Here is a 144,179-nt window from a genome sequence, read left to right as displayed (position 1 = left end):
TGCAAACACGCTGTTCTCCTAGTTATTTAAATGGAGTCTTTTCCCCCTCCAAGCCGCCCCTCCCTTTTCTTTCTTAAAAAGACACTCTTTCAGTGCTTGCAAACATGCTGTTCTTCTAGTTATTTAAATGGAGTCTTTTCCCCCTCCAAGCCGCCCCTACCTTTTCTTTCTTAAAAAGACACTCTTTCAGTGCTTGCAAACACGCTGTTCTCCTAGTTATTTAAATGGAGTCTTTTCCCCCTCCAAGCCGCCCCTCCCTTTTCTTTCTTAAAAAGACACTCTTTCAGTGCTTGCAAACATGCTGTTCTTCTAGTTATTTAAATGGAGTCTTTTCCCCCTCCAAGCCGCCCCTACCTTTTCTTTCTTAAAAAGACACTCTTTCAGTGCTTGCAAACACGCTGTTCTCCTAGTTATTTAAATGGAGTCTTTTCCCCCTCCAAGCCGCCCCTCCCTTTTCTTTCTTCAAAAAAGGGGGGGGGAAGAAACCCCTTCATCCCAGCAGCAGCGGCTTGGTTTCGTAAGGTGAAAATAGTTCGGAAGAAGAGGCAAAAAAATCTTAAACACCGGGTTCGTATCTTGAAAAGTTCATTAGAAGAGGCGTTCGTAAGATGAGGTACCACTGTATGTATGTATATGTGTATATATATATATATATATATATATATATGTATGTATGTATGTATGTATATGTATATGTATATGTATATGTATATGTATATGTATATGTATATGTATATGTATATGTATATGTATATGTATATGTATATGTATATGTATATGTATATGTATATGTATATGTATATGTATATGAATATGTATATGTATATGAATCAGAAATTACTTTACTGATGTGGGATCAGAAGATAAGACAGTATTTCATAATAGTTGGAGGGAAAGATTGAGACAAAAAAGTATCAGTTATGGGAATAAGGCTGCTCTGAGAATTCTGAAAGACTCTGCTCCTGAAGACTTTCTACCTGATCATCCCTGGAAATAAAAAAAACTTGTGAGCAAATCTTTTGAGAAGGCAGTCCCAGAGACAGGTTATCTCCATCCAAAAACTTCTATCTGGTTACATCAATCTAATTTCTGAAGTGGATACTCCGAACAGAGCTTTTCATGAAGTGTTAAGTTAATGGACAGTTTCATTCAGTAATACCATTTCAGTTTCAGACCATTTAGAGTTTAATGTAGGGGTGTCTGAAAAGTCAAGTAAGATTGCTTGCATAAACAAACACTCCTGCTCAAATTTTACGAGGGGAATTAGTGTGGGCCACACAGCTAGATCAACCAAAGCTGGCCTACAAAACCCCAGGTGACCAGTAAATGGTAGCAAAGAGATTGATGGTTGTGTTTTCTTGCTTCCATCCAGTTGTTGCAGGATTTTTTGCAGTCAGATCTAGTAAGACCAATGCACAGCTCTAATTCTTTTTGTGAACTGCTGATTCATGAGCCCCATGCTGGTCTTGAGGTGGGGAAAAGTTTGCCTTTGGGGCAGGATAAAATAGCAAGTGGTTGTGTACGGAAATGAAGACTCAAATGCAATAAAGTATCAACATGCTGGAGACCCTAGTGCAGTGATGGTGAACCTTTTTTGGTTTGCATGCAAAAAAGGGTGTGTGTAGATGTGCTAGCATGCATGTATGTAACCATACCCCTTCCCTCCACCCATCATGCATGCTCATACCCCCCTGAGTTGCTCCCAATACACGTACACAGGCCTTATTGAAGGCTGGTACATTAAAAAAAATGGAGGTTCAGAAAAATGCACTTCCGGTTTGCCATTGTGCTGTTTTTGGCACTCCGGAGGGTTCAGAGAAGCTTCCTGAAGCTTCAAAGTACAAAAAAACAGCACAACGGACAAACCGGAAGTTCAGAAAACGCACTTCTGGTTTGCCTGTTGTCCTGTTTTTTGTATTCTAAGGCTTCAGGAAATTTCCCTGAGCCCTCTGGAGTGCAAAAAACAGCACAACAAACCGGAAGTGTGTTTTTCTGAACTTCCAATTTGTCTGCTGGGTGATTTTTATTTTTTTTTTTGCCTTCAGGGCTTCAAGGAAGCTTCCCTGAAGCATCCGGAGAGTGAAATGGACTTTTCCAAGTCTGAAAATCAGCTGGCTAGTGTGCGCATGAGCGCTTGAGCTGACACAGGGAAAATTGTCACATGCCTTCCGATATAGCTCCATGTGCCACCTGTGGCACATGTGCAATAGGTTCACTACCACGGCCCTAGTACAAATAGGAGCAACTATTACCTTCAAAATGGGCATTCAAGGAATACTCAAACTTACCTATTATATACTACTTGAAAGGGTCTAGTTTTATGATGCCAAACCTATGGCACACATGCAACAGGTGGTACATGGAGTCATATCTGAGGGCCTGCGAGCATTGTCCTATGTCAACTTTAGCGTGCATGTGTGTGCTGGCCAGCTGATTTTCAGCCTTCTGGAGGGTGAGAGAAGCTCTTTTTGCTCTCCCCAGGCTTCAGGAAAGCCCCCAGAGCCTGTGGATGGTGAAAAAAGGATCCAGCAGGCCTACCAGATGTTCAGAAACTTCAGTGAGTTCTGTGTGCATGTGTAGGGGAGCAGTGAGGAGAGTTGTGTGTGCACGTGCAGAGGGAAGGGCATTACATTATGGTGTGAACATATGCACACTTCCTTTTGGCACCCGGGACCGCCTTCTGCCGCATGAATCCCAGCGACCAGTTAGGTCCCACAGAGTTGGCCTTCTCCGGGTCCCGTCAACTAAACAATGTTGTTTGGCGGGACCCAGGGGAAGAGCCTTCTCTGTGGCGGCCCCAACCCTTTGGAACCAACTCCCCCCAGATATCAGAGTTGCCCCCACCCTCCTAGCCTTTCGTAAGCTCCTTAAAACCCACCTCTGTCGTCAGGCATGGGGGAATTGACATGTTCCTTCCCCTAGGCTTATAAAAGTTATGCATGGTACGCTAGTGTGTATGATTGGTTTTAATTTGTGGTGTTTTTTTTAAAGTAATTTAAATATTGGATTTGTCGTACATTGTATTGCTATTGCTGTGAGCCGCCCCGAGTCTGTGGAGAGGGGCGGCATACAAATCTGATTAAACTTAAACCCAAGCCAAAAAAGTTTCGCCCTCACTGGTCTAGTTCATTTTCAAGACTGGCAACTGCTCGAACTTTCTAGGCCAATGACATCATGTTGTGCCTCAAAATATATTGAAGGAAGTGAGTCCATTCACTTTATCTAACTTCCAATCTTGCCTGTTTATCCACAATGTCTAAATGTCTTGAAAGAATGCGGATTGCTGACTGTATCAATTTTCTCTGTTATTGAAAAGATGTACTTTAGTACAGGCAGTCCTCAACTTATGACCACAATAGATTCCAACGTTCCTGTTGTTAGGTGAAACATTTGTTAAGTGAGTTTTGCCCCATTTTTATGACCATTCTTTCCATAATCACCTTGAGGTTCGACTACTGCAATGTTCTCTACATGGGGCTACCTTTGAAGAATGTTTGGAAACTGCAAATTGTACAAAATGCAGCCGCACATATTGGTTGACGATTGGTTTCTGGACACAATTCAAAGTGTTGGTTATGACCTTTAAAGCCCTACAGGGCATCAGAACAGATTACTTGTGGGACCGCCTTCTGCTGCATGAGTCCCAGCAACTGGTTAGGTCCCACAGAGTCGACCTTCTCCAGATCCCATCAACTAGACAATGTCACTTGGCAGGACCTAGGGGAAGGGCCTTCTCTCTGGGGCCCCTCGCCCTCTGGAATCAGCTCCCCCTAGAGAGATTCATGCTGCCCCCATCCTCCTTGCCTTCTGTAAGCGTCTAAAGACTCATCTAAGCTGCCAGGCTTGGGGTCATTAGATTCCAGCCCCATGTATATCCAATAAACAAACTAACAAACAAACAAATCATGGCAGGTTATAAGTGAATCTGGCTTCCCCATTGATTTTGATTGTCAGAAGGTTGCAAATGGTGATCACATGATCTCCAGGACATTGCAACTGTCATAAATAGGAACCAGTTGTCAAGCATTTGAATTTTGATTGTGAGATCATGGGGGTGCTACTATGGTTATAAGTATAAAAAATGGTCTTTAATCGCTTTTTTCAGTCCCACTGTGCCTAAATGAATGGTCACTAGATGAACCGTTGTAAGCCGAGGACATTTCACACATAGCTGAAACAATGGTGGGCTGCATTCAGGGCTGAAATGCTCCTGGTTCACTCGTGCCTATCAGTTGTCAGAGAGCCAGTCATGAAGTGAATGTGGGACTCCACCCGCCATTTGGGTTCTTTCTCTCTGTGTGCAGGCACAGAATGTACCCAAATGGTGGCATCTGGGTGGGTGGGCGGAGCCTCATGCTCCCCTCGTGACTGGCTTTCCAACGACCAATAGGCATAAGCGAACCAGGAGCATTTCACCCCTGGCTACCTTGTGAAAATCAAATTCCTTCTGCTATCCTATCTGCCAGTGTTAAACAAGAATAGGAATCTTAGAAGGGAAGGGAGGAATGGCAGAGAAAACCCTAGTTATATTGTAGGTTCTGTGAGGACTATAGGAAGGATGCCCTGTGTGACTCGGAAAGAACAGCCTCTGAAGCTCTAGTATAGTAAAGTCACCTCTGCTGCTCCTTAATGACATCACAGGTAAACTTTCTTGATGACACTGCTTTGATTACTCAATTCAAGTGACTAATGAGATGGGTCTCAGAGACCTCAGGACTAATGAATAAGTCTGAAGAGGATCCAAGAGTTTTTCAACTCCATTCAGTCGATTTGCAAAGATTTGTTACAACTTTTTTCCCCCCTGCTGTGTTATGACAGGATTTAGACATTATCTCTGTGCTTACAAGGCCTACAAAGAAAGAAAACAGAGCATCAGTCACCTGGTAATTATATAGCAACTGAAAGGCCATTTAGTTACTGTGGGATAAGCAATAGAATGATTAATAATTTAACCAATTACCATTCATTATAATATCTAATTTGGCATTTGATGAGCCACAGGGGTCTCGCCTGCCTTTTTACATACCTAATGTTTAACAATTCTGTACCAGTTCTGCTCACACCTCACTTCCTCAGCATGTCAGCTTCTAGCTTAAACACCTATTTTTAGGAAATTGCAGGAATGGTTTTACAAAGAAAGTACAAATTATGTAATGCCCTGCAGAAGTCATTTACAAAGTATCCATCTAATCTGACAGGTATGTTATTGCTTCTTCCTGGGTATAATGCTATATTATATAGCAAGAGTTTAAAAGTAATAAAAATGTAGTCCATTAAAACATGGCAGCCACCTGAGAGGGTGGGGGAAGGGTAGCAAGAGCGGTTGCACAGTGACACAAGTATGTATTTTGTAATATCTGGGTGATGATGTCATGATACCTGTCATGCAGTGGTGGGCTAGTAGCCGGAACGCTAAATTGCACTCACCACCACGGCTCGTAAGTGCTTGCGGGGTCAGCGCAATTTTGCTTCTACACCTGTGGAGGTAGCAAAATCACACATGGAGCTGCAGATGCACCCATGTTTCAGTGACTTTCTTCTTCTTCCGTGCATGCTGAAACATGGGTGCATCTGTGGCTCCGTGCACAATTTTGCTACCTCCACAGGTGCAGAAGCAAAATCGTGCTGGCCCCACAAGCACAAGCCGCCGCAGTGAGCACAATTTAGCCTTCCGGCTAGTACCCCACCACTGGTGTCATGTTATTTTGAAGTCATCGTGGCTTTGACTACATGCCCAGGCATGAAAAGAAATGAGGAATTCAGACTGATCTTAACATGGAGAATAACTTTAGAGTTTCTACAATGATTGTTTTTTATATTAAGGGTCTTAAATTGTTTTTAACTATTGGATTTGTACTGCTTTTGCTGTTGTGAGCCACCCCGAGTCTTCGGAGAGGGGCGGCATACAAATTTAATAAATAATAATAATAATAATAATAATAATAATAATAATAATAATAATAATAATCCAATGTAAATGACAATGGACTGCTTGTTTGCTTTACAAATTCAACTTGAATATTATGTCAGCTCTTCTTTTTCTTCTATTTTTCTATTAAATTGAAGTTTAATGAATAAATCAAGTTTGCTCATCCCTTTATGAAGATCATTCGACAAGGGTCAGTTCAGGATTTTCAGGGTTGTTCATCTTTAACATTGGATAGGATAACCTCTTCTTATTAAAAAGTAGTACGCCATCTGAGAGTCTTTTTGGACTCCTAGATCCTGTTCGATGAGCAGATGTCAGCTGTGGCCAGAAAGGTCTCTGTGAAGCTTCATCTCTTGTACCAGTTGTGCCCTTTTCTGTATCAGGAGTCCCTTCAGATAGTCACTCCTGCCATGATCACCCCAAACCTCAACAGTTGCAATGCACTCTACACGGGGCTTCTCTTGAAGAGCACTCAGAAGCTTCAATTGATCCAGAATGTAGGGCATAGGTAATTATGGTCCAGTTGACTAATTATGCCCATGTAACACTTCTGCTTCAGGAGATGCACTGGTTGCCAGTTTGTTTCAGGATACAGTTCAAGGCCTTTAAAGTCCTACATGTAGAGTATGGCTATCTCCTGTGGTATTAGTCCAGCTTGAAATAGAACAGAACAAAATAGAACCTTGGAGGTCTTCTAGCCCAGCTCCCTGCTCAAACAGACAAGTGGTTGTCCAGTCTCTACTTAAAAACCTCCTGTGATTGTTCTCAGGCTGAATCACAACAGCGATGAAGTATCTACAACTTTTAAAGGCAAGCTATTCCAGCAGTTAATTGTTCTAACTGCTAGGAAGTTTCTCCTTAATTCCAGGTTGCATTTTTCCTCAGTTTGTTTCCATCCATTGTTTCTTGTCCTGCTCTCTGGCTCTTGACCCCCTTTTCTTAATGGCAGTCCTTTAAGTACTGGAATACTGCTATCATGGTATCCTAGTCCATCTTTTCTCTAGAGTAGTCAAACCTAAATCCTGCAACCATTCTTCATATGTTTTAGTTTCCAGGCCTTTAATCACCTTAGTTGCTCTGCTCTGCACTTTTTTCAAAGTCTCAACATCTTTTTTGCAGTCTGGTGGCCAAAACTGGATGCAGTATTACAAGTGTGGTCTTATTAACATTTTATAAAACAGTACTAATACTTCATGTGATTCTGATTCTATGCCTCTGTTTATACAACCAAGGAGTGTATTAGCTTTTTTGGCGGCTGCTGCACATTATTGGCTTATGTTTAAGTGATTGTCCACTAGGTGTCCAAGGTCCCTCTTACAATAACAGGTTTCCCTTAATCTGTTCTTGTTTACTTGTACTTCCCCCCCCCCTGCCTCGGTGTAAAACATTGCTTTTGTCCACATTAAATTTCATGTTGTGGATTAGGGCCCATTGCTATGGTATCATGAAAGAATATTAAGGTTAATATTCTTTCTCGATCCTGAGCTTGTCTTCTGGGATGTTGGCTATTCCTGCCAGCTTTGAGTCATCTACAAATTTGATGAGTTCCCCCTTTAACCCCCCATCTACAGTAAGTCCATTATTTGACAGAGTTGTCACTCTGGGTTCCTTTACTCAAACATTGCCATATATTGGAACCTAAAACCATGTGATCGATATGTGGGTACTGGGGAAAGGACTGCAACTTTCCTTTGGTTGGGGAAAACCCAAGAGCTTTTACATTCAAGTTTCCCAGATGTGCCAATATGACATCTCTAATAAAACAGAACTTTGAGGAACTTCTGGCCTTGGTAGTCTTCATTGGTTGGGGGTGTTTCTTGGAACTCTGACGCCTTCTCTGTTAGCATCTCCCCTTGATGCGGGATATGGTTAGAGCTGTGTGACTTCCAACTGATGCATTTTGGAAGGTATTTTAAGGACCTGGATCTCCTCCCAGGTGTGTCTGGAGCCCATTGCATGACCTTGTTTTTTGTTGACAGCTTCTGCAATCTTGTTTTTGCTATTGTTATAGGCTTTTTCCCGAATGCCTTCACTCTACTAAACAAATAATTCCCTCAACACTGTCAGACTTTTTACTAAATCTGCACTTCTATTTCTACTAGTTTTTCTCATCATTCCTATCATCCTTTTCTTTTCACTTAGGACTGTGTGACTGTAACTTGTTGCTTGTATCCTAAGATTTTTATTAATATTGATTGTTTCTTCATTGCTTATTTACCCCTATGACAATTATTATTATTATTATTATTATTATTATTATTATTATTATTATTATTATTATATTAGATTTGTATGCCGCCCCTCTCCGCAGATTCGGGGCGGCTCACAACAATAATAAAACAAGGTATAACAAATCTAATAATTAAAAGTCACTAAAAAACCCTTATTAAAACCCAAAACATACACACAAACATACCATGCATAAACTGTATAGGCCCAGTACAACATTAAGTGTTGTGCCACAAGATTCTTGATAAATGTATCTTTTTCTTTTATGTACGCTGAGAGCATATGCACGAAGACAAATTCCTTGTGTGTCCAATCACACTTGGCTAATAAAATTCTATTCTATTCTATTCTATTTTTGTATATTTGTTATGTTTATGTTACACCCAGAGTAATTTGGAGACAGGTAGTGCCCAAGTTGAATAAACAAATAACTAAATTCATGTTTGTGTGGGAGGGGAAAAACAGTTTAGGAAATGTAAGTTTGAGTTCATCACAAAGATCTCACCAGGTTATATCTAGAGCACTCAGTAATCTAGAAGGTAATGATAATTTTACATTCTATCTTTCTAGTAGCAATCTTGAGCATGCTGCAAATAAATTTACAATTTCTGTCTTACAATTAATCAGTAAGTTTTGGTAGGAGTTTATATTTCCAATTCCCTATAGAACTTGGAAATACAGATAGTTTCACTGGAAAACTATTAGATATATTTAAGTTGGCTGTGCTTTGCCTCAAATATATATTTTTGTTCAATTCATGTCAAGGAAGTGTGGTGATGATGTGATCCAACTGGCTGAATTAAGGTGTTTCATGCTGCTTTTGAAGCCTTCCATGGCATATCCAGTAGCAAGAGACTTCTGCACAGAAGAAACTAAAAAATGTAAAGATTAGAGCAACTATTGCATAATAGAGCAATATTTAAGGAATGCTTAACAGCCTTAATATTGTTATTAAATACAACATGTTTCATAGAAACCAGGGCAGGGGTTTCTAACTATGCTCATTTCATATTTCTTAAAGTGATATAATTTTTTGTTCTCAGGTAAATATCCTGAAATTTTCAGGGGGAAAAATAGATCCAGTATAATGAGAAATACTTGTATCTATTACAATTTTAACAGACAGATTGATGGGGTTTTGCCAAAAGGAAAGTGATGGTGACAAAAATAACATCTCTTCCTGTTTACACTAGAGCTGGCTTTCAGAGTTGATGTCAAAATGAGAAGTATGAGAGATTAATTCACTTATCATTTTCTTAAAATACAATATAGTTTAGGGCCAGGCTTAGAAATAAGGTTAGATGAGAAAGTCACTAACATAATATTAACTCCAATTAAGAGAAATGAGAAATCATACCAAGAGCAATATTTAAGGCTTTTTCCCTCAGGTTTTCTTCAAAACCCAACCCCAGAAACTGTTATATATATAATAGCAATCTGATCAGCAGAATCATTGTGAGATGTGAGTAGACCTCTTAGTCAGCAAATCCAGAACTTTCTCTTGCCTTCATGTCTTACAAAATGTTTTATGAATTCAAGCACCAAAATATTTAAATCATTATTGGCAAAATATGAGCATGTGGCAATAGTCTGGGAGGGATATAGGAAAGGGTTGCATCATGGCTCACAACAAAGACTCTTGAATGGAGCTCCTAGTCTGCACAGAACAAGGTGACTGTTTTGGAGATAAAGTGGGCTTTGAGTTTTTTTGAAGCTGATTCACCAAGGGTGGGGGCAATGAGTTTGTTAAATGTGCCTGGGACATTGTTTGGCAGAATTCTGATTACAATTATGTAAGAGGTGATAATGAGCTGCAGTTAGGAACCACAGTTAGCTTTAGGCCAAGTAGGAAGTTTTCACTCTTTAACAATGCTGGGTAATATATGAATGTGGGAATGGCATTTAAATGTAGACCCTTTTAAATCCACTTTATAATTTTCTCCTTTTTATCAGCTTTGTTTTATCTTAATTTGTTTTATGGGGGGTGTACTCTGGTAGAATGTTTACTAATGATAGGTAAATGGATGGAGAAATTTTAATATGTGCAAATGCTGGTAGAAATGTAGTAGATGGTAAATTGTTCTCTCTTTTTTTTTCTTTAAGAGCCAGGATGCTGCAGAGGTTAGTGTGCAGCACTTCAGGCTATTCAGTTAACTGCTAGCTGTAATTCAGCAATTCAAATCTCACCACCAGCTCAAGGTTGACTCAGCCTTCCATCCTTCAAGGTGGGTAAAATGAGGAGCCAAATTGTTGGGGGCAATGTGCTGATTCTTTAAAAACACTATGAAGCGGTATATAAGTGTTAATGCTATTGGTATTGCTATTTTTCAATAAATGAATCCTGAAAGCTGCAAAAATAACTGCTTATTGGAACAGGTTTTACAGATCAATTAGGTGTGTCAGGAGCAACACATACAAATATCTCCGAGACTGCCTGCTGCCGCACGAATCCCAGCGACCGATTAGGTCCCACAGAATGGGCCTTCTCCGGGTCCCGTCAACTAAACAATGTCGGTTGGCGGGCCCCAGGGGAAGAGCCTTCTCTGTGGCAGCCCCGGCCCTCTGGAACCAACTCCCCCCGGAGATTAGAACTGCCCCTACTCTCCTTGCCTTCTGTAAGCTCCTTAAGACCCACCTTTGTCATCAGGCATGGGGGAACTGAGACATCTCCCCCGGGCATATACAATTTATGAATGGTATGTCTGGATGTATGTTTGTTTAGAGAATGGGGTTTTTAAAATATTTTTAAACAGTAATTTAGATTTGTTGTAAATTGTTTTCACTTTGTTGTGAGCTGCCCCGAGTCTGCGGAGAGGGGCGGCATACAAATCTAAATAATAAATAAATAAATAAATACATTGGGAAGCACTTTTGAAATGAATGTGATACAACTAGAAGAGATAGAATCAGGAATGTTTAGATTTTGAAAGAATGTGAACCAAATGTAAAACTGTGTGACCAGCATGACAAAAAGGCAGTTTCGTCATATAAACAGAATATTTAAACATAAATTTATAGAAGAAATAAATGAGGCAAAAGTGAATGAGATATTTTGCTTGCTTGCCTATTGATTCTTAAAGACTGGGGAAGATTGAGAAAGTCATAATTGGCTGGAGCTTATGAGAAATGTGAAATTTAGAGCAAAAAACGATTGATTTTCTGGAAAATAATATTATGGAGAGTCATAGAAAGTAGTATTGCTATAAACTATTTTTAGCTACATTTGCTTTTCTCATAGCATATCTTTAATTCCTTTAACCTGTTATTTCTTATTCTTTTTCTGAACTCATCATGTTGTTCCTCATGAAATAGAATAACATGATGAATGATGGGTATGTCTGCATATCCTTTTTGGTATGTAGCAAAACTTACAAATTATGTATCAAAGGGAAACTTCCATGGAGAGTTCTGTATCAGAGGCAGGGCAAATTAGATCTGACATATCTGCTGTGAATTAAACCTTACCCAAATTGTTCTACTTTGTTATGGGTTTGGCCAGGTTGGAGAACATTCGTACTTTAAAGTAAAAACTGAAAATCAAAACTCTGCATAGTAGTTAGATGGAGTGAAAAACTACATCACTAGTAGAGGAAAGGATGAAAAAATATCTGTCTCCCAATAATCTACTGCAATGTATCAGGTACCTGTTCATTGTAAAATACCATGAAAAGTGATGGAGCTATATCAATCAAAAAATAAATCTGGGGACTCAGTGAGACAGTAGGGAGGCTTAAAGTATCTCAGGTTCATGTATCCTTGAAATCCATATACTTGGTTGACTGATAGCTTTGGAAATTGTTTCCTCGTTTTGGCTCCAGAATGGATAACAGGTGGTGACTGTGAGAATATATGCTAATCAGACAGGTGATCAGAAATTTTGCTACATTTTCTTAAATTGAGTGAGCCTCTCTGAGGTATCATATGAAATAGATACTTAAGCAAATGGATTGTTAATAACCAGGTAGAGGTGGTGAACCACATATCAGGCCAGCTGGAACAATGACAGAATGGAGTTGCAATGAAATAAGAGAAAATCTTCTTCCTGTTTTCAGTCTTCAAGCATCCAATCAAAAGGTAACACAGCTTGACTTTTGACTTACATACTGTAGTGTGCTGGCCTTGTTATCCTCCAACCGCTTCATGTTTAGTATTCAAAGAAGACAAGCAGATCATTCAGAAAGTCGAGTCAGCCTTATTTCAGTAATATGCTCCCTCCATAATAAAAATAATCAGAAAAGACTCAATTGAACTCAACAGTGGGTGATTACATTCACAGTTTTCTTGGTAGCACAAGCGAAATGGTTGTCACTGTTGTGTGTGTTCCCTGTCAACCTTTGGAACTGTCAGATTCAGAAGACAAAGATGATGTAGAAGCTGTAAATTATCCTGATTTAAGAGATGTGGAGGAGGAGGCTACTTTAGTTTTTTAATATTAGATTTGTGCCATTATAATATTGTTTTTATTGTTGTTGTGAGCCGCCCCGAGTCTTCAGAGAGGGGCGGCATACAAATCTAACAAATTATTACTATTATTTATTAGTGGTGGCAAGGAATTGATAGAACATCCATCTGATGAAAGTATGGAAAGTAATAATTCTTCACATAGTGGGGGTGTTAATTGCAAAATTCTGAAGATTATACAAAAGAAAAGACAAACTTGGGGTGAAGAGGTTTTAATATGTATTCAGAGTGAGTGAATTAATTAATTACATCACATTCGGAATTGACCGGAAGAGATAAATGCTTTCTTCAAAGTGCTAGAAACAATATGGAGGCATATGCCATTTCTCCAGATAAGTGAGTTTTATATTGCATGAAAAACTGCTTTTTTAATTGCGTGAACCCGAACCAGAGATAAGAAGATGTTTTGAAGTAGGCAGCCTGTTATTTTAGGAAGAATTATAACTTCATAGTTTAGTCTGTGAGATTGGAATGCATTTCTGCATGCTGGAGCTGTAATGACAAAAACCATTGTGCAAGGAAAAATAAAATAAATGTTGTTTTGAAAATTACAAGCCTGTAAAGCTCATATTATTAGAGCAGCCAGCCAGATCCCAGTCCACATCCAGAATAGTCACTTCCTATTTTTAGCATGTTCCTTGAACTTCCCAGTCTAATCTACCCCTCCAGGATTCTCAGGTGGACCCTTGTGAAATATTTACCTTGCTTAGCTTTCCAGGCAGACAAAGTAGACTTGGAGAGGCTAACAAATCTTCAAGATTTCCAAGATAGGCATGGTGAGCTGAAGATATCTCCACAAAAGTGAATAGACAGGGTCGTTGGAACCTTTCTTATTTATTTGTTTGATTGTTTGTTTGTTTGTTTGTTTGTTTGTTCGTTCGTTCGTTCATTTATTTATTTATTTATTTATTTATTTATTTATTTATTTATTTATTTATTTATTTATTTATTTATTTATTTATTTATTTATTTATTCCAATACACAATGAGGGTTTTAGTGGGTATACATCTATACAGTGGAACCTCGACATACGAGCAGCTCTACTTACGAGCTACTCGAGATAAGAGCTGGGAGGGGAGCGACATTTTTGTTCACCTCCCGAGCTCACATTCGGGATACGAGCGCCAAGGAGCTGTCTCCTGAAGCTGAACGCTAACTTCCGCGTTCGGCTTCAGGAGACAGCTCCTTGGCGCTCGTATCCTGCGTGTTTTAAAAGGTTGCAGCCGGCCTGGGGGGCTTGGGGGGGTGCTGGCAAGCCCCCCAGGCCGGCTGCAACCTTTTAAAACACGCGTGCCGCTTCGCAGCTGTCTCCTGAAGCCGAACGCTAACTTCCGCGTTCGGCTTCAGGAGACAGCTCCTTGGCGCTCGTATCCCGCGTGTTTTAAAAGGTTGCAGCCGGCCTGGGGGGCTTGGGGGGGTGCTGGCAAGCCCCCCAGGCCGGCTGCAGCCTTTTAAAACACGCGTGCCGCTTCGCAGCTGTCTCCTGAAGCCGAACGCTAACTTCCGCGTTCGGCTTCAGGAGACAGCTGCGAAGCGGCGCGGGTGTTTTAAAACGTGGCAGCCAGCCTGGGGGGTTTGGGGGCTTCCACCCGAGCCCCCCAGGCCGGCTGCCACATTTTAAAACACCCGCGCCGCTTCGCAGCTGTCTCCTGAAGCCAAATGCTAACTTCCGCGTTCGGCGGCAGTGGTTTTTTTTTGTTGTTGCACGGATTAATTGACTTTACATTGTTTCCTATGGGAAACAATGTTTCGTCACACGAGCGTTCCGACTTACGAGCCTCCTTCCGGAACCAATTAGTCTCGTAAGTCGGGGTTCTACTGTATACACATAGTAAAATACATGATGAAGGTTATAGAGGAGATACTCATAGTAAAATATGTCTAAGAAATAATAGAAAAGAAGATATAGTAATAGAACATATCAATGAAAGAATAGAAGAAGAGATATAGGAATAGAAGAAAGGTATAGGAGATATAGGAGAGCAATAGGACAGGGGACAGAAGGCACTCTAGTGCACTTGTATTCGCCCCTTACTGACCTCTTAGGAATCTGGATAGGTCAACCGTGGATAATCTAAGGGTAAAGTGTTGGGGGTTTGGGGATGACACTATGGAGTCTGGTAATGAGTTCCACGCTTCGACAACTCGGTTACTGAAGTCATATTTTTTACAGTCAAGTTTGGAGTGGTTAATATTAAGTTTAAATCCGTTGTGTGCTCTTGTGTTGTTGTGGTTGAAGCTGAAGTAGTCGCCGACAGGCAGGATGTTGCAGCATAGAGGACAGGAAATTATTCACGTGCTGCAGACATGTTCTCCTCATGAGGAGATAACAGGACAGCAGTCTTCTATGAGGTTGATTGCCAAGAGATGAAAGTATCAGCCATCTTGCTTGCAACTGCAGCAGAAACTTTTCAAGTCTGTAAGCCTCACTTTTTAAGCACATTTGGAAATTTCCTATTAACTACCTTAAAGTTATTAGAAACATTGGAATGACAAATTTGAAAGATTGTTATATGACTTTAGCTTCTATTCTGAATAAATATTTAAAGAAGTAAACAGCAAAAAACCCCTAAGATTTTGATGTAAGAAAATTACAAGTAGGTTAAAGATCCAGTTAAATTTAGAATGACTTTTACTATTCAATTTTGAAATGAATTATTTTAAAAATGCTTCTTATGGGAAACAGAGTTTGTTTATTGATTGATTGATTGATTGATTGGTTGATTGATTGATTGATTGATTGGATTTGTATGCCGCCCTCTCCGGGACTCAGGGAGGCTCACAACATATAAAAAACAATACATCTAGAATCCAATTAATATGGTTAAAAAACTTTTAAAAGACTTTAAAAACTCCAATATAATTTAAAAACATTCATCAAAAGCATTCATTTTGGCTATTTTGGTTTATAACCAAGATAAATGACTTAATGAGTTTTGAAACTGAATGTTAAAGGAGATTAAAAATTAGAGCAGACTAACTAGAAGGAAAAATACAACTCATCATTTGGTTGGGTATTTGGGAAATGTTAGAAATATTAAAGGAGATATCTGGAAATTATTGAAGATACAATATCAACAGTGTCATGTTGATATTGTATTTTCAATAATTTCCAAAGATGCCAGTGAGAGAATGACAGATATGGAATAAATCTTGTCTCACAAGAAAGAGAAAATACCAAAAATACTTTCTTATACTTTCTAAAGGATTATTTTATTGGATGTACAAAAGAAAGCAACTGAAGTTTTAAACATTAAAGTGAAATACAAATACTAAGAAAATGAGCTGGATTTTTTATTGAATCTACAGAAGAGGTTTGTTAAATCCTCGAAGTCTATGTGATGGAATAAAGAAGAAATGAAATGAAATCCTATGGCAATATTTGAATTCACTGAAAATTAAATGTTAAAAGTAAAGAAAAGAAATATAAATGTGGTGCTTTGTGCTTTTCCCCTTCTTTAAATTTAATTTGTATTAAGTTTAAATCTGAAAAATTACTTGTATATCGCAGACACGTCAATGGATGGAAGATGTTGAAAACTGGAGAAATACATTGTGGATTTGCAAAGATTTCATTCTGCCTGTGTGTATGCATTGACTGCATTATTTAGAGTGGTAATCAGAGGGTTTGGACTGATGGAAGCATAACCATGGTCCAATAAATGTCTAGAGGGGTTGACACTTAAAATGTGATTTTTTTTTTCCTTTTAAATGAATGAAGAATACAGAGATAGATTGCTGCCGGAATGGCTAATTGCACGGAGCTCCGTGGCTCTGGAGCACAGGTGTGGGATGGAGTGCCATTTTGCTTCCCACACCTGCATGTAGGGAAGCAAAAACCTTCACCAAAATGCACCCACATGTGTGTCCCTCTGCAAGATTTTGCTACCTACACAGGTGCGGGAAGCAAAATTGTGTTCGATCCCACAATCACGCTCCAGAGCTGTAGAGCTGCGCACAATTAGCCATTCTCTGGATGGATATATAAAAACATTGTTTCGTGTATTGAGCATATATTTAGATTTTCTTCACATTTCAGAAGCTTATGACAGTCAAAGAGAAATATAGGATAGACGAATATGACAGTTCTGGTTCTGTATAGTTCTTCATTTTTTCTATTTACAGCCTTAGTTCTTTCCATATCTTTATTATCAAGTTCACATACAACATTTGAGTTAATATATGTCTATTTGTAGCATGCTCTCTTGATATAATGTTCATCTACATGTTATTTTTCCTAATATATACATTCATAACATACATTCAGTTTCGGAGGCTCGGGTTTATAAGTAAAAAATGGTTCTTGAGAAGAGGCAAAAAAAAACATTGAACACCCGGTTCTTATCTAGAAAAGTTTGTAAGTAGAGGTGTTCTTAGATAGAGGTACCACTGGGTTGGTTCCGGTTCTGTCTGGTTCTAAGAATCGGTAGTGGAGGTGGCAGCACACAAACTGGCAGTAAAGGGTTTTAGAACCCACTACTGCTTCATAATGTACTTCATTTTCATATTAAAATTATAATAAAGAGCAGAGGTGGCGGAGCAGGTAGAGTGCAGTACTGCAGGCCACTAAAGCTGACTGCTAGATCTGCAGGTCAGTGATTCAAATCTCATCATCGGCTCAAGCTTGACTCAGTTTTCCATCCTTCTGAGATGAGTAAAATGAGGACCTGGATTGTGGGGACAATATGCTGGCTCTGTTAAAAAGTGTTATTGCTAACATGTTGTAAGCCGCCCTGAGTCTAAGGAGAAGGGCAGCATAAAAAATGGAAAAGATCGAATAAATAAACTGAATAATTTTCCCCTCACCCATTATGTTATCTAAGGACATCTTTTTTTCTATTATTAGAATTTTTTTACTGTTGCTATATTTTTTTTTTTATGAAATTCTTCACAAATCCTATGCGCAAATCTTTACAATGATGATGTTGAGGATATTTCTAATGATACTTGTTAGTTCTTCTGGAGCTTAGTGCAAATTCATTAACTCTAATATTTCTATGTGCTTTTGACCTCTTCAGACATGGGAGATGAAGAAAATTGAAAGTAGCAGACATTTAATAAGAGTTGAGTGCCATTATAGGTAAGTACAACTGCAGTTTCTGTGCATTCCGGCAATGTTAACAAATAATACCATTATGAATATTAATCTGCATTTCTGATACACATATATCAATACAGTCAGCTTGTACAAACCTACGTGATAAACCTCATGGTAGCATTATATTATCTTTAAGATATGGTAACATTTAACAGTCAATAAGGTGGATTTAAAATGCCTCTAGCCATTAGCAGTATGCATTATGTTTTTAACAACTCATAATTTTTAAGGCCATTTCTTGATTGCTCACTCTGCATTTTCTCCCCTTCTCCTTCTTGTGCTAAAAATTAAGTAATATGACTAAAGCACACTCAGCAAAACAATGGTCTTCATGTTCAAAGGATAGGAAGTTTTGATCAACGATAAGCTAAAATATTGGTTTTCTTGCTGTTGACTATCCCATCTAATTTACTTAGTTTAGTTTAGTTTATTTAGATTTGTATGCCGCCCCTCTCCGAAGACTCGGGGCGGCTAACAACAATAAAAAAAAATGTAACAAATCTAATATTAAAAAGTAATCTAAAAAACCCCAATTTAAGAGACCAATCATACCAACAAACATACCATGCTTCCTGAAATGAGTTTCTTTGGGCAGCTGCAATTTTATTTAACCAGAATGCCCTAGATTTTCCCCCACCCTCCCATTTGTGGCAATCGGGGATGCAAATGAATTTGCCAATGAGAATCACTGTTTTCCATAAATATGTAAAATTTCCCATGAATATGTAAATTTTATTTTATTAGCACCCCTTTTTTATTCCGGTAAGTCCAACAACAAAGCTTCATTTTGGCCTTCAGGCCAGAAGATACTTCTTAGAAACACATAGCCTAAAAGCATAGTTATGAGTAAAAGTAAGCAGAAAATGTCATATAATGTTGTAATACAAGTTAGCTTGGCTAGATGGTGCACTAAAGATTAGTGGTAGTCTTTAATCATGGGTGGGATGTGCAGTATCTGCTCAGTGACAGCCGCAGATTAGAGCCGTGCGATAGGCGTCCCTATCCAAGGTACTGATTGGCCGCCCGTCCCTAGTTACAATGTAAGCGGGAAGTTTCTCTCTGTGGATTGGGTGCTGCCTCATGCAGCTTGTTCCTATATAAGCCTGCGTATTGTATTTTACTCTAAGCCTGTACCTGCCATGCCTGGCATGAGTTCTGTATTAAACAGTTTGGTTTACTGAGGCCTTTTTATTACAGGATGAATTGAGCAAATTGAAAAAAAAATATCAAAATCGTGTAACCTGGAGAATATGTCAGAATTCTGGCCAAATGGAAGAACTGTAAGCTTGTGAGACAAGGACTCCATGGAACCATGTCTAATACAGACTACTATAGAGGCAGGGGTGGGCTACTGCTCGGATTTGCGGGGGGGGGAGAGACACAGTGGGGTAGCAAAAATTGAGCTACACCCCAGAGCAGCCAATTTGCACTGAAAGATGTTGAAAGAAAATGCAGGGCATCCTGTATAAGCCACGTCCACAGTGTGGTAGTAAAAATTTTGGTAGCCCTTCAATGTATAGAGGGATATTTTTATAAGAGCCCCCTCCACAGGAATGCAGAGGATAGTGCATCCAACTGGACCAACGATAGTAAACCTCCCACAAATTTCTATATTTTTTCTTTAAAATAATATTTAATTCTTTTTTTAAAGATTCCTTCATTAAATGTGATAAAAATACATTATAATGGGAGAAGGTAATTGAATTCCAATAAATTCTAAAAACTGAAAGAATTCACCCTTTTTATTCTAATGCATTACTAGTATTTATATCAAGAAATATAGAAAGTCAGAAAAAGAAAGTCAGAAAGAGTAAGAAGAAGAAAGAAAGAAAGAAAGAAAAGAGAGAGAAAGAGAAAGAAAGAGGGGAAGGGAGGAGAGAGGGAGAGAAAGAGAGAGTGAAAGAAAAGAAAGAGAAAGAAAGAAAGAGAAGAAAAATAAAGAAAGAGAGAGAGAGAAAGGAAGGAAGGAAGGAAAGAAAGAAAGAGAAAGAAAGGGGTGGGGAGGACGGAGGGAGAGAAAGAGAGAGAGAGAGAGAGATACAAAGAAAAAGAAAGAAAAAGGAAAAAAGAAGAAAGAGAAAGAAAGGAAAGAAGGAAGGAAGGAAGGAAGGAGGGAGGGAGGGAAGAAAGGAATGAAGGAAGGAAAAGAAAAGTAACTGTGAATCTATGGATGATATCAAAGTGACTGTGGTGTGAGATCCAATGTGTTGCATTTTCTATATTACAACAACCCACCAGGACTCAAAGTCACATTTTCATGGGGAAGCATCGTCAGATGTTCTAGAATTGTACTTCCAGAGCATTGCAGAGCACTTTATAAAGTAAGAAAAGCTTGAAATACCACATAATTTCTGAGGCACATATCTGGTCTGCTAATATGCCAGGAAGAATGAGCAATTATGATTTTCCATCTAAAGCAACATATGCTGTTTGCTGTCCTGTTCCGAACAGCTGTAGGTTAGATGCTGTTAAGACTAGGCCCCCGCTCTCCTCAATATTTCAAAATTGAAATTAAACTAAAATAACAGCACCTGCTGAACAAAACACGATTTCCAAATGTGTACTTGCACACAATTACTATGAAGAGGCTGGCCACCATTGTTACCAGTCTATTCTTTTTGAATGGAAATGGCAGTGAAGTTTTTCGATGCAGCTGCAGATCCTCAATTGTATAACTAGAGCTGGCCCCAAGCCAACCCTCAAGAACTCAAGTGGCACCAGAAGATACTATATTGATTTGCAATTGAACATAATAGGCCATCAGCTTAATTATTACTGAAGTGACAAGGTTCTGGATATTTCATATTTATATTTCAGAGGCCTGGGAAGGATGAATGTAAATCTTTTCAATGCAGGCACTTGCCTTGCTCAGGAAGGTGGGGTGCTCTTACTATATTCAGAGGCTGTGAAAGACCAAGGGGACTGGCTATTCGACTTGAGCCTCACATAGGGACTCGGCTGCAAAAATAGTTCAAAGCTGCAGAACTGGCTGCTTCCCACCACCAGATATCTCGCGACCCCTTTTAGTACTAAAAAGCAAACACAGATAATTAGTTTCAATTGATTCCACAGCCAGGAATGTGTATGTCTAAAGAAATTACGATTTAATCAAAATGAAGGGAATAGCTGACACCTATCTCAACTCCTCCAAGTATCTGCGAGATCATTTGGAGGCCTGGGTGCCCAGGAGTTTACTTCTGTCGCCAAAACAGCAAGCAGTCATGCAAAAATGAAGAGGGGGGGGGACTTTTTTGAAGGAAATACTTGGCTTAAAGGAAGGTCACCTTCTGTAGATGTTCTAGTTTGATGGGGAGCCGCTTCTTCATGGAGGTCTCCTGGTAGTATTCGAACAAATACTATTTAGAAGTGTCATCTTTGCAAAGAAAACCAGGCTAATGCTGCTGGTCCCATTTTCTAGTGTAAAGTTTTTTGGAACTCAAGAATCTCCCTTTTGGCCTAGAGGTATGAAAAGAATGTGAGGGAAGAAGAATGAGAAGGAGATGCTCTGTGGTGTTATAAGGAACTCAAAACCTTATTTCTCCAGGCTTTCAAATAGGTTGACTCCTCCAGAATGGGAGAATATCCTGGTAAATATATATATTATATATGATCAGTTTACTAGCACAAATTAAGTTTCTTTCAAAAATGTTTTAAATGGAAACTTCCTATTTAAAGATGCCTTTGTCTATAGCAATGATGGAGAACCTATGGCATGGGTGCCACAAGTGGCACGCAGAGCCATATGTGCTGGCATGAGAGCTGTTGCCCTAGCTCAGCTCCAACGTCCATGTGTGTGCTGGCCAGCTGATTTTTGGCTCACACAGAGGCTTTTTTTTTGCTTTCAGAGAGCCTCCAGGGGGATGGGGGAGGGTGTTTTTACCCTCCCCCAGCTCCAGTGAAGCCTTTGGAGCCTGGGGAGGGTAAAAACACAAGCCAACTAGGCATTTTTGTCCTCCCCAGGCATTGAGTTATGGGTATGGGCACTCAACCATGAGCGATAGCACTCACAAATGTTCTTTTGGCACCTGAGGGAAAAAAAAGGTTCACCATCACTGGACTATAGAGTCAGGGGCATGGACTGTTACCTTATGATGCATATTTATTTTGCAGGTTCAGTTTGCAGATTTGTGTGTGTGTGTGTGTTTGTTTGTTTTTGTTTTCTTAACCTGATTTTGGTTAGCCACCAGAAGAAAAGGAAATATTTACTCTGGAGGAATGAGAACATTAATAAACTTTAATCAAAGAAAAAGGGACAGTGTATTTGTTATTGATAGTGAGATCCACCTCCACCCAGAAAACACAACCCACCATCTCTGCCTAGCTGCCTGCATTGACAACCTAAGACACTTGACAACACAGAAGGGGTGGGGGAAGCGTTCAAGCTTCACGTTCACATCTCTTCTCAGCAAAACAAGTCTTTTTACACCTGAAGTGCTAAAAGAACAGAAAATCTGCAGCAAACAGAGCAAGCTAACAAGTTCAAACATGACTTTGTAACAAAATGTTTCACGGACTGCAACCACAATGCATAAAGAGGCTCAGTTGAGTACACACATCCAACTCTCACAAAGCCAGCCAATGCAGAATCTTTGAATGTTTAAATGCATGCTCAGTCTCCCCAGGCAAAAGGGCAAAAAGAGTGCGCAGAGTGAAAGAAAAATTTTCTCAAGGCAGCAGAACAGTAAGTCTTCACTTTTCTTTTCTTTTTCTTTTTAAATACTCTCAAAAGAGAAACATAGAAGATTGAAGGCAGAAAAAGACCTCATGGTCCATCTAGTCTGCCCTTATACTAGAGGAGCTCCAAGAGAGCCATTATTTATTCATTTTATTTATTTTTATTAAATTTGCATGCCGCCCACTCCGAAGGACTCAGGCGGCTATTTAAGCAGACCCAAATCAAACCATCAACACAGACAACTTTGGAGGAAAATAATATAGGATAGTTTACTGAACTGAATTATACACGTGCCCATGTATATACAGCTGTGCACAGTGTATTTTTTTTCTTCCTAATTTTGTACATCTTTGGAGGTCTTTAATAAGTCACAGAATTTTTAAAAGCTTGAGCTCTTCAATTTCAATAATGGCAAGATCTCAACCAAATGCACATACTTACATAAACTCCACAAGTCAACCAAATCAACATTCTAGGAGAACATTTCGCATTTGCATTCAGCATTACTCTACGCCAACCATTATGTAAACTGAGTCATAGTGTGTGAATAGATAGGCACAAACATATTCGCAACAACTTTGATGTCATCAGCATTCTATCTCTTGTTGTTTCTAAAACGTATTCCCCATCACCGGTCTTAGGTATGTAACTAGGTATTATTTGCTTGGAAATTAGAGGCCAGATTATCCTGGCAAAAATCTAATTTAGATATATTAAATATTGATCTGCACTATTATATCTCAGAAGTATTGATCTTATATTAACTGATGCTTGCTCGTAGTTCTTTATTTTAGGAAATCCCAACAGGATCTCAACCTATTTATTCTACACTATCTCTCTCCTCTCTCTCTCTCTCATTCTCTCATTTTCATAACTGCACCTGGAATTCAAGAGTGTTCCTACATGGGTCTTTCCCCTAATTACAGAGTTAATTATATATGCTGATTAGTTATCAGCATAATTAAAATTCTAATTAATTGAAAGGATAGATTTCTTGTTTTTTTTCCCTCTAATGCAGCAGATATATAGAATTCTAGTTAGCATTTTTGGGATTCATGGATTCATAGCTCTGAATTTATGATATGCATCCTATCTTAAGAGATAATTTGTTTAGATCTGATATATTTGATGGCATATTGCAGGCTTCATCCTTCCTACTTTTATCCTACATCTTTAAAAAAAACCATTACAGTAGTCCCTCACTATACCGCGCTTCACCTACTGCGGCTTCACTTCATCGCGGGTTTCTGAGGAAGTCGATCGGCAGATTTAAACAGCCCGCCGAACTCGATCGGCAGGTTTTTTTAAAAAAAAATATATATCTAAAATTGTAAATACTGTATTTAAATACTGTATCTAAAATAAATACTGTGTGGGAAGGGTTTATAAACACTTAAAACAATGAAAACTTACCAAACAATTACAATATAAATACTTAAATAAGTACTATCAGTCGATAAATTCCCCATCGCGGATTTCACCTATCGCGGCCAGGTCTGGAACGTAACACCAGCGATAGGTGAGGGACTACTGTACACACTAAACTGTTTGGAGCTGATATTCTAAATCTGTGGTTTGGGCTACAAGTCGCAACTTTAGAAAGGAAAATAACTGTATGAATCAAAGATTACATTGTGTCATTTTTCAATCATTTGTTCATAAATCCCTTCCATCTCTTTTCTGCTTTGAATAATTGCAATCCTTGTCATAATTCTCGCTTACTCTTCCCTACAGGAAAGCCAAAAGTAATTTACAAAGAAACATCTTAAATAAAACACTGACAATTTTTTTTAGCAAAGCTTAAGTAATAAATAAAAAAATATAAATAAATTAACTTTGAGAGACAGAAATAAAAATATCACACAGTTTTAGAGGCAGGTTTGTCCTGGAGTCATTAACATCCCATTTTAAACACATTTCCCCATCTAAGCAGCTCTCTAATCTGAGTTAGAAGGTTTTTTATGCTATTACATAACTTTTTAAAAAAGCCTAGGAAAGGGTCAAAACCAAAGGAATGTGAAAAATGAAAGTTAACTAAATTAATTCCAAATTCTAATTTGGGAGTGTGAACAAAGGTTGATATGCATAAAAATGCTAAGGGGATGAAATGGGTGCTATTCTGCCGTGGTTATGTCTATAGAATGATTTTTTTCTTGAGCAGATTTTGAAATAAATGGGAAATTGAACCCAGTTAATTGGTTCTTTGTCTATATTTTCCTATGAAAGAGAAACAAGGTCAGATTAGTAGTCCATCTGTTAGTTAAGAATAGTGGTTCTTCATGCTAAATCAAAGATTAGTTTTTCAACATGATTAAACAGCTTTTAGCTGAACTGAAGAATGCTTGCTAAGATAGTAAAAATCAATTAAATGGCTTGAAATATGTAAACATGACTTACAGTAACTAATTGAAAAAGTGGAGGAGGCCAATAATTATTATCTTGCTCTGTTCTTCCAACAATCCTTCCTTTCTTAATATATCTTTCTTGCTATCAACTGAAGTGCTATTTTACATGACAACAAATCATGTCATGTTAGCTCCTTGAGACAAAAATCATCTCTGTAGCTCTGTAGCTCTGCTCCCAACCTAAAGTTCAATCCTGACCTAGCTCAAGGTTGACCCAGTCTTCCATCTTTCTAGGGTCAATGAAATGAGCACCCAGATTGTTGGGGGCAATATCAAAAAATGCTTACATTGTAAACTGCCAAAGAGTGCTATAAATACTATTATTATTGAGAAGGCAGATAAAATTTCTGTCTTTTGGTCCACGGTTATACAAACAGATCAGCATTGTTTAAACATAAGACAGCATTACATCCATTTTAATAAAATGCAGATATATTGAATCTTAATTGTATTTTCCAAAATCTGTGGAATGAAAACCATTGTTAATAATGTGTAGACTGGGATGGTAGCTTGAGGAAGAATCACTTCAAAAATAATCAATGAATTTGGAGGTTCAAACTACAAATAAGCAGATTCAGTGCTTTTATAGATTTTAGTCACTTACTTTTAATGAAGTCTTCTTGCAATGATTTCATTGCTTCCACTATCTTCCTTGTTAGAACCACTTAAGAATGATGAACATTCATTTCCCAAACTGTCCCAATGTGTAGACAGTCTCTTGAAATAAGCTAGTGATACTATTATAGAAAGAATATAGACTCCAGCAAAAGTGCAAAAGTGGTCTTGTGAATTGAATGGAGCCACTGGAATTTGCATGAGTTAGGTTTCTTTGAATCAACTTTGGAAAATTGGAAGCACAGTATGGGATGTCATGAAATGAGCTGCAATGAGGTTAATCACAAAATATATTATGTATTTATTTATTTATTCATTTGTCCAATACACAAATACATAGGAAGAAAAATAGACATGTAGTAATATATATAAGGGTAAAGTGAACTTAGATTAGAGAATATATGAAAGAAAGAAAATATGTATGATAGGTGAAAAAAAGGAAAGACAATTGGACAGGGGACGAAAGGCACACCAGTGCACTTATGTACGACCCTTACTCGCCTCTTAGGAACCTGGAGAGGTCAATCGTGGAGAGTCTAAGGGAGAAATGTTGAGGGTTAGGGGTTGACACAATTGAGTCCGGCAATGAGTTCCACGCTTCGATAACTCGATTGTTGAAATCATATTTTTTTACAGTCAAGTTTGGAGCGGTTCGTATTAAGTTTGAATCTGTTGCGTGCTCTTGTGTTGTTACGGTTGAAGCTGAAGTAGTCATTGACCGGTAGGACGTTGCAGCATATGATCTTGTGGGCAATACTCAAATCATGTTTTAGGCACCGTAGTTCTAGGCTTTCTAGGCCCAGGATATGTTATAAAAAAACCCCTCATAAACCGATTCTTAAATAATTAATCTGAAGTCAATGAGAGTTTTCTGCTTCAAGGTGTATGTTGGTAGTCCACTCATTTGTCAATAAAAATATAACATAAATTAGAGAGTGAACTGATATTGCCAGGTAATTCTCAGTAGCTCACTGGATCCCCAGTGCTTAAGGCAAAGCCATATATCTATAAATCGTTGCTAGTGAGATAGAAATGGCCTCTTCCTTGGTGCCTTCCTTGTGAACTCCCTCCCGCAGCCCCCCCCCCCAAGAGACATGGGATATAATCAGAGGTTGCTGCTGGTTCGGACCAATTCTTTAGAACTAGAAATTTACCGCCACTCGCCAAACCAACAGTGATGATTGGTGATCCATGCTCCCAAATCAGTCCTCTGATCACCATTGAGCAGGGATGGTGTAGCAGATAGAGTGCTGTACTGCAGGCCACTGAAGCTGACTGTAGATCTGAAGGTCAGCGGTTCAAATCTCATCACCGGCTCAAGGTTGACTCAGCCTTCCTTCCTTCCGAGGTGGGTAAAATGAGGACCTGGATTGTGGGGGCAATATGCTGGCTCTGTTAAAAAGTGCTATTGCTAACATGTTGTAAGCTGCCCTGAGTCTAAGGAAAAGGGCAGCATAAAAATTGAATGAATGAATGAATGAATGAATGAATGAATGAATGAATGAATAAATATATAAATAAATTTTTTGGACTTACCCCTCTATGAAGACCCAATTTATGCTCAACGTGATGCACTTCTGTCGTGATCAGAACCGGTAGGGAAGGTAAGTAGAACCCACCCCTGGCTAAAATATCTCTTAACATCCAAAACATTTTCTGTAGTTCAGATCTGATAGCTCAAATTCTGGGACACAAACTTAAAAGAAATGGGACCTTAAGACTAAAAAGCAGAACGGGACCCCACAAAAGAGCTGATTGATTCCTGAGGATGTTTTGTTCCATAATGTATGAAATGAGAAAAGCAGAAATTTAAATCTGACATCATCAAATAATTATTTGGAAGTACTTAAAACCTGCACAAAAATATGTTAACCATGATCTGATAACATTAAGCTGAAAACTATAGAAGTACTGGAGAATTAAGAAATGTATGACCAGGAATCTTCAATTGAGCGTTTTTGGCATAATGAGCTCCCTAAGAAAAGGACAAATTGATAATATTTTATTTCACTTTACTTTGCATAGGAAGAAATGGCAACCACCTGCTCAAGTAATTCTAAAATTAAAAGAAAAAACAGCAGAATAGAAACTGAGTAATTGTTTCCAAAGTATATGAGAATCCAGCTGAACATTTTTTTCCTAACAAAGAGAAGTACAGGTTCAACAAGGAAAAAAATATGTTTATTTATAAAAGCAGATGAGAAGAATCCACGAATTAGGGGAATTATGATCATAGATTATGGAATCTCCATTCTACCACTATTTTAAATGTTTGCAAAAAAAATGAATAAATAAAATTATACTTTGATTTTTTTTCAAGTTTACAATAACTGTAATGAACTGTAAGAAGATGCAGCAAAAAGCTATACAGAATGTTTGCTATGTAGAATAGAAGCTATTCATGTATATGCAAATGAAACTAAGCCTCCTGAATTACTAGTATGATTTAACCCTGCTGTTCTGTTCGAAAAAACTCCCTAATCTTATGTTCCCGGGTCTATTTGACCCGGACTGCAAATTGATCATGTTAGGTACTTATATTTGGTCTTTTTGAAAGCTTTTTTCACCTGGAAACAAGTTTGAACATTTCTGCACACAATGGAATGAAAATTGAACTGAAAAAATTAATCCTTATTGGTTTATTTTGCACATAAATGTGCCTACCCCCCCGTTTTTGTGATTTTTTTTTAGGTTTATTGATAATTCTGCCTGCAAAATGCATTCTATTTTACTAAAGATGGTGTGGGATTGGTAGCTTGAACCTTTCTGAACATAATGATATGAAAATTGAACTGAAAGAAATGATCCTTATTGGTTTATTTTGTTCATAAATGGACCCCCATGCTTATACTCAAATAGGCTTATACTCGAGTAGGCTTATACTCGAGTATAAAACAATATGGTCTTATATTCAAAAATAAACCAATAAGAATCATTTTTTTTAGTTCATTTCTATTTTTCTTATGTTTAGGATTGTTCAATTTAGTATATCAAAACTTTTGGGGGAATATTCCTTAGAGATTTGTAGCCTAAAAAAATATAAATTGACAAAAAATTCAGAAAGCATGGGGGAGGGGCTTTTTGATCAAAATAAAAATATAAGCCTCAATTTTTTCAGTTCAATTTTCATATCATTATGTTCATAAATGTTCAAACTAGTTTTCCAGTGGAAAAAGTTTTCAAAAAGACCAAATTCAAGTACCTAAAAAAAATCAATTTGGTCCGGGTCTATATGACCCGAAACAGTCAACGTGATATTTTTTTCCCAGAAAAAATTTTTTCCCCCACCCCCACAAATATTTTTATGATGATCAGCCATGTTAAAATGAGTAAATGAATGCATAAGATATTAAAAATATTTTGGATTTGAAGCCTGCGTAAATATAAAGTGAAAATGGTTGCAAGCAGCCGGGGGGGGGGGCTTATTTCTGATGTTAAAAAACCAGTAAGAATCATTTTTTTCATTTCCTTTATATTTTTCTTATATTCAGAAATGTTCAAGCTACCAATCCCACACCAACTTCAGTAAAATAGAATGCATTTTGCAAGCAAAACTATCCATAAATTGAAAAATAATTCACAAAAACGGGGGGCATGCATTATATCAGCAAAATAAACCAATAGGATTTACTTTTTTCATTTCAATTTTCATATCATTGTGTGCAGAAATGTTCAGACTACTTTCCAAGTGAAAAAAGCTTTCAAAAGGACCAAACATAAGCACTGCAAATGAAGAGTTTTCGGTCCGGGTCAGGGTGACCCGGGAACAGAAGAAGTGTGACTTTTTTGCCCAGCAAAAAAATTTGCCACCCCCAAAAAAATTCTCATAGAGAGAACCCCTGAAATGATGAAAAGTCATGAAATTTCAAGTTTCAGATATGCAGGGAAAATTTTTTACAGGGACTCAAACATGGCTTTCGGGTCACATACGACCCGAACAGAACAGCAGGGTTAAACATGTGACACATACAGATAGAATTGTCGGCTATCATTAAAATTAACTGCCTTGGAAATGGCCCTGGGTTGGGCCGAGAGGCAAAAAAGGAGCTGTGATGTTCCTTCAATATGACCTTTAAAGCCCTTCATGGCATCGGACCAGAATATCTCCGAGACCGCCTTCTGCCGCACGAATCCCAGCGACCGATTAGGTCCCACAGAGCGGGCCTCCTCCGGGTCCCGTCAACTAAACAATGTCGGTTGGCGGGCCCCAGGGGGAGAGCCTTCTCTGTGGCGGCACCGACTCTCTGGAACCAACTCCCCCCGGAGATCAGAACCGCCCCTACTCTTCCTGCCTTCCGCAAACTCCTCAAAACCCACCTTTGCCGTCAGGCATGGGGAAACTAAACATCTCCCCCTGGGCACGTTGAATTTACACATGGTATGCTTGTGTGTATGTATCTTAGTATATGGGTTTTGTTTTGTTTTTTAATTTTTCAATATTTTAATTAATTGGATTATGTATTGGATTGCTTGTCACTTGTTGTGAGCCGCCCCGAGTCTTCGGAGAGGGGCGGCATACAAATCCAAATAATAAATAAATAAAATAAAATAATAAATATACCAGGGTGATTCGACACAAAATGTAACCCTTCCCTGGTACAGAGATGAAGGGATTGGATACTGTAGCCTAGAGGATAATTCTCTGCCTTACAAGGCAAAGGTTGCAGGTTCAAATCCCAGTGGGTATGGCTAGCTGATGAGGCCAAAATAAGGCCGAAATAGATCTATCCTAGTCTCCCTTAATTTTCAAATTCAGCTTAAACATGTGACACATACATACATACATATATATATATATATTAGAATACCAGTCTGTGGATGGGAAAGGGCTCTTCTTTGGGGAAATCAAACAACAGATCTCCTGTTCCTTAGTCATATCAAAAAGTGTACCTAGGAAATAAATTGAGTTTTTAGTTTGGGTCTACAAGTTCCAAAGTTTTTCCATAGAGGTTAAGGGAATAAATCAGTCCTGTAGTTGATATATCTAATTTCTTATTTTATTTTATTTTATTTTATTTTATTTTATTTTATTTTATTTTATTTTATTTTATTTTATTTTATTTTATTTTATTTTATTTTATTTTATTTTATTTTATTTTATTTTATTTTATTTTATTTTATTTTATTTTATTTTATTTTATTTTATTTTATTTTATTTTATTTTATTTTATTTTATTTTATTTTATTTTATTTTATTTTATTTTATTTTATTTTATTTTATTATTTTATTTTATTTTATTTTATTTTATTTTATTTTATTTTATTTTATTTTATTTTATTTTATTTTATTTTATTTTATTTTATTTTATTTTATTTTATTTTATTTTATTTTATTTTATTTTATTTTATTTTATTTTATTTTATTTTATTTATTCATTTTATTATTATTATTTTTTAATTTTACCTTACCTTACCTTGACTTGACTTGACTTTATTTGTCAAGCTTAAAAGATATAAGTATAAACATGATTATGAATACATGAAATGGATATGAATAAAAGGGAACATTGGGAAAAGGACATTAGGCATGTGGTGCACTTATGCACACCCCTTACAGACCTCTTAGGAATGGGGTGAGGTCAACAGCAGTCTAAGGTTAAAGTTGTGGGGGTTTGGGGGAAAAAACACAGAGTCAGGTAGTGCATTCCAGGCATTGATCACTCTGTTGCTGAAGTTGTATTTCCTACAACCAGGTTTGGAGCAATTTACCTTAAGTTTGTATGTGTGTGTGCTTGTTTGCGTCGGATGCGGAATAATCACATGGACAACAGACCTGGGTTTCATGGGTCACTTTATTAATTATCTTAATTTATCTTAATTATTTTAATGGACCTGCAGAGGAAAACCAAATGGGGCGGAAATCCATATTCATAACATTCCTGGGCAACTATGGGAGAAGCTCCTTGTTGAACAAGGGGAGGCTGCCCTTGGCCTTCCCTTGCTCTCCATCACATCCCAAGGCCTGTGGGAAGGCTCACTTTCCCGCCTATAGGTTTGCCACAGGATTTGCCCGGAGCTTCTGGGGAAGGACAGCCCATCATCTTCCAAAAGGTGCCCTAAAGGAGATCATGCAGTTGCTGTTAGTCCCCCATTTTCCACCTTTTTCTGCCACAGCCCCCACTCCAGCCTGAACCAGCTCTTGCAGGCACCTCTGCAGGCCCCCAGAGACATGTTACTGACCCAATTCTGCCAACATAGAACATTGTCCACAATAATTTGCCTTGTCGAGGCCAGGACATGGCCCAGCTGTTCCAGTGCTTCCATGCACCTTTTTGGTGTGTGCTGGCCAGCTGATTTTTGGCTCCCACAGAGGCTCTGGGAGGGCAATTTTGGCTTCCAGAGGGCCTCTGAGGGAATGGGGGAGGGTGTTTTTACGCTCCCCCAGTTCCAGTGAAGCCTTTGGAGCCTGGGGAGGGTGAAATACAAGCCTACTGGCCCCACCAGAAGTTGAGAAACAGGCCATTTCTGGTCTCCAGAGGGCCTCCAGGAGATAGGGGAAGCTGTTTTTGCCCTCCCCAGGCATTGAATTATGGATGTGGGCACTCACGCATATGTGATAGTGCACATGCATGCTCTTTCCACACCCAAGGGAAAAAAGGTTCACCATCACTGTACTAAGGTATAATTTTAGCCCAGAGTGCTGTGTTAAACCAGCCTTGTGAATCTTACTTATCTAACCATGACTTAGCAGAATGTATGAATCGATTTAAATATTTGATTTTTCTAAGCTAAGAAAATTGATCATATTTAAAAACCTATTAAAAAGTCTATCATTTTCTTCTATTTTTTCCCCCTTCAAAAATAATCCAAGGATTTGGGATCATACCTGATTTTAGTATGTGACAAGGATGTACAAAATCCTTGGTTCTGGTCCCTTTCTTGAAGTTGCCAGTCTGCAAATTTAAATAGAGGAGTTTTATTTTTATGGAGCAAATCTAAAATAGGAAACAGTTCCGTGTTTTCAACAGGTCACAAATTGTCTGGAAGCTGACTGCAGAGTTTTGTCCATAACTATCGTGCAATCTTTCTGTACAACTGATATCGTTGTGATTCCTTATTAATATATAGTGATGCAGTAAATTATTTAGTCATAGCAACAACAATCAGGAAGAAGGAACATTAAAAAGCAAATTTTATTTCCAGGAAAATATCCCAGTTGATTTGGGCTATTTTGATTACCAGAAAATCATGTGCTGTGCTATACCTTAAGCTTTGATTTGCCTGGTAGCGATGTAGTATTGCTAATTGTCTAAAACTGCAACAGCTGCATCATCATTTTAATAACCAGAAAAGATCTAGATGATTGTAATTTCAAAATGTAATTTTGACACTATTTAGCATTGCCAATATTTAATGTCCTTTTACTGCCTTAAAAGACATGCCCCTGGAAATTTTTGAGAGAGTGAGAAATGTTCTTGACCTTTATCTTTATTAAATATAAACTGCTAAATAGCACTTCAGGGCGACTGTATGAGGCCAAGCTTTTAATCATAAAGTGAAATACTTTGGTTCAGAAGAAATCTAAATCGAACTGATTTTCAGTTAGCAATCAGCATTTTCCCTAGTTCAGACATGATTTAGCATTGCTGACAGAACAGGGTTCATTGTTCATTATGAGATATAGTTGTTGTTTCAACTCAGTAAAGTCTACCTTACTTTTTCCATTAGAAACAATGAATAAATGTTCTACATGTTGCATGAAAACAAAGAGAGAAGCTTTATACTGTTCAAAATCCAATCATAGCAAAATGGTAACAAATTATATTTATAAGAGGTTTTGCTAAATTGGAATAGTCAAATCTGATATTATATTAAAGTTGTCATTTTCTGCAATGAAAAAGCCTCAAATAGAACTTTCCTAACCTATGGAGTAAGATACTATACTAATCTTGAATAAATATAATTTGTATCCATTTTTGTTCTTGTTTTATATTTTGCCTTAATAGCTACAATTTTTGCAACTATTTTACAATACAACTTTCCGTGAGCAGATATTGAGCATTTTTGTTAATTTAAATGTGAACAAACAAATAAAAAGTCTGTCAATGTTCTGAGGAATAAAAAACTTTCTTTTTTCCTTCCCTCCTCTCTTCCTCCCTCCCTCCCTGTTCCAATATTGCTGTTAAGTTTGCTCACAGTAGGTTACAACCAAGAGTACTAAATTAAAATATGTTTGTGTGTGTAACATATTTCTATGATAAGTGAAAAGGAAGGGAGACTAGTATAGATCTATTTCAAGCTTATTATGCTCTCGTCAGCTAGATGTTTTGTTTTGTTTTGTTTTGTTTTGTTTTGCTTTGCTTTGCTTTGCTTTGCTTTGCTTTGCTTTGCTTTGCTTTGCTTTGCTTTGCTTTGCTTTGCTTTGCTTTGCTTTGCTTTGCTTTGCTTTGCTTTGCTTTGCTTTGCTTTGCTTTGCTTTGCTTTGTTTTGTTTTGTTTTGTTTTCGGACTTGGGGCGGCTCACAATAGTAAAAAACAAACACAGTTTAAAAACATTACAAATATATAAAACCCACATTATACTGTAACTATATAAAGCAATTAATCATACCTTTTTCATACAAATGGTAGGAGCAAAGTTCATGATCCCCAGGCCTGCCAGCATAGATGTGTTTTTAATGCCTTGCAAAAGGCAAAAAGAGTGGGTGTGGTGCGAATCTCCAGGGGGGATTTGGTTCCAGAGCAGAGAAGGCTCTCCCCTGAGGACTCGTCAGCCAACATTGTTTGGCTGACAGGGCCCAGAGGAGGCTGACTCTGTGAGACCTAACCGGTCACTGGGATATATGAGGCAGAAGGTGGTCCCATAAATAATCTGGTTCAATGCCATGTAGGGCTTTATAGGTGATAACCAAGACCTTGAATTGTGTTTGTAGACCAATTGGCAGCCAATGCAGCTCATGGAGTGCTTGACTGATGTGGGAGTACCTGGGCATGCCCAACACAGCTCTTGTAGTTGCATGCTGGACTAGTTGCAGTCTCCAAATGTTCTTCAAGGGTACCCCAAGTAGAGTGCTTTGCAATAGTCGAGCCTAGAGGTGATGAGGGTATGGGTGACTGTGAGAAGAGACTCCCTATCCAAATAGGCCTGCAACTGGCACACCAGTTGAACCTGTGCAAAAATCCCCCTAGCCACGTCCAAGATATATTGCTCTAACCTCAGATGTGGATCTAGGAGGGCTCCCAAGACCTAAAGACATACCTTTACTGGGATATGTATGTATATATGTGTGTGTGTATGTATGTATGTATTTATGTATGTATGTATGTATGTATGTATGTATGTATGTATGTATGTATGTATACTGCTCAAACAAATAAAGGGAACACTTAAACAACGCAATATAACTCTAAGAAAATCAAACTTCAGTAAAATCAAACTGTCCACTTAGGAAGCAACACTGATTGACAATCAATTTTACATGCTGTTGTGCACATTCAACTTTGTACAGAACAAAGTATTCAATGAGAATATTTCATTCATTCAGATCTAGGATTTGCTATTTGAGTGTCAAAAAAGTCAGATTTTGCAGCCTAATCTAGATGAAAATTAACAAAATTTCACAAAAATGGGGGTCGGGTTTGATGAGCAAAATAAACAAATAAGCATTATTTTCTTCACTTCAATTTTCATTTCATTGTGTTCAGAAATGTTCAAATTAGTATACTAGTGAAAAAGTATTCAAAAAGACCATTCCAGTAGCTAGAACCAACCTTTTTATACTCCGGGTCTAAAAGGACCCGGAGGGTAACAGGTGTATAGTAAATGGGAGGAGAATACCAAAGGAGAATACTGAGTCTACAGTGAGGGGCGGCATACAAATCTAAATAATAATAATAATAATAATAATAATAATAATAATAATAATAATAATAATAATAATAATAAAGATGTATGGGAGAAAAGAGAAATTTTGCTAAAAAAACCCCCCAATTTTAATACTGATTTTATATGAAACTTTCTCAAATGTTGTATACATTTTTATGTGTGGGTTTTTAGCAATGCACTGTAAATCTGAAGAAATACGAATCAGGAAGTTGAACACATTCTATTTCGCACACTAATCCAGTAAATCTGTAAATCAAATTGCTTAAATATGTGAGGGAACAAAATAATCCAGCCTCTCTAGCATGGATGTAGTATGATCTAATTTGCTTGCGCTATTTAAAAATATATCATAGTCTCATCACTGTTCCCATTATTATTCATGTAGATGTATTACTCAAGCTGATACAAATATTTCCAGTGCAAATACTAATAAATTGAATATAGAGGGACTTTAGTCTTCTATCCAATTATCCTTTGAAAGTGTTGGAAAAATTGAAGACTTGTTTTTAATTTATTACATGAATAGAGTGGGTACTGATCCCAAGCCCTAAATTAATCCCCGGCTTATAGGTGAGGTAGAATTGATGGAGTGGCATTTTATCCACTTTCATTGGCGTGAATTGTTTTTATTGAATGGTTAAGTAAGAGGGAAGTTTTCATACTAGCAAAAGGCAAATTTTTCTTTATCAACACTGACTATGAAAGCATTCATGTTTTTTCCTTCTCTCGGCATAGGTTTACCAGGGGATACAATCTGCGGACATATTCTGCCAACATCATAGTCAATTGACCTGGGGATTATTTTGACCTTTATCAATTGTTTAAGGCGGATTGTTCTTGCGGATTTAAATAGTAAGGATGTTGTAGATATTAGCAAGGCGGAGAATGAGGGGATGTTCAAAGGAGAAGTTGTTGTAAATGAGGAACATAGTGTCACCAAACCAAGTCCAGTTAGTAGAAATAAAGAGAGGACACATGTTCTTGTGGGTGACTCGATTGTCAGAGGTGTTGATTTGGGACAGAGGAAGGATGTGGTGAAGGTGATGAGGTGTCTTCCAGGAGCCACTGCCCACAGGGACAGGAGGCGGATTACAAACATTGTCAGGGCTGTGAGTAAAGGTAATAAAGTTGATGTGGTGGTGCATCTTGGCACAAACGATCTGTCCCAGAGAAATGTTAATGTAGTAAAAAGAGATTTTCAAAGTCTAAGTGTGGAGCTGGGTAAAATAACTGATTCAGTGACTTTCTCAGAGGTGTTACCGGTTTGTGGCCAGGAGGGTAAAACAAGTTGTATCAGAGAGTTTAATGTGTGGTTAAGGCAGTGGTGTAAAGCTGAAGGTTTTGGTTATGTAAGTCATGATGTCAGTAGATGGTCTAATAGGGAGTTGTTTAAGAGGGATGGTTTGCATCCATCATACAGAGGTACCCAGGTGCTCGGTGAGGAATTCAGAGCTTTTTTGGACAGGCATTTAAACTAGGTAAAGGGGACAGAGATGTACCAGATGTGGAGGATGTCTGTCCCCGACCAATGGGGATACATCAGTTTCTGGAAGCTTATGAAAAGGGAGCTGAAAATAAAATAGATGTAGTTGTTGATGATAAGGGGCAAACTAATAATGAAAATAATGTTCTTCGGGTAATGTGCACGAATGCTCGAAGCTTGAGCAACAAGCTCTGTGAGTTAATGGCCATAATATCTAGAGATAATTTGGATCTGGTTGCCATAACTGAGACATGGTTTAAGGATTCCAATGAATGGGAAATATCCATACCAGGATATACACTGTATAGGAAGGATAGAATAGAGAGAAGGGGAGGTGGAGTAGCCATTTATGTTAAAGAAAGTCTGAAAACAATACTAATTCAAAATACATGTAAAGATCTGGAGACCCTCTGGATTTGCATGCAAAATAAAGACGGTTCTGTCATTAGAATTGGGGTGATCTATAGGCCTCCAGGGCAATCTGAGGAACATGACAACAAGATGGTGGATGAGATTACCCTAATGGCAGTAAAGGGAGATATTGTGGTTATGGGTGATTTCAACATGCCTGATGTTGACTGGAATATCCCCAGTGCCCTTACATGCAAAAGTAAGAATATAGTAGAGGCCTTTACAGGAGCAGCTATGGCACAGCTAGTTAAGACACCAACTAGAGGGGAGAATATTCTAGATTTAGTTTTTACAAATGGGAATCGGGTTTCAGAGGTCAAGGTGGGAGAAAATTTAGGTTGCAGCGACCATCTATGTTTGTGGTTTGATGTAAAAACTGATTGTGAGCAATCCTATACTGCAACCAAAGTATTGGATTTCAGAAAAACAAATTTTAATGCAATGGGGGAATATTTAAATAATGAATTAAAGGGGAGGGATAAAATGGCAGGAGCGAGCACCCAGTGGACTGTATTAAAAAAGGCCATCTTAAAAGCCACAAGACTTTATGTAAAGCAAGTAACTAAAGGTAAAAGGAAAAAGAAACCGTTATGGTTTAGCAATGATGTAAGGGCTATAGTCAATGAAAAGAAGGCTGCCTATAGGAGGTATAAAGAGTCTGGAAGTATAGCTGATAGAGAGGTGTATAAAATGAGACAGAAGGAGGCGAAACAGATAATATATGCTGCTAAAGCCTCAAAAGAGGAAGAAATAGCAAAATCTGTAAAGAAGGGGGATAAAACCTTCTTCAGATATATTAGTGATAGGAAGAAGAAAAACTGCAGCATCACAAAGCTTAGTACCGGGAATAATACATGCATTAATGGGAATAAGGAGATCGCTGACCATTTCAATAGCTACTTCTGTTCAGTTTTCTCAAAGGACACCTTACAAAATAATACTATAGAGGGATATAGCATTGCTTCCAGCTGTACGGATTCAGCTCCAGTGATCTTAGAAGCCGATGTCTTAGAAGAACTTGAAAGATTAAAGATAAATAAGGCAATGGGTCCAGATGGCATCCATCCCAGAGTTCTTAAAGAACTCAGATCTGTCATTGCTACCCCCCTTACTGATTTGTTTAACCAATCCCTGTTAACAGGAGATGTTCCTGAGGATTGGAGAATGGCCAGTGTTGTGCCTATCCACAAGAAGGGCAGCAGAGAAGAAGCTGGAAACTACAGGCCAGTTAGCTTGACATCAGTTGTAGTTAAAATGATGGAGACTCTACTCAAAAAGAGGATAAATCAGCATCTAAAAAACAATAACTTATTGGACCCAAATCAGCATGGCTTTACTGAAGGCAAATCGTGTCAGACTAATCTCATTGAGTTCTTTGACTATGTCACAAAGGTGTTGGATCAAGGTGGTGCCGTGGATATTGCCTATCTGGACTTCAGCAAAGCCTTTGATACGGTTCCACATAAAGAGCTGATAGATAAATTAGTGAAGATTGGACTTAATCCCTGGATAGTTCAGTGGATTTCAAGCTGGCTGAAGCATAGACATCAGAGAGTTATTGTTAATGGCGAGTATTCTGAGCAGAGACAGGTTACAAGCGGTGTGCCACAAGGGTCTGTTCTGGGTCCTATTCTTTTTAATATGTTTGTGAGTGACATAGGGGAAGGTTTGGTAGGGAAGGTTTGCCTATTTGCCGATGACTCTAAAGTGTGCAATAGGGTTGATATTCCTGGAGGGGTCTGTAATATGGTAAATGATTTAGCGTTACTAGATAAATGGTCAAAGCAATGGAAACTGCAGTTTAATGTTTCCAAATGTAAAATAATGCACTTGGGGAAAAGGAATCCTAAATCTGAGTATTGCATTGGCAGTTCTGTGTTAGCAAAAACTTCAGAAGAGAAGGATTTAGGGGTAGTGATTTCTGACAGTCTCAAAATGGGTGAGCAGTGTGGTCGGGCAGTAGGAAAGGCAAGTAGGATGCTTGGCTGCATAGCTAGAGGTATAACAAGCAGGAAGAGGGAGATTGTGATCCCCTTATATAGAGCGCTGGTGAGACCACATTTGGAGTACTGTGTTCAGTTCTGGAGACCTCACCTACAAAAAGATATTGACAAAATTGAACGGGTCCAAAGACGGGCTACAAGAATGGTGGAAGGTCTGAAGTATAAAACGTATCAGGAAAGACTTAATGAACTCAATCTGTATAGTCTGGAAGACAGAAGGAAAAGGGGGGACATGATCGAAACATTTAAATATGTTAAAGGGTTAAATAGGGTTCAGGAGGGAAGTGTTTTTAACAGGAAAGTGAACACAAGAACAAGGGGACACAATCTGAAGTTAGTTGGGGGAAAGATCAAAGGCAACATGAGAAAGTATTATTTTACTGAAAGAGTAGTAGATCCTTGGAACAAACTTCCAGCAGACGTGGTTGGTAAATCCACAGTAACCGAATTTAAACATGCCTGGGATAAACATATATCCATTGTAAGATAAAATACAGGAAATAGTAAAAGGGCAGACTAGATGGACCATGGGGTCTTTTTCTGCCGTCAGTCTTCTATGTTTCTATGTTTCTATGTTTCTAAGGCAGGTGCAGCATTTGGGTTTTAGGCAGGTGCAGCATTTTGACCAATTGGCTTTTGAAGGCAAGAGAATCTGGTTCTTTCAAGCTTAACTTGAAAGAGCCCAGCAAGTATCTGAGTTGATTCCCTGGTAGGAGACCTGGGTTAGACAGAGCAGCAAGTGACTGCTGGTAATGGTGAGCTAGGCAATGAAGCTAAAGAAAAAGAGGCAGCCCTCCTTCTGCTGCTTATAGTGCAGCTTTCTTCATCCCCTTTAGCTGTTCTTCAGAATACTTCTCCACTTGAAATACCACATCACTCTCCTTTAAATCCATATCCAAAGTATTTTTTTTTAATTATTTAGATTTGTATGCCGCCCCTCTCCGCAGACTCGGGGTCCAGCTATGAGCCAAGTTCCCTTTGAGTGCACATGTACAAAACTAGAGCAAGTTTTGTCAAATGACTATTTCTTGCAATATCACATATTCATGTTACATGACTGTTTCCCCATTGATTGGTACTGCTTTGTGGAAGGAGATGAGATCAAGATCAAGCCTCCCCAATATCTCATATATCTTCTCTTCTATCCCTATATCTTTTCTGCTATTCTCTCATAGGTATATTTTATTCCTATATTTTCTCTTCTATTCTTTCTTTAATACATTTTACTCAAGTATATCCTCTATAACCTTCATTGTGTATTATTGTGTATTGGACAATATAATAAATAAATAATAAATAAATAATTGCTGAGTCTAGTATTGTTGTTACTAGTTGTTCTAGCCGTAGATTTGTAATAGCCTTGTAAAAGGTTGAGTGTATGGGTTCAGTTGAACATTCATTTAGGGTCCAGTTAATATGAGGTTGGTGGAAGTCACCAAGAAAAATAAGAGGGTATGGGTAGAAGACTGCCCACATTAGTATACTGGGGTTAACTTGTTCGCATGTATGATGTCTGTTGTGGTTCGCTCTGGCCCAGCTCCTCCCTCAAGGACTGTGGATGTGGGGGAGACATCCACATGCTGCAGGCCTGTTTTTCCCCCAGTGGAATCTGATGATGAAGGCTCCTCTGACCAATAAGACATGAGTGACAGGGAGGAGGAGAGTGTGGCAGACAGCTCAGAAGGAGATCAATTATCTAGCTCCTCCTTGGATTCAGAACAAGAGTTAATGATACAGCCACGCATGCGGAGAGCGATGCATAGGCAACAACAACTGAAAGATTATTATCAAAGAAAATGAGGCCACCTGTGGTTGGGTGGGGCTGTGGTAATTAGTGAGGCTGTGGGTTTGGCCATTGTGGAGGATTATCTGATCGTTGTGTTTCATGCCTGCTTTGCTGACTTCGACCTTTGTGTGCTGATTTTTCCCTGCTTTGAAACTAAACCAGAGCAAAGTGTGTTTCACTTTGTGAAAGAAGAAGGACTGTGAATTGCCTCACAGCTGCAAGCTAAGTATCACAGAACTGAGAAGGGACTTGTACAAATTACCAGTTTGTTTGGAGACAGTGCTCTTTGCTATTCCAAAAGAGGGCTTAGTTTAAGTGAATTTTCATTATAAAGAACATTGTTTTGAATTTTCAAACATGTGTGTGTCTGAAATTTGTACCTGTGAATTTTTGGGAGGAATCTACCAGAGAGCCCGACAGAACAATGTCTCAATTATGGGCTCTGTAACATAGTTATAGAGGGGAACAAAGCTAGGGAAATATTACAATTCCTGTCCTTCACATACTTCCATACAATATAAGGAGTTTGGTCAGAGTTGTGGTAAATAAATTTGCAGGGTTTGAGGAAAGAAAAAAACCTGCTGGCACAAATATTAGGATAGAATTGCTTTATCAAAAATAAAGGCAGAAAGCAAAGGTGTTTCCTCATTGACATTCAACTGATATTTCAGTAAATAACATGAGAAAGAAATAACATATCATTGCCTTTTAATTTCCTCTTTCTCTAATACTCTTTTATATGTCTTGTGGTTAGCTCCAACCAAGGCCAGGCAGGAACATTCTAATAATTTGGATAGATATATATTCTCAGATGTCAAAAATCATCTGAAAGTGTCAAAAGGAGCAGGGAAAATGGTGTGAGACAATAAGAAGTGAAAAAGAATTCTAGGATATAGCCTGCAATCACAGGCCTTTTTGTAGATGGGTGTGATTCAGATGAAGAGTTGAATAAAGGATTAATTGCACCAGTGAAAATATACTATCTCATTGAAAGGAAATGTGCACATGAAGATTCAAAGAGCGACAATATCACCGACTTGGATAAGATATTTTAAACACAAATGACAGATATTTATCAGCCTTCAGGAAGAGGCTAGTTAAAAAGCTATATATGGGTGAAACTGCAAAATGACTTTGAAATTTTGATTTGCTAACTTTTAACTGCTTATTTAACATCCTCCATGAGAGTAATATCAGACAGTAGCAATATCAATAGCACTTAGACTTCTTTACTGCTTATAAAATAAGACTCTGTCTTATATTTTGGGGGCTCCAAAATAAGCACTATGGCTTATTTGGGGGAGAATGTCTTATTTTTTTCTCATGTAATAGTCTCATTTTTTTCTCTTCTGCTTGCTTACAGTCGCAATAGGGCAGGAGGCCACGTGGCTGCATGACTAATGGCTTTCCCATGGTCTGCATGGTGAAACAGAGCAGAAACAGGGCTCTATCTCTGGGCTTTCCTGCAGCCCATGTGGTGCATCCGGATCACATGCCTCCCCTACCTCTAATCTCTTCCTGCTACTTAGACAGGTAATCAACTCACCTGCACTGCACATATTGTGGCTGCTGCTGCATCCTCCACTGCTGGCCATATCCATTTTGGCTGAAAATGACTTTAACTTTATTTTGCAGTAGGGCTTATATTAGGAACATGTGAAAACTCAGGGTAGGGCTTATTTTCTGGCTAGGGCTTATTTTTAGAGAAACATGGTGTGTATGAGAGAGGGGAAGGAGAGGGAGGGAGGGAGAGAGGAGATAGTGATATCATCCCAATAGAAGATTTCATTTAATTTCAATAAGTCTTCAAATGTAATTGTAAGGCAAATTCCTGACTTGGTTTCAGGTAAGAAAGTTGAAATGAGAAAAGCTGAAGGGAAGTTTCCTGGCATTTGGATGTGCCAAATGCCTTGTCTTTTAAAATGCACATAACTCAATAAAACAACAAGGGACCTATTGCAACATAGTTCACCATTGCAAATTAAATTGATTCAAGCCAGAAAAGGGAATTAAGCTAAAATTGTAAGGTGGAATCAGTAACCAGCCTTTTGGCATCTGGGTAACAAACCAAAAAAGGAGTACTCCTAGCACGTTTGGGACAGCCATGATATGGATGGCCTAGAATCTCCATAGACATTTAGCTATGCACTTTGGGATGAAATACTGTTTGAATGATATTAGAGTATGAACAGATTTCCAAAAAAATTGCAGACTACAGGAACCATTTGCGCTTCAGTTTGAGATGCAGATAATAGACTCATCCCCAACAGCCTGTGCCTGTGTTCAACAATGAAGGGACATAGGGAGGAAAACATCCTGCAGAAAGCACAGCTCCACAACACAATCCTTTTAGCAGTCCCGTTTGCACCACCCTGAAGACATGGACAAACCCCCAAGTAGTCTCAAAGACTTTCTAAAAGAATGCAAATGACCAGCTGTCTGCAAGGAATATAAATCCTTCCATTCCATCCAGTCTGAGCTGAAGAAACCTCTTGGAAGTTCAACATCATAGAAAAACAGAAAAGTCCAGTTGCTACTTGCAAAAGCATCTTCGGGACAGCTGTGACCTGGATGACCGAGAATCCCCATAGACTTTTATTGTATGCTTACTAGAATAGAATCTTGAAAATCTGAAAGTTCTTTCCCCATCTCTCTCCTTTCCACTCCTAAGAACTTGGGGAAATCCCTTCGGAGATTCTTTGTTTACCCCCCATTCTTTCTATGAACCGAAATACAAATTTTCTTATCAGATCATTGCTTTGGCTGTAGCTCTTTTTGTTTTCCAAGGTTATTCTCACAGACCCTTACAAGGACAAATGTTCCTTATGAGTAAGAAACAAAAGGAGTGAATGCAAAAAGAATGAAAGGCTTGCAAATTTCATTTGTGAAGAAACAACCCAGTGGACCTGAAATGAAGCAGACTAGACAAGTATTGTGAAGACGGTTCCGTTTATTCAGCTCTTTTGCAAGTGACTCCAGCAAGGAACGCGTCTGAGCTGTCAGTGTCAAAAACAGCTCTATTTATACTTTTGAGGCTCGCGCCTAAAAGGAACGGTCGTGCGTCTTAACCAATCAGACGCGACCTTGGTTTATTTACATTATCTGCCCGGAGACAGCATTTTTTTACAGAATTTCTTTATACAGATTTAACACCCCTCCCTCATTGGTTGAGTACAACCGTCAATCAGTGAGCCATGTGATATAATCCTCCAGTCTGCTTGGCCTGTGTGAAGTTCGCTCAAACCTACGCAGATCATTTGCGTCTGGGATTTCCACGGTGGAGGATGGCTCGCTGTTGTCTCTTGCGTGCGGCTGGGCCCGAGTTGGGGCTCCGGCCTGCGGCTGAGGATACGTTGGCGTTGCACCGATTCCTGACGAGGAGGACGGCTCGGAGTCGTTGGGGGATGCTTCTGGCCGTGGTGAGTCCATTTGACAATCAAAAGTTTCAGGCTGTGTGTGAGAGTCTGCTTGGGGGGAAGAATTTTTGTTAGCAGCCTGTTCGTTGTTAGGTGTTATACGCCCCCGCAAGTGATCTATGTGCCGCTTCCATGTGCGGCCATCCTCTAGCAGAATAATATATGTTTTAGGAGCTGTTTGCTGGATTATTTTTCCCTTGAGCCAATTTAAACCCCCATCAAAATTTTTAGCAAATACATTTTGCCCTAGGTACAAACTTCTTTCAGGTGTTATACATATTACATCATTATAATTATTTGTACAATAACGGGGGTGCAACCTGTCCAGAGGGGACCTTATTTTCCGACCCATTAGAATCTCTGCAGGGCTTTTATTTGTGATGGAATTGGGGGTGATATGTTGCATTAATAAAAATTTATCTAAATTGTGTTGTATTTCCCCTGGGCCTGCCCTGCATAGTGCTTCCTTGGCTACCCGAACATAATGTTCTGCCAGACCATTAACCCATGGCGAATAAGGGGATGTGAGGGCGTGTCTGACCCCCAAATTACTTAAAAAACATTCAAATTGTCTGGCAGTCAATTGTGGCCCGTTATCAGAAACCAGGATATCTGGACACCCATGAGTGGCAAACAAGTGGTACAAAGCCTTTATAGTGGCACAAGTACTGATGTTTTGCATGGCTATTATTTCCACCCATCTAGAGAAAGCATCTACTACAATCAAAAAATTCTGAGATCCAATAGGGCCTGCGAAATCGATGTGTATACGTGACCATGGCCCAGTGGGTTTCTCCCATTCAACCGGTGTTGTTTTAGGGGGATTGGGACGTGACTCCTGGCAAGGGTCATAGTTTGCTACCCACTGCTCGATGTCTGTGTCTAGGCCTGGTCACAAGTGTCCCCTGGCCAAACCCTTCATTCTAACAATGCCTGGGTGGCCCTCATGCAGCATACATAGCACTTTTTGTTTTAGACTGTTAGGAATGACCACCCTGTCACCCCATAAAACACAACCTTTCATGTAGGACAATTCCAACCTTTTTGATTTAAAATCTGTTAGTCCTGCTTCCTCAGGGTCTCCTAACCAACCCTTTTGTATACAATTGATAACTTTTAGCAATATTGGGTCCTTCTTGGTGTATTCAGCTACCTCTTTGGCTGTGGTCAGAGGGTTTTCCTCAAAGTCTAATAGCAATATGTCCTCTGACGGGGTTGGGTCTTTAACTAATTCTGGCATGGGGCATCTGCTTAGGCCATCTGCATGGTTTATTGCTTTTCCCCCTTTGTGGGTTAATTCATATTGATATCCTGATAGAAATAGCGCCCACCTAATCAATCTGGGGGACATGAAAGGAGGAGTTGGCTTGTTAGAAGCCAGTAGACCTAATAGGGGTTTGTGATCTGTGATTAGTTCAAAACTCCTCCCACACAGGTAGTTGTGAAATTTCTTCACGCTAGATACTAGGGCCAATGCCTCTTTGTCCAGTTGGCTATAATTTCTTTCGGCCATGGACAATGTCCTGGAGAAAAAAGCGATTGGGGCTTCTGTCTTGTTAGGCATTATATGAGCCAATACCCCGCCTACCCCATAAGCCGAAGCGTCACACGTAAGCCTTATGGGCAATATTGAGCTGTATTGAACCACTACGCTTTTAGAGGTCAACAATTGTTTTATTTTACGAAAAGCTTCGTGCTCAGGTGTGCCCCAGGTCCAGGGAATTCCCTTCTGCAGCAGTCGGTGTAGAGGTTCTGCTGCCGTTGCCTTCTGTTTTAGAAAGATAGAATAAAAATTAAGAAGGCCCAGAAATGCTTGGAGTTCTGTCTTATTATTTGGCTCGGGTGCTTCTGTTATGGCTTTTAATTTTTCTGTTGTGGGGTGGATTCCCTCACCGTCTATTCTGTAACCCAGGAATTCGATGCTTTTGGCTCCCCATACACATTTGTCTGCTTCTACTCTCAAACCCTTGGATTGTAGCCTGGACAATACTACTCTGATTCTTTCATTTAATTGTGACTGGTTGTCCCCTGAGATAAGGATATCATCAAAATATGGGGTGGTTCCTTTGATGCCTGCCAATAACCGCTCCATTAGGCTTTGGAAAATGCCCGGGGCTATGCTAACCCCAAATTGTAAGCGGGTGCATCTGAAAGCACCCCTGTGGGTTACTATGGTCTGTGCCAGAGATGTGGGCTCATCGACCGGAAGCTGTTGGTATGCCTGTGCGAGGTCGATTTTAGAGAAGACCCTTCCCTCCCCTAGTGAATGCAGGAGCTGTTGGACTACCGGAATTGGATATGGGTGGTGTTGGAGGGCTTTGTTTATCGTTGCTTTGTAGTCTGCACAGATCCTTAGAGAACCGTCAGGTTTAAGCGGTGTGACTATAGGGGTTTCCCATGGCCCTTGTTCCACCGGAACTAGAATGCCCTGAGCTATAAGTTTATCCAGTTGGATGTCCAATTTAGGGAGGAGCGGTAAAGGAACCCTGCGAGGCTTGAGTCTGACAGGGGGAACCTTGGGGTCTAGAGAAAAAGAGATAGGGGGCCCATTATACGTGCCCAATGTAGGGCTGAAAACCTCAGGAAACTCTTGAACAAAGTCAGGAATATCATTATCAGCATTAATATTACAGATTCCCAATATTTCAATACCCAGAGGAGACATCCACGTTAACCCAAGGAGGGAGTGTTTAGCTCCCTCAACCACAACCAATGGAAGAGAACATTTACATTTCTTAAATTGGACAGGCACATCCACTTTCCCTAATACAGGTATAACATTTCCCTGAAAATCCCTTATGACCAGAGTTGTCTGAATTAAATCAGATCTAAGAAAATTAGGCATATACATTTTAAATTTGTCCCAAGGCATAATAGAATACTTTGACCCTGTGTCCAATTCCAAATTACAAGGTTTGCCATTTAAGAGTAACGAGATGACAATTTTGCTCCCTTTTTTCGTATTTGCGCAATTTACGTAAGTTTGTGCGTTACCTCGTGAGTAGTCATGGTTAACGGTGGAGTAGTTTCTTCGGTTGAAGCCTCTGGAAAATTTGTTGTCTCGCGGTTGTTGTGCCTGGTTGTTGAATCTTTGCTGGCGGGGTGCAGAGAAGGACTCCTCGGGTAGGGGCGCTCTGCATGCCTCGGCGATGTGCCCGCGCCGGTTGCAGCGGCGGCAAATGGCGTCTCGGAACGGGCAGCGTTGTCGTGGGTGGTTCCCTCAGCATCCGGGGCAAGGGTTGGATGGACGTTGGTATCTGGGCTGTCTGGCTTGGTCAGATGGCAGCAGGAGACAGGTGTCGTCGTCCGTGGCAGCTGGGCTGAGGTCATCTGGTGCCTTGGCGTGGGAAACAGCAACGGAGATTTTTGACACAGATTCTTTTTTCTCGTGTTCTTTTAGTTCTTTTGCAGCCGCGTCAGCCACTTCGGCAGTTTGAGCCAGCTTAATGACAGATTGAAGCGTTGGCTCGTCCTCTGTTAGGATTTTATTTCGGACTGCGGCGTTTTTCATCCCAAAAATAAGAGCGTCGGTGAGGCGAGCTTCCGGGCTGTCAAATTTGCACTTTGACAGCACCGTGCGAAGTCGCGTGGCGAATTGGTTTATCGATTCTGACTCATGCTGTGTCATTCTGGAAAATTGGTGTCTGTAGACTACGGCAGGTTTCGTTGGTTTGAAGTGATTGGCGAGTCTTGCTTGGAGGTCGTCCCAAGGAACGGATTTAGCCGGGAGCGGGTCGGTCAGCATTTGGACGAGGTCGAAGATTTCAGTACCGCAATAATTTAGAAAAATCGCCCGCTTCCTGTCGGCTTCGGCTTCTCCCATTCCTGCCGCTTCAAGGAAGATTTCGAATTTTGCCATGTAGGCGTCCCATGACGACTTTTCGGGGTCGAAGTAGTCGGGAGCCCGGCCGATCTGGAGGTTATTCATTCTTGACACGTGGATTCTTCGTTCTCTCGTCGCCAGTGAAATGAAGCAGACTAGACAAGTATTGTGAAGACGGTTCCGTTTATTCAGCTCTTTTGCAAGTGACTCCAGCAAGGAATGCGTCTGAGCTGTCAGTGTCAAAAACAGCTCTATTTATACTTTTGAGGCTCGCGCCTAAAAGGAACGGTCGTGCGTCTTAACCAATCAGACGCGACCTTGGTTTATTTACATTATCTGCCCGGAGACAGCATTTTTTTACAGAATTTCTTTATACAGACTTAACAGGACCAACTTGGGAAAGGGAAGAGAATTCAGGACTAAAACTGGTGAGAGAAACAGACCTATTTCAAATGTGAGTAATTAAGGAGGAATTAAGCAGACATGATGATGATGGTGGTGGTGATGATGATGATGATGATGATGATGATGATGAATATCCCCAAATACAACATTTGATGAACCAATTTTAACTTAGTTAACTTCAGATAGTCAGATATAGGAAGTGTACATTTTAATCATAACAATAATGTAAACAACAACAACAACAACGACAACAACAATAATAATAACAATATAATGAGGGGGAAGAGGAGGAAGATAAGTGGCTAAGAAACTGACCTTGTCAATTGAAAAGTTGGCAGTTCAGCAGTTTGAATTCCAATGCCGCATAATGGAGTGAGTTCCCATTACTTGCCCCAGTTTCTGCCAACCAGTTTGAAAGCATGTAAAAAAGGCAAATAGGAAAATAGGGATCGCCTTGGTGGGAAGGTAACAGCATTCCATGCGCCTTTGGCATTTAGTCATGCCAGCCATATGACCATTGTGACTTCTTTGGACAGTGCTAGTTTTTTGGCTTTGAAACATAGATGAGCAACGCTACCTAGAGTCAGGAACGTGTAGCACATATGTGCGAGGGGAACTTCTACCTTTACTTTTACCTTTAAGGAAAGGGAGCAAGATAGAAGGATAGAATCTAGAGCAGTGATGGTGAACCTTTTTTTCCTCGGGTGCCGAAAAACATGGGCATGTTGAATTACATCCATAATTCAATGCCTGGGGAGGATGAAAACAGATTTCCCTGCCCCCTGGAGGCCCTCTGGAGGCTGGAAATGGCCTGTTTCCCAACTTCTGGTAGGCCCAGTAGGCTTGTGGTTCATCTTCCCCAGGCTCCAAAAACTTCCTTGAACCTGGGCGAGGGTAAAAATGCCCTCCCCCATCACCTAGAGGCTCTCTGGAACCCAAAAACACCCTCCCAGAGCCTCTGTGCAAGCCAAAAATCAGCTGGCTGACACACACTTGCATGTTGGAGCTGAGCTAGGGCAATGGCACGCATGCCAGCAGATATGGCTCTGCGTGCCACCTGTGGTACCCGTGCCATAGGTTCACCATCACTAACCTAGAGGGATCCTGCCTAAAAAATCTTAAGCAACACTAACTCTAACAAAGAAGATATTCAAAAGGCAAATAGCCGTATTCCAATATTTTAGGGGCTCCTACAAACTTGAGGGAGATCAAAATATTTTCCAAAGCACCAAAATGCAAGACAAGAAACAATGGCTGGAAACTAACCAAGGAGAGAAGCAACCTGGAACTAAGAAGAGCATTTCCTAACAGCGAGAGCAATCAATGAATGGAATAGCTTGCCTTCAAAAGTTGCAGGTACTCCACCACAGGAGGCTTTCAAAAAGTGTCTGGACAACCATTTGGGTCCCTTCCAGCTCTGTTATTCTATGTTCTATGTAGCAAAGGTTATACACCACTGAAATAACATTGTAAACCTGAGTACAAAATTACAAACTTCCCCATCCATTTTTTTTAATGGCAAAAGGGGGCAATAAGCTTAGGGTTAATAAAAGAAAAATTAACTTCCCCCTTCATGCTCCTAGTTTCTGCCTCAATACCAAAATACCAAATACCAAAATCTGCCAGACAGGGTTTATGAATGACATGGATTCCTGGGACAGATTGTGATGCACATCAAGAGGTATACTGGTAACACTGCTTCGTTTTTAATTGAGGAATAGTGTAGGAAACAGGGTAACGTTGACCAGGATTTTAATATAATTTGTAATACAAGTCCTCGAAAGCAGTTTGCTCTGCAAAATCTGCATGATCTTGTTTTAGCTCATGGCTGTGTAACCATAATCAGCAATGACATTTCTTTAAGCACTCCTTATGGTAATCATGAGATGGCTATAGAAAGGACCACAAGATGCATAATGAAAGATGGTATTCTAAGTCTTTGTTCAGCATAGAAATGTTTCAGGAATGGACCAGAATAGAAATCTAAACATTTCTTCATGTATATATATTTTATTTAATCAATCCGGCTGTGACCTTCTGAAGCCATTAGAGATCTGTTTACATTCATAGCTACTTTTAAGCTTCTGTTTCTGTTGCTAAAATTCCGAAACAAAATATACAATTACTATATTTTGCCAAACCGATGTCCAGACGTGAACTTGGTATGCAACAAGGGACCTGCAAATCTGAATACTGAATACGGTATCTCTACCACAGACTTCTCCTGTTTTTTCATCTGCATTGCCAGACTTTAGCTACTTTTATTTCTCCCCCTCTCATTGCCCCCATATCAAAGGAGTTGTATTTTGTGAACCATGTGGGTGTATCTACGTCCTGCAACTGGAGAATACACACAAATATGTAAACAGCTTAATGTGCAACATCCTGACTTTTCTACAAACAATTTCATGCCTTGTTTTCCAGCACTATAACTACAATGAATAGCTTCATGAGGCAGGAAGTAAATCTCTGGTGTTAAGTGTTTATTATATAGTCTCTCTTGCTCTGTTTCTTTGAGTGTCACAATATTTCTTTGATGTTCCCGCAGTTTTACATTTCAAAGGCTAAGATAACAATGTGCTTTAAGACAAATGGGGTGGGGTGGTGAATAAAAACAGAATGTTCATTTGTAGTATACTAAATGGAAATGAATTCTGCCACTTTTTTTGTTGTTGTTGCATATTAGTTCATTTGTCTTTGTTTTGGTTTTATTATACCAGATTTAAAAAAAACAAAAAAAAGAACAAGAAGATCACATTAATCCTAATCGTTACAATGGTACAAAAATATCTGTTCAATTGCAGTTTTGTACTTTTCAGTGAGATTGTGACAGGATGAAGGAGCTCTTTCTCATTATTACAGCACTGAGATGAAAGGAATTCAGCAGGCACAAATGAATTTCTGCTTTTCATATAATGCTAAAAGAGCATTTTGTTTTCTTGCAGTGCAAAATAAGTCTCCAAGCAAAGTAAGGAAAACAATGACATATAATTGGATGCCACACACTTGACTAGAGATTTTCTTTTTCTTTTTAGCAAGTTCTGGGCTTGTAATATACTCAGTGTATTCATGCAAATTTCCAGACTGACATCTGAACAGTTTGTAGGAATTTCCAGAGTGGCAGGGATGTAGCTGAGCCCCGTGAAAAAGTAAAAGATAGCTAACCTCAAGAATTGGGTAAATGGGATAGACATTTTCTATATTTTGAAGAAGCTACAAGGTCAACCCCTTTCAAACTTTATCCTGGGTTATTAGCTAGTTCAGTTATACAGTCCTGACATGGGAGTCACATATACTACAGTATTATGTAATGCTTGGATCTGGATTGGTTTTGCATAACCATCTGCTATCTCCTGCTCTTTAGCATATTGAATTTTATCATTTCAGTATGATTTTCTACATGTGATTTTAATTTAGAATAACACATATATTCATTATGTTTTTATTTAGAAGACTGTGTGTGTGTTTGTTTGTGTGTATCTACTGTATATCTTATCTATCTATCTATCTATCTATCTATCTATCTATCTATCTATCTATCTATCTATCTATCTATCTATCTATCTATCAGATTTATATATTTATATATATAAAGATATACAGTAGATACACACACTATATACATATAGATATTTTACCATGTGTACATATGTGTATGTGTGTATGTTGTGTGTGTGTATTGTATTGTGTTATGTCATATCATATCGTATTGTATTGAATTTGCCCAACTGTGATTATACACACAAGAAATTTGTCTCTGGTGCAGGAATTCTCAGTGTATACATATACATACATATACATATACATATGCATACACATACACAAACGCATACACATATACATGTACATATACATATACATATACATATACTCTCAGTGTATACATGCACACACAGAGAGAGAGAGAGAGAGACAGACAGACAGACAGACAGATACTATATATGTTATATGTTATATAACTTATTCCTGAGAGATACATGCTGATCAGGATCTCTTTTCTGTCCTAAATCAAGCATTCTTCATACCATCTTTATCTGAATAATATTCAATTAAGTATATTGTATACTATGCACATACTAATTGACTGGCTTATGAATTTCTCTGTTCCCGAGGGGTTGGGAAGTGACACCATTGACTGTACTATTTCTTGATTATTATTTTTTAAATGTACATTTTTTTTTAAGCAATGAATTTCAACAATAAAGAAAAAAGCACATTTTTCCTATATTTAATTTGCAGGGCAATAATAGATTACCTGCAAAGGGAATAAGTGGAAATATACAAACAAACAAACAAACATAGAAACATAGAAACAAAAAGTTGAAGATACAAGCAACAAGTTACAATCAAACAGTCCTAAGTGGGAGGAAATAATGAGAAAAACTAGTAGAAATAGAAGTGCAGATTTAGTAAAAAGTCTGACAGTGTTGAGGGAATTATTTGTTTAGTAGAGTGATGGAGTTCGGGGAAAGCCTGTTCTTGTGTCTAGTTGTCTTGGTGTGCAGTGCTCTGTAGCAACGTTTTGAGGGTAGGAGTTGAAAGAGTTTGTGTCCAGGATGCGAGGGGTCAGTAAATATTTTCCACACCCTCTTTTTGACTCGTGCAGTATACAGGTCCTCAATGGAAGGTAGATTGGGAGCAATTGTTTTTTCTGCAGTTAGGGAGTAGGACTTTTACTGCATGTTCTTCTGAGATCATCTATCCATCATCTGCTACTTTCAATTATCTACCCTGTTTTCCCCCAAATTAGACATCCTCTGATAGTAAGCCCAATTGGGCTTTTGGGTGCAGGGCAATAAGGCCAAGCACTTATTTCAGGGTTTAAAAATATAGGACAGGGTCTTATTTTGATGAAAACACAGTAGTAGCAAATGAGTTGAAAAATATACCCAGGGCACTTCCCTCTAACACAGCTAGACCCGCAGACTGTCTTATTTTCTTCTGTTGTTTAAATATTTGGTACACCATAATGTATATAATATTCTCCCTTCGACTGAGCATTTACAAAATATTCATCCAAACACCTTTACCTACATTCCACACTAAAGGGAAGGAACACATTACTGATCCTCCTACCTTGCATTGTGTGTATTTATCATGTCATTTGCAAAAAAAAAAAAAAGGAGAGAAAATCAACCAATCCTTCGAATAAATTTTTATTACAGTTATAGACCAGCATATAAAGAAAGAAATATTGTTTATTTCTTGGTGCATATGCTCTCAACGTACATAAAAGAAAAAGATACATTTGTCAAGAATCATGTGGTACAACACTTAATGATTGTCATAGGAGTGAAACACAAACCAATCATACTCTTGTCTGAGACATCTCACTAAAAATATAAGCCTGCATATGTACTCAGTACTTGGTTTGGGCCCCTTTTGCAGCAATTACTGCCTCAATGCAGCATATCAGCTGTCAGCTTGTGGCACTGCTGAGGTGTTATGGAAGACCAGGATGCTTCAATAGTGGCCTTCAACTCTTCTGCATTTTTCGGCTTCATGTCTCTCATCTTTCTCTTGGCAGTGCCACATAGATTCTCTATGGGGTTCTAGTCAGGTGAGTTTGCTGGCCAATCAAGCACAGTAATCCCATGCTCATTGAACCAGTTTTTGGAGCTTTTGGCAGTGTGGGCAGGTGCCAGGTCCTGCTGGAAAATGAAGTCAGCATCCCCAGAAAGCTCGGCTGTGAAAGAAAGCATGAAGAGCTCCAAAATCTCCTGGTAGACAGCTGTGTTGACCCTGGACTTAATGAAGCACAGTGGACCAACAGCAGCAAGATGACATGGCTCCCCAAATCAACACAGACTATGGAAACTTTACACTGGACTTCAAGCATTTTGCCTCTCCATTCTTCCTACATACTCTGGGTCCTTGCTTTCCAAATGAGATGCAACAATTTCCATATTCTAATATTCTGAGATTGTGGATTTGGGGTTTTCATGAGTTGCACCTCATAATCCTCACAATTATGGCAAATCACGGCTTGAACTATCTTGCCTTGCATGTAATGAATCTCTCATATTAAGTTTCACCTTTTAAGTTGCATTACTGAAATAAACGAACTATTTTCATTTTGCAAGTTTCAACCTTACACTACTGTGTAGCTGAACTTGAAATGGTTTGAATTGACCTATAGGACTGGTGTGAAAATACTCTTAGAGTTAGATCTTAGTATCTCTTTAGTGAAGAATGGATCTTTTTGGTCACAAAAGGAAATGAAATCTAGTCCAAACTTTTTCAGAAAACGACAATAGGGATGCCACTCCTGTATTTCTTATCTCCTCTCAAATTATGTGTGTGCACCTGCATGTACATTTGCATACATATATCTGCATATATGAGTGCCTGGATGCAAATAAGCCACTTTTTGTATGTTGTTTCTGACAGTTTAAAGTTTTCCATTACTTGGTGGTTGGAAGCCCTTGGGAATTGGCCCATGGGAATTGTTTATATTGGTTTTAATTGTTTTTGCTTTTGCTGTGAGCTACCCAGAGTTATAGTTCATATAGCATATTAGTTTCATGTACGTACTGATAATATCACATTTTAAGACATCTCCCCCAGGCTTTTATATTTTATGTTTGGTATGTATGTGCTGTATGGTTTTTAATTGTTGGGGTTTTATATATCTTTTTATTATTAGATTTGTTCTATTGCTATACTGCTTTTTATTACTGTTGTGAGCTGCCCCGAATCTTCGGAGAGGGGTGGCATACAAATCTAATAAATAATAATAATAATAATAATAATAATAATAATAGTTGTTGTTGTTATTATTATTATTATTATTATTATTATTATTATTATTATTATTATTTGTATTTCTGTTCCAGTCATTGAAATAATGCTTAATATATGGCTGTATGGCAAAAGCCAGGTCATGTTCCAGGGGAAGCTATTCAAAGAAAGTTCTTTGATTAAACAATTTCAGGGTGGATCATACATCAACAAACAAAAAGACTCTAGATGCAAAGAATTCTCTTACTGAAATTCAGTTCTGTCATATGCAGGGAGATCCAGAAGGAAGCTATCATGATCTCCTTTGGGAATCCTAATCCCAAAATAGTTTGAGGTGGAAAGTTTCATGAGGTCATGCCTTATACCAGGATTGTTAAGATGACTATTTGAAGAACTAGCACCAATACGAGAATGACAGAAAGGAATGTTGGATGACAACACTTTCAAGAGAAAATTAGTTTCTTGACAATAACATAGGCAGGAAATCGGTCTAGGAGGAAGGGAGAACTGTGGATTGGACAAATGGAAAACTGGCTTCTCCAGGCTCTCATTTTGTTTCTGTCTGAAGAATGCCCCTTTGGGGAACTTCCCATCTGCCCAGTACAGGTGGAGCATCTGCTCAGGTAAACTTTACCATATTCATGATTGTCTTCTCTGGGGGCAAAATAATATCAATATCAATATGGCCCTTCTAGCCATCAAAATTAGTATAGAAAGAGAAAAATTGTACAAAAAACACTTCATTCTTTATTCATTTAAAACAATCCTTTAAAGCATTTCCCCAAAGTATTAAAGGTAACTTTCATATTTTCAAATCCAATCCAAACCTCACACTTTCCCATAGGATGCTTATGAGAATAAGAATTTTTTAAAAAAACATTTGCCGTACAGTTCTTGGCTTGGTTAAAGCTCCCTCAAAAGCATTTGTTTGTTCTGTCTGACAGATCCCCAGAAATCATTTATTATATTGCTGCTATTGCTGCTGTTATTCCCAACAGCAAAATACCTAACACAACGGCAGGCTTACTTGATGCGGTATTCTCCTTGCATTCCTTTAGAAAAACAAAAGAGTGGGTATGAACAAGTTTATGATTTCACACTTTCACCCCTCAATTCTTGCATGCACAACTTGGAGTAAAGCATATTACTTAAAAAGAGAAAGGGGGGACCTAAAGTGTCTCTCTGTTCTCCCTCTTCTCTTCTGTTCTGCCCCACCTCTTTGCTCATTTGCTACATGAATGTCTTCTAAATGTTTTCACAGCTGCTTGGGAGGTGTTGAGTCTTCATGTCAACTCATTCACTCAGCTTAACATAATCATTCTCTTTAATGGAACAGTTATCCTGAATATGATGTCTATCATTTTTGCTGTTGGGGGTCCAAAGGCAGGAAGAGCGTGAGGTGACAGAGGCATAATTACCAGGCCCACCACAATCCCCCCCTACTTTCCCCCCTTCTGTGGATGATACAGTGTTGTACAATGTCAACAATCAAAAAACGGAAATGAAGGCAGTGCAAAGACCCAGGTGAGTAATTACTACAAGGTTGCAGCCCCACAACGACTTCCAAAGTGCCAGGCCTGACAAGGTGCAGATTGTTTTTATCCTCTGGTGTGAAGCATGCTGATTTGCTGTTGATAGATCCAGGCGGCAATATTAATTAAAGCACAAGCAGGAGCTAATTCAGCTGTTGACAATTCAGCTGTTGACAATGCATTGTGAGAGGGTGGCACTGAGTAGATTGCAACACCGAGCGGATCCTGTGTGGCGCAGCAAAAGTGCGAGCTAGGAAAAGTAATGTGTACGCTGGTCAGACAAAGATCCTTTGGGTTTTATATTTTGTGCAAGGGGTAAACACTTCCTCCCTGCAAAATCAGAAAGCAGAAGTCTAAACCAATGCAAATGATTCACTGAAATTGCAAGATATTAATATGTTAAAAGCAATGTACAGTGCTACCTCTACCTAAGAACACCTCTAACTTCTAGCCTTTAAGTGTTTGTGTGTTGCCTAAAAATTTGTGTGGTTCTCTTGGGGTTTGGAGCACATCTGTCTTTCTTGAGCTTTGGCACCCTTTGATTTGAGTATATGTAAAAAAAACTTGTGATATTCAACATTGCTTGTAATTGGACTCTGGCTGTGCAAATGTTGTGAAAATTATCAAGGCATGTCTTAAGCAAAATGATCAAAGAAGGGTTTGAACCAGTTGATCTTGAGGAAGTGGATAAGGTCCTCACTACTGTGAACTTGGGTGCATACATTTCTAAGTTTGACAACTTTTGGAGAGTGCCGATTCAGTGCTGCTGTTGAAATAATACATGGACCCATTCCCATAATTCATGTTATACTTTCTGTTCAGCCAGGCTCTATGGTATGAGCCTCCCGAAAATTCAAAGGTAAAAAATTCAGACACACACACACACTTGAAAATTCAAAAACAATGTTTTTAGCACAAAATTCAAAAGAAACAAAGCACCCTTTATGTATGGCAAAGAGCACTCTTCCCAAAACAAACTTTTAGGCTGTAAAAACCCCTTAAGTACTAGCTAGCAGCTGTGAAGAAACATCACATCCCTCCTTCTTTCACAAGTTGAAACACACACACTTTGCTCTGCCTTGGTTTCAAAGTCTTGAAAAATCAACAGAGTCCTGAAACAGCAAGTCATGATCCAAACTAGTACGATCAGATAATCTCCACACTACGAGGCCAGCATGCTGCCAATTTAACAGCAGCCCTAATTACTTGAACCCAACCCAACCACAGGTGGACTCAATTATCTCCTATAATACTTTTGAAGCTGTTCACTCCTATGCATAGCTCTACGCATGTGTGGGTCTATCATTATTTCCTCATCCGAATCTAAGGAAGATAAGGATGATTGACTTCTTCCTGGGCTGTCTTCCAAGCCCCCCCCCTCCATCTCACTGTCACTTCCTTCTGCAGAGGACAATTCACCGTCTGACTCTGTCAGCAGCAAAACAGGCCTATGACATGTTCATGTTTCCCCCGCATCCATCTCCTCAGTCCTTGGGGCAGGAGCTGGGCCAGAGCTAACCACAACACTTTCAAGGGGTTTTTTTCTGAAAAGATGACTGTTTGGCAAATCATGCTTAAAATCTGAATAAAATGTGGAAGAAGCAAACAAAATGTACATCTACTTATTATTTCTAATTGAAGTTCTACTTTCCAAGCTCTTTATGTATGCAAAAGCAATATTACAAAGCAGGCATACTCAGACGCTTTAAAAGTCTGGACTCAGTTGGAAAGAAAATAATAGTGTTAGGAACAAGATATCCTGTGATATTTTCCTCCCCAAATGGATCCGGGGACAATAGGCCATCTTTAAAGAATTTTTTTTAATGCTTTGGTGGCCATCCAAGCAAATAGCTACTGAGCTAGACGAAATGCAGCTCCCCTTGAATAAAATGAAAATCTCCCTGTTTAATTGAATGCTCAACACACTGAAATGAGTGCTGGAAGCAAGCCTGTGCTTGCTCTAGTTTGAAGCCATGTGAAGAAGAGACTATCGACTGGCGACACACAAATACATCCAACAACAAAAGCAAGAAATGACGGCTGAGGGTTTCTATTAATAGGTATGAGAGCCTATCAGAAGCCATGCAAATGAAATCTATGCAGGAGTGCAAAGAGAGAGAAATAATTTTACACCAGCAACCTGTAATAATGTCCCTGATTATTAGTATTACACCTGCATAGCCTTGAACTAGGGACCCTGACATTCTGGAACAAGACTAATATAAAGTCAGAATGGTTGTAAATATCTTATCTACCCACAGCTGGAAAAATAAATATGCTTTTATGCAGACCAACACTTGTCTTTGATGAGCTAGAAATTCACACCACAACTTGTAAGGTTGCATTTTGCCTTTGGCTGACTCCCATTGAAAGTTCAGTCAGTGAAAGCAGTCTCAATTGACTTTCCCTGGAAAAGAAATAAACTTTCAACCTAATTTCAGACAAGTTCATGTGTGCTGAGAAGAGATCAGACTCTCCGGTGAATGCTGTCAGCTCTGTTAAAGGATGAGCTTCCCAAATAAAAGATGTTGGCATTTCTGTAATAACAGTATTGGATTTGTCATGTATCTTGGAAAGGGTGTGAAATCTTAAACATGAAATGCTTCTAGAAGTACAATTGTAGCATTGTTGGTACATGTCAACTCACAAGAGTTCTCTTAGTGACCGTCCAAAATTGCAACGGCACTGAAAAATGTGACTTACGACAGTTCACACTTGCAACTGTTGTGGCATCCTTGTGGTCACGTGATCCAAATTCAGTTTCTTGGCATCTGACTCATATTTATGGCTGTTGCAGTGCCCCAATGTCATGTGATCATCTTTTGTGATCTTCTGACAAGCAAAGTCAATGGAGAAGCTAGTTTTTATTAATTTATTGAATTAATTGTATTTATATGCTGCCCCTCTCTGAACACTCGGGGTGGCTCACAGCATATATAGTAGACATAACAATACAACAAATCCAATTAATACAATTAAAAAATTTAAAAAATTCTAAAACATTTTTAAAAACATTCATTGATATTCACCCAATAAATTATGCTAAAAACACTCATTGGTCAGGGGGAAAGATCTAATTTCCCCAGGCCTGGTGCAAAGATGAGTTTTTAAACTCTTTCAGAAGGCAAGTAGGGTGGGGGCAGTGCGAATCTCGGGGGGGGGCGATTCCAGAGGGCCATGGCCCCCACAGAGAAGGCTCTTCCACTAGGTCCCACTAGTGTTTGGTTGACAGGACCCTGAGGAAACCAACTCTGTGGGACCTCACTGGATCCTGGGATTCATGCGGCAGAAAGCAGTCTCGGAGATGATCTGGTCCTATGCCATGAAGGGCTTTATAGGTCATAACCAACATTTTGAATTGTTGTCTGGACACCAATCGGCAGCCAATGCAGTCTGCGGAGTGATGATGAGATATGGGCATGTCTTGGAAGGCCCAAAACCGTTCACGCGGCTGCATTTCGCACGATTTGAAGTTTCCGAACTTAACCATGTTACTAATGTAACAACTGCAGTGATTCCCTTAACAACGGCGGGATGAAAGGTCATAAAATGGGGCAATATTCACTTAACAAATGTCTCAATTAACAACAGAAATTTGTGGCTCAGTTGTGGTCATAAATCAAAGATTACCTGTATATGCTCAGCCAATTGTTTTAAGAATAGACTACATATTATGCCAGCTGTATAAAATGCAACTTATCCCCTTGGGAACTTTTAGAGGAGAGTAAGTGTATATGAACTCAATCTGGATAGGGATTACTATTATGGACAGAGATTTAAATCTTCTCCTAAAATAGCAGTAGCATTTGGACTTATATACCGCTTCATAGTGTTTTTACAACATAGTGTTTTCTAATCGGTATACAGAATCAGCATATTGCCCCCAACAATCTGGATCCTCATTTTACCCACCTCAGAAGGATGGAAGGCTGAATCAACTTTGAGCTGGTGGTGAGATTTGAACTGCTGAATTACAGCTAGCAGTTAACTGAAGTGGCCTGCAGTGCTGCCCTCTAATCACTGGGCCACCCCGGCTTTAATTTAATTTAATTATTTAAAGGGATTTAAATAATCCCTTTATTTAAATTCATGAATTAAATTCATGAAATACAAATGATTTTTAAAAGTTTAAAAAATGTGTAGGGTATAAGAAAGTGTTGATAGGAACCTTAAATCTTAATTTCCTACTCACTAATCTCCTACTCAGCCAATCTCACTAAAGAGATCCACTGATGCTTTCATAAAAGTAACCCCAAAGGGGTTGAGTTGCATGTTACATGATAAATCTAATATAGTTTAAACATATATGTATGTATTGTGGTTAAAGAGAAGAGAAGGATTTAGGGGTAGTGATTTCTGACAGTCTCAAAATGGGTGAGCAGTGTGGTCGGGCAGTAGGAAAAGCAAGTAGGATGCTTGTCTGCATAGCTAAAGGTATAACAAGCAGGAAGAGGGAGATTGTGATCCCCTTATATAGAGTGCTGGTGAGACCACATTTGGAATACTGTGTTCAGTTCTGGAGACCTCACCTACAAAAAGATATTGACAAAATTGAACAGGTCCAAAGACGGGCTACAAGAATGGTGGAAGGTCTTAAGCATAAAACGTTTCAGGAAAGACTTAATGAACTCAATCTGTATAGTCTGGAGGACAGAAGGAAAAGGGGGGACATGATCGAAACATTTAAATATGTTAAAGGGTTAAATAAGGTTCAGGAGGGAAGTGTTTTTAATAGGAAAGTGAACACAAGAACAAGGGGACACAATCTGAAGTTAGTTGGAGGAAAGATCAAAAGCAACGTGAGAAAATATTATTTCACTAAAAGTGTAGTAGATCCTTGGAACAAACTTCCAGCAGACGTGGTTGGTAAATCCACAGTAACTGAATTTAAACATGCCTGGGATAAACATATATCCATTGTAAGATAAAATACAGGAAATAGTATAAGGGCAGACTAGATGGACCATGAGGTCTTTTTCTGCTGTCAGTCTTCTATGTTTCTATGTTTCTATAAAAATGAGAAAAACATCTATTCACTTTGAAGAGTCAATCTGTAATAGAGAGCAAGATAGTGAGGTCTAGGTTCTCTGCATTTGAATGTGGGTTTTTAAAAAACATTTTAGAAAGGGTGTCTCATTTCCTGGATGATTTGGGGATTTTGTGTCTATTTTAGTAAAGATTTTGCTGTGTGTTGCACAGATTTGCAATAGGTCATCTTATAATTTTAATAAAGCAAATCTCTCCCCGGACTAGTAAAATGATGATATTTTTAATCCTGCCTTTTTATGTATAATTCAAAGTGGCAAAAATGTATTCCCGCCTCATCTATTTGTCACTGAAACTCTTTGGGTTGCCTCAATACAACATTAAAATATAACCTTTTAAGATTTTCATCCATTTCAGTATAATTCATATACAATAAAATTGTTTTACACAAAAAAACCAGAACTGGGGACTGGATTGATCTCCCCACAGTCTCTCAGGTGTTATTCCTATTTTTCCCCTTTTAAAAACATTGTTATAACTATGTAGTATTAATTTTGGAAAAATAATACTTTTTAAAAGAAAAGGTAAATTAGATCTACCCCCTTAAAATTATTACTGCAACAAAATTCTCTAATATCCCAAAGTACTGGCTGAATAGCCCTAACAACTTCAACAGAACCTCATGATGGTGATTTCATTTCCAGAAGTTTCCAAAACCACAAAGGTGGAGCTCACGTCTCTTAAACTGCTGTACACAGCAATTACCATTTTGCTGGAAATGGAATAACTGTGTCTCTAGTAGCTAGTAGAATCTGACCTGTGATCAACTTAGTCTGTAGCTCATTGTAGAAGTCTATTTGGGTTTTAATTTCGTTATGCTAATAACACAATTTGTTAATCTTAAATACATTTTCTTGGAAATAAATATATATACAAAGCTACCTTTTACACATTTCATTAAAAAATCTTTACTAGTTTCTAGACACAGATTTCCAAAACCTCACTAGCTACTATAGATTTTGGCCCTCTCTATTAAATATTATCAAAATTGAATCTACCCTTGAAAAGCATATCCTTTTCTTGTTTCAATACACTCCAAAAAGATAGTCTTGCTTTCTTGTAATGCGGTACATAAATAAAATGGAGTAAACATGCTAATATCAAAAAGAATCCAAACTGCACTTACCGGTATATTAAATCAAATGTCTGCTATAACTTGGAACAGTAAGGAAGCTGCAGTAGGACTAAAGTTATAGCCAAGAAAGTCTAAATGAAAACATGCATTAACAAGAAGCACTGAAATTTTTTTATTGCCAGGAAGAGAATATTGAGAGGATCATATATAGGCAGATGTATTCCAATTTTTAATAGAAAGCCTAGTTAGTTATAAAAAGACAGTTAAGTCATATGAACTGCCAATGATTATTCTGGTTTCATATCATAGATTTTTTTATAATATTACATGCACACACACACATACACAGATATACCCTGCCTATCTTCAACCAGTTAATAAAAGTTATACATACATTAAATACAATATAAACATATTCAGAAAAAACCACATATACAGTGATCATCTCCAAGAATATTCACATGTTACCCTGAATGAAAATTTCTAATACTTGCCATATTTTGCATTTCAGAAGCATAAAATAAAATTAAAAAGTGATTGCATTACAGGAATAAAACTTCATCCCTCAATTATGGCACATTCAGGAGACCCTATGCTACTGAGGTAAGTAACACAGAGAGATGACCTAATACTAATATTAAAAACCAAAATAAGCCAGCCAGTTTGTTTAAATTGAAGTCTGCCTAGGAAAGAATGTAGTATTTTATTTACTTGAACCTGTTTCCTTCCAGATGAATTTCTAATTGTTCAGTCTACTTCCTGATTTGGAATTTAACTAAGGAGAAAATTACTTAGAAGACTAATTCTCTTCATCTGCTTTCCCACTAGATATTTTTGTTGTTACAAAGTGTAAAACTCCATATGTTTTGGGCAAAATCTGATTTTATTTTATTTTTTTAAAAATGGCTACATTGCAGCTACATCAAATCTTGTCCTAGACTATTTTTTTAAGCAAGGTAACATTTTTAATGTTTAGAAGCATAATGTGGCTTCAAGATATAACTTACATTAAGATAAGTTAATAGCCAGCTGAATCGTTCAAACAATGTCATCAATATTTGGCAATAAAGATTTGAATTTTTGTTTTGGTATTAATTGCAATGTTTTATCACGTTTTACACTTTATATTTTACTTGTTTCACTTGCCACCTTCAGGAGTTATAGACCTCTTATTTATATAAAATTATATGTTTTATAATTGAAAATAAAATGGCAGTAATCCAGGTCCAATGTGAAAGAAGTATCTAATCATTTAATAACCAGATTGCTTTCTCTCTCTCTTTTTTCTTTTATTTCCAAAAGGAGGGGAAAAAGTATAGTTAGGTCAATTCCTGCCTTTGAAGGTTGGGAAAACAATATGAAATAACATTTAATTCTAAAGTATTTGTTAAACACTCAAAATAACTGTAAAAATGTTCCCCTTCTTTTGTTTTGGCTAAAACACAATGAATTTATGGTACTTATGCTGGCACAGTGGAAATGTATGTTCTGAAATAATAATAGTAATTTAATTTAACCCTGGACGGCCACATAGAATATTTTTCATATGCATGTGAATATTTTCATTGATGGTCTTTTGTGTGTGTGTGTGTGTGTGTGTGTGTGTGTGTGTGTGTGTGTGTGTGTGCTATAGATTCATCGTTTAAAATTGTGAACTAAAGTCTGTTGCAAAGTACTTTTATGTTCTCAGTATATTTTTTAAAACTACCCCAATAAGATCTATACATTCTCTTTTTCTCCCCAGCAGTTAAACCTTTCCCAAGGCATCTAATTACCCAAGCTGGAATTTTGTTTCCTTGGCATTTTATGTTCTTGGATTCTCTGTTGCTCTGGAAAATCCTTTACAATCCGTACTGCCTGTTAAAGTTCTGGCATTTCCATGCAGAAAAAAAAAACTTTCAAACTCATTTCAAAGTTCTATGATACCCTGCAAATTCAAGCTGAAAACAGAGAGACAAGTTGTTTAATATAATATTGCTTGGCTTTTTGATTTTTCCTGGTCTGGTACAGAAAACATGTATTCTGGAAAGAGAACTGCAGTTGCCACAAATACATATTTCCTTCCATTCAGAAATTAGAGAAAAATTCAACCCCCCCAAATCCTGAATCTATGACGGAAGAAAACTAATTGTGACTATGAAGAATTAAAACTAATTATTCTTATGAAATCTCCAAAGACTCTAATGATTATTTAAAACATAGGAATAAAACCAAAATATGAGCTTTATGCAATATATTTCCTTTCAGAATATTTAAAATGAAAAACTGGACCAGACCTGGTCAAAATATTTGGCACACTGTTCTTTTGTGTACACGTGGACAATTTTAATCTCCTACCTTGTATGGTTTAATTAAAAAAAAATTAGATTACATATGTGGTGACCAGTTTTGATCTAACAAAAACCTGCTGTTAAATCTGGAGTTCAGAATTTCTGAATCATTCTAGTGATATATAAAAATGCTATAGATATGTCACTGGCTTACTTTTATGAGGAAATTTACTTTTTAAAAAGGTCATAGGCACTTAATTGATTAGTAGTTGTGGTAGTGGAGAGTAGCCTTGGTTATGAATGGTTCCAGACTCTGCTTCTTTGCACTGTAGTTCTCTAAGCATTACACAAAAGTGTGGTTTGACAGATGAAGGTTTAAATTTATCTGATTAAAATTTTCTTAATCGACACTATGGTACAAAACGTGCATGCAGAGCTGGGTTTCATTGGAATCTAGTAATATTGTTTTAACAAAACCTCTTGCATTTTAATTATATTTATCCCAATTACTTTTGCTGCTCTCCCCCCTTTATTTTTAAGTGTACAGTTCAGTATTATAAAGCTACAATAATGCAATGTGGTATAAAGAAATTATATTTATCCCAATTACTTTTGCTTCTCTCCCCCAACCTTTATTTTTAAGTGTACAGTTCAGTACAATAATGCAATGTAGTAAAAATAAATATTTTTACCTGTATCGTATTATAAATGTTTCATTTCAATTTTTCTTTTAAAAGAGAGCATAGCAACATAAATCTGAAGCATATTACAACTTCAAGGCCTTATTTTTAATATCCGTATTACAGACATGAAAAAGAACACAATTAGGCTCCAGGAAAGCGACGTGGAATGGATAGCTAGACAACCAACTTACAGTATATACATTCTAAACAATTTTGCCACAGTTAAAAGGTATTTATATTCTGATGCAGATAAAATTGAACATGTCAACACTAATGCATTTTTCTAGGAGAATCACTACTTTCACAATAATTTCCATGGAAAATTTGTGTGCACATGCTGTAATAGACACATTTATAACATCAAAAGGGTTCAATTTTCTTTTCAATCATACCTCTGTATGAATAGCTTTTCCTATTGAATTTAACAATAAGGAACATTACCAGAGTCTAAAGGATGGGATACTTCTGCTTGCTCTTATGAAAGTATGTCAGACAATATATAATATATCCTACAATAGATCTGGGTTAACAGCTCTTTTACATAGGTTTTCTTTCTAATACACTTGTGTCAGCAGAATGCCATTTTTATTTAAATTTGCCTGTGAGATCAGCTACATTTCAATCTCTGGTTAACTCTCAATGTTATTAAAAGAGTATTCAAATGTTATTTAAAAGGAGACCCAGGGCATCTGTATCAAGAAATTAACATAAAATGTTTCTCGGAGGTATAGATTTCAGCTCAAAATTAGCAGCCGTTTGTTCTGCTCTCGAGTCACTTGAGAAAACAAGATTTTATAAATAGTGATTTTAAAATGTTACTACAGTGATTTAAACTGGGCATTTTTTGCATATTAAGTGGGGTGCTCAAAAAGGTGTGTTATTTAGGTGCAGTCAGTAGAAATAAAGCTCTCTTCTTCTGGCCGATGGTACATTTAATAAGTAACACTGGATTCTTTAATTACTTGTCAGTTCAAGGCAATCGAGTATAAATCACACACATTTACCAATTGGGAACTATTCTTACTCCACCACTTTGACAGAGCCTGTAGCAGAAAAATTAAAAACACAACAATGTCCAGGTTTATTAGGCAACTGGGTTTAATATTTTGAGTAACAAAAATATCTGCAAAATAAATCCAGTACAGGCTGAATTTATTCCGTTTACATCTTGGTCAGTTATACACTTGTGGAAAAATGAATGGCAAATAAATTAATTTTTTTAAAAATACTTATGGACTATGAAATGATTGGTGTTCTTTTCTCCAAGGAAAAGAACAACAAGGAGATTACAATCTATGTATCACCTTATCTTAATATATAGCAGCATTCTTTCAGTTATACCAGGGAACAAGTAAGGACTACAAGTCATTTAACTTCCTGATCAGGATTTCTTGAAGGACCCCTTACATGAACTTGAACTTTCATATACATTACCAATGAAATATCCACAATATTCTCTGCATCTTATTTAAAATCCGAATACGATTCTGGTCTCTGGCTGGCCTATAATTCAAGGGTACACACACACTACATAGAAAACAGACAGAGCTTCATTTGTACATTGTGACCTCTATCTTGAATTTTTTGACCATGCCCTATGACAGTGATGGCAAACCTATGGCATATGTGACAGAGGGGGCACATGGAACCATATCTGAGGGCATGTGAGGCGTTACCCTATGTCAGCTCCAGCAATCATGCATGTCTTGGCCAGCTAGTTTTTGGTCTTCTTTTCAGCCATTTTTCCACTCTCCCCAGGCTTCAGGAAAGCTTCTTGAATGATGGCGAAAAATGGTCAAAGTTCACATGTGTACCTCACCCTCAGCTTCCTTTTCACTGTCAGATGTCTTCAGAAACTTCATTGGCTTTGGACAGTTGCAGCCAAGCCACACACACCTCAACCCATTTCTTCTGCAACCAGCAAGGCTTTCCTGAAAGCCTCTGCAGCCGATAATAGAGCTCCAGATCGAACCAGAGCTATGTTATGGGCTACAGAAGCCTTCAAAAAGTTTTGCTGGCTGCAGAAGAAATAGGCCGAGGTGTACAAAGCCTGGTTGCAATTCTCTAAAGGTAAGTAGTAAGGCAGCTCTATGGTTTCATTTCAGAACTTCCGGTTGATTCGTTGGGCCATTTTTTTGCTGTTCTCAAGCTTCAGGAGGCTTTCCTGAACCCTGGGGAGAATGAAAAACAGGCCTACCGGAAGTCCAAAGGCTTTGGTGAGCCTATGTACATGCCTAGGGGTGGGGGTGGTGGGTAGCAGCATGGGGGGGGGGGGCTTGAGGGCATTGCATTATGGGTGTGGGCATGTGCACGCATCAGTGGTGGGTTCCAAAAAAGGGAAATTGGGGGTCTGAAGTCCACACATTTATTTGCAAAACACAGATCACAGTACTGTACGTTTCCATTACTACACATTTTTAATCAACACTTCCCAATACCGAGATGTATATACATTAAATACACATTAAAAGCTGTATTTTGCAAAGCTCTCTTTCTTATTTCAGTGTCTTATTCAACAAATGCATATTTATATAATCTAAGGATCTGATTGTAACAAATATTTCAGAAAAGCACAAGCATTTATCAAAGGGGAGCTTTGATCATTTACCTTTAGTTCAGGAATGATTGCCAATTTGCCTTTTATATTTTCAGCCAGCTCAAGGACTTCAACCTGTCCTCAGAAAACACTAGTGAAGTACAGAAGATTATGTTCAACAGTACTGGATGATTCTGTACAGTTTTTACCAACCCGGTACTAGCCAAAAAGAAGAGTGGGCTTTTCAGTAAATAATACATTTATCCCATCTGTAGAACAGCTGACATTTAAAATTTTGCTCATTACATCTTATTCTTTCAGTGTTGGAAAATGAAAAGTGGAAATACAAAACAAAAATGTTCCAGATGGTATCCTACCCATCTCCATACCTTGCCTTATTGTCAGATTAATGGCCTTTGTAAACAATGTCATCTTCTGCAGGGGCAGTTCTGCCATTATCTCGTCTGTCAGTCCCCTCTTCCTCATTTTTATTGTATTTCTCGCTTTGCCTCCTTGCTGCTCAGAGTAGAAGTTTCATAAAAGCAGGAATGAACTCAAAGAGGTCCAATTCTGAAACTTTGAAACTAGGGAGAATTCATTCAAAATAGAGGAGATGGTGACTAGAAACTACAGTGAACTCTTCGGAAGCTAAAATAAATTGAGTCTATAAAATCTACTCTGTATTCTACTGCCTTTGTGTGGCAAACACAAAGGCCTTCCATTAGCTCAGTTACTTTCATTTGTTGAATATGTGGAAGAGCTACAAACTCCCTCTGACTAGGGCATTCAGTACTTTGATGGAAGGATGTTAACATGAAAAGCTACTATACACGGAGTGGATTATGTTTGTGGCATTAATTGTCCACATTTATAGAGGAAGCTTCACATCACATTGGCAGTCCAAGTGCTTAAGAGCATTCTACCAGATGAGAATAGTAATTATCTCCACATAAAGGAGAAACTAAAAGGGTAGCCTTTCACTAGATGGAACCCAAGGTTCTCCCACCTGGTGCCCTCCAAGAGAATCAAGACTACACTTTCCAGAGTTCCCAACCAGCAGGGTTTTGATCTGAGGTAGATGAAGTCCAATTTAAACAAGCCAATGCTTTATTTTCCACATTGCAATAATTGGTAGCCTTTGTACCATTTTTTAAAAATCAAGAATTCACCAAAAATTGCTTCATGGATATCTTGAGGCACCTTGCTATGAATTCTTGAATTCAGGTTCACTTTTTGGTGTGGTGTGACGGCTTCAGAACCTGGTCCCATCTATCTCAGTCATGGGTTTGTGATGAATAAGCACAAATGGGTATTATTTATTTATTTGTTTGTTTGTTTGTTTGTTTGTTTGTTTATTTATTTATTTATTTGTTTGTTTGTTTGTTTGTTTCTTTGTTTCTTTGTTTCTTTGTTTCTTTGTTTCTTTGTTTCTTTGTTTAATTTTATTTATTTAATTTTATTTATTTGATTTTATTTATTTAATTTTATTTATTTAATTTTATTTATTTAATTTTATTTATTTATTCATTCATTCATTCATTCATTTATTCATTTATTTATTTATTTGTTTGTTTGTTTATTTATTTATTTATTTGTTTATTTGTTTATTTGTTAGATTTGTATGCCGCCCCTCTCTGTAGATTCGGGGCGGCTCACAACAGCAATAAAACAATATAAACAAATCTAATAATTTAAAAACATTTTAAATACCCCGTTATTAAGCAGACATACACACAAACATACCATACATAAATTGTATAGGCCCAGGGGAGATATCTCAATTCCCCCATGCCTGGCGGCAAAGATGGGTTTTAAGGAGTTTACGGAAGGCAAGGAGGGTGGGGGCAGTTCTAATCTCCGGGTGGAGCTGGTTCCAGAGAGTCAGGGCCACCACAGACAAGGCTCTTCCCCTGGGACTCGCCAAACGACATTGTTTAGTCAACGGGACCAGGAGAAGGCCAACTCTGTGAGACCTAATCGGTCGCTGGGATTCGTGCGGCAGAAGGCGTATGATATGTTCAAAGTAGCTGCTATCCACACTTAATTTGGAGGTTCTACAAGCTCTACTAGCTCTGACGAGAAAGCTATTCTGTGGGAATGTCTTTTAGACTTAATGAACTTAATCTGTATAGTGTGGAGGACAGAAGGAAAAGGGGGGATATGATTGAAACATTTAAATATGTTAAAGGGTTAAATAAGGTCCAGGAGGGAAGTGTTTTTAATAGGAAAGTGAACACAAGAACAAGGGGACACAATCTGAAGTTAGTTGGGGGAAAGATCAAAAGCAACATGAGAAAATATTATTTTACTGAAAGAGTAGTAGATCCTTGGAACAAACTTCCAGCAGACGTGGTTGGTAAATCCACAGTAACTGAATTTAAACATGCCTGGGATAAACATATATCCATCCTAAGATAAAATACAGAAAATAGTATAAGGGCAGACTAGATCGACCATGAGGTCTTTTTCTGCCGTCAGTCTTCTATGTTTCTATGTTTATTCTCATACCCCACTTAAATTAAAAGCTGTTGCTACATGTCAAAGGTTACTGGACTTTCTTGTTTGTTTTTTAAATGTTTTCCTTCTCATTCAGGACATTTCTTCAATTCTAACTGAAATTTCAAGGAAAACACCAAGAAAGTTTAGTTGCCTTTTGGAAAACCACCTGTGGGACAATAGTTGGTTCTAAAGCCCTTTAGTACTGGTGCTACTGAGCATGCACAGAAACATCCCAGTGGGTGGGCAGAGCCACCCACCACCCGCCCTATCAGTTCTAAGAACCGGTCCAAACTGGGAGCAACCCACCACTGCTTTGGGACAACTATGATGTTGATTATTGAGAATCTCCACATACTAAGTCGGAATGTTCCTAATATAATTGCGTATTTCATGAAAAACTACTTTGTCTCATCAGTCCTTCATCTACTGCCAATCATTCTCATTTAGAGTCCACCTACCCCAACAGGCAAGAGAAGCAACAAATGCACGTGTATAAGTTTCTGACATTTATCTTGGAATTAATGGCATTACCACAGGCACTGTATTCAGTTGACACCCTAGCAGTTTTGTAAGCACCAATATTAATAGACAGAGCTAAATAGAGTTTACTTCATTAGCTTGGCTCATCATCAACTTTAAGCTGGGTGGATTTCAACTATCAAAATTCCTAGCTAGCACGTTGGCTAGGAATTCTGAGAATTGAAGTCCACATATATTAAAGTTGTTAAGGTTGAGAAACATTAGCTTAGACTAAGTCACCTTACCTTTGTATGTCCATATTCAGAAGAGCTAGAATTCAGGCAAAGAATTCAACATTAGGTTTTCTTTTCCCAGCAGGAAAAAGGAAGGAGCCAAGGACATCAAATGGAAACCGAAGTGATCCTTAGGGACTATTTGCCTTTCATCACATTTCAGATTTTGCCAGGTAGCAGCATGCTCAAGTAAACAAATGCCTTGAAAAAGTAAGTGATGGTAAGAAGAAGAAACCACTAGAAGCAACAAGAGAATTAATAGCTAAAATCTCTCTCTGGAGCTCTTATCTCACAGTCTCTGCAGGTCACTTCTTCATCTAACCGGCTACATTTAGACTGAAATAGTCCCTACTGTAACTCTGTTCCTGATTTTCTTGATTCACCAGCAATTCTACCATGCTCAGAACACATCACTTTTTTTAAAAAAAAGAAAAGAAAATTCTCTTCCAAACAGTACTATTTTTAGTAAAGTTTGTCTTGCAAGATTTGTGTAATATAGGAGCCAAAACTGAAGAAAAGAAGAAGGAAATCGTACAGATTGGAGTTAAAAGAATATTGGCATTGGAAAGACATGCAAATCACCCATCCAGTTCCAAATCCTGCTGCTGCTACCACCTATCCCCAGGGGTTGCGGGGCGCCACGAGGATTGTAATTGCCCTGCTGGAGTGCCCAGAGCTGAGCTTGGCCATGGCCCCCAAACTCCACTGGCACATCGTGGTGGAGAGGGAGAGGAAGCGGCAGGAAGAAGAAGAGGTGGACAAGATGATGGAGCAGAAAATGAAGGAGGAGCAGGAACAAAGGTGGAAGAAGAAATGGAGGAACTTCAACTGCAGCAATACCTGAGCACCTAATAGACTCAAACTAAATGTAAACTGCTCTAAACTCAACTGCAGAAAATACGACTCCAGAAATAGAGGGATCAATGCCTGGAATGCATTACCTGACTCTGTGGTTCCTTCCCCAAACCCCCAAAACTTTAACCTTAGATTGTCTACAGTTGACCTCTCCCCGTTTCTAAGAGGTCTGTAAGGGGCATGCATAAGTACACCCTTGTACCTACCATCCCTGTCCTACTGTCCTATTCTGTCCTAACAGATGTCCCTGGAGGAGACCAAGGAGCAGATCCTGAAGCTGCAGGAGAAATTTCAAGCCTTGCAGGAGGAGAAGCATCAGCTGTTATTCCAACATAAGAAGGAGGAGAAACACCGTCACAAGGAACAAAGTGATATGACCACCTTGGCGGCAGCTGCCTAACAGCAGGGGATAGCTGTGCATGCTGGGCCCCACATCTTCAACATGCAAGGGAGTCCTGGTGGACACAACAGGGCTGCCACCCTCATCCCAGCTGACCATGCCAAGCAGATGGCCACCTGTCATCATGATGAGATATTTAGCTAGTTCTCTAAGACTAGGTTTGCCTATAATGTGAACAGGCTTGAATAATGGAAGTTTCAGTATGAGCATGTAGTTGAACATTGGCTGTTCAATGAGAGAAGAATAGCATATGATGGATGTAACACATACATTGAAATAAATGAAACTCCCATTTGGTGGTGAATGTTTTTACGGATAACAGTATAAAGAATGCTTGTGCTAACATAGATGTAGTTGTCAGAGATGCCAAATATGATGCATTATTCTGAGAACCCTAATGATTTGAAGTGACTGCTACCGTGTTTCCCCGATAGTAAGACCCCCCCGATTGTAAGACATATGGGGGGTTTCAGGGGGGTCGGCTTATATAAGCCATACCCCGAAAGTAAGACATATGTCTTACTTTTGGGGAAACACGGTATAAACGGTATTGCGGGGGGGGGGCGATGACATTGCTTCCAAGCTCCCCGCGCGCCCCTCGCCTTCGCTCGCCGCGGCCTCTTCCACCGCCTCTTCCCCTGCCGAAGCTCAGCTGCAAGCGGCCAGCGAGGCCGCTTGCAGCTTCGCTCGCCTTCCAAGCTCCCCGCGCGCCTTCGCATTCTCCCCCGCGCGCCTTCGCCTTCCAAGCTCCCCGCGCGCATTGCTTCCAAGCTCCCCGCGCGCCTTCGCATTCTCCCCGCGCGCCTTCGCCTTCCAAGGTCCCCGCGCGCATTGCTTCCAAGCTCTCCGCGCGCCTTCGCTCGCCTTCGCTCGCCACCGCCTCTTCCCCTGCCGAAGCTCAGCTGCAAGCGGCCAGCGAGGCCGATCGGATCCAAGGCGAGCGGCCGGAGCTGCGCCCTCCTTCGCCCGCCTCCTTTCCGCTCGCCTCGGAGCCGAGTGGCCTCGCTGGCCGCTTGCAGCTGAGCCTCGGCAGGGGAAGAGGCGGTGGCGCCGCGGCGAGCGAAGGCGAGGGGCGCGCAGGGAGCTGCGCCCTCCTTTCCGGCAGCTCCCTGCGCGCCCCCCGCCTTCGCTCGCCACGGCGCCACCGCCTCTTCCCCTGCCGAGGCTCAGCTGCAAGCGGCCAGCGAGGCCGCTCAGCTCCGAGGCGAGCGGAAAGGAGGCGGGCGAAGGAGGGCGCAGCTCCGGCCGCTCGCCTCGGATCCGATCGGCCTCGCTGGCCGCTTGCAGCTGAGCTTCGGCAGGGGAAGAGGCGGTGGCGAGCGAAGGCGAGCGAAGGCGCGCGGGGAGCTTGGAAGCAATGCGCGCGGGGAGCTTGGAAGGCGAAGGCGCGCGGGGAGAATGCGAAGGCGCACGGGGAGCTTGGAAGCAATGCGCGCGGGGAGCTTGGAAGGCGAAGGCGCGCGGGGAGATGTAAGACATACCCCCAAAGTAAGACACAGTGGGGCTTTTGGGGGTAAAAAGATAGTAAGACACTGCCTTACTATCGGGGAAACACGGTAGATTGTATAATGCATCAAGCAATTGAATTTGACAATTAATTACAAAGGAGTCAAAGGTGTTAAAATAAAAGCCATTGACAGAAAAATATATGATGAGCATGTAGCACTTTTAACAGTGGTAAAAAAAAGTATTTGTCTGGGATATTTTATTAGCTGTAATTTTTGGCAGGTGAAACCCCCAAAAGTACAGAGTGATCATCTTCCATATTCAAATGGAAATAGATAGACCAAAGACACATTTTCTGCAAAGACAAATACTGTGCAACAGTAAGAATGAGTTCACACATTACAGTGACTACATTTTTCCAAATCAGCAGTTTTATTCAACAGAAGGAAATTGTCTTACAGAAAGGGATGGAATTCCAGGTTTTGTGGTAGCCCAGATTAATTTACATTTCCCATACTGAAGCACAATATGGAAGAAAGATATTTGTATTTCCAATTAGTTACTTTTCTGAATTTTATAGTGCAATTCTTGGCTCAAACTCTGATCATTTATACAACTAAAATAGCATCATAAGAAAGCAAAGATGGCTTGTGCCTCCTTTGAATGGAGAGCCTGAACAAGAAGTTAAATGAAATCTAAAATAATTTAAAACATGCAAAGCCCATTTTGCTATTCCACCAGAGAGTTGTTTTACAGAAAGCGATCAGGAATTAATAAGAAAAGAAATTGCTGCTGACTGAAAAAAGAGGATTGAGTATTTTTTTTCCTTGTCAGTTTTAAGACCATTTACTTAGTGCTATTGCTAGGAAATTTGAAAAGTGCCTGCATCTACAGTCTTAAAAGTGAAAGGCCCACTTTCTGCTCGCTAATATGTCCACCTGTCCTAAATATCTTGATGATTGATTGTAACTGAGAACAATTAATCAGTGGAATGACTTGCCTCCAGAAGCTGTGGATGCTTCATCATTGGAATAAGAGGAGATTGGAGCTATAAGGTTTAGATTGCAGGGGCATAGAGTTTTCTGTTGTTGTTTTCCTTGAGTAGGTGTCTGGGCTAGAAGATTTCTAAGGTTCCCTCCAACCCAGTTATTCTATTATCTTTAATCAATATTTTACTAGTTGAAAATCTGAACCCTAAAAGATTTTTAAGATGAGAATGGATAGCTATTTATACAGAATAATAATAATAATAATAATAATAATAATAATAATAATAATAATAATAATAATAATGTATTAGATTTGTATGCCTTCCCTCTCCAAAAACTCCGAAGACTCCGAAGAATGGTATAGAGCAGGAGGGTCAAACTCACATCATCATGACAGCAATTTCATACATATTCTGAAGAGGTGCAGTGGTTAGAGTGCAGTACTGCAAGCTACCTCTGCTGATCACCAACTGCCAGCAATTTGGCAGATTGAATCTCAATAGGCTCAAGGTTGACTTAGTTTTCCATCTTTCCAAGGTCAGTAAAATGATGATCCAAAATGTTGGGGGAAATATGCTGACTCCGTAAACTGCTTAGAGAGGTCTGTAAAGCATTGTGAGGTGGTGTATAAGCAGTGAAGGGCTCCCAAAATTTTTACTACCACACTGTCGGTGTGGCTTATGCAGGACGCCCTGCATTTTCTTTCAACATATTTCAGTTGGGTGCTCTAGGATGGATCTCTATTTTCACTATCCCACTGTATTCCCCCCCATCCAGGCAGTAGCCCACCCCTGAATATAAGTGCAAATGCTAAATGCTAATCAGTGACGTATCGGGACTTTTTCCCGTTTGCTAAAAATGGGCATGGGTGTGGCCAGTGCATGATGCATCCAGCTCATGGGCCAGGAGTTTGAAAGCCATGGTATAGAGTCTCCTGCTTGGGCAAGGGGTTCAACTAAAAGATTTCTTAAATTCCTTTTCAATTTTGTTATCCTGTATTCTGTATTTTATCTCTATAAATTACATTGTACCTATCAAGAGATCATGTTTGTATGATTGCCTTACATTTACATGATGATCTTCATAGGACTTTGCATGTTTTAAATTATTTTAGATTTCATTTAACATCTAAATGTAATGAAAGCATTTCCAAAAGCATTAGAGTTCCCTGCCGGGATGGGTTTTGTATTTTTTAAAGTTTAAGGTTTAGAATGAGGCCTGGGGAGGGGAGGGGTCTATTTGCTGCTGGGGTATCTTGGCCCTGCGAGGATTGTGATCACTGCCATGCTGGCCCTGCTAAAGTGGCCAAAGCTGAGCTTGGATATCGCCCATGCCCTTCATTGGCACATCATGGTGGAGAGGGAGAGGAAGTGCTAGGAAGAAGAGTTGAGAAAGATGATGGAGCAGAAGATGAAGGAGGAGCAAGGAGAGAGGAGGAAGGAGAAGGTGGAGGAATGCATATCCATATCCAAGGAGCAGATCCTGAAGCTGCAAGAGAAACTTCAAGCCTTGTAGGAGAAGCATCAGCTGTTCTTCCAAGTCCTGCACAAGGAGGAGAAACACCATCGCAAGGAACAAAGTGATATAACCACCTTGGTGAGGGAAGGCTGTGCGTGCTGGGACCTACATCCTCAACATGTAAGGGAGTCCCGGTGGGCACAACAGGGCTGCCACCCTCATCCCAGCTGACAGTGCCTTGTTCTATCCCGGGCCTATGCAGATTAAAAACCAAGGAGGAATCCATGCACTGATATTTCAGATCAGTCTTTTTCTATGGAAAGCATCACTTATACAATCCAAATTCATGCATGTGAGTTCATCTTGGCAGCTTCTCAGTGAGAGGGGTTAAGAGATAACAGTCCAGTGGCTAGGCTGCTGCCAAATATCAAAGCTAATTGTGCATTCCTTTATGAGATAAAGAGTCTCCAGTTTTACTGACTTACATTTGCAGCTTCCCAGACAAGGCACTCCAAGGATTTTAGCAGAAAAATAACAAGTGGCAGCTAGCGTAACATGGATAAGACCCCAAAACATCAACTGACTCCATTACAAAATGTTGAAACTCCAGCCCGAATTTCCCATCAGCCACCTTTAAATACTTATGGGAAGTGGTCAACAATTCCCTAGAGTTAACAAACTACAGATTACTTCCTTTTCCCATACAAATATTCTTGTCTTTTTCTTAGTCTTCTAAAGCGGGCTTCTAACAAAGGCTCATAGTCTACCTCATCTTCCTCTTCCACCCCCAGGTCTTTCATCTGAACCAGGGTCTCCTACAAGCCTGGCAGCTCCCCGTCCAAATGCAGACCACTGCCAAGTCCAGTTTTGCTACTCTCACAAGGCCCGGCCTGCATCTCTGGGGAACTACCCACAGCAGCCTCATACATCTGTCTTCCAGACTTTGCCCCAGACCACACCGCAACATCCTTTTATACAGCACCCACAAGAGCCCCACCACCACCACCACCACTACCAGTTCGTCCGAACCAGGCCGAACCAGTAGCAACCCACCACTGATAGTGCTGTAGGTGAAATGCAGTCATACATACTATAATTTTCAATATTAAAAGGGTAGTAGGTAAGGAAAAGTGCAACCCTAACTTTTGAGGAAAGATATATTGTTGGGCTCTGGGCTGAAATCTGTAATTTTCAGGACATTTATTGATTCATTCAATTGAAAATCCAAATTCTCCAAAGGAGCTGGGCATGTAGTATTTTACTATGAGTATCTCCTCTATAACCTTCATCATGTATTTTACTATGTGTATATAGATATATACCCACTAAAACCCTCATTGTGTATTGTAATAAATAAATGAATGAATGAATGAATGAATGAATGAATGAATGAATGAATGAATAAATAAATAAATAAATAAATAAATGGAGTAGTTTGGAATAGGGTTTGCTTGCATGGGTCATATCCTGTGATACTTTTAATCCTAAACTCTGTAGGCTCAGTACCTTCACAAGGCTAATGTAGAAAACATTCTTTCACATTCTCTCCGAGGAGCAGACATATGGGAGAAAAATCTCCTTTTCAAGCCTTATTCCATATTTTCACGTGTTTTCTCATTTTTCTTTTTCCAGTGGAGCTTTTCCAAAAGCCTTTACATAGTGGCATTGTGATATAATTATCCCCTTTTTGAGGACCTGTCACCTTGCAATGTATCCACATTTTTATAATAGATGATCCCAACACACAAATGTTCACATTTTAAGAGTTTCACACCATCTTTATTGAGAAAAATAAAATTTAATAAATACTCTGCTGTGGAAGAAGAGCCTCTCCAACATACCTTTGGTGTTCATTTTAGAATCTCTGAATTTCAAGATCATCCAAAAATGCCAGAATAAAAGTCTATCAATAAAGCATTTTAAAATTCTGTGTACTTAGGAAATTATCTGAGAGGTATACTGTATGTTCCTATAGCAGATGATGTGTGACATTATGCAGTAAGTTGAAAGGAAGGGGAAAAAAATACAGATATAAAACTCACTACTCTTCTGGTTTGTTGCAACAAATAAATTAAACAATATTAATAGTTATTATTATTATTATTTATTCGACTTCTATGTTGCCCAAACCCAAAGGACTCAGGTAAATAAAAAATACAAAAATGAAGAGTAACATAAAAATAAATTAATGTATTGTAATATAAACAAATAAATTAAATAATGGTTATACCTGCCACAGTAAAGAATATTAAATCTACTATAAAAATATCCTAACAGTTTGACAGCGATACCAATTTTCTTAATTTGTTTGAAAGGAATCACTGTTACGATAAATAAGAATAAGCGTAATTTATTGAATTATTGTGTGCTGCCCGACTGAACAACTCTGAATACAGAGATCAGCTGCTTGATCCAAATTAATATTAGCCACTGGATTCATTTATTTATGCATAAACAGCAAAATATATAATAATGCAAATTAACTGGCAAATTGCTATGTATCAATCAATGTGATTGATATCTGGCAGCTGGAAAAGACATGAGAGCAAGCATTCCTCATGTACCAGGATTGTAATATATTAAAACATATTACAATCCTAGAGATGGAAGGACCGCAGAGGTCTTCCAATCCAACCCCCATATCAAGGCAGGAGTAATCCTTATCTAATATAATCCCAGCCAAATGATGTCCAGTCTATTATTGAAAACATGAAGGGATTGGGTACCTACAACCCTAGGAGCATAGTTCCCTCTAAGCTGAGCAGTGAGCAATCGCTCACTTAAAAATCATCATCAACTCAGAGTTTTCCAAACCTGCCCAGAAGCCGAGAGGGAAAGAGTGAGAGGGAAGGAGAGAGAGAGGAAGAGAGAGAAACAGATAGAAAAAAGAGAGGAAGGAAAAGAATGGGAGTAAGGAAGAGAGAAAGAAAATCAAAATCTAGTTTGAAACTAGCTCAACTATTTAAGTGGCATTTTGATATTGATAGAGTTGCCCTATTATGAGCTCACTGTTATAGACACACAGTACAGTATTTTATTTTGAAATTCTCTGAGGCAAAACAGGGTGGGTTTTTTATTTGTTTGTTTGTTTGTTTGTTTGTTTGTTTGTTTGTTTATTATTTCTGTGCCGCCCAGTCCCGAAGGGACTGCTGCTCAGACATTATACTTTTCCACCCCCGCCCCCCAAAAATTAGAGGGAACACTGCCTAGGAGGAAAGCTTTTCTATTGATTAATTGCTCTCACTGTCATAAAATGTCTAGGTTGGATCACTCTTCCACTCATTATTTCTTGTCCTGCTCTCAGTGCCCTAGAGCAGTGTTTTTCAACCAGTGTGCAATGGCGCACTAGTGTGCCATGAGACATGGTCAGGTGTGCCATGGGGAAATTAAACATGGGTCCCCAAACTATGGCCCGCGTGCCGGATATGGCCTGCGGAGACCATTTATTCAGCCCGCCGCAAGCCACCTTCATCCAAACATAAACATTTCCCTCACATCCCTCCAGCTATCAGTGACAGGAAGAGTGGAGGCACAGGGAACGCTCACTGACCAATCACCTTCTAGGATTCATCCTGACCACTAGCGATGAACCAATAGCAGGCCGCCTCTCATCCACACCCAGGAAGGTCTCCACTCAGGCTGCCGTGCACTTGTCATTGTGTGGCCATGGCAAGGAGTTGAAGCTGCTACTCCTCCTCATGGTCTCGATTTCTAATCCTGGTCAGGACTGGAGGTAAATGTTGCCACCACTAGATGAAGCATCAGCCTCAACTGTGTTAGAGTGTCATTTGGTGTCATTTTGGTTGGTGGTGTGCCCCAGGATTTTGTAAATGTAAAAAATGTGCCACGGCTCAAAAAAGGTTGAAAATCATTGCCCTAGAGAATAAATCTCTTCTTTGTGACACCTCTCAAGTACTGGGGGCCAGCTATCATGTCCCCACTAATCCTTCTCTTTAATCATCCAGACATACCTAGCTCCCTCCCTCAACTGTTTGTCACACAATTTGATCTCCAGACCCTTTACCAGCTTCGTTGGTCTTCCCTGCATTCTTTCCAGGGTCTCAATATCTTTTTAAAAAAATATTGTGACCAGAATTGAGCATAGCTGGCTGAAAAATACTGGGAGTTGAAGTCCATAACTCTTAAAGTTGCCAAGTTTGAGGACCCCTGGACTAGGAGAATGAAATGGGTGATCTTTGGATCACATCCAGCTGCCTTCTCCTTATATTTTCAATTCTTTTGTTTCAAGAAATGGACATTATTCTTTTGAATCAAGCAAAGTGTTCTGCGCATGCGCAGAGTGTAAAAGAACCCAAATGAGCAATTGGGCAAAACCTTGCGCTGCCATTGCTTCCAGCTGTTCCAACCACTGGCAGGCACGCCCGAACTGGGAGCATTTCACTGCCAAGTTTGGTCGTTGAGAAAATCTGAGTTGTTTCTGGGAATTTCAGATGCCAGTAGCTGCTGCCAGAGCTTCTCAACACAATGCAGGGCTCATGTTGAACAGAATGAACAACTTTGGAACACATGAAAAATGCATGAAAATGTCCACTCTTTCTTCTTTCAAATCACTGCTTTGGCTCCTGTTGTCACTCTAGTTTGGTTCCCTGTCATCATCGCTTCACAGATTTGGTAACTAGCATATGACAGGAGCTGACATTAATGCAGTCAACACTGACTCTTCTTATAGAAGCAGCTGTCAAAAGCCATTATATATTAAACCTAAGCACTAGTCATCATGATGACTTTCTCAGCATTAACATTTAAGAACATACCTTTAGAGAGGTTAAAGTAAGTTAGAATTGTCACTTTATGGCCAACAAGGAATTAGATAGGAATAGTCATAACAGTGGCTTCTTTTGAAATCAAGGACTTCACAAAAGCTCAAATGGATTAATATTAGGACTGCATCTTCTGAAACAATCAATTTATAGATTTCTGGAACGCAGTTGCAATGCAGGAGAATCTGGCTAGCTGTAGTTTCCACATTTTGCAGAAGAAGCCATCCTGAATTTCCAAGTTTCCAAAACAACTCCATGGCAGCAGCAATAAATGTTCCTTTTTTCCTGAGTCAAAAGCCTAAATACACATGGTTTCTAAAAGGTGCACATAAAATGGCTTCGAAAAGAAAAAAAATGATATTCGAAAATGGTTTGGAAAGGCAGTGTGAGAAAAAGTTATAATGCATCTTAACAATTGTGTTAAGGAAATCTGGGGAAATTTTATTAACAAGTACTGTATTGTTTTAAGGAAAGTTGTGTATGAAAGCTTGATACACTGGGGAAAGTGAATAAAAATTGATGTACATGTTTTCTACACATACTTAAAAATATTGAACTAGGTATTATCTTATAAAATTTAACTAATAAAAACAAAAGGATATATAGAAATCTCTATATTTGTTTGTTTCCTTATACATTTTCTTATAAATACCAATTTCTAAAATATTTTTCTTCAATTAATCAAAAAAAGCCCATAAGCATTTAAAAAAAACCCCAGTGCATTGTACCAGTTGGGAAATATTTTTTGTCTCAAGGATGGAGTAAAAGACACACATATTCTATTCCTGATAATAAAATTACGGTATTCACCTCTTTTAAAATTGCAAAAAAAAAAAAATACCCTACATTCACCAGTACCTTCCCATGCAATACATGTGTAGTACAATATTCATCATTTTGTATTTGAACTTTATAAACACTTTAAAGAATTAAAGGGAAAAAATATTTTCACTATACCTTCAGTTTCAAATTGAGCCAAATATAAATTGTGAGATCCTTGATGGCCTCTGAGCTTGTCTTGCAGAGTTTTCACTAACAAAATAGATAATGTTATCAGAAGTAATGGTAAAAAGTAAATTTTAGCACACAATGTCTGTTGGTTTAGAACCATTGTGGTGAACCTATGGCACACATGCCATAGGTAGCACACAGAGCTTCCTCTCCGGGCACACAAGCTGCAATCCAGTTCAGCTCCACCATGCATGTGTGCGTGCCTCCCACCACCCCACTAATTTTCTGGTCTCTGCTGTGCATGTGCAGAGGGTGGGGCACATGTGGGAGACATGTGTGGATGTGGGGAGTGTCCTGTGGATGTGGGGGAGCACCAGAGGCAGCACACACCCTGGTGGCCCATTTTAGGCCCAAAATGGGGTGGGGGCCATGTGAACATTCGTGGAGGGCAAGGGAGCATAGGGTGAGTCATATGTATGCATGAGGAGAGGGGTAGTATGGGTGTCTCATGCACATGCATAGGGCACACAACGGGTGTCATGCATGCATTGCATTATGGCTGCCATCACGTGCTGCTGCACACACTTTCACCACACAAATAAAAAAAAGGTTAGCCATTTTCTAATTGGTTTAGATACACTTAGATACACTTAGTTTTATTTGACTTTCCCCCTCCCCCTTCTCTCTCTCTTTCTTTCTCTCTCTTTCTCTTTCTCTCTCTCTCTTTCTCTCTCTCTCTTTCTCTCTCTCTCTCTCTCTCCCTATCTCTCTTCTCTCTCTCTCTTTCTCTCTCTCTCTCTCTCCCTATCTCTCTTTCTCTCTCTCTCTCTCCTCTCTCTTTCTCTCTCCTTCTCTCTCTTTCTTTCTCTCTCTCTTTCTCTCTCTTTCTCTTTCTTTCTCTCTCTCTTTCTTTCTCTCTCTCTCTCCCTTTCTCTCTCTCTCTCTCCCTTCAAGTTAGCCTTGACTTCTGGAAACTGGCTGAACTGATCCCTGCAGTTTTCTTAGCAAAATTTTGGGAAGTGTTTCATCCTTGCCTGCTTCCTAGGGCCAAGAGTATCTGGCCCCCAAAAAATGAAAACTCAGCAGAATTACACACAGAAAAATATTGATTATTGCAATTATCTGTGATTACTGCTGAATTACATTCCAGTGTGCAATTCCATATATAGGTGATTCTTGTTTAGTGACTGCAGTTGGATCCAACAGATTGATTGCTAAGAAATACAGCCACTAAGCAGGGAGGGAGAGAGAGCAAAATCACTACAACCTCACTTAAATAAAGTTATCTTGTACAGCGCCCTATGCCTTTTCTCTCTTTTTCCCTTTCACGGAGCCAAGAGATTAAACAAGCAATCTCTATCTGTTTCTCCACAGCACAGCATGTCTCTAAAAAGTCCTAAACACAAGTTAATCATCCCAATTTTGTAACTTTAATTAGCTGATGAGATCCCTCCTCTGGCAGCGGCTTCTAGAAACTGACCAGATCCCAATCAGTTTCACACTGAAGGTTTTCATTGTGCAAATATGCCACTTTTTAAATTACTGTTCTATTTGCAAAGAGTAGTTATCCAAGACTAAATAAAGACTACCTATATATGGGGTTGGTGATTATTGGCATATGCTCCAGTTTTTACCAGCAAATCAATGTGTTTGAACCAAGAAAGAAGAATAAAATTGGGATTTTATTAGCATATGCCCTGCTAACTGTAAAGTAATATTTACAAAGCTTGCTGTGTAACATATTTAGCCTTTGCCCTTGATCTTCAGAAGGAAGAATAATGCCTTCTGACATAGGAACTACAGTTCTAGCTAGCGTTATTCCACAGTATCCATACACATCAAATAATGGGGATATTATACCGAGGGACAGAGAGACTATGGGCTATCCATCATGCCACTTCAGATCAGGCCTAATGCAATCAGAAACACATGGCTACATCAACTTATCTCCTTTGATCAAATGTGATTAAGTAAGTCATTAATTTTCAAGAAAAATAAAATATGCAAGATCATTTTATCATAAATGTAAATGCCTGTCTTCTTAAATTTTTTTTAAAAAAGAAAAGCCTTCTAATAGAGAACTTTGTATGCTTCAGAGAACAGTTGTTTTAACATTGGTTTTAATTTTAATGAAAGATTATGTATTTGTATGCATGTCTTCTTTCCTTTTTTCTCACACTGCTCATGTTGTCAAGCAAAATTTGTGCATCAGCTTGATCAAGATAATTTCATTATACCATTGTTACCATTATGACTTGGGCAATTAGTAGTTTATAAGAATAAATTTATAGCAATCAGTGATTGAGGCACATTTGCAGTAGTCAGGGTGTAATAAAGCCCAATCAATTTCTTTCATTTAATATGTAGGCTGTGACCCCAGTTTTGATGAGAACTCTTAGCTATTTCATCTTTAAATAAAAAAGAATATCTGCAAGCAATTATAGTGGTGTGTTAATTAGATATTCCTTCTTATCTTTTATACTCCAGAATACATTGCTAACGAAATCCTTGTTTTCTTTCACATTCCCTTTCTCTCTGTAATAAACTGACATTGACTGGGTGTATTTTTGCTAAGACAATGAGCCAGATTTTTCATTTTCTGTTCCAGTGGGGTAAATCTGAAGGATCTCCATAGAAGTAATTGGCATTATCTGAGTTTTACATGAGCATAATTACGGCCAGAATCTACACTACTGATTTCTCTTTCTCATTCTCGCTTTTACCCTTTTATAATATTAGTCAACTAAGGGCCAGTTCTAAATTCTTTGCCCACATTTTCTGCACTCACCTGCACTCAACATATTGCAAAAATAGCTTCAGGTTGTTGGTTGATCAAAAGGAATGCCAGACATATTAATACAAACAAAATGCCAATTACGTCTATGGAGATCCTTCAGCTTTACATATAGAAGAAACAATTCTTAATATAAATAACTCAAATGCTAATAATCCATATAGAAGAAAACAAAATCTTGCCTCTATTACCTGTTGTAACCAGATTTGAGCGTACTTTGAATGGAGATGCCTTTAAAGATTTCAAAAATATATTCTGATTGAGAATGGAGTTGTTGTAGTATTTGTATGAATCACAGGTATTATTGCACTAGTTTCATAATCCATCTATTGCTTAAAGAAAAATAGTCTTACTCCGTAAAGCCCCCATTAGATTTCAATTTGAAGACATACTGTACCAGTATGTGAAGGCATAACCATATTTAGTCTGCCAAAATTTATATAGTCACTAGACATGGTGAAAAATCATGAAAACACAGCAAGAGCCATAAGTTTACTGTGTTTCTTTGCTGCCATCTAATGGTCATGTGGATGTTTACATTCCAATATAGTATTTCTATGCGTCCAAATCAGAGGTGGGTTCCTCCCAGTTTGGACCGGTTCTATGGAACCTGTTGTGCATGTAAATAGTGTATGAATATGTAAATAGCAAGGTTGGGCAAAAGTTCAGTCTTTGAAAAACGGCCGCTGATTGGCCGCAATAGAAAAGCGGGAAACTAAGATGCCTTAAACATGATCTAAGTATTGTCCACAAAATTATATGCTGCAACGTCCTGCCTGTCGGCGACTACTTCAGCTTCAGCCACAACAACACAAGAGCTCACAACAGATTTAAACTTAATATTAACCGCTCCAAACTTGACTGTAAAAAATATGACTTCAGTAACCGAGTTGTTGAAGCGTGGAACTCATTGCCGGATTCTGTAGTGTCATCCCCAAACCCCCAACACTTTATCCTTAGACTATCCATGGTTGACCTCTCCAGATTCCTAAGAGGTCAGTAAGGGGTCTGTATAAGTGCCCTAGAGTGCCTTCCATTCCTGTCCTATTGCTCTCCTATATCTCCTATACCATTCTTCTTTCCTATATTTATTCTATTCTTTCACTGATATATTTTATTCCTATTTCTTCTCTTCTATTCTTTCTTAGATATATTTTATTATGAGTATATCCTCTATAACCTTCATATATATATATATATATATATATATATATATATATATATATATATATATATATATATAATTTTTATTTTTATTTTTATTTTTATTTTTATTTTTATTTTTATTATTATTATTATTATTATTATTATTATTATTATTATTATTAATTAGATTTGTATGCCGCCGCTCTCCGTAGACTCGGGGTGGCTCACAACAATAACAAAAACAATGTAAGAACAAATCTAATAATTTAAAAAACACTAAAAACCCCATTATTAAAAGCAAGCATACACACAAACATACCATGTTTAAACTGTATAGGCCCAGGGGAGATGTCTCAGTTCCCCTATGCCTGATGGCAGAGATGGGTCTTAAAAACTTTACGAAAGGCAAGGAGGGTGGGGGCAGTTCTGATCTCCGGAGGGTCAGGGCCACCACAGAGAAGGCTCTTCTCCTGGGTCCCACCAAACTATATGTATACCCAATATAACTCTCATTGTGCAATGGACAAAATCAATCAATCAATAAAAATAAATAAAATAAACAGCTGTCAAAGCCGTCCCTCCGCCGATAGATTAAGTATAAATAGGGGCAGCCTGCACGCGCCCTTTCCCTCACCTCATGATTAGCAGTTTTGACAGTTGACACTTTGGAATGTTACAGCCAAGTCTCAAATTAACAAGACCTCGGTTACAATGCACCTGGCCTCTTAATCCATTCTTAACAGAGACGGTAGTAACTTGGCGGCCTGGGTCACTGGCACCGGCAATGCCCCAGGCCTGCCACACCCCTGAGCCAGCTCTCTCGGCATCACCATAGGAAGCACCATCTTGGTTTTGTGCATGTGCTGAAGCTGGTTTTTTAGCACTGTGGATGTGTGCACATGTAAAGAACGCACGGCACATCAAGGAGTAAATTGACAGCAAAGAAAACCAGAACCCATTTTTGGTCTGTTAGATATGCTGCCCAGTAACCTGCCCAGTTACCAGGGTAAAAGTCAAAAGTTTGTTTATTGCATGTTGATTGGTTAGCCTCTTTTGGCGCTAAAATTGTAACAAAGTAAAAGCTGCCTGTTGCTGAGGCTAGTTTGTATAAATACTGAGAACTGTCATTGTATTGTGTTCTCAATACACACTTGTTAATTGACTGTGTTAGGCTACCTTGTTCCTGTCAGAACAATAAACTTGAGTTTGATCCAACTTATATTGAGAGTTATTACATGGTCCATATGCTAAAACCTCACAAGGGATTTTAATTTTTCCCAATACTATCTTGTTGAGATGTTTCACATTAGATTGTTAACTACTTCTTAAAATTTGAAGTGGTATTATATACGTATACACCAAATTGTACACGTTTTTTTTCAAAACCTAATGTAAACAGTCTCGAGCTAATTATGTTCACAAAGGCAAACATATTTAAAATGAACGATAATGTCAAATGTGGGTTGATGTTACTGCATTGTAAAATTTACTAATTATTAAGCTGAACATTTCCAAGTTTTTTTTCAATCTCTTGGGGCGTGTTTTATCATTGTCTTGATGAAATATACCAGTATAGAGGCAAAAATACTAGGGTAGGATCTAGAATATGATGAATCAATGATTTGCCTTAGCTTTAGATAGTTTTATCAGGTTAGGAGACCGTTTCTTTCAAGTTGAGACCAATTTCTTTGATTTCATCAACGTTTAGTTTTCTTTGCAGCAGTACAGCATTGAGTTACACTGACTTTTTTTCAGCAGGAGGGGGAAGAGGAGGAGGAAGAGGAGGAGGAAGAAGAAGAGGTCTCTGGAGGTCTCCTATTCAAATATTAATCAAGCAAATAAACCCAAATAAAGTCTGTCTAAGACTACCATATCTCAACTGCATCTAGTGGCTATACACATAATATGGAGGCCTAGGGTCAAACAGGTGCTGCAATCACATCTGAATAATAAAATAATGAATTCAGTACACTTTTGTACACTATTTTCCATTCAATTATGATCTAGATCCCCTTTCACTGGGCTAGTTTTCTTATTCAGCCCTAGAAAGAGAGATTAAAGGAAAACAAATGGCAACATCTTCTAGCCTCTAAAGTTATGGCTTTCCAGCAGATTGAACTCCTTGTTCCTCTCTAATCATGTCATCAAGGGGGATGGGAGGGTTGAGTAAATTCACAGGATATATCCCTGTGGTGGCAGCCTAGATCTTCTGTACGTTTAATAGAAACAAAGTTATATTGAGCCAATTAGGATATACATTTGCTAAAGTTACAAATATTTACATACTTGTAACTGCAAATTAAATATTTCTGCAAACAGGGGGGAGGTTATTTCTTATATCGGCTAGGACAGTGATGGCAAACCTTTTTTGGTTCATGTGACAAAAGGGTGTATATGGGTGTGCTAGCATGTGTGCATTTGCCCACACCTCTGTCCTCTCCCACAAATTCACACACACACACGCACACACACACACAGCTGCGAGAGCAATCATGGACTTTCCCAAATATGCCATGTTACACCAACACTCCGCAGTCTGCATTGGTTGCCGATCAGTTTCCGGTCACAATTCAAAGTGTTGGTTATGACCTATAAAGCCCTTTGTGGCACCGGACCAGACTAACTCAGGGACCGCCTTCTGCTACACGAATCCCAGCGACCAGTTAGGTCCCACAGAGTGGGTCTTCTCCGGGTCCTGTCAACTAAACAATGTCGCTTGGCGGGACCCAGGGGAAGAGCCTTCTCTGTGGCAGCCCCAGCCCTCTGGAACCAACTCTGCCCAGATATTAGAATTGCCCCCACCCTCCTTGCCTTTCATAAGCTGCTTAAAACCCACCTCTGCTGCCAGGCATGGGGGAATTGAGATATTCTTTTCCCCCTAGGCCTTTACAATTTTATGTATGGTATGTCTGTATATTTGGTTTTTATAATAATGGGTTTTTAACTGTTTTTAGTATTGGATTATTATTATGTGCTGTTTTACTACTGTTGTTAGCCGCCCCGAGTCTGCGGAGAGGGGCGGCATACAAATCCAATAAATACAAAATACAAATACAAATATACACTGCCACCTGTGCCTGCCCCCAGTGCCTTACTGAAGCCTGATAGGTGAAAAAAAACCCCACACACTTCCAGTTTACCATTGTTCTGTTTTCTGCAGTCCAGAGGGTTCAGGGAAGCTTCCCGAAGCTCCAGAGTGCAAGAAACAGCACAACAGGAAAAGTGTGTTTTTCCAAACTTCCGGTTTGTCTGTTGGGCGATCATTTTGCCTCTGGGGCTTCAGTTATTCAGAAACTTTCCCAAGGCCGAAAATCAACTGGTCAGGGCATGCATGCACACTGGAGCTGACACAAGGCAAAGTCTCGTTTGCTCTCCGATATGGCTCCGCATGCCACATGTGGCACGTGTGCCGAAGGTTCGCCATCATGGGGCTAGGAGATGAAGAAAAAAGGAGATCATGGGGAAAAGATTTGTAATTGTTCCTTCTGGACTATTTTATTTAATTTATTTGTTTTGTCTAGTACATAAGGTAGATATGTGAAGTTATAATCATATTAATATGCAGGAGGTGGACAAAAAATGGAAACATTTAACTTTTTGGCATCATAATGTTTGAACATGTTCAAATCAATCAAAACTTGATGTGTCTTTTTAATTAATTCTGTTATTTGATATTTTTAACTACCTTTTTTAAAAACAGAAATGTAAGGAAATTGGTTATAACCTGCTAGAAATGGCAGACCTCTCAGACTTTCACAGAGGCCAAATTGTTGGTGTTCAGAAAGTGCCCGAATGTTTGGTGTTTCAAGAGGTAATGTCTCAAAAGTAATGACTGTTTTTGAAAGAGAAGGGAAAATGTCCTCAGCCAAGCACAGGTCTGGTCGAAAGTTGAAGTTGTCTGAGAGAGACCATCGGACTCTAAAGTGAATTGTTAGAGCGGATCGCAAGAACCCAGCTCCTAAAATCACTGCAGAGCTCAATAGACACATACAGAACCCAGTTTCCACAAAAAGTGTTCGAAGGGAGCTTCACAAATCTGGATTCCATGGAAGAGCTGCAAGGTGTTTCCATTTTTTTCATCCACCCCCTGTACATGAATAAAAGATTAGAAAAACATTAGAAATGATAGTATTCATATACATGGAGCTAGTAGAAGCATAAAGAGACAACAAGACAGGGACAGAAGGCATGCTGGTGCACTTATGCACGCCCCTTACTGACCTCTTAGGAATCTGGAGAGGTCAACAGTGGACAGTCTAAAGGTAAAGTTTTAGGGGTTAGGAGATGATACCACAGAGTCTGGTAGTGAGTTCCATGCTTCGACCACTTGATTCCTAAAATCATACTTTTTGCAGTCGAGTTTGGAGCGGTTTACATTAAGTTTGAATCTGTTGTGTGCTCATGTGTTGTTGAGGTTGACTAAGGTAGTTGACTAAGGTAGTATCAAGCAATAGTCCACAAATCCTTAAGTACATTTTTGTTGCATAGAAACATAGAAGCATAGAAGATTGACGTCAGAAAAAGATTTCATGGTTCATCTAGTCTGCCCTTATACTATTTCTTGTATTTTATGCTAGGATGTTTATCCCAGGCATGTTTAAATTAAGTTACTGTGCATCCTCAATTCCATCTTTTGTTTCTCCAGGGAAGATTGGAAATAATTCCTGCTGATCAGAGTAGGCAAAACTGATTAGAAATACCAACAGTCTGATACACTGTAAGGCACCTTCCTCTTTTCTGCACATTTCCTCTCCTTTTTTCATAAGCAGCAGGTTGCATAAAAATTGCTGCTTCCTTGAGAAATATTTCAAGATTTAAAAATGGGATATCCACAGCTATTTTTATGTTATATCTGTTCCCCAAAATATGAAAGAACCAAATTGGCTTTCCTGTTGTCACCATTGTTTTGTGCAACAACTGATGTGATAAAACAACTTTGCATGTGGAATACTGCAAAGGAAGAGCCGCTTAATGGAAATTGAATAGTTTAAGAAATTGCATGCGTAAAAGTAGCTAGGTGTTTAAATCTCTGGTCAAATGAGACAATTTATAATGCTAACTTAATTTCCGAACAAGCTGTATCACAATTGGACCTGCCACCTAACTACAAGTAGCTGTCCCTCATGATTCATTATGACCCAGCCTGTTTGACATGTGGACAGAGTATGGCGAGTGGGTTGGGAGAAAGGAGATAACAGAGATAAATCTAAATTCATTCTGGAAACAGTCACACTCAATGACATATTCACTGACTTCTTCAACAGCTCATTTGATAATGTTCTTTCTGCACTATTCATTTTTCTGAAAGATGAAAGCTGGCTGAAGATCTCATCTGCTCACTGATGCAGGAAGAGGATTTGAAATTAACACAAAATAAAAAAGAGAGAGGAGAGAGAGAGAGAAGGAGGAGGAGCAGGGGGAGCAGGCATGTGAGAGGAAAGCAAGCACTTTCTGATTAACAGCCTCTTGGTCCTGACTAGGAAGGCTAAGAATCCTACTTATCAGGTCACCTTTAATTAGATATGCATTATAACTTCGCAGTGGAAGAGCTGTGCTGGGCAGAACGGGGGTTTGAGGAAGGGAAGGGCATTCATCATCATAATTAATTGCCAAGAGGACAGAACTGTTGCTTTCTGTATTCTGACATACTTGTATATATGTTTTTGATTAATGGGCTACAAAAGCTTTAATCCGGAAGGTTAACAATGCAATTACACAAACATGTCCCCGTAACTGCAAGTATTTTCTGTGAAGGACTTGAGGGTAGAGAAAATATTAAGGGCTGCGTCTGTCAGATTGAAGAATCTTTCAATATATGAATTCTTAGCATCTTACCCATGACCGGCACAAAAATACCTGCCCATAGATGTAATATCCATTAGGTCATTATTACACAAATGGAAAATATGCTTAGATAGAAGAGGAAACAAGCAAAGGTACTCACTTTGAAATGACTGTCTACAATAATTGCAGATTGTCTACAGTCGACCTCTCCCCATTTCTAAGAGGTCTGTAAGGGGTGTGTATAAGTGCACCACTGTGCCTATGTCCCTGTCCCACTGACCTATTGTCCTCTTTTATCCTTTACTTTTTATTTAGGTTATGTTTATACAAACTATTACTATCCTATACAAGTTTGACAAATAAATAAATAAATTAAAGAAATAAAAATGTAATCTTGTGCATATGGAAAACTGAGTGATACAATACAAGGAAGGGGATATATATATATAGCTTGCAGGCTACTTGATTGTTTTGCAATGTGTGTTCTGAGTCTGGTTTCAGTTTTTATGGCTGGGTTACGTTTGAGGGCTGGTTTCCAGATGTCTGGTAGGCGGGAGGTATCATCCCGCTTCTTCATATTTTGGGGATGTTTTTCTATTTCGTTATCCTTATCCCCAAAATATGAACAAGCGGGATGACACCTCCTGCCTACCAGACATCTGGAAACCAGCCCTCAAACGTAACCCAGCCATAAAAACTGAAACCAGACTCAGAACACACATTGCAAAACAATCAAGTAGCCTTCAAGCTCCAACTACTCAGGATATCACGCTTAATCAACAACCATTAACTAATCAGCATACCTCAGCTACATTAACGACCCCCAGGTGTTACCCCACTGACTCACCAGGAAGTTTCTACACAGCAGGCAATTGCTGAGCCATCAAACCACACCCAGGCACCAGTATTTATAGAAGGAAGGCAGCTCAGGTCTCGCTGTGTTCGCCCTAGAACAAGGACAGAAACACCAGCCTGAAGATGATGAGTGGGACCTCGTCGAAACATCGCCAGAAATTTCCAAATCCTACACGGGAAGAAACCCAAATATACCAAGACCGTCATACCTGTACCCATGAAAATCTACGAAAACATATATATGTATGTATATATATGTCACATGTTTTTTGCTGAATTTGAAAATTAAGGGAAATTATAAAATTAAAATTATATATAATACAAGGAAGGGAAATTATAAAATTAAAATTATATATAATACAAGGAAGGGAAATTATAAAATTAAAATTATATATAATACAAGGAAGGGGATAGTATATATATAATACAAGGAAGGGGATAGTTCCCTTTCAAAAGCTGCTTGAGAAGAGGCCTTTGCAGTTTCCAAATTTTGTTGGTGAGGAGATTACCAATCTACTTCTCCTGTGGAAATCTGTTATCTGACCGTACTGTAGATCAAAGAACTACTGAAATACTATTTCAGCACTATAGTTACAAGATCATCGTAATGACCAGCTTGACCAGAAATATTCTGGAATTCTAAAACTTGAGAAATTGCAAGAAAGGTGGCCTTCCAAGCGTCAGAATGAAGAAACACTTGAAGAACATCTTTAGTAGTAATGCAAGCTGTGTTAGTAATCAGTGGCGAAATCCAATTTTTTTTACTACTGATTCTGTGGGCATGGCTTTGTGGGCATGGTATGGCTTTGTGGGCATGGCTTGGTTAAGGTGACCAGTTGTCCCAATTTTGCTGGGACAGTCCCAATTTTAAGCTATTTGTCCCACGTCCCACGGCATTCTAAAAAAGTCCCAATTTTTCAAAGAAATACCAGTTGGCGGCTCGAACACCGACTGGAGATTACATTGGAGCCGGAAGGACCGGCTCTTCATCCTTTGATGCTGGGTGATCATGTGGCTTGAAGGAATCACCCGGAGGTCAGCTTAGTTTCCGTGCTGCCAGAAATTGGCTTCCACATTTCCCCCCCCCCCCAGTAGATTCTACTTGCCGGTGCCGGGGGGAAACTTGGAAGCCACGAAGAAGGGCAAACTGAGCAGTGCATGGAGTGAAGTTTCCTTCAGCCCAGGCAGCAAAGTGGGGAGGGGGGAAAAGAAAAATATGAGGGTTGCAAATAGCTGCAGAGCGCAACGGGATCTGATCTAAATGCTGAGGTAAAAGTCTGTAGAGATTTTTCAGTCATCAGTCCCCTGTCATCATCCCCCACCCCCAGTCAATGGTGTACCACTTTACCGAAGTAAAGGTTTAGGTTTAGGTTTAGGTTTATTGGATTTATATGCCGCCCCTCTCCGCAAACTCGGGGCGGCTCACAACAATAATAAAAAACAGTACAGTACACAATACCAAATCCAATGCCCACCCATCCAGATTCCAATTGAAATTAATAATCTCATAAAAAAACAGTATATATAAAAAAACAGGCACACAGTCAGTCAATCAACAAAACAACATGGGCAAGGGGGAGGTGTTTTAGTTCCCCCATGCTTGACGGCAAAGGTGGGTCTTAAGGAGTTTACGAAAGGCAGGGAGGGTGGGGGCAATCCTAATCTCAGGGGGGAGCTGGTTCCAGAGGGTCGGGGCCCCCACAGAGAAGGCTCTTCCCCTGGGTCCCGCCAGACGACATTGTTTAGTCGACGGGACCCGGAGAAGGCCAACTCTGTGGGACCTAACCGGTCGCTGGGATTCGTGCGGCAGGAGGCGGTCCCGAAGATATTCTGGTCCGGTGCCATGAAGGGCTTTATAGGTCATAACCAACACTTTGAATTGTGACCGGAAACTGATCGGCAGCCAATGCAGACTGCGGAGTGTTGGAGTGATATGGGCATACTTGGAGAAGCCCATAATTGCTCTCGCAGCTGCATTCTGCACGATCTGAAGTTTCCGAACACTTTTCAAAGGTAGCCCCATGTAGAGAGCGTTACAGTAGTCGAGCCTCGAGGTGATGAGGGCATGAGTGACTGTGAGCAATGACTCCCGGTCCAAATAGGGCCGCAACTGGCGCACCAGGCGAACCTGGGCAAACGCCCCCCTCGCCACAGCTGAAAGGTGTTTTTCTAATGTGAGCTGTGGATCGAGGAGGACGCCCAAGTTGCGGACCCTCTCTGAGGGGGTCAATAATTCCCCCCCCAGGGTAATGGACGGACAGATAGAATTGTCCTTGGGAGGCAAGACCCACAGCCACTCCGTCTTGTCTGGGTTGAGTTTGAGTTTGTTGACACCCATCCAGGCCCCAACAGCCTCCAGGCACCGGCACATCACTTCCACTGCTTCATTGACTGGACATGGGGTGGAGATGTACAACTGGGTATCATCGGCATATTGATGATACCTCACCCCATGCCCTTGGATGATCTCACCCAGCGGTTTCATGTAGATATTAAATAGCAGGGGGGAGAGGACCGACCCCTGAGGCACCCCACAAGGGAGAAACCTCGGGGTCGACCTCTGACCCCCCACTAACACCGACTGCGACCGACCGGAGAGGTAGGAGGAGAACCACTGAAGAACAGTGCCTCCCACTCCCAACCCCTCCAGCCGGCGCAGAAGGATACCATGGTCGATGGTATCGAAAGCCGCTGAGAGGTCAAGGAGCACCAGGACAGAGGACAAGCCCCTGTCCCGGGCCCGCCAGAGATCATCCATCAACGCGACCAAAGCAGTTTCCGTGCTGTAGCCGGGCCTGAATCCAGACTGCTGAGGACCTAGATAATCGGCTTCATCCAAGGACCGCTGGAGTTGAAGTGCCACCACCTTCTCGACAACCTTCCCCATGAAGGGAAGGTTGGAGACTGGACGGTAGTTATTAAGCACGGCTGGGTCCAGGGAAGGCTTCTTGAGGAGGGGGCGCACAACCGCCTCCTTATAAAGTGGCGGAAAGGACCCCCTCCCCAAGGAGGCGTTGACAATCTCCTGGACCCAGCTCCGTGTCACCCCTCGACTGGCCGAAACCAGCCAAGAGGGACACGGATCCAGTAAACAGGTGGCGGAACTCACAGCTCCAATGGCCTTGTCCACTTCATCAGGTGTCACCAAGTCAAACTCCCCCCAGACAGATGGACAAAGACGTTTAGCCCCAGTCACCTCGACTGACTCATTGTCAGTCGACTCTGTTTCACAATTGGAGTCGAGGTCTGCTCGGATCCGGGCGATTTTATCAGCGAAAAACGTGTTAAAATCCTCGGCACTACTCTGCAAGGGCTCCCCAACTCCCCTCTGATTAAGAAGGGAGCGGGTTACCCTAAACAGAGCGGCCGGGCGGGATTCCGCTGATGCAATCAAGGCGGCATGATACGCGCATCTTGCCGCCTTGAGCGCCACTTTGTAAGTCTTAATATGAGCTCTTACAAGTGTTCGATCGGATTCGGACTTACTCTTCCTCCATCGCTTCTCCAGACGTCTCTTCTGGCGCTTCAACACCCGGAGCTCCTCGTTGAACCATGGAGCTCTACGGGGTCTAGTGCCGCGGAGAGGTCGCAACGGCACAATCCGGTCAAGAGCCTCCCCTGCAGCCTTGTTCCAGGCCTCAGCAAGAGACTCTGCCGAACTGTGGACAAGTGTATCTGGAATAACCCCAAGCGCCATCTGGAAGCCTTCTGGATCCATCAGGCGTCTGGGGCGGAACCTCCTAATTGGTTCCGCCTCCCTGCGGGGAAGGATTGGAGCCAGGAAGTTAAGCCGCAGTAGGAAATGATCTGACCACGACAAAGGCAGCACTTCTAAGCCCCTTAATCTCAGATCATTACTCAGTTGCTCAGAGAGGAATATCATATCGGGTGCGTGCCCACCCTCGTGAGTCGGACCCTGAACTACTTGAGTCAGGTCCATGGCTGTCATGGTGGCCATGAACTCCTGTGCCAGTCCAGAGGAACCGCCGAGCGACGGCAGATTGAAGTCCCCCAGGACGATAAGTCCGGGGAACTCCACCGCCAGCCCGGCCACCTCCTCGAGCAGCACAGGCAGGGCTGTTGACACGCAGCTGGGAGGCAGGTACGTGAGTAACAAGCCCACCTGAACCCCTAAGTCCAACTTCACCAGGAGGGACTCGCAACCCGCAACCTCTGGAGCAATGAGCCTAATCTGGTCACTTTAGACTTGGTAGGTACGGCGGGGAAAAAATACTGCAAAATCCCAATTCCTCACTGCTGGGGGAAGAATGTTGCAAAATGTCCATTGCCATCCTACTCAGGGGCCAGCATGAGGTGGTATTTGCTGATTCTTTGAACTGCTCAAAATTTCCGTTACTGATTCTCCAGATTCTTCCAGAACCCGCTGGATTTTACCCCTGTTAGAAATGCATTTATATTTCTATAGGTAAGAAGCCGGTATTTTCAGGAAACAAATTGGGGGGGAGGGGGAATGGCTCAGGGCATCTTGGCCTACTAGGTTCATGCTGCTATAATTATTTTTTTAAAAATAGGACCCTGCAGCAATAGGAGGGATTTTTTATAGGAATCATACCCCTTTCACTGCTATGAATCCTTTCCCACTAATCTCTTCCAATTCTATTAGTGTTTACAGTCAGGCACAAATCCAAAGGCTGGAGTTATCCAAACCAGTTTAACCCATTTGCAACAGAGAGCACAACTTCATTAATACTTTGAGCACTTTAAATCAATATTTAGACATTTAATAATTGTGCTCATTTTACTTGAATATATTAGTGAAGCTGCATGGAACTATTAGAACTCCCTCTGATTAACATACTTGAATCAGCAAAAGGTGGCAATTAAATAAAAATCTACTTGCTTCTTGGTCTACTATAAAAAATTTACATAATTTAGCAATTATTTTATCATTTTGAATATATATTATGCACACACTTAATATATATTATGCACACGCTTAATACAGCAGGTTTTTTTTAACATTTTAATTGTGGCCTATCTTCTATGTGCTTTAATACTGCAGGCCTTTAGAAAATGCTTGGAGTCAAAATGTATATGGTATTGCAGCCGCCCCACCCTTCCTACACCCTTCCGCTCCAAGCTGTAGGGAGTGGGGGGGGGGCGGCTGCAATACCATCAGTTTTGGGGGGGCTCCTTTCCTTTAAGCAGTTACACCAACTTTCTCTTTCCCGAGAGTAGCGACGGCAGCAGAGGCTTTCCTTAGAGCAGCAGCAGCGCCAGGAACGTGAGATGAGAAAGGGAAGCCTCTGACGTTCCCGGCGCTGCTACTGCTCTAAGGAAAGCCTCTGCTGCCGTCGCTACTCTCGGGAAAGAGAAAGTTGGTGTAACTGCTTAAAGGAAAGGAGCTCCCCCGAAACTGCCGGTATTGCAGTCAGATTCCGACTCCCATTCCTTCTCACCACGTCCCCTCATTTCGGATAATAAACAAAATTTTCTGTGGCTGTTCGGTATCCGAATTTTTGTTCAGATACCGAAGCAAATTTTTGCCGAAAATTTTGTTCGGTATCCGAAATGTACGAGAAAGGAAGCGTTCGAGTACCGAGGTACCACTGTATTTGTACGTACGTACATACATACGTATGTACGTATGTACGTATGTATGTATGTATGTAACATATTTTTGCTAATGATGAAAATGAAGTGAGACTAGTACAGATCTATTTCAAACTATTTAGCTCTCATCAGCTAGCCATATCCTTACCAGGATTTGAACCCGGGCAGTCTGCCTATAAAGCAGTAGCTTTTAACCTAAAGTGACCAGAGGTCCCACTTTTCGTGGGATAGTCCCAACTTTTAGCGATTTGTCCTGTGTCCCACAGCATTCTTAAAATGTCCCACCACTTCCATGCTCGAGAATAACACCACTTAATTAAAAACGCTAAAGGCGATTTTTCCTATTTTTTTTAAAAATAAAATATTTCAGGACTTGTTCCCAGTTTCCACCTCCCATTCTCTGCAAAGCCTAGCTCTTTAAGTCAGATCTTCCCCCTCCTACAAGCATGGCCCTTTTAAATGAGAGCTGGTAGGCAGGCAGGCGGGCAGGGGAGCAAGCTCCCACGTTGAGCTTTGGAGTCCCCCGGGCGAATTCCAACTTTGGAGCCACCCCAAAAGCCCCCAGCCCGCAAGTGGGGCGGAAGGAGGGAAAAGCCCCTCTCCTTTTGAGTCCCAATTATTTCCCTACACCGCCTGCCAGATCGACCCCAGACACCGACAGACACACCGACAGAGCGAACCCACACTCACGCTATTCTCCCTTCTACTATAGAGGCTGCTGGCTTAGCCAATTAGCATGCCGCATGCTCTTTGAAGCTTTGAGGTGTCCACCACTCACAAGCGCCACCGGGATCAAAGCAAGGCAACGAGGGTAGATTGTACCACACCGGAGACAGTCAGGAGATGGAATGAAACTGTGGATTGGATTTTGTAATCATTTGGAGTGGGACGGTGGCAGAAGCGGTAGCAAGAACGTATTGTGGCAAGAACTACCCTTAAAAAAAATGCTGAAAAACTCCATAAATGAATAGTAAGGACTTTTGAAACTTCTTAATGTAAGGCTCTCAGTTCATTCCTCTATTAGATATAGACATGCATTCTCTCATGACAGAGGAAGTAGATTCTCAGTTGTTTAAGCAAAAAGAACCAATACTCTTTATTTTGCTTTTTTAGAATTCTTTATTAGACACACAAGGAATTCAGATATAATACTGAATTTATTCCATAATATTAGGGTGTACTGTATGGTAACAGTAGCAATTATTTTCATACTGTATACCACATTAAGGAGAAAGCTGCTTATACAAGTATTCCCTTTTAACATTTAGCATTAATATTAAAAAGGATGCTATTTACTGCAAAAGGAAGTTTTGAGTCTTTCTCAGCTGACACTTTAAATACACTGGCACTTACTGTCACAGGTATTGAGGTACTTAAACTGATCCATAAAGTTTTCTGCATCTTTAAGCTAAAAAAAATAACTGCATGTATTGACATATTTATTTTGTTACCCTATGTTCATATTTTTTGTATGAAGATTTCTCTTATATATTTTGTACAGTATTTTAATCATTATCCTTTAACATGTACTTTTTAATTTTTAATTCTTTCTGAACAGTATAAATAGTATATACCTATTCAAGCATATGTTTATATTTATGTATCTTTGCCCAATATATATTGTTCTAGTTCTAAGAATAGGTTGATAGTCCTAAAAGTATGCTTTGGTTTACCAAATGAAAGGTTCTATTTGGCAGATCAAAGAAAATAATACTTTTACGATATTACAATAACCTTCCTTGATAGGGATTGATTGTCTTCAGAACTAGCAGATATAACAAAGATTATAAAACTCAGTTTTTATTATAGTTCTCACGGTATGGGATTCCCTTGGCATTTACAGGATGATTTGAAAAAGATAACTGCATAAGATCTTGGAAATCCTCTTCTTAGATACCATAAGAAAAAAAAATTGCTATTTTTTTTGCTAAAGTTTTTAGAAACTCCCCCCCCCCCCCGCTCAATGGTGTCCCTCTTTACCAATGTTAAAATCTGGTCACCTTATTTTAACCTCTAGGCCACAGGTTCTCCTCCTGTATCAGCTTGTACCAGGGAAGAGTTATATATAAAGGTACATGGTTGAAAAACAAAAAAAATCATTAAACGTATCATGATGTGGACAGTTGTGACATAAGTTAATAAGCCAATAGCCCTTGGTGTACTTTTATTAGAGTAGCAAGTATACATAGGTGTTTGGGGTTTTTTAGAATATTTACCTCAGCGTAAGAATAGGGTTTATTTATTTATTTGTTTGTTTGTTTGTTTGTCAAACAATTATAGGGTGATAATTTGTACATATAAAACATTAGATAAGTAATGATAAAAAAGTAGACCGGTTTGTGGCCAGGAGGGTAAAACAAGTTGTATCAGAGAGTTTAATGTGTGGTTAAGGCAGTGGTGTAAAGCTGAAGGTTTTGGTTATGTAAGTCATGATGTCAATAGGTGGTCTAATAGGGAGTTGTTTAAGAGGGATGGTTTGCATCCATCATGCAGAGGTGCCCAGGTGCTCGGTGAGGAATTCAGAACTTTTTTGGACAGGCATTTAAACTAGGTAAAGGGGACAGAGATGTACCAGATGTGGAGGATTTCTGTCCCCGACCAATGAGGATAAATCAGTTTCTGGAAGCTTATGAAAAGGGAGCTGTAAATAAAATAGATGTAGTTGCTGATGATAAGGGGCAAACTAATAATGAAAATAATGTCCTTCGGGTAATGTACACAAATGCTCGAAGCTTGAGCAACAAGCTCTGTGAGTTAATGGCCATAATATCTAGAGATAATTTGGATCTGGTTGCCATAACTGAGACATGGTTTAGGGATTCTAATGAATGGGAAATATCCATACCAGGATATACACTGTATAGGAAGGATAGAATAGAGAGAAGGGGAGGTGGAGTAGCCATTTATGTTAAAGAAAGTCTAAAAACAATACTAATTCAAAATACATGTAAAGATCTGGAGACCCTCTGGATTTGCATGCAAAATAAATACGGTTCTGTCATTAGAATTGGGGTGATCTATAGGCCTCCAGGGCAATCTGAGGAACATGACAACAAGATGGTGGATGAGATTACCCAAATGGCAGTAAAGGGAGATATTGTGGTTATGGGTGATTTCAACATGCCTGATGTTGACTGGAATATCCCCAGTGCCCTTACATGCAAAAGTAAGAATATAGTAGAGGCCTTTACAGGAGCAGCTATGGCACAGCTAGTTAAGACACCAACTAGAGGGGAGAATATTCTAGATTTAGTTTTTACCAATGGGAATCGGGTTTCAGAGGTCAAGGTGGGAGAAAATTTAGGTTGCAGTGACCATCTATGTTTGTGGTTTGATGTAAAAACTGATGGTGAGCAATCCTATACTGCAACCAAAGTATTGGATTTCAGAAAAACAAATTTTAATGCAATGGGGGAATATTTAAATAATGAATTAAAGGGGAGGGATAAAATGGCAGGAGCAAGCACCCAGTGGACTGTATTAAAAAAGGCCATCTTAAAAGCCACAAGACTTTATGTAAAGCAAGTAACTAAAGGTAAAAGGAAGAAGAAACCGCTATGGTTTAGCAATGATGTAAGGGCTATAGTCAATGAAAAAAAGGCTGCCTATAGGAGGTATAAAGAGTCTGGAAGTATAGCTGATAGAGAGGTGTATAAAATGAGACAGAAGGAGGCAAAACAGATAATATATGCTGCTAAAGCCTCAAAAGAGGAAGAAATAGCAAAATCTGTAAAGAAGGGGGATAAAACCTTCTTCAGATATATTAGTGATAGGAAGAAGAAAAACTGCAGCATCACAAAGCTTAGTACCGGGAATAATACATACATTGATGGGAATAAGGAGATCGCTGACCATTTCAATAGCTACTTCTGTTCAGTTTTCTCAAAAGACACCTTACAAAATAATAATAATACTATAGAGGGATATAGCATTGCTTCCAGCTGTACGGATTCAGCTCCAGTGATCTTAGAAGCCGATGTCTTAGAAGAACTTGAAAGATTAAAGATAAATAAGGCAATGGGTCCAGATGGCATCCACCCCAGAGTTCTTAAAGAACTCAGATCTGTCATTGCTACCCCCCTGACTGATTTGTTTAACAAATCCCTGTTAACAGGAGATGTTCCTGAGGATTGGAGAATGGCCAGTGTTGTGCCTATCCACAAGAAGGGCAGTAGAGATGAAGCTGGTAACTACAGGCCAGTTAGCTTGACATCAGTTGTAGTTAAAATGATGGAGACTCTACTCAAAAAGAGGATAAATCAGCATCTAAAAAACAATAACTTATTGGACCCAAATCAGCATGGCTTTACTGAAGGCAAATCGTGTCAGACTAATCTCATTGAGTTCTTTGACTATGTCACAAAGGTGTTGGATCAAGGTGGTGCCGTGGATATTGCCTATCTGGACTTCAGCAAAGCCTTTGATACGGTTCCACATAAAGAGCTGATAGATAAATTAGTGAAGATTGGACTTAATCCCTGGATAGTTCAGTGGATTTCAAGCTGGCTGAAGCATAGACATCAGAGAGTTATTGTTAATGGCGAGTATTCTGAGCAGAGTCAGGTTACAAGCGGTGTGCCACAAGGGTCTGTTCTGGGTCCTATTCTTTTTAATATGTTTGTGAGTGACATAGGGGAAGGTTTGGTAGGGAAGGTTTGCCTATTTGCCGATGACTCTAAAGTGTGCAATAGGGTTGATATTCCTGGAGGGGTCTGTAATATGGTAAATGATTTAGCGTTACTAGATAAATGGTCAAAGCAATGGAAACTGCAGTTTAATGTTTCCAAATGTAAAATAATGCACTTGGGGAAAAGGAATCCTAAATCTGAGTATTTCATTGGCAGTTCTGTGTTAGCAAAAACTTCAGAAGAGAAGGATTTAGGGGTAGTGATTTCTGACAGTCTCAAAATGGGTGAACAGTGTGGTCGGGCGGTAGGAAAGGCAAGTAGGATGCTTGGCTGCATAGCTAGGGGTATAACAAGCAGGAAGAGGGAGATTGTGATCCCCTTATATAGAGCGCTGGTGAGACCACATTTGGAGTACTGTGTTCAGTTCTGGAGACCTCACCTACAAAAAGATATTGACAAAATTGAACGGGTCCGAAGACGGGCTACAAGAATGGTGGAAGGTCTTAAGTATAAAACGTATCAGGAAAGACTGAATGAACTCAATCTGTATAGTCTGGAAGACAGAAGGAAAAGGGGGGACATGATCGAAACATTTAAATATGTTAAAGGGTTAAATAGGGTTCAGGAGGGAAGTGTTTTTAACAGGAAAGTGAACACAAGAACAAGGGGACACAATCTGAAGTTAGTTGGGGGAAAGATCAAAGGCAACATGAGAAAATATTATTTTACTGAAAGAGTAGTAGATCCTTGGAACAAACTTCCAGCAGACGTGGTTGGGAAATCCACAGTAACTGAATTTAAACATGCCTGGGATAAACATATATCCATCCTAAGATAAAATACAGGAAATAGTAAAAGGGCAGACTAGATGGACCAAGAGGTCTTTTTCTGCCGTCAGTCTTCTATGTTTCTATGTTTCAATAGGACAGGGATGGTAGGCACAATGGTGCGCTTATGCGCGCCCCTTACAGACCTCTTAGAAAGGAGGAGAGATCAATTGTAGATAGTCTAAGGTTAAAGGTTTTGGGGTTAGGAATCAGAATCAGGTAGTGCATTCCGGGCATTGATTATTCTGTTGCTGAAGTCGTATTTTTTGCAGTCAAGTTTGGAGCGGTTGACATTTAGTTTAAATCGATTTCGTGCTCGTGTGTTGTTGCGGTTGAAGGTGAAGTAGTTGTTAACAGGTAGGACATTTTGGTATATGATTTTATGAACTATAATTAAGTCGGAACGGAGACGACAGAGTTGTAAGTTGTCTAAACCAAGAATTTCAAGTCTGGTGGAGTAAGGTATTTTGTTGTGAGAAGAAGAATGAAGGACTGTTCTTGTGAAATATTTCTGGACTCTCTCAATTGTGTTGATGTCACTATATACATACACTATATACACTATATACACTATAACATAACAATATATGTTAAGGCAAGGCTGCATAATCCTGGAAAAGAGATGAAAATTAAAATTCTTATGCAATCTAGGAATACTATTAGACTGTCTCTGTAAAACATGAGATGACTAAATTTGATTCATCTGTACTCTGAATTCTGCAAAGTTTTAATATCAAAGGGACGTGGCTGACCTTGGCATGTTCTTTGTGCGGTTTATTAGAGCTTTTGCACAGCATTTACAAGGTGGATGCATCTCTTCAAAAACTTTCCTGCAGAGATATACTGTATGCATGAGAGACAGGAGTCTACTTTGTAGATGCAGCTCTAGGAAATTAAACCATTTGAAATGTAATTTAATTTCGCTAGAAAGAAATTTGCCATCAGACCTTTGCAGGATTTGTTATCCCAGATTAAAAAAAAAAATACTGATGAAATGTTGGACTTTATGAAAGCTATTATATCACAGGTTGAAGTCACCAAATATGAATTTGTTGTTATTTATTTAAGATGCAAAGCCTCTGCATATGGATAAAAGCATTTAGCTTTAGTTTTATTTTGCCAGTTGCTTGCAGTTGGCTAGTTTATAATAAACAATTTTAACATGGAACTCTGTCAGGAAATTGAATCTAAAACTGGTCAAAGACTTCTAGCAACTATTATGACATTCATTCATTCATTCATTCATTCATTCATTCATTCATATATCTCTCTCCCTCTCTCTCTCTCTTTATTATTATTATTATTATTATTATTATTATTATTATTTATTAAATTTGTATGCCGCCCCTTTCCGTGGACTCGGGGTGGCTCACAACACAATAAAACAATTCATAACAAATCTAATAATATACAATTTAAAATTTAAAATAGTTAAAAAACCCATTTTTAAGCAGACATACCTACAAACATATCTATCTATCTATCTATCTATCTATCTATCTATCTATCTATCTATCTATTAGATTTCTATGCCGCCCTTCTCGAGGCAACTCAGGACGACGTACAACATTATAAATGTAACAATATATATATTACAATACAGTGTTCCCTCGATTTTCGCGGGGGTTGCGTTCCAAGACCGCCCGCGAAAGTCGAATTTCCGCGAAATAGTGGTGCGGAAGTAAAAACATCATTTTTGGCTATGGACAGCCAAAAACTACCGCCACGCACCCTTTTTCAAGGCAGCGCAAGGAGCCGGGCTTGAAGTTGGGGGTGGGGAGCGACGAAAGTGCGGAGGCCGGCAAAGATTGTTTTGAATGTCGGCTGCCCCCGCCCCCCCAGCACCTCCGGCCCCCTCGCCGCTACCACCCGCCCGCCCGATCCACCCCTCTCACCGGCTTTCTTGGGACACGGGTCCTCCTGCAGCAGCGCTGGGGGCTACGGCTTCTCATCCTCCTCATTCGGCCGGTAGCCGCTCTGAGCGTTTTGAGAATGCCTGCCTCACCCCTCTCACAGTCCCTTAGCTGAGAGCACTTTTGTCCCAGCTATCAGCGAGGGGGCTGCAGGAGAGGCGGGGCAGGCGTTCTCACAGAGAGGGACAGAAAGAGAGGGAGAAAGAGAGAGAGAGAAAGAGGGGGGAGAGTGGAAGGTAGAGAGAGAAAAAATGATAGAAAAAGGGAGAGAAAAGAGAAATGAGAAAATGATTGAAGCAGAGAATGACAGGAAAGAAACAGAAAGAGGGAGAGAAGTGACTCTTGGTGATGACGTATGATGTCATCGGGTGGGAAAAACCGTGGTATAGAAAAAAAACGCGGAGTATTTTTTAATTAATATTTTTTGAAAAACCGTGGTATAGCCGTTTCGCGAAGTTTGAACCCGTGAAAATCGAGGGATCACTGTAAAAGGATTATACGAATTACTAAAATATATATTTAAAAATCCCATAGTCATACACATCCATCCAATTCAATCATACAAAGTATCAGCCAGAGACCGTCTCATTACTCAGGGCCCCATGCCTACCATCAGAGGTAGGTCTTTAGGTCTTTACGAAAGACCAGGGGGGATGGGGTAGTACATATCTCTGGAGGAAGTTCATTCCAGAGGGTCGGGGCCACCGTAGAGAAGACTCTTCCCCTAGTAGATTTACTCATCTACCCACCAAAAATTACAAAGACCCAGTTTAGTCTAGTTGTTAAGGCATCATACAAGAAAGCAAGAGAATGGTAATAAACAGAAATTAACAGGAATTATTAAAAATATATATTTTCCAACCAATGCATGTGATTATGATAACAAAAGCATCCATTGTGAAACTGATTAAGGTCTGGTCAGTTTCAAATAGTAGTGTTAGCCACTAGAGTTTCTAATCAATTAACTAAGGTAGAGCTGACAGTGTTATGGTAATTTGTTCTTAACTCTTTTTAGGGGAGTGCTGTGTTAAAAAGAAAAGAAGCTCAGAAGAGGTAGTTTGTTTAGGTAAACTCTCTGTCCTGCAAAGAGATGCATCCACCCCGCAGGGCCCCAGTTTGTCACCTTTGGTGTAGAGAAAACTTTATCTGAATGAGACAGCAGTAACTAGTGATCTTTACAATTTGCCTTTTTCTGCCTCAGTCACATGTTCACTTAGTGACCTTTTCACTTAATGACCAAGTCATCGGAATCAATTTTGGTCACTAAATAAGGTCTACCTATACTGTAGACAAGAATACTTTGACCAGCTTCTTCAACACAGAGTGGTTCTTCCGAATTAACCTTTTTTTTTTTTGATGCCAAGTACAAGATGGGCCAACATGAAGCATTTGGAAAGAAAAAAAGGAAAGAATAAGTCACATGAGGGCCAAAGGCTCTAGAGCAAAATACAAAACTTCAGGATTGCAGTATGAAGAATGTAGCAATAAAACAAATAAATAACACGAATAGACTTCATTAGCTTGGTCTCAACTGGAAAACTTAAGCAATCTCTCCGTATGCAAAAAGCTGTGAGGAAAGGAAGCACAGACTGCCAAGGAAATACAAGAATGCCTTGTGAAATTAAACAGTGTGGTTTTTCCTTCCCTCCTGAATCTTCGAGAAGGGAGGAAGTCAATGAAAATGATAGACTGATGTTCAAGAGACATAACTTGATTATTCTAGCAGCCGTGAAAAAAAAAAAGAAAACGTTGCAAATAATTCATCAGTATATGGCAGGGTTAAAAAAAAAAGTGTAAAAGAAAAGCCCATGACAATATATGCTGTATCTTTTGGCATGATAAGTCACTATGGATAGCAGATAATTTATCCAGCTGTGTGATACATCTCATTAAAGAAGCAACCAGCACAAGTAACTTCTGATTTGCAGTGTGCAGCTTCATCTATCAAAGTATAAACCCATTCTCTATAGAGTGTGATTCTGTGAGCATGCCTGGAACCTGGGAGGTTTATTTTGAAATACATTGTTAAATGGGCTAGCATTTTGTATTGCAAGATGCATTGTTAACTGCACCACGGAAATAGTATCCTATTCCAGCAGTGAAGCAAAGGAGGGTACTTTCCATCTATGTTTGTCAAGTCAAGAGAACAACATTTCACTATCAGGTGTTGTTATATTGAATGTGTTTGTTAAGCAAGGTCAGCTGCTGGTTGTACTTAACATTTTTGACAAAAAAAAATCAGGATGTTTCTGTGATCCTTCTTTTCAGAGCTTCCATGATTGTAATGGGCTAGAAAGCAGGTTTCAATATTGAAATGTTTTGGAAAAGAGGAGAAAAACAGATCCACCATACAACAAAACATCTATACAGTGGTATTTCTACCTAAGAACGCCTCTACTTACGAACTTTTCTAGATAAGAACCGGGTGTTCAAGAATTTTTTGCCTCTTCTCAAGAACCATTTCCCATTTACAAACTCGAGCCTCCGAAACTGTAACTGGAAAAGGCGGGGAGAAACCTCCATGGGGCCTCTCTAGGAATATCATGGGAGGAAACAGGGCTGGAAAAGGTGAGGAGAAATCTCTGTGGGGCCTCTATAGGAATATCCTGGGAGGAAACAGGGCCTCCACCTTCCCTGTGGTTTCCCCAATCGAATGCCTGATTTGCTTTTACATTGATTCCTATGGGAAAAATTGCTTCTTCTTACAAACTTTTCTACTTAAGAACCTGGTCATGGAATGAATTAAGTTTGTAAGTAGAGGTACCACTGTACTTAATTGTTTTTCACTGGTCAGAGTCCTGGATCAGGTTGACTAGCTGTTGATCAACAGTAGAGGTGAAGGTCTTTGTAAATAGAAGAGAGGGAGATTGGTTGCCTTTGACACAATACCCTATCACTTTTACCTATCTTGTCTGCTTTTGAAACATGGGAAAACCATACATTTAATACTCTACTGAAAGAACAACAGTTGAGAGACTGGAAGTTGTCCCACAAAGCTGCAGAGAAAAAGAAAGAACTAGCTTATACAAAGTTCTTCCTTCTACCCAGCCTATAGGGCTTATCCATAAAAGGAGAATATTTGTAGCTCAAGGTTGAAATGAGGGGTGTTTGGTGCTCTCTGAGTTTGGTAGTTTCTTGCAAACATTTCATTACCCAAACTAGGTAACATCATCAATGCTGGCAGGGAGTGGGGTTTGCTTTAATTTTGTATTTTAGTGACCCTATCAGTGTTGGTAAGGGTGGTCTGGATAGTTCTTTAGCTTGTTTGCAGCTTGTTTGCAGAGGTGGCCTGCTGCCGGAACTCCTAATTGTGCTTAACCCCAGGGCTATGAAATGCAAGTGTGGGATCAAGAGCAATTACGCTTCCTGCACCTATGCAGGTAGCAAAATCGCATACAATCTAGACACAAAACAACCTATTTCAGTTCCTTTCAGAATTCAGAACCTACCAGAGGAATTCTGCTGGTTGTAAGTCTACAAGATACTGTGAATATACTACAAGATGATACTACAAAGTAGGTAGTATTTCTAAGAGGCTGTGAAATTCATCTTGGCAGATGAAGTGGTGGAGCTTACAGAGTAACAGAGTTGGAAGGGACCATGTAGGTCATCTAATCCAACCCTCATCCCACCCTCACTCAAACAGGAGTCTATAGACCATTTCCGACAAATGGCAGTTCAATTTTCTCTTGAAAGTCTCAATTGTTGGAGCTCTTACAACCTCTGCAGCTAGCTGTTCCACTGGTTGATTGCTCTCACTGTCAGAAATGTTGTCCTTATTTCCAGGTTGGATCTCTCCTTTGACAGTTTCCATCCATTCATCCTTGTCTGACTTTCTGTGCCTCAGAAAATAGCCTGAAGAAAAGTAGCACTTTGGTTACAGATGTTTAACGTGGGTTGATTCCATGCACTATTTTAAAGTAATATTAAAAATCTTGGTTCTTTTTTTTAAAAAAGATGTTTTATACCAGATACAATATTTATTCAAAGTATGTAGTCTAATGCAGTATAAAAAGAAAATTGACACTATTACTTATAGTAAGTTGTTTGAACTGTAAGAGTAATTACCGTACCCTACTCACATTGGGACAACTTTAGAAGAGATTGGATAACCCTGGCCTGTTGGAGATTTCTATTACTATCCAATTAAATTTCATTTAAGCAATTAAATGCGAGCATATTGTAACATTCCCTGCTAATCAGATGCAGGATGTTGGCTATTGAATTTGTCTTTTCTGAGTCAGAGAATAAAATACATGAAACAAATAAGACTTCCAGTTCCTTATTTTGTGCTTATGTTGTACAGCTTTACTTCCTTATATGGTTTGCTTTTTGTTACAGATCAAGCTTTATAGGGAAAGTGCAATTGAAGCTTCTATTATGTTAAAAAAAAATCAAGACTTTTAGTTATGAAACATAGAACATATAATTAACTTTATTGAGCAGAACAAAGGATTTTATAAAAACTCACTCAAACTGAATTAATATAAGGATACTTAGCATAATGTGTATAGTTTAAATTACTGCCTACTAATCATCAGGCAGTTGAGTGGTAAAGTTGTTAGACTTTCAATTTGCAAACAGTACCAAAGAAAAATCCTGCTTTACTTTTTGATGATTTAATAACAGATAGCACTGACTGGCCTCTCTGGAAGTATTTCTGACTGAATGGATACTTATCTTTTTTTCTGTAGAATCAGGGAATCATTGAGTGCCAGTCCAGTTTTCCCAAAGAATACTTCAGATGTATGCTCAGTATAAATGGTTCAGGATTAGATTACACAACAGTTCAGAGAAACAGAGCAATATTTAAACATTAATACCCTGTTTCCCCGAAAATAAGATGTACCCTGAAAATAAGGCATGTCAGAGGTTTTGCAGAATTTGCTATTATAAGGCACCCCCCGAAAATAAGGTGTAGTCAAGTTTACATACGGTACTGTGGAAAAAAATACGGTACCATTCAAAGCTGTTCATAGCGGTACCGTAATAAAGTGGCGTCCCCTGCTGTTCCTGGCGAAAAGAATTCCCCTATAGGGAATTTATCTCCTTCAGAGGTTTATCAGTTTCTGTCTTCTGTTCTTCAACTGAGAAAATCTGTTTGAGCCATTCACTGATGTGAGGTCAGGGGCATGTTCATCTTCAGTCTTGGGCAGCTCCAAGACAAAATCTTCATCTGTGCAACCTTCCACTCAAATCTAAAACATGATTATTTGGGATAACCCAGAGTACCTCCGGAACCGCCTGCTACTGCACGAATCCCAGCGACCGATAAGGTCCCACAGAGTTGGCCTTCTCCGGATCCCGTCGACCAAACAATGTCGTTTGGTGGGCCCCAGGGGAAGAGCCTTCTCTGTGACAGCCCCGGCCCTCTGGAATCAACTCCCCCCGGAGATTAGAACTGCCCACACACACTTGCCTTTTATAAATTACTCAAGACCCATATATACCGCCAGGCATGGGGGAGTTGAGACACCTTTCCCCCAGGCTTTTATGTGCTTTTTAATATTAGATTTGTTTTTGCTGGAATATTGTTTTTATTATTGTTGTGAGCCACCCCGAGTCTTCGGAGAGGGGCGGCATACAAATCTAATAAATTGAATTGAATTGAATTGAATTTATTTATTTTTATTTATTCATTTTTGTCAAGTACATATTGGTAGTATACAAAGATATAACACTGTTTATATACATGATATGAGTACTAATAATAGAGAAACATTAGGACAGGGGATGGAAACACTCTGGTGCACTTATGCACGCCCCTTACTGACCTTTTAGGAATCGGGTGAGGTAAACAGTGGATTGTGAAAGGGTAAAGTTTTGGGGATAGGTGATGATACCACAGAGTCAGGTGGTGAGTTCCATGCATTAACTACTCGGTTACTAAAGTCGTATTTCCTGCAGTTGAGTTTGGAGCGGTTTGAGACAAGCCATGGTGGCTTTGAATTCTCGGCCATTTCACAACCCAGCCTCTGGGAAATCAATGTAAGTTTGGGAAACTACAACAGTATCATAATATGGGTTCCAGAAGCTTAGAACAGAATCCTACTTTGCAGCAGGAATGGCTTTCAGCTGTCCTCTGCTCCTTATGCATAGTCAGATATAGAAAATACATTCATTGCTATGATAAATACCAGCAGAACTGGTTAGATCTTTTAAATGAAGCTGATCTTTTGCCTGGAGCTAAGTTTGCTTACAAAATGTTCTGCTGTCCATCATTAACAGAAAAGTATCTGGGTTGCTTTTACAGTTCCTTTGTGGCATCCTATTACATTTCTGCTTTACATTCAATTGTCTGAGATGCTCAGTGTCAAGTTTCATCTATTATTATAACCAAGGGGGAACGCAGTGGGGTAACGAAAATGGATTTCCACCCCAGAGCATCTTTACCCTATTATTTTGTAATATTCATATCAATACACCACAAAAAGCATTTTCATTATCCATATTCAAGATTTTGTCATTTTTGGTCCTGAAAAGAGAGATTGAATAAGCAGCAACATTGCCTATGCTCTGTTCCAGACAAGGTGGTTGAGCAAGGGTGGGCTTCAATAAATTTATCAAGGGATTCTCTAACTGGTAGCTGGCCATGGTGGGCATGACCTGGTCAGCCTCCTGCACTGGGGGGGGGGGGGGGCGTTTTTGCTGTACCCAGGCTCTGTAGGCTTTGCTTGAGCATCCAAGAGGGTGAAAACAGGGCCCTATGGAGGCCCTTTGGAGGCTGGAAAAGGGCCCTAAACTTCCAGTAGGCCTGTTTTGCTCCCTCTCTGAGCCTCCCCACATGCTCTGCACTTACCTGGCATCCCAAACGGTCTGTGTGGAGACTCCTGGGACGGTAGGGTTGGGTGGCACCAGCCAGGAATGGGATTTGGAGGTTCTCTGAACTGTACAGAATCTTAGCTAGAGGTTCTCCTGAACCCTTATGAACCGCCAGCTGTCCACCCCTGTGGTTGAGACAGTTTGCATGTATTTCTGCAATGTCCTCTCTATTAACTGTGGAACTCTGAATTATTAATGCTCATATTCACTGCCAGCTAGAGCTAGCCTGCTGAAGAGGGTGTTGTATTTTTATGAGCAAACAGGTGCATAGGAATATGCAGGAGAGTTTCCAACTTTTGTTTGATGATGTGAGAAAGCTTTGGGTTTAACACTGGCAATGCCTACTGGCTGATTTACTTCTATCCAGATGGTATGTAATTCTACCAAATTTCTTGGTTGTTTTTTTCCCCTTGTGCTTTTACATCTCCTGTATTTTGATGCAATTGATGCTTTACTCAGAAATAAATTAACACCTGCTTAGGTGTATATACATATACAGTGGTACCTCATGATACGAACCCCTCGTCTTACGAACAACCCGAGATACGAACCCGGGGTTCAGAAAACTTTTGCCTCTTCTTACGAACTTTTTTCTTCTTACAAACCCGCCCCCGAGAAGCCCCGCCGCCTGGCTGTCGCTTTTTGAAACAGCCAGGGGGCTTCCCAGCGTCCTCCTGAACCCGAACCGCAAACCCAAACTTCCGGGTTCGGCATTCGAGAGGCCTCCGAGAACCCCCCCGGCTGTTTTAAAAGGTGACAGCCGGGCAGCGGGGCTTCCCAGCGGCCTCCCGAATGCCGAACCCAGAAGTTCGGCAAAAGTTCGGGTTCGGGAGGCCGCTGGGAAGCCCCGTCGCCCGGCTGTCACCTTTTAAAACAGCCAGGGGGCTTCCCAGCAGCCTCCTGAACCCGAACGCCAAACCTGAACTTCCAGGTTTGGCATTCGGGAGGCCTCCGAGAAGCCCCCCAGATGTTTTAAAAGGTGACAGCCGGGCGGCGGGGCTTCCCAGCAGCTTCCCGAACCCGAACTTTTGCTGAACTTCCAGGTTCGGCATTCGGGAGGCCGCTGGAAAGCCCCGCCGGCCAGCTGTCACCTTTTAAAACAGCCATGGGGCTTATCGGTGGCCTCCTGAACGCCGAACCCGGAAGTTCAGGTTTGGCGTTCGGGTTCAGGAGGACGCTGGGAAGCACCCCTGGTTGTTTCAAAAGGTGACAGCCGGGCGGCGGCGTTTTTTTTGCGTTTTTTTGTTGTTGCACGGATTAATGGATTTTACATTGTTTCCTATGGGAAACAATGTTTCATCTTACGAACTTTCCATCTTACGAACCTCCTCCTGGAACTCAAATACTTATTTTTTTTAAATGTTTTTATTGTTTTTGAAAAAGTACACACAAAACAAAACAGACATACAACAAACATTTATAGCCCCCTTTCCGTCAGAAGCTGTTATCAGATATATGTACATTATACATTGCTTTGTTAATGTTATGAGTACAAACATTTATACTATAAATAAAATTACTTCAAGAACCTTTCCAGTGGTTCTCAAACTTTTTAATGCTGTGACCCCTTAATACAGTTCCTCATGATGTGGTGACCCCTGACCATAAGTCTAGCGCCAATTCTCCCAACAGAGCTTTAAGCTGATTGGCAGGAAGGTCAGAAGGACATCTTCACTGTAAACGCCTGATTGGTCAGATTGTAAAAATAAGTTCAAGGCACCAGAATAAAAGCTTTAGTTCCTAACACCACGGGAAATTTGTCCTTTTCCATGGTCCCTGTGAAATGGTTGTTTGACACAACCCCCCAAAGGGGTCCAAACCCCCAGGTTGAGAACCACTAGATGATAATGATAAACAGTAACTAGAAGATATCCCTGTGTAATTTTACTTCATTCACCATTTCTTTCTTTTATCCAATTATAAAATTTATTCCATATTTTGTAATAATCAGATTCCTCTTTTCCTTTCAATTTCCTTGTAAACATATCCATTTCTGCACAATTAATAATTTTTAAAATTATCATTCCCTCATTCGATACCTCTTTATTTTTCCATTGTTGCACATGAACAATCCTGGCTGCTGTTTCTTTTTTATGAACCTTATTGAAAGTACAGAAATAACTCATTTATTTTCTCAATTTTTTCTTTTATAATTTTTTTAACCAAATAACTACCCTAAGTTATTTGTTGCCTCCAAGCAAGTCCACCATAAATGATAAAATGTTCCAATTTCTTTTTTTACATTTCCAACATATGGGTGATGTATTTGGAAACATCTTTGATATTTTAAGGGAGACAGATGCCAATGATAAAACATTTTGTGCTGGTTTTCCTTGAACACAGTGGAACTTGTAATTTGCCAATTAAATATCCATAGTTTTTCCCATTTATCCAGATCAATTGGGTGTCCAAAGTTTTTTGCTCAACTAATCATAGGGTCTTTCGCCCTGTGAAAGACATACTTATTTTTAAATGAGTTGCCCTTTTAAATGCTCCCTTCCCACTGATGTAACTGAGGAGTTCTGTCATTAACACCATTAGTGTTTCATGGTATTTGACTCTTTTCAGCCATGGGCATCAATAGTACTGCTCAGCCTGTCTCCAAGTGGTTCTGCATCAGTGCATCTGGATGGAACATGACAGATACAGTAATGTTCTCCATGTAAATTACTCCTTACATAAATGCAACAAGAAAAATAACATGGAACATTCATTGCTCCATGCCTGTAACAACAAAACTGCATCTTGACTCATGACTGCTGTTAAAAATGCCAATGCACATCACGATAGAAAGCTGACTCAGGAATTGAAAAGTAATGCAATATTAAAACAATGCAGTGTGGCAAACATCTTATGGGACTGTGAGGGGGTTATATATGTTATTTTAAAAACACCCAATTAAACAGAGTGCTGGTAATGTTCAGTTCTGTGCGTATTTAACTCCCTTGCCAGTCAAAACAGGGATCCAGAGTGACCATAAAGGGCAGATTTAAGGTAGAGACTCGTGTCCCTCTCCCCAATTTTAGAAATTCATTCTTTAAATGCCTGAAGGAAAAATGTTGAAGTCTCTCCCTTCTATTCATAACAGCTGAGCATGTCCCAAGACAGCGCACTACATAACCACGAAGCACTTACTGACTGAAAAATGAAACTTTGTTGTGTGAATTATTGCTAATTCATAAAAAAGTATTGGTCAGGAAAAAGTACACATCATTTAAAAAGTTGTTCCTCACAACCTAAACTTCAACTTCCCTATCTCAATAATGGAGCAAAGGCTAGAAGTCATAGTTCCTTCTAAGCTGAGCAGTGAGCAATCACTCACTTAAAAATCATCATCAACTCAGAGTTTTCCAAACCTGCCCAGAAGCCGAGAGGGAAAGAGTGAGAGGGAAGGAGAGAGAGAGGAAGAGAGAGAAACAGATAGAAAAAAGAGAGGAAGGAAAAGAGAAAGAAAAAGAATGGGAGTAAGGAAGAGAGAAAGAAAATCAAAATCTAGTTTGAAACTAGCTCAACTATTTAAGTGGCATTTTGATATTGATAGAGTTGCCCTATTATGAGCTCACTGTTATAGACACACAGTACAGTATTTTATTTTGAAATTCTCTGAGGCAAAACAGGGTGGGTTTTTTGTTTGTTTGTTTGTTTGTTTATTTATTTATTTATTATTTCTGTGCCACCCAGTCCCGAAGGGACTGCCGCTCAGACACTATACTTTTCCGCCCACCCCCCAAAAAAATTAGAGGGAACACTGCTAGAAGTTGTCTGATTTATGTAAGTTGATACACAATTTACACAAATTTGAATTTATTTACTTATTTGTTTGGTCAATGACCAGCACCAGATATGTGAAATGACTTTGGTCCTAAAACTTGGATATATGCCTAAGAGTTTCGGTGCTTCTCATAACTGGTCCCCTCATTCTTGAATGGGAAGTTGTAATGCCCAAAATAAAACTGCAAAATGGCGTGCTTCCCATCCATCTGACAACCTCTGTGGAGAACAGTTTATGGCAGTTTATTAGCTATGGAGAATAGTTTATAGTTTTATCAGATTTTTCAAAGACTTTCAATAATGTTAAAATAATTCATTCAAGTTGTATATGAATATCCGTGACAAATTAGTACTTGACAGGACAAACTGAATACTCTTTACATCATACTTTGCCTTTTTTAAAAGGCAAAATCTTATAAGCTGCACCAGGTAAACTTCCAGAATTGTATTTATGGATAATTCCAAGAACAAACACTATGGCTGGTTTTCTTTTTTCCTTAACTGGAAAGTATGGGTTTTTTTATTACTAATCACCATTAATGTAAGATGTACTTTGCTGTTCCTGACTACAATAACATGTATATACCAAAAGAAAAAGAAAAAAAAATAAGGGGAAGTCAATAGTAGATCAATTTAAGAAAAGCACTCAGGAGGGTGTAAAAGGCACCCAACAGTGTTTATTGTATAGTGCTTTAAATACTTTAAATACTGTGGTTGACTGGGGAGCATTTAAAGCTATTTGCCTTTGACCTATGAAGTCTTTTAAGTGGAGAAAGAGAACTTTGCAACAGGTACAGCATCCTTGCATTAATTTTTTGATGCACTGTATCTTTCCAGAGAACATCAGGATAAATTCTTCAAGTTAATGGAGGGCATGCTGTGGCATTGTATATCATATGTATCACCCAGGAGGGAAGCAGATGCCTGGATGACACTTCCTAAGAACTATGCAACTAGGCAAATAATACCTTTGGGCATACCAGCCCTGAACTGATCTGAATGGAAGATTTGGAGGTGATGTGGTTCCATCTAAATTTCCTATCTCGAGACCTGGACTCACAGCTATTTAATTCAGGCCACTTCAAAATTACATATAAATCTGTATCCGGATTTCTTTTTCTATGTATTCAAATTCATATGTATGGTCATAAACAAAAATGCAATATAAACATTAACAACAGCCTGTCAATTAAACATAGAAACATAGAAGACTGACAGCAGAAAAAGACCTCATGGTCCATCTAGTCTGCCCTTATGCTATTTCCTGTATTTTATCTTAGGATTTATTTTATTTTATTTTATTTTATTTTATTTTATTTTATTTTATTTTATTTTATTTTATTTTATTTTATTTTATTTTATTTTATTTTATTTTATTTTATTTTATTTTATTTTATTTTATTTTATTTTATTTTATTTTATTTTATTTTATTTTATTTTATTTTATTTTATTTTATTTTATTTTATTTTATTTTATTTTATTTTATTTTATTTTATTTTATTTTATTTTATTTTATTTTATTTTATTTTATTTTATTTTATTTTATTTTATTTTATTTTATTTTATTTTATTTTATTTTATTTTATTTTATTTTATTTTATTTTATTTTATTTTATTTTATTTTATTTTATTTTATTTTATTTTATTTTATTTTATTTTATTTTATTTTATTTTATTTTTTAATTTATTTATTTATTTATTTTATTTGTCGTACAAATATAGTATTGTATTGTAGTATGTTTAACATAATATAAGTATAAAGTAGAGATAGAAAAGATAAAAAAAGACATTTGGACAGGAACGGTAGGCAGAAAAGTGCGCTTATGCACACCCCTTACAGACCTCTTAGAAAAGGGGAGAAGTCTATTGTAGATAATGTAAGGTTGAAGATTTTGGGATTGGGGGAAGAAACAACAGAGTCCGGTAGTGAATTCCAGGCGCTGACCACTCTATTGCTGAAATCGTATTCTCTTCAGTCTAGTTTGGAGCGATTTACATTTAGTTTGTATCTATTGCATGCTCTTGTGTTGTTGTTGTTAAAGGTGAAGTAGTCGCTAACAGGGAGTACATTGTGATGTATGATTTTATGAACAACAGTTAAATCAGTTCGGAGGCGGCGTAGGTTTAAATTTTCTAAACATAGTAATTGAAGTCTGGAGGAGTAAGGTAATTTAAGTGAGGAAGAGTGAAGGACTCTTCTTGTGATGGATATATGTTTATCCCAGGCATGTTTAAATTCAGTTACTGTGGATTTGCCAACCACATCTGCTGGAAGTTTGTTACAAGCATCTACTACTCTTTCAGTAAAATAATATTTTCTCACATTACTTCTAATCTTTCCCCCAACTAACCTCAGATTGTGACCCCTTGTTCTTGGGTTCACTTTCCTATTAAAACACTTCTGTCCTGAACCTTATTTAACCCTTTAACATGTTTAAATGTTTCGATCATGTCCCCCCTTTCCCTTCTGTCCTCCAAACTATACAGATTGAGTTCATTAAGTATTTCCTGATACATTTTATGCTTAAGACCTTCCACCATTTTTATAGCCTGTCTTTGGACCTGTTCAATTTTATCAATATCTTTTTTTAGGTGAGGTCTCCAGAACTGAACACAGTATTCCAAATGTGGTCTCACCAGCACTCTATACAGCAGGATCACAATCTCCCTCTTCCTGCTTGTTATACTTCTAGCTATGCAGCCAAGCATTCTATTTGCTTTCCCTACCGCCTGATCACACTGTTCACCCATTTTTAGACTGTCAGAAATCACTACCCCTAAATCCTTCTCTTCTGAAGTTTTTGCTAGCACAGAACTGCTAATACAATACTCAGATTGAGGATTCGTTTTGCCCAAGTGCATTATTTTACATTTGGAAACATTAAACTGCAGTTTCCATTGCTTTGACCACATATCTAGTAAAGCTAAATCATTTGCCATATTGCAGACGCCTCCAGGAATATCAACCCTATTGCACACTTTAAAGTCATTGGCAAATAGGCAAACCTTCCCCTATGTCAAAATATTAGAAAAGCTTAATTATGTATCTTCTAGCATGACACTTTGATCTACTGGTTAAGGCACCAGGTGAGAAACCAGGCAACCATGAGTTCTAGTGCCACCTTGACATGAAAGCCAACTGCGTATCTTTAGGCCAGTCATTTCCTCTCAGCCCAATCCAACCCACCTCACAGAGTAGGACATAGGAGAAAGGACCATTAAATATGTTCACTGCAGTGATTTGCTCCTACGGGTATGGTCAGGTACGCAGAACCGGTAGAAAATTTTTGATTTTTTTTTCTTTTTTTCCTTTCTGGGCTCTGGGTATGTTTTTCCTATCTCAGTAAATGAGGTTGAATGTGTATAATTTTAGAAGAGCTGTGTATATACACATACAGTGTATATAGTAGATAATCTATATTTTTGTGTGCCTGTGTATAATATGTATGTACACATATGGCATATCTATATATAATTAAATAGTATATTTTGGATGTTCAGTAATAGTAAATAGATAGGGAAATTGTATCTCTTTTAGGTGAGGAGAGGCCAGGCACCCTAACCCTAACCCAAACCCTTGATATGAGTGATGTCAAGTTGGCCACCTTTAAGCCAGTCACATGACCTTTAAGCCACCTCCGGTCACATGATCATCAAGCCACTCCCACATGGTCACATGACTGGCAAGCCACACCCACAAAATAAGCCACACCCCACAGTGTGGTAGTGAAAAAATTTGCAGCCCTTCACTGGTTCACCACCTTGGATTGTTTATGAAAATAATAAAAGCTGGATATATCTTGCCCTCAAAACATCACTATAGTGCTCACCAAGACAACTAGGTACAGGAACAGGATTTTCCCAAACACCATCATTCTGCTAAACAAATACAGTGATCCCCCGATTATCGCGAGGGTTCCGTTCCAAGACCCCTCGCGATAATCGATTTCTCGCGATGTAGCAGTGCGGAAGTAAAAACACCATCTGCGCATGCGCGCCCCTTTTTCCATGGCCGCGCATGCGCAGATGGTGTTTTTACTTCCGCACCTGGGAAGACCCAGAAGCTGAGGAGCCGCCTGCCTGCCCGCTTGTCCGCCGCTTTTCCGCTTGTCCGCCGCTCTGGGAGTTGAAGACCCAGGGAAGGTTCCTTCGGCCGCCCACCAGCTGATCTGCTCGGCAGCGCAGTAGCAGCGAGGAGCCGAAGATGGGGTTTCCCCTTTGCGTGGGCAACGGGGAAACCCCATCTTCGGCTCTTCACTGCTACTGCGCTGCCGAGCAGATCAGCTGGTGGGCGGCCAAAGGAACCTTCCCTGGGTGCCACCCGCCGCTCGAGAGCAAGAGGGGGAGAGATAGAGAAAGAGAGAGAAGGAAAGAAAGAGATGAGAGAGGGAGGAAGAGAGTGTGAGAGAGGAAGAAGCAAGATAGAGAAAGAGAGAGAGAAAGAAAGATGAGAAAGGAAGGGAGTGACATCATCGGGTGGAAAAATCGTGATATAGCGTTTCGCAAAGATCGAGATCGCGAAACTCGGGGATCACTGTATTTCCCTCACCACAGTCAAATTATTCACTAAGGCTGCATTACTATTACTATTAGTTTTTATCATAATTCCTATCACTCATCTCCTCCCACTTATGATTTGTCTGACTGCAACTTATTGCTTGTATTCTTATGATTTATATTAATATTGATTGTTTCCTGATTGCTTACTTGAACTCTATGACAATCATTGTGTTATATCTCATGATTCGTAACAAACGTATATTTTCTTTTATGTTCTGTTTTATGTTCTTTGGTGAGCATATTCAATAAAGACAAATTCCTTGAATGTCCAATCACACTTGGCCAATAAAGAATTATGTTCTATTCTATCTATCTAAATAAAATAATGATAAAATCATCATCAATCAATTACGTACAAATGGTAGCTTTACCTGAAGCAGTTTACTTCCTGCAACAATCCCTTTAATGCCATCGAACAACATCTGTTTATCCCAAATTCTTGGGAAGGATACAATAGGCGGATAAAAATGCCAAATCCAGTTTAAACATCTGACTGACTGTGTGATGAATCAAAATAATTATCTCCAACATTTTCTTATTATGATCATGACTGAGCAATACTTTGCCATTTTTTTTGTATTTCTGAGGATTTATCAGCTAATTTAAATATGTTTGACAAGAATAGGCAAAGGTAAAGGTTCCCCCACACATGCTTGCTGGTCATTTCCTACTCTAGGGATGGTGATCATCTAGGATTCTAAGCAGAAGAGCCAGCACTGTCTGAAGACATCTCTGTGGTCATTTGGTCAGCATGAGTAAAATCAATAGTTGATTTTACCATATTTTTGGTACCTCTCTCTCTCTCTTCCTTCCTCTCTTTTTCTCTCTCTCTTCCTCTCTTCCTCCCCCTTTCTCTCTATTTCTCTTTCTCTCCCTCCCTCCCTCCCTCTCTTTCTTTCATTCTTTCCTTTTTCTTTCTCTCCCTCTCTTTTTTCTCTCTCTTTCTCCCTCCCTCTCACTCTTTCTATCCCTTCCTTCCTCTACCTTTCTCTTTCTTTCTCTCTTTCGTCCTCTCTCTCTCTCCTTCCCTCCCTCTCACTATTTCTCTCTTCCTCCTTTTCTCTTTCTCTCTCTCTCTATTTCTGTCTCTCCTTTCTTTCTTTCTTTCTTTTTCTCTTTCTTTCTCTCTTTTCCTTCCTTCCCCTGTGAGCCACTCCGAGTCTGCAGAGAGGGGCGGCATACAAATCTAATAAATAATAATAATAATAATAATAATAATAATAATAATAATAATAACAGGAAGTCCATGAGTGGCATGCCGGATGAAGCGACCTTGGCGTCCCCATTGACAACGCCCAGGGGCGGCACGAACAAAGCAGTTCTTTCCACTGCTTATCTCCTCATCTTAAACCTTCTGGCAGTGGTAATTAGTTTTTTCTTCCATTGTTGTGGAAATGTGGTTCCACATAAGATTCCCTTCAGGTTAGGATTATATATGTATTAATGGCCTTCTTTAATTTTCCTAAACCAGCTCAGCATATTCCACCACAGTGAGTTCAATAGCCTTCTGAATGAAAAGGTTATAATGAAGCTGTCCATTGCCCAATGGAGACAATTCACAAGGAGAAAGTTCTTGGCTGATCCAAATCATCCAGTACCTTTCTGTTCCATGGCCTCAAAAAGGAAGAAAGAGAAAATCTAGGAATGGGGATCAGTGTTCCCTCTAATTTTTTTGGGGGGTGGGCGGAAAAGTATAGTGTCTGAGCGGCAGTCCCTTCGGGACTGGGCGGCACAGAAATATTAAATAAACAAACAAATAAACAAACAAACAAATAAAAAACCCACCCTGTTTTGCCCCAGAGAATTTCAAAATAAAATACTATACTGTGTATCTATAACAGTGAGCTCATAATAGGGTCGGAATATTCCAGTCCTGCTGGGGAGAGGCAGATATGGCGGGGGACACAGAGCTAGCCGTTCCAGGGGAACAAGAGATCGTTGCGTAATAACGATCCCTTGTTCCGGCTCTGTGAACCCAATCCTGGGTGCTGGTGATGAGTGTAATTCTGGCCCTGGGCTCAAGCTGCTGCTACTCAATGCCAGGTCGGTGGTAAATAAAGCTCTCCTCATCCGGGATCTGATCCTGGATGAGGAGGCCGACCTGGCATGTGTTACTGAAACCTGGCTGGGCCCAGAGGGAGGAGTCCCTCTCTCTGAAATTTGCCCAGCCGGGTTTCAGATATGGCATCAGCCTCGACCCCAGGGAAGGGGGGGAGGAGTGGCTATTATAGCCAGGGAGAGCCTTGGCTTGCGTAGACTCGTTGCTCCAGAGATTGCGGGCTGCGAGTCCCTCCTGGTGAAGTTGGACTTAGGGGTCCAGGTGGGCTTGTTTCTCACGTACCTGCCTCCCAGCTGCATGTCACAAGCCCTGCCTGTGCTACTCGAGGAGGTAGCCGGGTTGGCGGTGGGGTTCCCCAGACTTATTGTCTTGGGGGACTTTAACCTGCCGTCGCTCGGTGAAACCTCTGGACTGGCACAGGAGTTCATGGCCACCATGACAGCCATGGACCTGACCCAAGTAGTACAGGGTCCGACTCATGAGGGGGGGCATGCACCCGACATGGTATTCCTCTCTGAGCAACTGAGTAATGGTCTGAGACTAAGGGGCTTAGAAGTGTTGCCTGTGTCATGGTCAGACCATTTTCTACTGCGGCTTGACTTCCTGGCTCCAATCCTTCCCCGCAGGGAGGCGGAACCGATTAAGCTGTTCCGCCCCAGACGCCTGATGGATCCAGAGGGCTTTCAGAAGGCGCTTGGGGTTATTCCAGATACACTCGTACACAGTTCGGCAGAGTCTCTGGCTGAGGCCTGGAACAAGGCTGCAGCGGAGGCTCTTGACCGAATTGCGCCGTTGCGACCTCTCCGCGGCACTAGACCCCGTAGAGCTCCATGGTTCAACGAGGAGCTCCGGGAGTTGAAACGCCAGAAGAAACGTCTAGAGAAGCGATGGAGGAAGAGTAAGTCCGAATCCGATCGAACACTTGTAAGAGCTCATATTATGACTTACAAAGTGGCACTCAAGGCGGCAAGATGTGCGTATCATGCCACCTTGATTGCATCAGCGGAATCCCACCCGGCCGCTCTGTTCAGGGTAACCCGCTCCCTTCTTAATCAGGGGGGAGTTGGGGAGCCCTTGCAGAGTAGCACCGAGGATTTTAACACGTTTTTCGCTGATAAAATCGCTCGGATCCGAGCGGACCTCGACTCCAATTGGAATACAGAGTCGACTGACAACGAGTCAGTTGAGGTGACTGGGGCACGTACTTGTCCACCTGTCTGGGAAGAGTTTGATCTGGTGACACCTGATGAAGTGGACAAGGCCATTGGAGCTGTGAGTTCCGCCACCTGTTTACTGGATCCGTGTCCCTCCTGGCTGGTTTCGGCCAGCAGGGAGGTGACACGGAGCTGGGTCCAGGAGATTGTCAACACTTCTTTGGGGAGGGGGTCCTTCCCGGATCCCTACAAGGAGGCACTTGTGCGCCCCCTCCTCAAGAAGCCTTCCCTGGACCCAGCCATTCTCAACAACTATCGACCAGTCTCCAACCTTCCCTTTATGGGGAAGGTTGTTGAGAAGGTGGTGGCGCTCCAGCTCCAGCGGTCCTTGGAAGAAGCTGATTATCTAGGTCCTCAGCAGTCAGGGTTCGGGCCCGGCTACAGCACGGAAACTGCTTTGGTCGCGCTGATGGATGATCTCTGGCGGGCCCGGGACAGGGGTTTATCCTCTGTCCTGGTGCTTCTTGACCTCTCAGCGGCTTTCGATACCATCGACCATGGTATCCTTCTGCACCGGCTGGAGGGGTTGGGAGTGGGAGGCACTGTCCTTCAGTGGTTCTCTTCCTACCTCTCTGGCCGGTCACAGTCGGTGTTAGTGGGGGGTCAGAGGTCGACCTCTAGGTTACTCCCTTGTGGGGTGCCTCAGGGGTCGGTCCTCTCCCCCCTACTATTTAATATCTACATGAAACCGCTGGGTGAGATCATCCAAGGGCATGGGGTGAGGTATCATCAGTATGCAGATGATACCCAGCTTTACATCTCCACCCCTTGTCCAGTCGGCAAAGCAGTGGAAGTGATGTGCCGGTGCTTGGAGGCTGTTGGGGTCTGGATGGGTGTCAACAGACTCAAACTCAACCCGGATAAGACGGAGTGGCTGTGGGTTTTGCCTCCCAAGGACAATTCCATCTGTCCATCCATCACCCTGGGGGGGGAGTCACTAACCCCCTCAGAGAGGGTCCGCAACTTGGGCGTCCTCCTCGATCCACAGCTCACATTAGAGAAACATCTTTCAGCTGTGGCGAGGGGGGCGTTTGCCCAGGTTTGTCTGGTGCACCAGTTGCTGCCTTATTTGGACCGGGAGTCACTGCTCACAGTCACTCATGCCCTCATCACCTCGAGGCTCGACTACTGTAACGCTCTCTACATGGGGCTACCTTTGAAAAGTGTTCGGAAACTTCAGATCGTGCAGAATGCAGCTGCGAGAGCTATCATGGGCTTTCCTAAATTTGCCCATGTCACACCAACACTCCGCAGTCTGCATTGGTTGCCGATCAGTTTCCGGTCACAATTCAAAGTGTTGGTTATGACCTATAAATCCCTTCATGGCACCGGACCAGAATATCTCCGGGACCGCCTTCTGCCGCACGAATCCCAGCGACCAGTTAGGTCCCACAGAGTTGGCCTTCTCCGGGTCCCGTCAACTAAACAATGTCGTTTGGCGGGACCCAGGGGAAGAGCCTTCTCTGTGGCGGCCCCGACCCTTTGGAATCAACTCCCCCCAGATATCAGAGTTGCCCCCACCCTCCTAGCCTTTCGTAAGCTCCTTAAAACCCACCTCTGTCGTCAGGCATGGGGGAATTGACATGTTCCTTCCCCCTAGGCTTATAAAATTTGTGTATGGTATGCTAGTGTGTATGATTGGTTTTTAACTTGTGGTGTTCTTAAAATTAATTTAATATTGGATTTGTCTTGTATTGCTGTTGCTGTGAGCCGCCCCGAGTCTGCGGAGAGGGGCGGCATACAAATCTGATTAAACTAAACTAAACTAAACTCTATCAATATCAAAATGCCACTTAAATAGTTGAGCTAGTTTCAAACTAGATTTTGATTTTCTTTCTCTCTTCCTTACTCCCATTCTTTTTCTTTCTCTTTTCCTTCCTCTCTTTTTTCTATCTGCTTCTCTCTCTTCCTCTCTCCCTCTCTCTCTCCTCCCCTCTCACTCTTTCCCTCTCGGCTTCTGGGCAGGTTTGAAAAACTCTGAGTTGATTATGATTTTTAAGTGAGCGATTGCTCACTGCTCAGCTTAGAGGGAACTATGGTGGGGATACTAGTTTTCCACATTATATCACCTTGTATTTCACCTGCTGCTGCTCAACCAAACTTAATCATTTCATCATTAAAAAGGTGATACTGCAGATGGCCATTGCCACAAATTTCTCCCATGGCAGCTTGCTGCTTTTCCTTCTATTGTAAAAATAGCCTGAATATTTTGTTGCATGTGTCTATCAGATAATCTACATTATCAATTTGGCTGATTCATCCAGTAGCATTTTCCAAATGAACAGATGGAGCATATGAGCAAAGCCACAGATACCTGTAAAGCAGACACCAGATCCTTATTAGAACTTTTGCAGAATTTTAAATCGTCATGAAACTAAGATGAAGTTGTACTGCACATAGCTATATCTCCTAATAGCTAGTGATGGGCGAACTGAACCCACACAATTCGGGTCCATACCGAATTTTGCGGTGTTCGGTATGCTGAACACGAACCTGAAATTTTTTCAAACTTCGGGCAAAGTTCGGGGTTGTGTTCGGCGTTCGGAGCTTTGACGTCACCGGCAGGTTGCCAAGGACGCCAAGGTGATCACTTCCTGGATTCCATGGAATGTCAAAACTCTGCCCCCGGAATCTCTTCATGGGAGGGATTCCCCAGCTCCTTCAAAGGGAGGTCTTCATTGTTATTTTTATGAAAAAGGATGCCGCAGTGGTGCTGCAAGCAAAGGGCGGTCCTTTCATGTGAAAATAAACATGAAGGTTTGTTTGTCCAATGAAAGCATCTCTGTTTCATCTAGGTTGCCTCATTGGTCTCAAGAATTTCCCATTCGCGGACTGGTTTATAGTTCCAGTACTGAAAGGTGATCTGTAAGAATAGACTGTGAGGCCTGTACAGGAGAAATTTGAAGCAAGTGGAAGGAAGATTCTCTCCGAATCCCTAGTGCCATGTAATGGGGTGAGTTTTTGTTACTTGTTCCAGCTTCTGCCAATCTAGCAGTTCAAAAAATGCAAGTAGAAAAATAGGGACCACCTTTGGTGGGAAGGTAACAGCATTCCGTGCACCTTTGGCATTTAGTCATGCTGGCCACATGACCATAGAGATGTCTTTGGACAGCTTTGGCTCTTCAGCTTTGAAATGGACTTGAGCACCACCCCCTAGAGCAGAGGTCTTCAAACTTGGGAACTTTAAGACTTGTGGACTTCAACTCCCCGAATTCTCTAGCCAGCTATGCTTGCTGGAGAATTCTGGGAATTGAAGTCCACAAGTCTTAAAGTTCTCAAGTTTGGAGACCCCTGCCCTAGAGTCAGGAATGACTAGAACATTTGTGCAAGAGGAACCTTTACTTTTGCTTTACTAACAGAGAGCAAAACATGGATCAGATTCTACATTTACACACTATTGCCCACTGATAGAGAAGTAAGCAAGACCCCTGAGAGCATTAGAAGATGACATGCCTCCTTATCTCTGCAGTGAGATTCTTGTACAGAAAGCATCAGGGCCTCTTTTTGTGTTTGTGTGTGTGTGTGTGTGTGTGTGTGTATCACTCTGCAGCACTTATCATGTGGAAATAGACATGTCGCTCCACCATCTTCTCTGATGCAGCTGCCTCCACTTGCACCACACTGACATCTGCTGCATGAGAAGGAAACAAAAGGACAGGGGTCAGCTTTTATGGTGAACACAGTCCCCTTCTATCTTGTCCTCTCCTGCCTGAACACATGCTCTAATGTTTAATTTTATTATTGATATTTTAAAAGCTAACTAAATAAAAATGAATATGGCTGAAAGAGATGAGTTAACTCAAACAGCCCTGAAGACCTGTACGTATTATTTCTAGTCCCCATGCGGTACACAAGAAAGCATCCAAAATATATCAAAAATGTCATCCAAAATAATATATTAAACTAATCAAAGCAATGTTTTCCCCATTTTACACCTTTCATTACTGTAATCATCATTGAGATTTATTGAGGCCCAAATGTTTTTTAACTGACATCTGACGTTTTTAAAAACTAGTTTTGCTCAAGGATTAAGTTAAGCAGAGTATGTGCGGTCCTCGACTTGCAAACACAAGCGAGCGCCAAATTTATGTTGTTAAGCATGACCTTTGTTAAGTGAGTTTTGCTCCATTTTACAACCTTTCTAGTCACAAGTGAATCACTGCAGTTAAGTTAGAAACTGTTGAATCTGGCTTCTTCATTGATGTGGTCAGAAGGTCACAAAACACAATCACATGATCCCAGAATACTGCAACTGTGATAAATATGAACCACACATCCAAATTTTGATCACATGACCATGGGGGCGCTGCAACAGTCATAAGTGCGAAAACTGTCGCAAGTCACTTTTTTCAGTGCCATTGTAACTTCAGTCACTAAACTGTTCTGCCGGGCTCTCTAGTAGGAGCCTCCCGAAAATTCAAGGGTACAAATTTCAGACACACACACAATGTTCTTTATCCCAAAATTCAAAATAAACTAAGCACTCTTTTTGTATTGCAAAGAGCACTTGTCCCAAAATAACCAGGTAGTCTGTACAATTAACCTTAAGCAGTCATTAAGTACTTAGCTAGCAGCTGTGAAGAAACTTCACACCCCTTCTTCTTCCAACGAAGTGAGACACACATACACAAACACGTTGCTCTGCTTTGTTTTCAAAGGCGTGAAAAATCAACAAGCAAAGTCCAGAAACCAGCAACCCAGGATTCCTGACGAACTGCGATCAGATACTCTTTCACAACGGCCAAACCCACATGCTGCTATTTATAGCAGCAGCCCTAATTACTGGAGCCCCACCCAACCACAGGTGGCCTTATTTTCTCTTGTAATAATCCTTTAGTTGTTGTCTCTTATGCATAACTCTACACATGCGTGGATGTGTCATTAATTCTTGTTCAGAATCCAAAGATGATACAGATGATTGATCTCCTCCTGGGCTGTCTGCCAAACTCCCCTCTTCCCTGTCACTCATGCTTCCTTGGTCAGAGGAGGCTTCATCGGCAGATTCCATCGGGAGCAAAACAGGTCTGTGGCATGTGGATGTCTCCCCCACATCCACCTGCACATTCCTTGGGGCAGGAGCTGGGCCAGAGCTAACCACAACATGAACAAATTGATGTAAGTCTAGGACAGTGATGGCGAATCTATGGCACACAGAGGCATCTGAGGGCATGTGAGGCATTGCCCTATGTCAGTGCAGTGCACATGTGCATATTGGCCATCTGATTTTCGGCCTTCCAGAGGACAGTGGGGAGGCTGTTTTTCACCTTCCCCAGGCTTCCAAAAAGTCTGAAGCCTGGGGAGAGTGAAAAATGACCCAGCAGGGCTACTGTAAACAAATTTTGGTAGGTCTGTTGGGCCTGTTTTTCACCATCCACAGGCTCCGGAGGCTTTCCTGAAATCTGGAGAGGGCGAAAATGGTCTCCCCCTTCCAGAAGGCCAAAAATCAGCTGGCCAGCACATGGGGGGTTGGGGGGTTAAACATGCATGCATGGGGGGGGGATTGCATTGCAATTATGGGTGTGAGCATGCATACGTGCCCTTTTAGAATCCAACCAAAAAAAGGTTTGCTGTCACTGGTCTAGGACTACCTGCAGTTGATTGTCAATGTATGCATGGACATTATTTTGATTTGCAGTCATATCATGGAAATGGGGAATAGGAATGAGTTCCATTCAAATTTATCCAAATAGAAGAACTTCCTATACAAAAGGATTTTTGTTGTTGTTCCTTTTTCATGGAAATTTTTGGCTTTCTAAGCCTTTTATTATCCTGGCCTGAGGAGGATCCTGGAGAAGCTGTCTATGGATTGGGCATTTATGGAATATGTTTTATGAATAGAATTTGGCTTCAGAATCCTGGAACAGACATTGAAATTTCAAAAGGATATTGCAATTCATTCAGGTGCTTGAATAATTATATGAGCATCAACGAACAAACATTTTTAAATGGCTGGAGATTCATAAGACCACCATATTTTATAAGGTTTCTGCCACCTTTCTCTTATATATCTTGTGATCTCACATGAAAACCTGAAACCTTTTATATTCCCATGGATAATCTTTAAACTGGCTTGGTTAGACTTGCTGGTGGCATCTTGAAGGAATGTTGGTGCCTTGAGGTTGAGGGGTGGGTGCTATACCTCTGAATTTAGGGAATTAAACTATACTTGGGGGGGACACATGAAGTTAATATAAACTGGTAGGACTTTGCAATGAGAATCAAGATCATAATTTGCATGCTAGGAATCTGGGTGCTCAACATTGGTACCTGATAGATGTAGGAATAATGTCTTAGATATAAAGGCAAATGGGAACATAGAAAATAAGGTAGTTGGATCTCTAGACAAAGTAATGAATTTCTTAACACATGGGTCCTCAAGCTACGACCCATGGGTTAATCCATCCTGCACAGGACTATGAGGCTGCTCCGTCTACCCTTCCACTGAGCACAGGACTTACCTTTGCAAGCCCCATGGGCTGAAACTGAAAGGCAAGGCCAACAATTTTGGCCTGCAGAGATATTCTGGAGGCAAGGGAGGTGAAAAAAAGGAGTACACAGACACCCCAGGATGCAAAAACTTGGAGGAAGGGGTGTGTTTTTGTCTGTTTTTGCACTGGAGAATACTGTTGGAAGTGGGGAGGTGAAAAATGGGGCCTGCAGATGTTCCAGGAGGCCCAGAAACAGACAAAACAGTCCATAACTGGCCAAAAATGGGCTGTTTTTGCCTGTTTGGGCCTGTAGAATGCTGACAGAGGTGTGGGTAGTGAAGTACACCAATACCCAGGAGGCCCAAAAAAAATCATCACCTCCTCATCTCCAGAAGATAGATGGAGAAAGAAAAATAGATAGACAGAGAGAGGGAGACAGCGAGAAACAGAAAGAGAGAGAGAGAGAGAGAAGAGGAGAGAGAGAAACAGAAAGAGAGAGAGAGAGACAGACAGACAGACAGACAGACAAAGACACACAGAGAGAGAGATTTCTCAAGCTCCTTGTGGCTGAGAAGAATTTCTGCAAAACTGAATTTTCTGAAGTGGACCACTAGACTCATAAACAACTGAAAAAATGAAAAGAAAAGTCAACCAAAAGAGCAATATATAAACAAAAACAAATAAAACACCCCCATGAGCAAAACAAATTAAAGTTTAATTTGTGTGCATTGTTTAATGGACTGTTAAATTGGCCACGCCCACCTAGTCACATGACCTAACTACACCACCCCACAAAGGATCAGGTGCATCCATAGTCTGAGGGACCATAAATTGGCCCCCTGTTTAAAAAGTTTGAGGACCTACAAGGAAATCAGAATAAGTGAGAGAGGAAGATCACTCTGAAGAAGAGAAAGGAAGAAACAAAGTACAAAGTTTGGAAATGACAGAGCTTGATGTGCAAAACCATGCCTTCTAGATCAACTGGCAAGGAGCAGATTGAGAAACACAGAGTAGCTTGGCCTAGAGAGAACAATGGACAGGAAAAGGAAAAGAAAATGCTAGGCAAAGGAAGCACTCACAGAACTGTTTCCAGGGAAGGACGATAGCAGGCAGACTTGGTTGAAGGAGACCAAATAGGAATCAGAAAAGAAACTTCTGAGACCGTGCAGATAAAAGTTTCCATTGTTAACAGTTTTTTTAACCCAGGACTGTCTCATAGGCTCCATTTCTTAGTATGTTGAAAAATACTATTGGGGAAAAGAATATGATATTTTCTTTTACAAATATAGAACTTTTTATAGTAATTTAAAATATAATACATTATTTTCAGTGATGCCCCCACGGGGGAGGACAAAATGAGGGTAGTAAATTTATGCTCTATTTATTGAATACTTATTTTTTTTTACTGTCCTCCCTTCTCTAGTACCTTAGTATGATCATTAATTACTTTTAAAATAGGAAATAATTAAACAGTATGTTTTTACACAAACGCTTTAATCATTTTAATCATTATGTAGAACTGAACTTTTATAGCAGTTAAAGAACATTGAGCTACTTGCCTAATCTGTTATCATACTGAACCTTGTGGGTTCAGAGCAAACCCTTAAAATGTTACAGTACTCCTCAACAAATAATGGGGTCTGTCATTTGTCCGTTTTGTGACTACTCAAATAATGTGATTTAATCACCTGAAAAAGAGTCCAAGCACCTATTTGAAAACTTATCTTGGTTGGTAAGCCACTCCCACTCAGTTACATGACCTTTAAGCCACCCCCAGTCACATGCTTGTCAAGCCACTCCCACCTGATCACATAGCCGGCAAGCCACACCCACAAAATAAGCCACACCCACAGTGTGGCATAAAACTTTTGGCAGCCCATCACTGGTTATTTTATTTATTTATTTATTTATTTATCTATCTATCTATCTATCTATCTATCTATCTATCTATCCATTCATTCATTCATTCATTCATTCATCCATTCATTCATTCATTTATTCAATTTTTATGCTGCCCTTCTCCTTAGACTCTCAGGGCGGCTTACAACATGTTAGCAATAGCACTTCTTAACAGAGCCAGCATATTGCCCCCACAATCCGGGTCCTCATTTTACCCACCTCGGAAGGATGGAAGGCTGAGTCAACCTTGAGCAGGTGATGAGATTTGAACCGCTGACCTTCAGATCTACAGTCAGCTTCAGTGGCCTGCAGTACAGCACTCTACCTGCTGCGCCACCCCGGCTCATATTTTGCTCTCTTTTCTGAAGTAAACCTCAGAATTAGACTCTTCTGAAGGATCTTTCAAAACTTGGACTTGTATGATAAACTTTCTTTTTTTAAAAAAAGTCTCTTTCTTTTAAAAATCATTAACTCTGCCATAGTAATTCTGGTCTCCGATGCTGAGTTTTGACTTACGATCCTACCTGCTTGTCACTGAGTAGGTGACCTAACCTTCACGATTTGTAGATAATATAAATGTCTCTCCTGGGATCTTTTGATGTCCATTAAGCAGAACGATGCTCATTTTGTTTTCTTCGGGGGTTTTAAATAAATGGAAGCACAGGGGCAGTTATGGAAATCTAGAGGACCGAAGAATAAACAAATTATCTCCTCAGTGATGTTTTTATCAGTAAGGGGGAACAACAGCTATAAGCCTTTCCTTTCTTATGTAGACATTTCAAGGGATTTGCTTGAGTGCATTCAGGGGAATGTATTTTAAAATGAGCAGTGTCAATTATTGCAGGTCAGGCATCACAAACATGGCAGTCTAACAGGGCTTCCTCCATTAGCATGACAGCTAATGGATTGCTCCTCCATTAGCATCTTTGCTCCAGGGAACCCAGGAAGAGAAGTAGAAACTGGTTTTGTTGCTTCCACCTGTTGGTGCAGTGAATAAATTCTTTTACTGGAAAATGAAACGTCTGAAAAATTCAGCATATTTAAAGAACAAAGTATTGATCTCGTCCTGTGTGGCTTTTAAATATATCATTCCTAACGACAAAGGCTTAAAGTTCTTGACCGAAACTGTAATTCTTATTTAAATCCCTGTGTCACATAAAGAAGATCTTTATAGCACTTCCAGTATTATTTGTTCTTATTTATTGAAAGACTCAGGACACATTAAACAACTTCAGGTTTAGGACTTGTATTGATCACTTTCTGAACTAAAAGCTTTGCATAAACATGGGCACTCATCATGCACAGAACCTAATTTAGTGTCATGGCTTCCATTTTAAAGCTTTCAACACATCAGACATCAACACCCTTGAAAATGTCCAAAGATATTTCACCAGAAGAGCCCTTCACTCCTCCATTCGAAACAAAATAGACTAACAATCCTGGGCCTAGAAAGCCTAGAACTACGTCACCTAAAACACGATTTGAGTATTGCCCACAAGATCATATGCTGCAACGTCCTACCTGTCAGCGACTACTTCAGCTTCAACAGCAACAACACAAAAGCACGCAACAGATTCAAACTTAATATGAACCGCTCCAAACTTGACTGTAAAAATATGATTTCAACAATCGAGTTATCGAAGTGTGGAACTCATTACCGGACTCAATAGTGTCAACCCCTAACCCCCAACACTTCTCCCTTAGATTCTCCACGATTGACCTCTCCAGGTTCCTAAGAGGCCAGTAAGGGGCGTACATAAGTGCACTGGTGTGCCTTTCGTCCCCTGTCCAATTGTCTTTCCTTTCTTTCACCTATCATATATATTCTCTTCCTTTCATATATCCTCTCCTCTAAGTTCACTTTTACTCTTATATATATTACATATATTACCACATGTCTATTTTTCTTCCTATGTATTTGTGTATTGGACAAATGAATAAAAAAAATAAAAATAAAATGTTGTCTAAACCCAGATTGATACCATTCTCATTCTTCCTGATACCTTTCTACTTGCTTCATTCACTTCACAAGAGAGCCATGTGTGTGAGAGATATAACCACCTATACAATGGTGAACTTTTATGAACATTTAGATCTATAATCCTACATCACGGGTGTCAAACTCATGGCATCATGTTGATGTGTTTTTCCTTGTGTGGAACTGGGGCGGGCGTGTCCTGTACATAATACATCTGGCCCACAGGCCACCAGTTTGACACCTCTGTCCTACATGGTGTGGCCTACAACAAAGTTTGAACTTCTTCAAGTTTGTATTACTACAGAGATCATGGTACGCAAACAACATATAAAACAGGAATTGAGCAGTTGTCCCTCTCCCTGTCATATGTTACTGTCTTATCATCACCTAGCAGTCAACCCACTCATTCCCTTTTCTTCCTTTACTGTGGCATAGCTAACCCCCAGTTTGTTGCTTTCAGCTTTTCTTGCGAACCTAAGTTCCATCTGTACTTTCTTTTTTCTAAATATATTTATGGAATTATGAGCTACTTGCTGGTATATCACTATGATGAGTGCTCCATATTCCATACATGTTTAACCCTTAACTCAGACCAAAGTTCTCCATGCATCCATAATTGTTCCTAAATTGCTTCCAATTTTTGCAGCATTGGAAGGATGTGAGATTCTATTGCTGGTGTCTTCCTTTTTTCAAAAAGTCCCAAATTCTTCTTTTTGTTATTCATGTAAGTATTCTACCATGGAATCCTACTTAGTATCTGTCCTACTTGGCTAAAATTGGTTCTCTTGAAATCTAGTGTGTGTATAACAGTGATTTATTTTGAACTGAAAGATGAAGTGGCTTCTTCCTTCCAAAATTCCCACTGTTTTTACCTCTTCATCCAGCTCTTTACTATTGTTAAGATCACATCTAGGATATCCAATCCCTATTTTTCCTTCAGACTTTTGGAAAAATAAAACCATCAGCAAGATCATTGAGGACTTGTCCAGGATTTGCAGTATAAAGCACCCCTTTATAATAAGGACTTTATCTTTTCTCCTTCCTTATCTTTTTAGTCAAATATTATTTATTTATTTATTTGTTTGTTTGTTTGTTCGTTCGTTCGTTCGTTCGTTCGTTCATTCATTCATTCATTCATTTATTTATTTATTTGTATGCCGCCCCTCTCCGTAGACTCGGGCCGGCTCACAGCAACAATAAAACAATGTACGACAAATCTAATAATTTAAAAACATTAAAAAACCCATTATTGAAAGCAAACATACACACAAGCATACCATGCATTAACCATATAGGCCCGGGAGGGATGTCTCAATTCCCCCATGCCTGATGTCAGAGGTGGGTTTTACGCTCCTGCATTTCAACATGCATGTGTATTACCTTTACATACAACTCCCCTTTCTCTTTTATTTGACCCATTATACCTCAATTCATCATTTTCATCCAATCAGCTTTTCCAGATAATTGAGTTATCCCAGAGAACCTGAAAGATTCATTCATTGCAGTAAAAATACAGATTTAATATGCACATTGTGCTGCATGGCTGTGAATTTAAACTCTTGACATAGAAGTACATTCACAGGTTTTCCTGATTTTAAATCCTTTTTTAAAATAAAATTTGTTCATAATGTAGTGCAGAAATATTATTGTTAGTTGGAGGATAGATATCAGCACAGGTGTGCATTTTATATCCATGATTTATTACTTCACTGTTAATGTATAATTTCTATATATTCGAAAGGCTTGGGAAATCATTTTCAAAACATACTCAGACCTAAAAGATTATATCTATATGTGTATATCTATTATATCTATATCTCTGTATCAATAGCTCTTTATCTCTATCTATCTTTTAGATAGATTTGAAAATGATTTGGAAGATGCCTTTGGAAGATGCAGAAGTTGGAAAAAATTATATCAGCCTACCTACAAAAGGAGTGTGTTCGTGCTATTTTGTTTTTTTAAATCACCTCTCCTGAACAATAATTGAAGCACACACAGTTCTAAAGCGTATTATTGGAAGACACTGTATCAACTGGCTTTTATCCAAGTCATTCAGAATATGCATTTCCATTCATAACATCCCCAAGTAACAATGCTAAATACACCAGTAATTATAAATGTGGCAATACTGATTAAAAAGATTTTAAGAGAGTCAAAACTGAGATAGAATGGTATGGAATGGAATGGATTGGATTGGATTGGATTGGAATGGAAAGGAAAGGAATGGAATGGAATGGAATGGATTGGATTGGATTGGATTGGATTGGAATGGAATGGAATGGAATGGAATGAAATGAAATGTATTGGTATGGAATGGAATGGAATGGAATAGGAATTTTTTATTGGCAGATGTGATTGGACACACAAGGAATTTGTCTTTGGTACGTATGCTCTCAGGCAACATAAAAGAAAAGATAATGTTTGTCAAGAATCATAAGGTACCACACTTCATGATAGTTTGGGTGCAAATAAGGAATCAAATCTTATTATGAACCAGTTAACATAAATTGTACGGATACAAGCAACAAAGTTACAGTCATTCAGTCATTTGTAGGAGGAAATGTGTGATGGGAACAATAAGAAGATTAATAGTAGTGGAGTCTTTGTAAATAGTTTGAGTGTTGAGGGAATTATTTGTTTAGCAAAATGATGGTGTTTGGGGAAAAACTATTCTTATGTCTGGTTGTTCTGTTGTGTAGTGTTCTATAAGCATTGTTTTGAGGGTAAGAGTTGAAGCAGTTTAATGTCCAGGATGTGAGATGTCTGTAAATATTTTCACAGCCCCCTTTTTGACTCCTGCAGTATACAGGTCCTCAATGGAAGGCAGATTGGTAGCAATTGTTTTTTCTGCAGTTCTAATTATCCTCTGAAGTCTGTATCTGCATGTTGGTTTGCAAAATCAAACTAGACAGTTATAGAGGTGTAGATTACAGACTCAATAATTCATCTGTAGAACTGTATCAGCAGCTCCTTGGGCAGTTTTGAGCTTCCTGAATTGGCATAGAAAGAACATTCTTTGTTGTGCTTTTTCGGTGATGTTTTTGATGTTAGGTGTCCATTTTAGATACTAAATGACTTCCTGGCTCCAATCCTCCCTCGCAGGGAGGCGGAACCAATTAAGTTGTTCCGCCCCAGGCGCCTGATGGATCCAGAAGGCTTTCAGAAGGTGCTTGGGGCTCTTCCAGATGCACTCGTCCACAGTTCGGCAGAGTCTCTGGCTGAGGCCTGGAACAAGGCTGCAGCGGAGGCCCTTGACCGAATTGCACCGCTGCGACCTCTCCACGGCACTAGACCCCGTAGAGCTCCATGGTTCAACGAGGAGCTCTGGGAGTTGAAACGCAAGAAGAAATGTCTAGAGAAGCGATGGAGGAAGAGTAAGTCCGAATCCAATCGAACACTTGTAAGAGCTCATATTATGACTTACAAAGTGGCACTCAAGGCGGCAAGATGCGCGTATCATGCCACCTTGATTGCATCAGCGGAATCCCACCCGGCCGCTCTGTTCAGGGTAACCCGCTCCCTTCTTAACCAGGGGGGAGTTGGGGAGCCCTTGCAGAGTAGTGCCGAGGATTTTAACACGTATTTCGCTGATAAAATTGCTCAGATTCGAGCGGACCTCGACTCCAATTGTAAAACAGAGTCAACTGACAATGAGTCAGTCGAGGTGACTGGGGCTAAACGTCTTTGTCCATCTGTCTGGGAGAGGTTTGACTTGGTGACACCTAAGGAAGTGGACAAGGCCATTGGAGCTGTGTGTTCCGCCACCTGTTTACTGGATCCGTGTCCCTCTTGGTTGGTTTCGGCCAGTCGAGAGGTGACGCGGAGCTGGGTCCAGGAGATTGTCAATGCCTCCTTGGGGAGTGGGTCCTTTCCGGCTCCTTATAAGGAGGCACTTGTGCGCCCCCTCCTCAAGAAGCCTTCCCTGGACCCAGCCATACTCAATAACTACCGTCCAGTCTCCAACCTTCCCTTTATGGGGAAGGTTGTTGAGAAGGTGGTGGCACTTCAGCTCCAGCAGTCCTTGGAAGAAGTTGATTATCTAGGTCCTCAGCAGTCTGGATTCAGGCCCGGCTACAGCACGGAAACTGCTTTGGTCGCATTCATGGATGATCTCTGGCGGGCCCAGGACAGGGGCTTGTCCTCTGTCCTGGTGCTTCTTGACCTCTCAGCGGCTTTCGATACCATCAACCATGGTATCCTTCTGCACCGACTAGAGGGGTTGGGAGTGGGAGGCACTGTTCTTCAGTGGTTCTCCTCATACCTCTCTGGTCGGTCGCAGTCGGTGTTAGTAGGGGATCAGAGGTTGACCTCTAGGTCTCTCCCTTGTGGGGTGCCTCAGGGGTCGGTCCTCTCCCCCCTGATATTTAATATCTACATGAAACCGCTAGGTGAGATCATCCAAGGGCATGGGGTAAGGTATCATCAATACGCCGATGATACCCAGTTATACATCTCCACCCCATGTCCAGCCAACGAAGCAGTGGAAGTGATGGGCCGGTGCATGGAGGATGTTAGGGCCTGGATGAGTGTCAACAAGCTCAAACTCAACCCAGACAAGACGGAGTGGCTGTGGATCTTACCTCCCAAGGACAACTCCATCTGTCCATCCATTACCCCGGGGGGAGAATCACTGGCCCCCTCAGAGAAGGTTCGCAACTTGGGCGTCCTCCTCGATCCACAGCTGACATTAGAGAAACATCTTTCAGCTGTGGCGAGGGGGACGTTTGCCCAGGTTCGCCTTGTGCACCAGTTGCGACCCTACTTGGACCGGGAGTCGCTGCTCACAGTCACTCATGCCCTCATCACCTCGAGGCTTGACTACTGTAACGCTCTCTACATGGGGCTACCTTTGAAAAATGTTTGGAAACTTCAGATCGTGCAGAATGCAGCTGCGAGAGCAATCATGGGCTTTCCCAAATATGCCCATGTTACACCAACACTCCGCAGTCTGCATTGGTTGCCGATAAGTTTCTGGTCACAATTCAAAGTGTTGGTTATGACCTATAAAGCCCTTCATGGCACTGGACCAGATTACCTCAGGGACCGCCTTCTGCTGCACGAATCCCAGCGACCAGTTAGGTCCCACAGAGTGGATCTTCTCCGGGTCCCGTCAACTAAGCAATGTCACCTGGTGGGACCCAGGGGAAGAGCATTCTCTGTGGCAGCCCCAGCCCTCTGGAACCAACTCCCCCCAGAGATTAGAACTGCCCCCACCCTCCTTGCCTTTCGTAAACAACTTAAAACCCACCTCTGCCGCCAGGCATGGGGGAATTGAGATCCTCTTTTCACCCTAGGCCTTTACAATTCTATTCATGGTATGTATGTATGTATGTTTGGTTTTTATATTAATTGATTTTTAATCATCAATACCAAATTACTATTGTACACTGTTTTATTGTCGCTGTTAGCCGCCCCGAGTCTCTGGAGAGGGGCGGCATACAAATCCAATAAATAAATAAATAAATAATAAATAATATGGTAGAACCTAAAAATTTGAAAATATGGTAAGGTAGGCATGGTAGAACCTAGAAATTTGAAAATATACCTTTTAAAATTTGTGAGGGACTACAAAGTCAGAAAAATGTATTGACACATTCAGAGTGCAAACATTTTGTAACATCCTCACAAATACTATCTGATTTGCTTTGTGTCTCCAGGCTAATTGAATTATTGGCTTTGATCTTTAAAGATCCAAGCAATTGAGGAATAGAAAATTCATAGAACTGTGTCATATGTCCTATAGGTTCTTGCTTTCTATATTGTCCTTTCAGCAGTATGATATAGCAAGTCAGACTTTGTAGTTATTATTTCTATAATGTTATTGTTTATATTGCACATTAACTCTATATGTACCATCATTTCACTCACCCAAGTGACGCAATCTTTAGTGTCTTCAGCTGGTACTAGCTGCTATCATGTTCTTTTTTCCCTTCAACTAGGATTATAGGAACAAGCTATATAAGCTCAGGATCTGGTGTTCAGTTGAAGAATACTAGACTTTCTAAGGCATGTTACCAGATTGCAACTCCTCACTACAGAAATTGGCATCAAAACTGTCAGCATTTAGAATTTATTAAGGACATACAAAAGCAAAGAAGAACCCCAATGTATGTCAGGCTTAAAGAAAAGGATTAGACTTCAAAAGAGGCAACATGAACAAAGGAACAATAGGTACGCCATCTAAGATTATGCTGCAAAGGAAGATTAGCTTTGAAGAAAACCAGCCTTGAGCACATACAATACAAAGCCAAACAACACCACTGTTACTTAATTACTGGCTGCACCTACAGTAGAAGACTATGTGTATTAGATTCCTTCCTATGTCCTGGAAGATTTCTCCACACAATTTGTGGATCATGCATATGTTTTTAAACTCTTCCTTTGCACAGCTGGTAGCTATTCCCAGAGAAATTCAAAAGAACAAAAAGTCTTCAGCAAGTTTCTCTCTTAACCTCAGAAGAAAGGAAGTTGTTGTTGCTGATGGACTTGTCCAGCCAGTAGTCTTAGGTTGCTAGAGGTTTGTTAAAGGAGTTTAGGCCTTAGATCACTTGTGCATGCACTCCAGGGGCGGGTTCCTCTTACCTTTCTACCGGTGCACTGTGTCCCCTCATTCAATTTTGCTTCTGCTCATGCGCAGAGGGATGATTTTCCTTCTGTGCATGCTTAGAGAGCAAAAGCAAATCACTGAAAATTAGGAAAAAAAGATTGCACCACATACGGACCAGCAAAGACAGCACTGGAGTCATCACGTGAAAATTGTGCAATCGGTGGGCCGCTACTGGAGCTCATTTCTAATGCATTCTGGAGACTAACACAAGTCTCTAGAAGCTGATACTGTGAAAAGTTCATGTTTATTGAGTAATTGAGTTATTGATTGATTGATTGATCGATTGATTACATGCCATTAAGTCACTTATTGATTCTTGAGGACCAAATAGATAGGTTTTGTCCATGATGATCTGTTCCTAACCTAGCCCTTCAGCTCTTCCAATGTTGTACACATCGCCATTGCAACTGAATTTGTCTCCCATACAGCTGGTCATCATCTTCTCTTCCCTTCCACCTGCCGCAGCATTAGAGCCTTCTCCAGAGAACAGGTCACATTCATATAATGTGTCCAAAGTGGGATGCTTTGAGCCTGATCATTTAAGAACTCTACCCTATATGTGTTGCATTAGGATGATGAAACGCTGTCCAAAAAATTAATATCCTTTCAAAAGCAAAGGTTGAAAATTTTAACAGCCCCCTTTCCCCCCTAAGCAATGTCTTTGGCTCTACAAATTCTTTCGATCTCTTATATTTCTCTTCAAGAGAGAAAACTGGTAAAGATTATTGAACAGTCCACTTCCAAGTGCTGCAATTTGAGAATTTGGGCAAAATAGTTTCAGTACAGAGGGCAACAAAATACAAATGGGCATTTTAAGATAAGTGTTTGCTATGTAGTTATGTTGTAAGTCACTCTTAGTCCTTGGAGAGAGGTGACATATAAATCCAATAAATAAATAAAAATAATGCTATTTTTGCCTTCCGTATGCAAGTAGTATTGCCATATTGTCCCATCTCTTTCTCCCATCCCTAATTATTTTATATATATTTTGTATTCAGAGTTTTTTGGGTTCATAGATCTATTTGGTCATTGACCAGAATAATAAATAAAATCAGACACATGACAAAACATTCAATACTTTTCATACAGGAATTCTGGTAAGTGGGTTCAAGGAGAAGAGCCATTCATACTGTGGCCCTGGCCCTGTGGAACATTCTGCCACTGGAAGTGACAATTGTACCCACCCTTTTGGCCTTCTGGGAGGGCATTAAAATTTGATTTTGCCAGTGGGTTTCAGACCCAAGGGGCATACTCACCACCAGAGATGGTTGATGGAGTAAGAAGACCTCATACCCATCATGTCCATCTCCTTGATAATTTTCTGCATAGTTTTAAATTTTTAATGTGTATAGTTTATATTTTTATTACTTTCTATTTATAATTTTGAGTTCTGTAAGCTGCCCGAAGCCAATCTATTGAGGAGATTGGTAGCATATAAATTTAAAGGATAAATAAAGAAATAAAATTACCACTGCAGATGATAATTTTGTCCAGTGATGGTGACTTTCTCATGGCATAGCCATCTTTGCTAAGTAGCACCATTTTATGCTGTAGTAAAGTAGATGACTTTATGATTTCTGTCACTTTAATAAAAGATACAATGGCTTGAATAATGGTTGTACATTGGAATAAGAAGCACAATCTAGAAAAACATACACAATGGATTCCAACAGATCTGATTCACATGGGCATTGTTTTGGGATCTGCCTTTCAGAATGACTGAGTGAAAGATTAAAGAAAGTCTTAGAAAAAGCCCATTCATAATATTTGTGGGGAAAGCCTTAACAGTCTTTCTATAGACCAACAGATTGAGATCTATTGCATATTGGCAAGGATAGTTTGTAAGGGTTGTGGCAGTTCATTCTAATGACTGCAGAGGTAGAGTCTTTGGAACTGGCCAACCTCATCCCTCAAATCAATTAATGTAGCAGAGTCTATGCTTGCCGTGCAGATAGAAACATAGAAACATAGAAGATTGACGGCAGAAAAAGACCTCATGGTCCATCTAGTCTGCCCTTATACTATTTCCTGTATTTTATCTTAAAATGGATATATGTTTATCCCAGGCAGGTTTAAATTCAGTGACTGTGGATTTACCAACCATGTCTGCTGGAAGTTTGTTCCAAGCATCTACTACTCTTTCAGTAAAATAATATTTTCTCACCTTACTTCTAATCTTTCCCCCAACTAACCAGTAATTGTTCCCAAACAATTACTACAACCCAAACTGACCAATATTTTAATGATAGCGCACCCTGTACATTAATCAGTATAATCAAAGGCAACATAGGGAAATGTTATTTTTTATTTCAATTCTTCAAAATCAGGACAATTTGACTTTTACTGAACATATTCCGTAAACTACTTAAGACCCACCTATACCGCCACTCATGGGGGATTTGAGACATCTTTCCCCCAGGCTTATTATAATTTATGTTTGGTATGTATGTGCTGTTTGGTTTTTAATTATGATAGGGTTTTTAGTTTTTTAATATTAGATTTGTGCCATTATAATATTGTTTTTATCGTTGTTGTGAGCCACCCTGAGTCTTCGGAGAGGGGCAGCATACAAATCTAATAAATTATTATTATTATTATTATTATTATTATTATTATTATTATATTAAAAGAACCTTGAGATACCATCTTGTTTTTCACTGACATCACAAATCTTTTTCTAGTTTCAGCAAGAGCAGATATACTGTATACTGTAAATGATAACAATGAAGTTAGCCAT

The sequence above is a fragment of the Erythrolamprus reginae genome, chromosome 1, assembly GCF_031021105.1.
Source record: "Erythrolamprus reginae isolate rEryReg1 chromosome 1, rEryReg1.hap1, whole genome shotgun sequence".
NCBI lineage: Eukaryota > Metazoa > Chordata > Lepidosauria > Squamata > Dipsadidae > Erythrolamprus > Erythrolamprus reginae.
Note: the sequence above shows the minus strand (reverse complement) of the source record.